At 39.5% G+C, this 144179-nt stretch overlaps 3 protein-coding genes across 18 annotated transcripts in view; 1 reads left to right on the forward strand and 2 right to left on the reverse strand.

The window, feature by feature from the left end:
• Positions 1 to 5209: 5209 nt before the first annotated feature.
• On the reverse strand, positions 5210 to 83525 carry PTPN21 (protein tyrosine phosphatase non-receptor type 21). Of its 3 annotated transcripts, none has more exons than XM_044774165.2 (19): positions 83384 to 83525; positions 79140 to 79515; positions 57387 to 57556; positions 48945 to 49042; positions 46497 to 46564; positions 45751 to 45821; positions 43647 to 43734; positions 43146 to 43234; positions 40699 to 40786; positions 39923 to 40002; positions 31140 to 31200; positions 30410 to 30494; positions 24540 to 25981; positions 12793 to 12930; positions 11385 to 11606; positions 9285 to 9413; positions 8858 to 9092; positions 7981 to 8141; positions 5210 to 7752 (listed from the first exon to the last, which is right to left on the reverse strand). In XM_044774165.2, the coding sequence occupies exons 2-19, from the start codon at positions 79317 to 79319 to the stop codon at positions 7624 to 7626; spliced, it is 3534 nt and encodes a 1177-aa protein (XP_044630100.1). In that variant the 5' UTR covers positions 79320 to 79515; positions 83384 to 83525; the 3' UTR covers positions 5210 to 7623. The 3 variants fall into 3 exon arrangements, with proteins under 3 accessions (XP_044630100.1, XP_014701345.1, XP_044630101.1); XM_014845859.3 differs by lacking the exon at positions 83384 to 83525 and adding an exon at positions 80223 to 80356; XM_044774166.2 differs by lacking the exons at positions 48945 to 49042; positions 57387 to 57556; positions 79140 to 79515; positions 83384 to 83525 and adding an exon at positions 45045 to 45120 and having other exon boundaries at positions 46497 to 46552.
• Positions 83526 to 90344: 6819 nt separating this feature from the next.
• Positions 90345 to 128371, forward strand: ZC3H14 (zinc finger CCCH-type containing 14). Of its 8 annotated transcripts, none has more exons than XM_014845861.3 (17): positions 90345 to 90543; positions 91154 to 91196; positions 95745 to 95859; positions 98296 to 98336; positions 98787 to 98982; positions 99342 to 99771; positions 100317 to 100477; positions 100868 to 100968; positions 102548 to 102703; positions 115564 to 115638; positions 120320 to 120479; positions 121229 to 121461; positions 124937 to 125057; positions 125836 to 125972; positions 126304 to 126395; positions 127213 to 127319; positions 128078 to 128371. In XM_014845861.3, exons 1-17 carry the CDS (start codon positions 90508 to 90510, stop codon positions 128082 to 128084), a joined length of 2211 nt encoding a protein of 736 aa, XP_014701347.3. In that variant the 5' UTR covers positions 90345 to 90507; the 3' UTR covers positions 128085 to 128371. The 8 variants fall into 8 exon arrangements, with proteins under 8 accessions (XP_014701347.3, XP_014701349.3, XP_014701350.1 ...); XM_014845863.3 differs by having other exon boundaries at positions 126307 to 126395; XM_014845864.3 differs by lacking the exon at positions 115564 to 115638.
• A 564-nt stretch (positions 128372 to 128935) lies between these two features.
• The window catches only part of EML5 (EMAP like 5), a 139848-nt gene continuing 124604 nt past the window's right edge, over positions 128936 to 144179 (reverse strand). For 3 of the 7 annotated variants that reach the window (XM_070514169.1, XM_070514168.1, XM_070514167.1), the window contains 11 exons: positions 143571 to 143744; positions 142109 to 142317; positions 139883 to 140040; positions 138398 to 138512; positions 136255 to 136443; positions 135898 to 136070; positions 134630 to 134792; positions 134206 to 134309; positions 133279 to 133432; positions 132449 to 132549; positions 128936 to 132161 (listed from right to left, as the gene is read on the reverse strand). In XM_070514169.1, the coding sequence (XP_070370270.1) occupies positions 132125 to 132161; positions 132449 to 132549; positions 133279 to 133432; positions 134206 to 134309; positions 134630 to 134792; positions 135898 to 136070; positions 136255 to 136443; positions 138398 to 138512; positions 139883 to 140040; positions 142109 to 142317; positions 143571 to 143744 (1577 nt within the window). In that variant the 3' untranslated portion in view covers positions 128936 to 132124. The other 4 variants (XM_070514170.1, XR_011504730.1, XM_070514171.1 and 1 more) reach the window with 4 other exon arrangements.

Genomic DNA, 144179 nt, shown 5'->3' on the forward strand with positions numbered 1-144179 from the left:
CATTCACCACTAAAGGGGATCAGGATATGGCCATCTTTGTGGGCCCATTACTCAGCCTACTGTAACTGTAAATATCATTAACCTAATAAAAATTGCCTAAATAAACTTTAGTGCCTATTAATTATAGTTTGACTATGTTATAAATCTCAAGTTGAGATCTATGTCGAACATCTGTCTACGGCTTTTTAATTACTAAAGCAGCGCTTCTCACACTTTAACGTACATCAGATTCACCTGGAGAACTTGTTAAGGCAGATTTCTGGGCCCCATCCCCACAGCTTCTGAATCAGAATGTTTAGATCTGGGATGCACTTCAAGAATTTACATTTCTAACAAGTTTCCCATGCTGCTCTTACTGGTCCAGAAACAACCCCACTGAAAAATGAAGTGGACTTTCAACAATTAACAGTAAGTTCCACTGCAAGGACGGAAGTGTGAGGAAACCCGCCGACCTGCTGGGAGCTGACTTTGTTGGGAAGCACACAAACATATTCTTCAAATGCATTCATTGTTGCCCAAATGTCCTGAGTACTTAAAGCTGGCTATTTTGCAAGATGCATTCTAGCTCTTCAGTGATTGATTACTGCAGAGATATGTGATGTCAGATTGGCAATCTAGTGTGTAGTAATTTAAAATAACCCCATGGGGAAATAGGACTAATGATATGCCCCAATGCAATAAGATCTAGAGTGAAAAAAAGAGGCAAAATAGCTTTAACTGCGCTATTATATTCACACACAAATCTTGCTTCAATATTTACTTTTATGGCAAAAATAGACTGTAATATATTCATTTCACATATATTACATTCAGTCATTCAGACTTCTTTGCCCATTAAATGTACACACTTACAAACCAATGACAGTTTAAAAGAATTAAGCTTTTCTAATTATACATTTTTACATTATTGATCAGACGGTAGCACATAAAATTGCTTTTTAAACTAGAAAGTAATACTAGGCAACTATTTATACTACCATTTTATGAAGGTAGAATTCCCAGTGCATTGCTTGAATTATAGAGCAACTTTCTAAGAAAAAGTATTTATATAAATTTTCTCTAAATTTTGGTTCTAAGTTTGTTAGGCCTATTAAATCATATTACCTTCTGTTGGAATTTTTATATAAATAGACTTGCTTTCTAGATGTTTATTTTTAAACTATGCTTTGTTAAATTTACAATGGGTAGGGTTTGGATTGCGTCAGTTTTTAACCAGATTATACAACTCAAATATACGACAAATTTCTGGTTTGTTAGTGTAATTCTTCATCTGAACTAAACAGCACTGTTGTAGTTCAGAATACAGCCGTCCCTCGTATCTGCGGGGGGATCGGTTCCGAGGACCTCCCCGCGGAAGCTCCAGGCCCTTTGTCGGCTCCCCACATCCACAGGCCGACTGCAACTGCCTCTAGTAAGCGCAATAGAGTGAAACACGGAGGGGTTTTCATAGGAAAATATTTATTTAACATTTGTATGATAAAAATCTGTGTTTTATAGTTTAATGTAAAAAATTACTTGAGAATACAGTAAGAAGCAAAAATATATTCCAATGGCCCAATGCCAATCAGTCTTTGAGTAAGGTTGACTGTGTATTCAAGTTTGTGAGGGGCCGGCCCGGTGGTACAGCGGTTAAGTTCGCACGTTCTGCTTCGGCGGCCCGGGGTTCGCTGGTTCAGATCCCGGGTGCAGACACGGCACCACTTGGCAAGCCATGCTGTGGCAGGCATCCCACATGTAAAGTACAGGAAGATGGGCATGGATGTTAGCTCAGGGCTAATCTTCCTCAAAAACAAAAAAAAGGTTTTTTAAAAGGCTTAATATATTAACAACTATTTTTACTTTTTCTCCACATTTTCAATGTTAGAAATTGAGTATACTAATAATTGTGTAATAGCTTAATTCTACAACAAGAAATTAAGCTGCTTACTTTTAATATAGAATTTTAAAAAAATCTAATATGGAGAAGATCCCAACTGATATTAACAGAAAATTTTCAAAAACATTAAGAATCATGTCTATACAATATACTCCTGCTTCAGTTTCTTTATTGTGCCACAAAAACCAAACTGTCACGTCTGGAGAATATTTACTTTTTTTCAGGATATCTGTTTGACTGAGCCAGTACTGCACTGGTGTTATTCAGTAAAACAACCTAACCATTCAACCCTTCCAGGACCCTTAACTCTAAGATTACATTTCAATAAATATTACTATAAAATAAATTTGTCTCATTCAATGGTCCATTAATTTCAAGTGATTTCTAATAAATTTCTAGAATAAAAAAGTTTGGACAGTCTCTTAGCATCATAATACAGTCTGACCTGTGATATCTCTACTCATGAAAAATGAGAATGAGTTTATATTCCCCATTTATTCAGTTTTTCTCAGCTGATAAATGGTAATGGAAAGCCAGTTACCTTTAAATCTGTACTCATCAATCTACCCAAAAAACTGAGGACTGAGAGATTCATGTTCTGGCTAACCCAGATAATCCAACCTTCCGATCTTCTTTGGTAGTATAGACCTGCTCCAAAGAGTGAACACTGTAGATATTTTTCACCAAGCTCTTAGAGTGTGGATTTAAAATACACATGCGCACTTAAAATGTCAACAGTGACAAATGAAATACAATACTGGTCTTTTTACACAGTTTAAAAACCACCCGCCACTTCAGTTAAAATTGCAGATTTATGACACTGGAATCATGTACTGCAACAGCCAGTGTGGCTACACTGCTTACAGATTCAAAGCTGAAGGATCTTAGATTTTCTAAACAGTCCTTTTATATGACAGACCACAGAGTCATTTAATGGAACTTAAGGAAAGATGATCAAAGATTTACCTAATTAGTAATTTCCAAATATTTGGAACAGTATGTCAGCCATACTGTTAGTGTTCCAGTGAGTTCAAATACAATTATTCCTTTCTTGTCGTTTATTTGTACTTATTTATAATAGTAAAGCATAATTAAAAATAAGTATATGGTTACTATCTCTTTCTTAACCATCAACATATTAGAAAAACTTGAGATTTACTCTAGGTTTTGAAAATTAAGTATTTTAATTTCTCAAATATATGGGGGTAATTTAACATTTTTGGAAATATGAAGTGCAGCCAGACCCTAGTTTATAAACATGCGACCTGGAGAGACCCTTTACAGGCGACTGTCTGCCTGGGCAGCTTCCTCAGCTGGGTGCTGCAGACCTCCAACTTCCCGTCTGGCCCCTCTTCTACTTCCCATTTCATGCCAGTGACAATGCAGAGGAGGATATGTAAGTGGAAGCAAGAAGGCAGCAGGATGTGTTGCCAATTCCTCCTCCTCCTCCCCTGCCCCACCTCACAGGCAGCATCCCCACTCACTTCATCCTGTGTCCCATTCTGTTCCTTACCTTCATGCGCCACTCAAGTTTCCGTACCAAAAGCTGGGATACTTGCTTACGTGGAGTGCTCATGAAACATGGACCAACCTGAAGCTTCAACTGCTTGCTGAGGCTCAGCCCCCAGGGCCAGGCAGGAAGAATCTCACCATCAGGGAGCAGTAGGGAGAAAAGTTCCCATATGTTTCTTGGAATACAGATCATGACGAGTTAGTTCTATAATACCGTTCACTTTTTAGAGCCCCTAGGGTTTAAATAAGCCTTGGGGTGACAAGAAAGTTAACGCCCACTTAGAGTATTGTTTACCAGGGGGAATATATATCTCTCAATAATTTTATCAATAATCACTCTCTCTCTCAATAATTCAACATACATCTGAACTTTTAGAGCATAATTTTTATTTGGGAACTGCCCACAATATACAGAACACTACGCCACTTAACAATCCAAGGACCCCTTCAAATGTTTTCTAAAATCCTTTCTCTATCCACCCACCCCCACACATGTAAATTTTAAACAACTGGATTTTCTGATTTTTCCTCATTATTCTATAAGTAATTGTAGATATTGGGGTAGATGGAGCCCTTCCTTATCTACAGGAATTTGAAAAACTCACGTTCTTTTGAGAAATGTTTTCCCAGGCAAATTTCTAATGTACCCATCCCTCTATTTTTGAAATGTCTATCCCTCAGCTCAAAAAAACACTCCCCTCCAATTGAGATTTTTTAAAATGAACTTTAAACTAAAAGATAGTTTTAGCTTATTCCACATGAAATCTTGATGGGAAGCAAATTCCCTAAATTTACATCCCAGAGTTCCTTTAAAAAGTCAGATTTAAAACATTATTTACAGTAAACAGTAATTCTTGTTTCCATTTGTTCATACAAATCTCCACTAAACCTGCTCCTGATTGCAGCTGACCTCTAGTTTTATATTTCAATACATATAAAGTTTTATATTATATATAACAGATATATTTATATTTTCTTAATATTGTGAAGATTAAAAATGACTGTTTTCTTCTGATGACGAAAGCTTCACAAAAAAGTTGGCCATGCCATGCCTTCATCTCTCAGTCCTTTGCCCAACACTCTCCTCCTCTCTGTTTCTGCCCACCTTGCTCTTTCTGGAAGTTTCCAAGGAAGCACAGGTCCAGCTTCTGTTTTAATCCTGCCAAAGGGTTTTGATGGCTAAATTCTAGGGCTTTCTGAATGCTTCACAGTAGATGTTCCAAAGGAGAGTAATTAACAATGACTGCAATTAACATTCCAAATGATATTCTAAAATGAACACTTTCTATGCTCAAAACTATCAACTAGAACATTTCATCAAAAGACCCCACTAGGGGCCAGCCTGGTGGTGTAGTGGTTAAGTTCGCAAGCTCTGCTTTGGCGGCCCGGAGTTCACAGGTCCAGATCCCGGCCACAGACCTAGTACCGCTCATCAGGCCATGCTGTGGTGATATACCACATAAAGTGAAGGCAGACTGGCACAGACATTAGCTCAGTGGCAATCTTCCTCAAGCACAAAGAGGAAGACTGGCAAGAGAGGCTAGCTCAGGGCCAATCTTCCTAACAAACAAAAAAAGACCCCACTAATCAGGAAAACTGATGCCAGAGATGCCAAAATTGATCAGTGGAAAACACTGGTTTACAACCTACTTTTCGTGAAAATGTAGATTTTGGTAATTTTGATATGAAATTAATATCAAGGAACAAGACACTAAGATACTGAAGGATTGTGTGAATTTGGCAGATAGTAACATCATCATTGAGACATGGTAAACCTATGAATCCTCAATGTTCTATAGTTTGCCGCTAAAAATCAGACCATTTTGAAGTCCAATAATATAGATTTATTTTTATTCAGAAATACTTTCATATTCACTAACTATAATTAAAAGTTTAAAAATTCAAAAGGGACAAAAAAATTACAATGGGTCTTAGAAGCTATGCCAAACATGCGACATTTTGAGTGACATTTAAACAGTATAATTTAGCCCTCATAAGTAATTTTTTTCTAATCAAATTATTACAACAGGAACACAAATATATCATATATTACTCTTTAGATTTTTGTTTTACAATATCCTCTTGTCAATGGGACACTTCAAAATGTTTAAACCTGACAGAAAAGCATTTTTTAAAAACGTACCATGAAAGAAAAAAAACTTCAGAAACACTCCTCTCCTCTATATGGTGTGGAGATGGGAATTAACACCATAAAAAAATCTTATTCCATTCTTCTGGGGGCTCTTTCTGAATATTTGCACTTGAGTGTACTGTTCTTTAAAAAGGACTCTTAAAACAATTTTAGATTTAAAATTAGTATTTTGTTCCTAAGTGGGAAATGTGCCCACTTCCAATGTTCCTTTTCATTCTATCTTCTGAATTTTCCTCTTAAGTGGTTGGCTCTGGGGAACTCAGAGTTAGGTTAGGCAGAGCCACACTGCATGAAGGAAATCCTGTGCAATGGCTGACAACACGCACTTAATGGTGACAAGAGTGAGTTAAACTGCTTTAGGAGTTAACATGGGAATCAGAACCCCCCTAGGATAGTGTAATTTGGGGAAATCGCCCTAGATTTGACATTCTGGAAGCATTTTGGAGAAGCAGCCTCAGAAGAAGGAAAGAGAGACGGCTCCTCAGCTAAGTGTGCCGATCAGTGCTAACCTACTCAGCTCCCACTGGGACAAGGCCAGCTCAGCCTGGGCCAAAGGCAGCATGCTCCCCCCTTCAACTCAGCCTGGTTCTGCCCACTGGGATGTGCCTGCATAGGATAGGGGCGGGGACTAAGAAACTAAAGTTGACCTCAGAGGTACAGTTAGCGAATTAAGAAGCTAAAATTCAAGTACCCCTTGAATCCACAGCAATCCCTGGTGGCCCCATAAGTTTGGGCTGTGGTGTTAGGAGATGAGCTGAAACTATTATTAACTCTTCCTTTCTTTCAATCAAAAGAAAATAAAGCCTCTTCAAGGCTTCTTTTAATGATAATATAAACCTGATTATATTTGTTAAAAATAGAGGTTTAGGTGGAAGAACTCCAAGCTGACAGAGTAAGTCACTGACAGCGACAGGCCTTGAATTTCCTGGGGATACCCACCTCCAGGGGGCCAGCCCCATACTCCCAAGTCCCCACTCTCCATCCCAGCATCTCAGTCTGAGCACAGATAATACTGCATTTTTGTAAAGACAACGGCGTCTTGCATTTCCCATCTTGCATTTACACAGCACTTACTCTTGTCCTCATCATCCCACATACCCTTATTTCTTATCTCGTCCAAAACACTTCTGAAACAATGTCCATTGTTACTGTTTCATCTATAAAGCAACACATACATTAAAACTCAGATTTATTGTTTTTTAACAAAAAAGTGCTTAAAACCATCTTATGCAATTGTTTTTTACTTCATTTTCAACCAAGAAAATCAAACCCATTTAAGTTGATGAATAATACTAGAAAAAATAGTGAATCTGATTATTCTCTTACATTTTAAATAATGTGCCTTCATTCGCAACTTTCCCTTACATTAACTGACTCATTTCAGTACCTTAATGAGTTGAACTCTTGTTTGGAAAATAGAGAAGGTACTAATATATAGAATTTTTAGGATAAAAAATTCTCTGAATATAAAAATGCTTTCTATCTTTCAAAATAACACTTTCAGATTCTTCTTGTAGTTTTGAGTTTGGTAACTAAATTGTGAAGTACCCAAGGTTTTTTTAAAAACAACAAAAGATAATAATACGCTTTTAAATACAAAGTTATACAGCAACCACTCATATCTGTGGATCATCCCCATGGAAAATTCAGTTTCTCAACAAGAAAACCCCAAATATTTTAGTCATAAAATAAAATTCCATTATCAAAAACTAGTTTAAGATAGAAACCTATACGCCTTAATGATTGCCAGAATTGCCCAGTGTAGCTTCAGTAAAATAGAGAACTGTCTAGAAAACATAATCTCCAAAATGTGTGCAAGTACTGCAAATCAGACAGACCGGAGCAGGGCGATGCCCTCGAAACCACGCCCTCCTTCTTCGGCACCCTTCCCCAGTTAAGAATCCCCCTCTTCAGCCTTACACTTTGCATGTTTCCTTCAGTGCAGCGTCATTCATACCATCATTCATGTCCCGATGGAGCGGCTGCGTGGATCGAGCGTCGAGGGGAAAGTATTAGTTAGGCAAGCACTTTTTTAGCTGTAAACGCTTCACATGATCGGGTCCCCAAAAGAAGCTATGGGAGCTTATATAAGCCTTGAGCTTTTCAGGAACTGAATGAGAACTCGGTATACAAATGTGTACTGGCAGAGGGTCTGCACCATCATCATTCTCTGCTGTCTCAGCATGTCCAGCACCCTTGGGATGTCCAGCACCTGGAGTGAGAGAAACAGCCATGAGGAGGATGCATTCCCTGGGGGAGAGATGGTGGGGGGTCCAGGGTCCTCTCAGAGTTCTGGTTAGGAGACAGTCCCTTTTCTACCTTAGCATCTTCTGTAAGAAACCCCTAAGGAACTATGTTTAGAAAGAGCTGAACCACCAGGCCACCAGGTCCCTCTCTTCCCCAGCCCACTTCTCTCCCCACCAAAAAAGGACACAAGCACCTCATTGTGTTCCAGACAGGCAATCATGATCTCTGACAAAATGACGACCCCAGTCCTCCCCACTCCAGCACTGCAGTGGACCAGCAATGGAGGGTTGGGGCTTTTTGGTTCACTTGTACTATTTGTATGGCGTCGAACAGACTGGATCTCCTCGAGGTATGCTGTGAAATATCAAAAAAATAGAAAAGCACTCAGGGATTAAGGCTATCAAACTGAGAATTTTCAGATTATCTCCACTGACTGAGAGAACTCCAGATAAAGAGCAGTGGGCGCTAATTAACCAAACCCAACCACTAACTAACAAGACAGTGTGATCTTGGGAAAGTCACTGACTCTGCCCAGGCTTCACTTTCTCATCCACAAAATGAAAGTGAGGAGAGAGTCTCTCACAGTCAGTTACGGCATCCTCCTCACTACTAAATTATACTGCAAAGCTTCTTCTGTTAAGCCTTCCCTAAACACTTAAAATCTTTATCTTAAAACAAGTTCAGGGGCCGGCCCCGTGGCTGAGTGGTTAAGCTCGCACGTTCCGCTTCAGTGGCCCAGGGTTTTGCTGGTTCGGATCCTGGGTGCGGACATGGCACCACTCATCAGGCCATGCCGAGGCGACATCCCACGTGGCAGAACTAGGAGGACCTACAACTAAAATATACAACTATGTACTGGGGGGATTCAGGGAGAAAAAAGCAGAAAAAAAAAGAAAGAAGATTGGCAACAGTTGTTAGCTCAGGTGCCAACCTAAAAAGCAAAAAAAACAAAATCAAGTTCAAAGCTTCTATGAGACAACATAAAGGAAACAGCTCAGAAAACTAAGTCTCCCCCTCCACGGCCATTTCCATCACTCCAGCAGAAGCTGTGCTGGGAATGAGACACTTACATAAAAACCCCTTGAGGTCCTCTGGACAGCCGTGCTCAGGCCAATCTGTGTACTGGAGATGCCAAACTGTCCTCTCCTGCCCCGTGAGCAGGTGCTTCATCTTCAAGCCTGTGGTGGCATAGCAGCCCGAGTCTGTGCGGAACCGGGTTGTGATCTTAAACCTTCCATAGGTGATGGTGTTGTGCCTGGAACCAAGTCGTGGCCAATACCTAAAGCTCTTCTCCCTTCCACCTTCCTGTGAAAGACAAGTACAGTCAAAACACAACAGGAGATCCAGCAATGGACGCCCTTTCATACAGACAGCACACCTGGAATTCAGAACCACAGTCTGACCCTGCCTTTTTCTCTAAAGGTCAAGATTCCACACGATCAACGTTAACTGTTCTTCTGAAGCTGAGAAAATCCATTAAGAGAAATAAGCACTTACCTCTTCTGCCGTCACCATTGCTATAATTGCAACTCCCTGTTCCCACACCATCTGCCAAAAATCCTGACAGGTGTTCTGTAATGGTCCCTGTGTAGCAATATAATCCCATTCAATGCCACTGACAGAGACCTGAAATTAGAAAAGATTAAAAAAATTAATATGTGCATGTATAATACATATACGTATATATGCATGCATGAATATACATTTGTTCACGACAAAACTAAAAAAGTGAACTAAATTATTCAGAATAAAGAAAGGATTTTATTTTTCCTTGTCAATACAATTTCCATGACTGACCTTTTTATAAACTTATGGATTCTGAATTCACATAATTTATGTGACCTGGGGCAATTTGCTAACCTCTCTGAATCTCAGTTCTCATCTATAAAATCAGAATCTTACCGACCCTCCTGGGGCTGTCGTCAGGATTAAGTGAGTCAGTCCACGGCTGCCCTGCACATAACAGGCTCTCAGGAAGTGGCTGCCGCTGCTGCTCTGATAGTTCTTCTTATAAAAATAATAACATCACAGCACCCCAAATTTCAAACACAATTTCCCCTTGTGAAGTACTAAACACATCTGAAAAACTATTAGCAATGAATCTAAAACCTAAGTTAAATGTCAGATTTCCAGGAAAAAAAATCTTCCTACTTAAGGGGGTCTCATCTCTGACCTTCTGAGTCAGGATCACCCTCCATAATGATAGATACTAAGTTTCCACGTAAGACTTAACCTGCTTGAGAGATGTCGAATCCAACAGTCACTACTGGACTTGTAGTCAGGAGACCTGGGTTAAATCTCGGCTCCCCTGGTTTTCGGGCACGACAGTGACTGTGCTCTCAGCACTCACTGAGGGTGAAGGCTGTGCCTAGCACTGTTCCACCCAGGCTCTCACATCAGGCTGCCAGCCCTGAGTCACACCCACGTCCTCTCACCGAGCACCCACTTGGTGGCAGGCACTGTGGGGGCGGGAAGGGTCTGATGGGGAAGGAGCCTATGGGGGAGGTGCCAGCATTTCTTTATTCAGAGATAAGGACAGTGAGGTCCACACTGGTGAGTGGGAGATCAGGAATTCTGAAGCTCAGACTCTCCACCGTTCTTCAGGTTGCCATTGAAGATTCTGAAATACCACTATAGAACTATAACATTATTCAATTCTTATCCATCCAGTCAGGACAGACTGGATGAGTTATTCCAAAGAAATGCTCGGTTTTCAAGTAAATTATGTCCATTTAAAAAGCACATGCATAGATTCCCAAAGACCATCAGGGTACTGGCACTCACGGGCAGATTACCAGGTCTCTAGAAAGCCTCAGGTGTGAAATTGCTCCATCAAATACCACTGCCAAACTAAGTAGAATGTGGGAAGGAAGAAAAACAACGCCTGATCATAAATCCTCACTCACTAGAAGGAAATTTCTCCTTCCCAAAATAAAGACTTGACTCCCTAGCCAGCATGAACAGAGGGCAAAAGGATGAAGAGAGAGCATCTGGCTTTACTCACGTCCCTGCTGTGAATCATCACTTTCTCCAGTTTAGTGGGTGTAACGTTACCCCAGTTAAATGGAATTATACTGTTTCCAGAGAAAAAGTGGTTCTGCTTCTTCAAAGAACAAACGATGTTTAAAATGATTACAGGGAGTACACCAAGAGAGCAGATGGTACCTTCATAAGTAAAACCTCTGTGAACACCATCAAAAAACCCAGACATTTCTGTTACATAAAAGTGCAGGTAGGTATAGGATGAGGAAAAACCAATTCAGCTGCTCCTGAGAGAATTTATGAGCTAGAGAGACGTCTTCATATTTGGAAGAACAAAGTTCTAAATCCGGGCTAATAAGTGCTCCCTGCGTGCTAATAACAACAGTAGGGGCAGAGTGGTTTACCACGTGGAGAGAGCAATCGTGACTCTGGCTCTGCTGCCACACACTCTCTCCCTAGCCCTGGGGTATGGATTTCCCTGCTTATAATATACTTTGTCACAATGGTTCAAAACTAGGGTGTTTTTAGCATACAGACATGAATACAATTCTTAACATTCTTGTAATTTAACTAAAAACTTCACATCCTGTCAATTACTCTAAATGTTCCTCTCACCTTAATATGTGATGCATTGATGTAACCGGTATTATTTTCTTTCGTTGGGACCAACTCCACTCTGGCATCATCATAGGGAAGAACATCTTGGAATCGATTTCTTTCTGCATTTTCAGGAAGTCGTGCTGTTGAGCACTCTCCATCAACTAGCCGTTTTTTAAGAATTCTTTCATATTCTGTGAATACCATTCCCTGTTCTAACCGCTGTTCCAGAATTTTACACTGTAAAATAGAATATGTGGAATAACATGAATATAGTCACATGCCACAGCTGCATTTTGATTGTATATTTGAAATCTTGTTTTCTGCTTCAAGTTTAGCATTAACTAATATTGAAAATTCTAGGTGAAACCAAAGTTAAATTTTTAACATGCCATAACAATAAGAGTTAAAAGAACAAATCAAATAATCTTGTTGGTGAGAAATATAATGCAAAGTTCTGTTTAAAGGTGAAATTGGCCTAAAACAATTTGTTGAATTCATTTCCTCCATATCCATGGTCAGTTTTGTGACCCCTAAGAAACAGAAAATTCTCCTAGAGAACAGTAAATCCTGCAGTAGGATAATCAATTCCAACCTTTAAGAACAAATGCTTCAATTTTATAATAAATGATTATTTTATATAAGAAAGTAAAAACTACTGGGGCTGGCCCCGTGGCCGAGCGGTTAAGTTCACGCGCTCCGCTGCAGGCGGCCCAGTGTTTCGTTGGTTCGAATCCTGGGCGCGGACATGACACTGCTCATCAAACCACGCTGAGGCAGCATCCCACATGCCACAACTAGAAGGACCCACAACAAAGAATATACACCTATGTACCGGGGGGCTTTGGGGAGAAAAAGGAAAAAATAAAATCTTTAAAAAAAAAAAAAAAGAAAGTAAAAACTACTAAATATTGGAAACTATCTCCAGGATCCAGTGGAGAGCAAATTAATTTTTGATTAGCATAATTCATGCCTGTTTGATTTTGATATAATAAATCCTCATCACAAATATATCTCAGTCACAAAGAAACTTTTAAAAAATTCAGTAACTGTTTACTCTTGAAATAAATTTTCAGTAAGATGAAAGCAGCCAATGTCTGCTTTCTTCCTATGTGTACTCATATGCATTTGTAGATTTCCTCTAATTTTAAGCCCATCAAAAGTCAAGACTGCAACAGATGCCTGGCAGAAAGTACAGAACATTCAGAAACAAAAAAAAAAGAATCAACTTTTAGCCTGAAATTATCTATTAAAACATTAACTATAAATTTGCCCCAATTTTGAGGTCCAGATTACAAAATTCCTTAACACTCTTTTATGATTATTAAATGTGTTAGAACATTCACCAAAACCTCATGAAGGCATTTTTGTAGCTTTTTATCAATTGTCCCAGAGAAGGCACATACCCCATGTGTCCCATACATACCCTCTCATCATTAGTGGCTCTGGTAGGTACTTCATTTCCTTCATCAGGGAGAGGCAAGCGAGATAGGGAGAGTCCATTCAGGGCAGCCAATTTGAGAGGACCAATTTTTTTTGCATCTACTCGGCTCTTTTTCATTCCCTATAAAAATATTTACATGTATATATGAAATATACACAAATATAACCCCTTTGAAAAGAAATTCCAATAAAGACTAGAAACAGAGTGCGTGTTCTCCTTTGAAATAACCACAGGAGAGATGACACTCCTTCACACGCAGACACACACCCACACACACATACACAGTTAACAAACATTAGGAGAAAGACATTCCTTTCCAGGCCAAAGCACTGATAAGTCTTCTAGATATAAGGTTTTGAAGTGTGATTGGTTTCAGGGCTCTGTTGTAATGAAAGGTGAGGCTCCAGGCAGACAGCATTCCTTCATAGGACATCCAAATTTCAAAATGTAACACACACAAAAATCAGCTACAGTCCACAAAAAGGGTTTCAAATGCAGTCACCTGATTGTAATAAGCTTTTAAAATGTTTTAAAAGTATAAATTAGTTCTTTAAATCATTCTTTAAAAATTACCACTTTCATATTCTGTGAATATCATTACCTGTTCTGATGGCTGTTTCAGAATTTTACACTGTAAAATAGAATATGTGGAATAATATGAATATAGTCACATGCCACAGCTGCATTTTGATTGTATATTTGAAATCTTTCTGTGGTCGCTCTCTCTGTTCTATTCTACATTCCACTGCAGACTTGTGTGATCTGGGTTGGATCACTACACCTCTCAGAACTGCCACATCTTTAAACCAGGAAAATAAAACAGGGCTGAAATCTCAACCATGACATCGTAAGGATAGGGTATAAGAGAGAGTATCAACAGAATGCTGTCTCCTGAAAACAGGTGTTTTCCAAAATTATTATTAAACCCAATGATTTTCTCCTCTAAGGCAAACAAGTGTAAGAATGCTGTCTCCTTAGATGTTCTACACCTCCCCAGAAGCCACCATAATTATAACAACAGTAGCCCTAATGTGAAAGAAATGGTTTTCTCAGTTCTGTCTCATAAATGAAATCAGCTTTCCTCCAGCTCTACCAGCCTGGGCAGGAGGGAGAGAGGGAGGGAGGCACAGACCGAAAGCTTCCTGCCTAGGCTAAACGGTGGTATGCTGGTAAAAGTTTAACAATGGGGGCAGGGGGGTGGGCAGGTGCAGGGGCTGATCTGTAAAGTTTGCTGATTTCTGTGGTGAAAATACTCCAAGCATGGCCAATCTCAAACTGGCAATGCAAAATCCACTGGATCACAAGACTGCTGAAAATTTAACAGTCAGCTCTGGCCTGCCAGCATGAGGTGGCTCCAGCACTTCTCTGCCTGAAAGTGACTCAAATTGCCCAGCACAATATGCTGGAGGAAGCTGATTGGCTGTAAGGTCAGTTCTGAAGCCTGTCTTTGAAGAAAGGTGTATATAGTCAAAACTAGCCTCAAATACCCCTTACTTCGGCCTTAGAGTAGAAGCGTATGGTTTTAAATGCACAATGTGCACAGTGATTTCTTATGTGAGAACCCCCAAGGGTTCTTGTAAGAACCACAAGACTAAGGGTGCAACAACAACAAAAATCCTTATGTAGCCGTGTGAGCACTCCAACCAGTCCACCCTTTTCAGATAACAATCAAGTCCCTGGAGGTTGAGATGGGTGGAGAATTCCAAAATGTTCCTGCTTGTCTGCCATTTATTTCACTGTTTTTAATACTAAACCTTTATAACCTTTATTCACATGAGTATACTTTGTTGTAACAAACAAGATAATGGCAACCCCGAGTTACTATGAAGGGGTTGGAGGGTTTAGTAGGGGGTTGAGCCCTTCAACTCTTGGGAAATCAGCAAGTTACATGTATGATGCAAAATCACAGTAATAAGTTAAAGTTGACTGAGCACTTTCTATGTGCCAGGACCTCACTTTATTCCCCCAACAACTCTCTGGGGTCATCTTCATTTACAAATGAGAAAACTGAGTCAGAGAGAGATTAAATGGCTTGCCCAAGGTCACATAGTTGCCACTTTATACAGTCACATGTGACATAATGACATTTTAGCCAACGACAGACTGGTTGTCCCATAAAATTAGTACCACGTAGTCTAGGTATGTATAGGCTATACCATCCAGGTTTGTATAAGTATATTCTATGATGTTCACACAACAAAATCACCTAAAGACACATTTCTCAGAACACATCCCTGTCATTAAGTGATGCATGACTGTATATGGTAATCAGTGTCAAGACAATAAAAATCTGGAGTGACATCAGCATCATGGCAGAGTGAGTTGTTCCCTTTGTCTCTCCCTTCTAAGCTATAATTAAATGGACATTCATTAACCAGCAGAGGATTCCCTGCACAGCACAAGAGGACAGCTAAGAGATCCACGCAGCTGTGCATCTGAAGATGTGTGGACTGGATCTCCAGGAGACAGGGGAACTAGGTGCATGCACCCCTACCACTCCTCAATGGCAGCAATATAGGTCACAGGTCCTCACACAGTGGTCAGTGGGACTGTAAGAAGAGCCAGAAGCATGTGTACGGACACTTTCGGAGTTGTAGCCTGGCCTGAAGGAATACCCACTGTGCCGTTGTGGCCCTGCCCATGGGAACACTCCCCTAGCATAGCTAACCCCCACAAAGGAGCCCGCACCAAGCAAAGCAGTTCAGCCAAGCCACCCACAAGAGCAGAGTCAGCTGGCATGAGAAAGAAAGTGCCCCTCCTCTCCAGCCTAGCACACCAGCTGTCAGTGCCCTGCTGAGCAGTGATCACACATCATGGCAACCCACTGGCAGAGCAGAGACACCCTGCCAGCATGTGTGTGCACGACCTGCCAAGCGACTGCAGCCAGTGCACAAACGCACAGAGAAGCCCTACCAGCACAACTTCCAGCAGATGGGGCGGGATCAGAAGACATAGCTCCTGACGCACCCCAGGGGTGGCAGGTGGAATCTCTGACCTGATACTACCACAAATGCGCCAGCAGATCACTTTGTCAAACACCATGAAAAACTACATTAACACTTCAGAGCAGAAGGAAATGACAAGTTTCCAGAAACCAATCCTGAAGTCACAGAAATTTACAATCGACATGACAGAGAATTCAAAATACTTACCATAAAGAAACTCAACAAGTTACAAGAAAACTCAGAAAGACAGTTCAGTGAGCTCAGGAATAAAATTAATGAGAAGAAGGAATACTTTGCCAAAGAGATTGAAACTCTAAAAAAAAAAAACCAGACAGAAATTCTGGATATGAAGAAGACAACTAATGAGATAAAAATAACCTAGAATCCATAAAAAATAGAACTGATTTTACAGAGGACAGAATTAGTGAATTAGAGGATAGAAATATAGAAATGCTTCAGGTGGAGGAGGAGACAGAACTAAGATTTTTAAAAAATGAAGAAATTCTTTGAGAAATATCCAACTCTATCAGGAAAAACAACATAAGAATTATAGGTATTCAAGAGGGAGAATAAACGGAGAAAGGAGCAAAGAGCTTGTTCAAAGAAATAATAGCTGAGAACTTCCCAAACCTGGGAAAATAACTGAACTTAAAAGTACATGAAGGCAATAGAATTCCTAATTACGTAAAATGCAAAAAGAACTTCTCTAATGCATATAATATTAAAACTGGCAAAAGTCAATGACAAAGAAAAAAATATTAAGGAGAGCAAGACAGAAGAAAATAACCTACAAAGGAACCCTCTCAGACTTTCAGTGGATTTCTCAGCAGAAATCTTACCAGCTAGGAGAGAATGGAATGACATATTCAAAATACTGAAAGACAAAAATCTCTCAGCCAAGAATACTCTATCCAGTGAAACTGTCCTTCAGATACAATGGAGAAATAAAAGGTTTTCCAGATAAACAAGAGCTGAAGGAGTTCATCACCACTAGGCCTACCTTACAAGAAAGGTTGAAAGGAGCCCACTCATCTGAAACTAAAAAGCAAAGGTTTACAACACCTTGAGCAAGGTGATAAATAAACAGAATCAGAAATTGCAGCTGTATACCCGAATAGGTCAGTAAACACTTAATTATAACATAAAAGACAAAGGGAAGGAAGCATCAAAAATAACTATAAACACTTCAATTTAATCACAAATTCACAACATGGAAAAGAACAATTTGTGACAACAATAACTCAGAAGGGGAAGAGAAAAGGGATGGAACCTACTTAGGCTAATGGAGATAAGAGCTATCAGAAAATGGACTATCTCATCTATGAGATCTTTTGTACAAACCTCACGGTAACCAGTAAACAAAAAATCAGAGCAGAGCCATGAATAATAAATAAAGAGAAAACTGAGAAAACCATCATAGAAAACTACCAAACTGAAACGGCAGTCAGAAATACAACGGAAAAGAAACAATGGAAATAGAGGACAACTGGAAAACAAGAGATAAAAGTGGCAGTATTAAGCCCTCATATATCAATAATCACTCTAAATGTAAATGGATTGAATTCTCTAATCAAAAGACACAGACTGGCTGGATGGATTAAAAAAACAAGACCCAGCAATGTGCTGCCTCCAGGAAACACATCTCAGCTCTAAAGACCAACATAGGCTCATAGTGAAGGGATAGAGGACAATACTTGAAGCAAATGGCAAGCAAAAGACAGCAGGTGATGGGGCCGGCCCGGTGGTGCAGTGGTTAAGTTCACACGTTCTGCTTCGGTGGCCCAGGGTTTGCCAGTTCGGATCCCAGGTGCAGACCTATGCACTGCTTGTCAAACCATGCTGTGGCAGGTGTCCCACATATAAAGTAGAGGAAGATGGGCATAGATGTTAGCTCAGGGCCAGTCTTCCTGAGCAAAAAGAGGAGGATTAGCAGCAGATGTTAGGTCAGGGCTAATCTTCCTCAAAAAACAAAAGAGAGAAAGCAGGTGTTGCCCTACTTATATCAGATAAAGCAGACTTCGAGATAAAAAAGACAATGAGAGACAAAGAGGGGCAGTATATAACAATAAAAGGGACAATCCACCAAGAGGACACAACATTTATGAGTATATATGCACCTAACACAGGAACACCAAAGTATAGAAAGCAACTCTTAACAGACCTAAAGGGAGAAACTGACAGCAACACAATAATAGTAGGGGACCTCAACACCCCACTTACATCAATAGATAGATCATCCAGACAGAAAGTCAACAAGGAAACAGTGGCCTTAAATGAAATACCAGACCATGGACTTAACAGATACAGATAGAACATTCCATCCAAAAACAGCAAAATACACATTCTTCTCAAGTGCATATGGAACACTCTCAAAGATAAACTCTATGTTTGGAAACAAGACTAGCCTCAATAAATTTAAGAAGATGCAAATCATGTCAAGCATCTTTTCCAACCATAATGCTATGAAACTACCTACAAGAAAAATGCTGGGAAAGTCACAAATATGTGCAGTCTAAACAACATGCTATTGAACAACCATTGGATCAATGGATAAATTAAAGGAGAAATCAAAAACTATGGGGAGACAAATGAAAACGAAAATACATGACACCAACTCCTATGGGATGCAGCAAAAGCAGTGCTAAGAGGACAATTCATAGCAAAACAGGCCCACCTCAACAAAAAAGAAAAATCTCAAATAATTAATCTTAAACTACACCTAAGAGAACTAGAAAAAGAACAAAGCTCAAATTCAGCAGAAGGAGGAAAATAATAAAAATTAGAGCAGAAATAAATGAAATAGAAACCAAAAAATCAGTAGGAAAGGATCAATGAAACTAAGAGCAGGTTCTCTGAGAAAACAAACAAACTTGACAAACTCTTAGCCAGACTCACTAAGAAACGAAGAGAGAAGGCTCAAATAAATAAAATTAGAAATGAAAGAGGAGTGGGGCCGGCCCCGTGGCCAAGTGGTTAAGTTCGTGCACTCCACTTTGGTGGCCCAGGGTTTCGCCAGTTTGGATCCTGGGCACAGACATGGCACCACTCATCAAGCCATGCTGAGGTGGCATCCCACATGCCACAGCTAGAAGGACCCACAACTAAAAATATATACAACTATGTACCAGGGGACTTTGGGGAGAAAAAGGAAAAATAAAATCTTTTTTAAAAAAGCTCCAGGAAAAATTTTTTAAAAAAAGAAATGAAAGAGGAGAAATTACAATGGATACCACAGAAATGCAAAAGATTATAAGAGAATACTATGAACAACTATATGCCGACAAATAGGATAACCTAGAAGAAATAGATAAATTCTTAGGCTCATACAACCCAACCCCCAAATTCAATCAAGAATAAAAAGAGAATCTGACTAGACCAATCACAAGAGATTCAAACAGTAATCAAAAACTGCCCAGAAAACAAAAGTTCAGTACCAGATGGCTTCTCTGGAGAATTCAAAGAAGATTTAATACTTATCCTCCTCAAACTACTCCAAAAAGTTGAGGAAGACAGAACACTTCCTAACTCATTCTATAAGCCAACATCAGTTTGATCCCCAAACCAGACAAAAACAACACAAAGAAGGAAAATTACAGACCTATATCGCTGATGAACATAGACGCAAAAATCCTCAACAAAATACTAGCAAACAAAATACAGCAATACATTAAAAGGATCATACACCATGATCAAGTGGGATTTATACCAGGGATGCAGGGATGGTTCAACATCCACAAATCAATCAATGTGATACACCACATTAACAAAATGAGGAATAAAAATCACACGCTCTCTCAATAGATGCAGAGAAAGCATTTGACAAGATCCAACATCCATTTACGATAAAAACTCTCAACAAAATGGGTAGAGAAGGAAAGTACCTCAACATAATAAAGGCTATATATAATAAACACACAGCCAACATCATACTTAATGGTAAAAAACTGAAAGCCATCCCTTTGAGAATAGGAACAAGACAAGGGCGCCCACTCTCACCACTCCTAATCACCACAGTACTGGAGGTTTTGGACAGGGAAGTTAGGCAAGAAAAATAAATAAGAGGTATCCAAATTGGAAAGGAAGAAGTGAAAATCTCACTGTTTGCAGATGACATGATTCTATATATAGAAAACCCTAAAGAATCAATAGGAAAACTATTAGAAATAATCAGTAACTACAGCAAAGTTGCAGGGTACAAGATCAACTTACAAAAATCAGTTGCATTTCTATACTGATAACAAACTAGCAGAAAGAGAACTCAAGAATAAATCCCATTTAAAATCACAACAAAAAGGATAAAATATCTAGGAATAAATTTAACCAAGAAGGTGAAAGATCATACACTGAAAACTATGAGACATTACTGAAAGAAATCAAAGATGGCAAAGGAATGGAAAGATAGCCCATGCACATGGATTGGAAAAATAAACATAGTTACAATGTCCATACCTACAGCAATCTACAGACTCAATGCAATCCCAATCAGAATCCCAATGACATTCTTCACAGAAATAGAACAAAGAATCCTAAAATTTATATGGAACAACAAAAGACCCTGAATTGCTGAAGCAATCCTGAGAAAAAAGAACAAAGCTGGAGGCATCACAATACCTGACTTCAAAATATACTACAAAGCTATAGTAATCAAAACAGCATGGTACTGGTACAAAAACAAACACACAGATCAATAGAACAGAACTGAAAGCCCAGAAATAAAACCACACATCTATGGACAGTGAATCTTCGACAAAGGAGCCAAGAACATACAATGGAAAAAGGAAAGGCTCTTCGATAAATGGTGTTGGGAAAACTGGACAGCCACACGCAAAAGAAGGAAAGCAGACCATTACCTTACACCATACACAAAAATTAACTCAAAATGGACTAAAGGCTTGAAGGTAAGACCTGAAACCATAAAACTCCTAGAAGAAAATATAGGCAGTACAGTCTTTGACATTGGTCTTATCAGCATCTTTTTGAATACCATGTCTACTCAGGCATGGGAAATAGAAGAAAAAATAAACAAATGGGACTACATCAGACTAAAGGGCTTCTGCAAAGCAAAGGAAACCAGGAACAAAACAAAAAGACAATCCACCAAGTGGGAGAAAATATTTGCAAACCATGTGTCCACTAAGGGGTTAATATCCACAATATATAAAGAACTCATACAACTCAACAACAACAAAAAACCAAACCAATCAAAATATAGGCAGAGGGGGCAGTGGTTGGGTTTGGTATGCTCCACTTCAGCAGCCCAGGTTTGGTTCCTGGGCACAAACCTGCACCACTTGTCAGCAGCCACACTGTGGTGGTGAACCACATACAAAATAGAGAAAGACTGGCAACAGATGTTAGCTCAGGGCCAATCCTCCTCAGTACAAAAAAAAGGCGGGGGGGGGAGGGTTGGGGGCACAGGATATGAACAGATATTTCTCCAAAGAAGATATACAGATGGCCAACAGGCACATGAAGAGATGTTCAACATCACTAATTATTAGGGAAATAAAATCAAAACTACATGAAATATTACCTCACACCTGTCAGAATGGCTATAATTAACAAGATGAAAAATAATAAGTGTTGGAGAGGGTGTGGAGAAAAGGGAACCCTCATACACTGCTGGTGGGAATGCAAACTGGTGCAGCCACTATGGAAAACAGTATAGAGATTTCTCAGAAAATTAAAAATAGAAATTCCATACAATCCAGCTATTCCACTACTAGGTGTTTATCCAAAGAACATGAAATCAACAATACAGAGAGATTTATACCCCCCATGTTCACTGCAGCATTGTTCACAATAGCCAAGACATGGAAGCAACCCAAGTGCCCTGCTACAGATGAATGGATAAAGATGATGTGTGTATATGTGTGTATACACACACACACAACCATGGAATACTACTCAGCCATAAAAAAGACAAAATCATCCCATTTGCAACAACATGGATAGACCTTGAGGGTGTGATGTTAAGTGAAATAAGCCAGACAGAGAAAGAGAAATACTGCATGATTTCACTCATATGTGGGAGATAAAAAAACACATGGATAAAGAGAACACATTAGTGGTTACCAGAGGGGAAGGGGGGTGGGGGACAAAAGTGGTAAAGGAGCATGTATGTGTGGCGACAGATAAAAACTAGATTATTGGTGGTGAGCACAATGTCGTCTATACAGAAACTGATAAATAATAATGTATACCTGAAATTACACAATATTATAAACGAATATGACCTCAATAAAATAATTAAAAAACAATAAAAATCTTTCATTACAATCACTTGGGCTGCATCACAGAATTTAGAAAGCAATTTTTATGCCTAACCTTATGTGGGCCTTATAATGCCAAAGCAGGCTGAGGAGGGGTGACGGATCCTGTGTTACAGATGAAAAGCTAGGGTTCTGACGCGTGAAGGGCCCGGCCCACTGAAAAGAGAACTAATAAATGGGAGTGACTAGACTCAGACTCGAGTTTTTCCACACTTAGGTCCTGTACCCTTCCCCTTGGTCACAGCTGCCATACACACTCTTCGAGTAAGGAGAATCCCTTATTTGAAAAGGAGGGAGCAAAATTATAGTCCAATCACATCATTAATAGTGTAGGTCTTAAAGGTCAATGAGGGACATAATTTTTATTTTTAGAGAACCAAATTGATCAAACTCCTCAGATTTAGCAGAACTTGCTAGGCCCCATTCAAAAGGTACAAGGATAATAGGCCAGAATACCAGACTATACTCAAAACAAGTATCATTTGGGTGAAAGACTTGGGTCACACATAAAAACAAGGGACAGTCTTGATGTACTGGGAAGAATACTACCTATAAATGGCCCTGTCCAGTTGGCTCAGGGGCTCAGGCAGGGTGACTGTGGAAGATACATCCACATCCTGTCTCCACCCTGAATCAGTGAGCACAAGCTCGTACCCTCCACTTCAGCCAACCTGAGACACTGACCTTTACTGCTCAGGTAGGTGAGAAAGAATGTACTCCCAAGAAAACTTAAACTTAAAATTCAAACCCAAAATGCATTAAAATAAGACATTTATATCCATGGCATGACTATAAGTAGTTTTAGTCTATGTATATACTGATCTATTTCATAAGCACTATAATGTTGTGTGAATTTTCTTCCTGCTTATGAAGATGTTTATAGCATCTCAGACGATCTAATATACCAGGCCAGAACCACATTTGCAATGGGCCCTCAAGTCTGAGTATGCAGACTAGCAGAGACTGCGGAGGAGTCCTAGCTGCCAGGACCCTGGGATCAATTAGGAGACAGAATGGATAAGCTAATTAATAGCTTTAATTTGGCCACAGTGCACAGCATAGGGAGTAGAGGCACAGGCAGTGAGGACCCCGAGGCCTGAGCCACACAGTAAGATTACTGAGAGTGGACACACTCACATGACAAAGCCACAAACAAATGTGTGGCCAAAGTGTGGGAACTCAAGACAGTGGGAAGACAGAACAGTAAGACTTAGACAAGCAATTGTTACTTAAAATATCATATAGAATACACCTCGATGCAGAACAGTATACAAGAGAACAGGTTGCAAAGATAAATATGCATTTAAAAGTCCAGATCAGGGGCCAGCCAGTGGTGTAGTGGTTAAGTTTGGCCCTCTGCTCCAGTAGCCCAGGGTTCACAGGTTTGGATTCCAGGTGCGGACCTACACACTGCTCATTAAGCCATGCTGTGGTGGCATCCCACATACAAAAAACAGAGGAAGACTGGCACAGATGTTAGCTCAGGGACAATCTTCCTCAAGTAAAAAGAGGAAGATTGGCAACAGATGTTATTAGCTCAGGGACAATCTTTCTCACCAAAAAAGAAAAAAAAAAGCCCTCCAGTTCAGTCTCAGACTAGTTGTGTGACCTTGGGAAAGTTACTTAGTATCTCAGAGTCTATTTCGCCATCTGCAGAACAATAAGCTGGTTATAAAGTGGTCGTGGTAAAGCAAATGGCTTGCTGGGCACATGGTAAATGCTCTGGGAATGGCAGCCAGAGATGAGGTTATGCTCTTTTACATATTGCTTCCAGTAAGTAAGGGGTGCTTAATTCATGATTATTTATTACACTGAATATTAAAAAGCTGCATCTTCTACCAGGGACCTTCCTTGGGTCCTCAGTGAGCTTCATCTTTCTTTTAAAGAGAACTAGAGTTCTCAGGGGTTTTTGTCTTGACAAAGTGTCACCTTCCCAACTCCAGAATCAGTCTGCCACCCTCGGGGATCACGGCCGAGCATTTCAAGCTGTGCCACAGGGCTCCGACCTTGAGAGTTATATAAAGCATTAGGAACACTTCCATGAACGCTTCTCTCAGACCTCATCAGGCAAACTGAACAGATGCAGCCCTGGGCTCCTGCATTGCCACAGGGTGTTTTTAACAGGTGGTTAACAAAGCAATCTTGGCTAGAGTCATGAAATCTTAACTCCCTTTTCCCTAACATTGCATTCTGTTCCATTCCACAGAGCCGCCTCCATTTACCTTTCACTTCATCTAATTTATTATCTCTAGCAAAATCAATAAATTTCTAATCAGTCTCCATTATTTCCATAGAGAATCAAGCTTGTTCCAAACAAGAAAAAAATAGTGTAAATGTGGCGGGGGGGTGTGGGGGGGAGTGCAGGTGGATCAAAAAGTTAAAAGAAAAAAGCTGAAAACGTCAGAAGTAATGAGTTACAGAAAAGACAGAGGGTAGAAGTTGTGAAGAACACCTAGGTTTGAAAGGCACTCTCTGGGTTGACTGTGGCCCACTGGCCCGCGGAACGGCTTACCCCAAGTGGCGGAAGGCCTTCCACAATGTGCTTCTTTCCAGAGAGGAAATCTGACACGGGCCTCTTCTTCAGAGAATCCCTGCGTGCTCGGTACCTCCCTGATGTGGTGAGGTCAGACTCGGACATGGAGGGCGTCAGCAGCCCATCTCTTCGGGGCCGTGGGGCCTCCACGAGCATGTGAACGGGGCTGCTGTCCCGCACCCTCTTCTCAGTCTCTGTGACATGGGACTTGGGCTCGAGAATGTGCAGAGGGCCGGCGACTGCAGCGACCGAACCACAGGCGTAGCTTGGCTGCAGGTCTTGGGAGTAACCGCCCCGGGGCTCCCGTGCCCGCAGAGGGAGGGCTGCCTGTGCTTTGCTTTCCTCTTCAAAATCCTCCTCCTCTTCACTGCTGTGTATCAGCATGGTAGCATCTGAAAGAGATTTTTTATGACCATATCTCAGGCTTTCCTGCTCATCCGTCTCTTCTTGTTTAGTTCTTTCGATGAAAACATTTGGCTGGGAGCCTGCTGAGATAGCCCGCGGGGCCACATCTGCTGCTGAGGCTGACATGGTCCTCTCCTTAAGCCTCATGCCTTCAAAGCTGTGAGTCAGCCCTGCTATCTCAATGCTGTTCCTCTTCTGTAACTGAGCGTGCCGGGCCGAGGTGAGAGGCTCGCTGACCTCCTGGAGAGAATGAGCCACCGGCAAGCTGTCCTCTTGGAACGTCTGGACCGAGTGATGGACCCGCCTGGTGATGAGATCCGGGTTGCTACTGCTTATGTAGAGGTGGCGGGACAGGTCTGGGGTGCTGTTGGCGGGCCTCGGGTATGGGTAAGGTGGGGGTGGGCGGTACACCTGCGTTTTCATGATATTGGGAGCTGGATACTCCTGGGCCTGGAGCTGCACATTGGTCAGCTCAGGCACACTGACAGCACCCACCACAGGCCGCCTCTCTGCAGGGTAGGGGTAAGGAGACTGGCTGTGGAAACTGTAATTCAAGTTGAATGGATAGTGGGCCGACTGGGGAGAGGTAAAATGGGCATGCTCCCGAATTTCAGGTTGGCTGTAGACCAGAGCATCGGGCCTGCTGTAAGCGTACGAGTTGCCAATGCTGAGATTTCTCAGTGAGTGGCTCTGCCTTTCTGCGTGCGCCATTCCTCTGTTGAGCTGCTTCATCACAGTCTCATAATCTGGGGTCGGACGATAGGATGGGGGTATCAGGGCACTGTGTCGATGTGACGGGACATAATCAGGCCTCATGACATCGCTCCCAGTAATACTTGGGTTAGAGGACATGGGTGAGGGCTGCATATAGGGCTGAGGGTTATTTAAGGAGTTAGTGCTGTGTGCACTGTAGACACTGCCATTACGGATCCGACCATTGAGGTCAATCTGGGCTCGATCCAAACTTGTCTGAGAGTGACAATAGTACCCATTCTGGTTGGTAACAAAGAGGTTATCTGGGGGGAAAAAAAGAAAACATTTAAAATGAGATTTTTTAAATGTATTAAATTAGACCGATTACTCTAGACAAATATTGAGGTAATAAGCCCTGAACACTGATGCCATTTCTCTCAATGTAGCTTTTGAAAATCCATGCTGAAATGACCCAGCTTTATGCACAACACTATCTGAGTGGTCCCGGGCACATCATTTCCTGGAACCTTGGTTTCCTCATCTATAGAATGGCGATGGCTCCGCCTACTCTAAGAGTGGTATTCAGGATTTGGCACCCAATAAGATTAGTCAAATCTAAGTCCCATATTGTGCTCGCTTCAGCAGCACATATACTAAGTCCAATATTAAGAATAAAATTGTATCACAAAATATTATCTTTTTCTGAAAATCAAAAACACGTGTTTTACTAGACAGATGAAACAGACTTTCTGGAACTCTGGGGAGCTGTAGGCAGAGACATTGTTCAAGGCATTGGGCCACTGACTTGCTTTCTCCTCCTGGTGGGGATGTGGCCTTGCTGATGCTGAGCCGGTTCAAGCACCAGCTGTCTGTAAACACCTGTTTAAAGGGGATTCTAGGTTGTTTGTAGAGGTTCTTCCAGAATGAAGATAAAAGTGCAATAGCTCAGCAGGATCTGAGCTTCTCCAGGTCCAACAGTGTCACTAGGAGTTGTACATGTCACTAGGGGGCCAGAAGCCAAGAAGAAACATGTTAAGATAGCCACACCTACCCCGGCCCCAGTCCCCATGCTTCAGTAAGACTGGTGTCCACAGCTAGCAGAATCGGGAGCCTACTCTAATCCTCAGTGGCTGTGTGTGTACCTGTCCAGGGCTGGAAGGAGGAATGTTTCTTCCAGCCAATCTGTAGTTCACCTGAAACACTGTCACTAACGAAGGTGATTTCTGACACTTCAAAGAAAAGCAGTAGTCAAGTCCTTCTGAGAACAGTTGCCTTTGAAAAGCACTCTTTTTGTGATTCAAAAGCTCCACGATGGTTTCAGTGACAACTGATTATCAAAGTGAATACACCACAGTCTAGAGAGTATGTGGACTTCATTCTGGTGGCACACACAGCCACGAAGAAACAGGACTCAAGCACATCACTGTATTCTTCCTGCTGACACACAATGCCTCCTTGTCCCTATACTTTCCTTGTATCTGGAATACTCTGCAGTCCCCGAGTCTCTGAAGTCCCCCTTTTCTCGCTGTTGTCACAGCTCAGGTCCTTTCTTAAGCCTGTCTGGACCAGCACAATACCTGTGTACCAGTCTCCCTGCCTCCAAGCTCTCTCTGCACCCACAAACCATTCATTTGGGAGCCTATATGTGTAAAAGACTAAGCTAAGAACTGACGGGGAAAAAGACAACTCAAATCCAGGCAAATAAAAAGGGAAAGGTATGTACAAAAATCACCATAATTCAAGGATGAAGTGTTACAATATAAGGACATAAGTGTGACAGGAGTCCAGAGGAAGGAAGGATTACTTCCAGCTTGGGCTGGGTTGATGGGGACAGGGAAGAAAAGATCAAGAACCACTTCACAGAAGATGCAGCATTCGAGGGACCTGGAGGGGTGGGTGGGTAGGTCAGCCAGGCCCAGCTTTCATCAGGAGCCGGGCCCTCTACCTCTGAGTCCATGCAGGATTATGCCCCCTCCCCTCTGCATAGCAGGCACAGCCATGTGACTAGTAATGGCAAGGGAAAGTGAGCAGAGGGTTGAGAGCTGATTTCCACACTCCCTCTCCACTGCCACCCTGACCAACGTCCCAGATGGAAGAGGCTTCCCTAGCCCGAGCCCTGAGGCAGCCGACGTGGAGCAGAGACCTCCTGCCAGTGCACGATGGACAGGTAACCTGAGCAAGAGGTAACCTGTACTGTGCAAGCCACTGTGAGCTTAGAATTGTTTGTTCCATGGCACAACCCAGCCTATCCTGACTGGATGCAAGCACATGGGCATTCCAGGTGACAGAGCATCCAGGCAAGGCCGGATACTCTTGGCTGGAGTATCAGGTAGCTAGAGGGGAGTAAAAGAATAGTGGGAAATAAGATTGAAAAAGTAGCCTGAGGGAATGTTGTGTAGAATGTTGAACACTAGGCAAAGGAATGACCATCAGGACATGCGATGAGCCTGGTAGCCGTGTGTCAGATGAACCTGGGGAGTGAAGACGGAAGACATCAGCTCCCTTGATGCAATAGCTAGTGAGAGGCGGAAAACAGGGCGGGGGGACTGGATTGGATCAGGAGCAGAGGAACAGAGAGAAGGGGATACAGAAGAGATAGTTTATGAAGTTAGAAGCAATAGGATCTGTAACTGACTGGATGTTGAGGGCAAAAAAAGAAAAGCAAAATTACACGCAGTTTGGAATCCAAGTAAGCAGGAGAGTGACTTTATCATAAAAATAAAGTAAGGAACACAGGAAAAGCGACAGGTTTGTGGAGTATTAATATTTTAATTTTCAGCAAGTTGTAAAAGCTGATAATATTTATTTATTTAGTGCTTACCATAAGCCAGGTACTCTGCCGACGGCTTTACTTAAGGGAGCTCTGAGTAGCTCACAATGACCTATCAGACAGATAGAAATGTGGGGCTAGAGCACAGGAATGATGATGGGGTGGAAAATATAGATTTGACAGTCACCAGTGCTGAAATCTGAAATGCGGATGAGACTGCTGTGGAAGCCTGCAAAGGGAGAGAAGAGGCCAAGGACAGACCTTTGGGGCAGCAAACAACACTGACGGTGCAGGAGGAGGAGGGAGAACCCAGCACGCTGAAAAGAGATTTTTCAAGAAGGAGAGAATGCTGGAACCCACTGGTATGGAGGGTGCGTGGGGCCCTGGGGACCTGGGGTAGGGCAGCTTGAACAGAGCAGCAAAGGCAGAGAAGCAAACAGTAACCAAGAAACAGAAGTGGCACACAGTTGTCATTCTCCAAAGAGGTGGGGTGAAAAAAGAAAGGAAAACTCATTCAAACCATCATCGGGAGAGAGAGGAGACGAAAAACTATGAGGATGTTTGTAGACCGAGGAAAACGAAGGAGTAGCAAGGAAACACTAACAATGCAGAGAGAAGAGTCCCCCCCTTTTTTTTTTGGTGGAGAAGATTGGCCCTGTGCTAACAACTGTTGCCAATCTTCCTCTTTTTTATTTTTCTTCTCCCCAAAGCCCCAGTACATAGTTGTATAGCCTAGTTGTAGGTCATTCTAGTTCTTCTATGTGGCATGCCACCACAGCATAGCTTGATGAGCAGTATGTAGGTCCACGCCTAGGATCCAAACCGGCATACCCCAGTCTGCTGAAGGAGAGCACTCAAACTTAACCACTCGGTCACAGGGCCAGCCCAAGAAGAGCCTTTTCACAGAAGTGAGTGGGACTGGGGCCCCAAAACCAGACAAGGGCAGGGTGCAACGAGGAAAGGAAAGCGAAGAACATAAAAAACATTCTGAGGTGGACACTCTTCGCATTCACACTGCAAAGCACTACTCCCCTACTGTCTACCTCACTGCATGGGAATTCTCACCTTTACACACAAGGTCCAGTACAAACAATGGTCACAAGCACCTGGTCCCTTCATGCATCATTTCCTATCAGTTCCCAATATGACTCCAAGTGGACACTCTATTCTCTAAACACCTTCCTCATTCTGTGCCATGCTTTCACTGTCCCCCAAAAGCAGGAGCAGCAATCCCAATCAGGCAGCTGCCTCTCTCTCCACCTGTTGAAATCCATCATCTTTCTAGGTCTTGAAAGCCCTTCTCAATGATGAGTCATTCCTCCACTGAGTGGCAGAGTAACTGCTTGCTCTCTCGTCAAAATAATCATGTTCTCTTTGTATTGAAGTTATCTGTCTACTTCTCTTATCCCCCACTGTTAGAGTCTAAGCTTCTCAAGATGTGGAATTACTTCTTTGCATAAATCTCCTTGGCCTTTATAGTAGAGCCTTGTAGACAGAGTAAGGAGCAAACGTCTGTTAAATGAATGCTTGAGATTCAGCTTTGAAGCACTGTCATAAATACAGCTCCCTATACTAATCAAATGAAAAATAAAAATAAAATGTTTAAACCTTTACAATGGGAAGATCTCAGGCAGGGAAAAAACAAAACAAGCCTGGGACCTCTTGTATGGGAAAGCGAGCAGGCACTCACAGGCTAACTAGTGGATGCCAATAGGACTTGGGGCCAGCTTGAAGGAACACTCCTGGGCCAAATTTGGGATCATTTGAGCATCAAAATTTGATACTGCATATTTTGTACACATGTCCAAGATATTGACTATAATGGCAGCTTCTTCCATGAATCCAGGATGGCTATAATCACAATGACAATTTTGAATGCAACTTCAGCCAAAAACTATCCTGGCTTCAAGATCTCCAAGTCTTCATCATTTATCCAAATTGTAATGATTTTGTAAGTCTCTTCAGAAACAGTGGTCTTTACCTTGAGAAGAAGTGTACGGTTCCGTATAATGTCCATTATAATGCAGCTGGGGTGGGGGAGGCATCACATAGGGCTGGGGTTTAGGCTAAGAAATGGAAAGTTGGAGACAGGGTTAAAACATATTGTCTATGTAATATAAGGAAAGTAATTCTCTGATTTCTTTCTCTGCATTAAAAAACTCCTAAAACAGTTAAATATATTATACATGAAAAATAAACATGAAGACCCTATAGCTCTCACCTTATCTCTCATTTCAATGTTTCTCAGAATGGCCATGCCAAGGCCTATGCACTGATATTGGACATCAGAGGGCACACGAAAACAAGCTGAATCCAAAAAGTTAAGAGAAAGAAGGAATAGACACAAATTTCCTGAATTCTTATATAAATATTTGAATATAAGAAGCTTCTATGTAGTATATTTAATCTTAGACAAAAATCATCTAGTATTTTAAATATCTACTAACCTCTGCTTACTCTTGGCTAAGAGTCAAAATTTTTAATATTGGATTAGACCTAATATTTAAATATGTGTAATATAATATTATATATATCAAGTAAATATTAGGTTTAACCTACAGAAAATCACCATTTCTTTGGTCAAAAATGATCAAATATCAGCACACTTCTGTGATTCAACTAAAAATTAATACTACCAAAAGCATATTTTATTAAGGAAGACGATATCACTAAAAGAAAAAAAGACAGTCCAATTTTTCTTTCTTTCTTACCAGAGACATCCTTGAAGAAGACCTCCTCCTAATTGGGTTCACTGTGACGGTCTGGGTTTGCCTATAAAATAAGACATGCCTCTGAGAAGAGCATATATACGTGTCATACACACACACACACACACACATAATCTTCCTAATTCTACCAAAATAAACTAGTAAGAAGGGAAAATGATAAACCTTCTAAAGCAAAAAAGACAGACTAAATCCAATCATAAATTAGACAAAAGAAAGGAGACTCTCTGTTCTCACTTGGGGCCTTGGCCCTTTTCTGCTGCCCAGACCCCTCAGACCTCCCTCCAGGGTTTGAGCATCCTCGTGGAGCATCAATCATCTGAACTACCAGCAGGATCAGCAGCAGTATCTTTCTCTGGCCCACCCAGGTAAAACCTCTGGAGTGACCATAAGCAGACGGGAAGAGGCAAGGCTTGATCGCCCACAAACATCCCAGGGGAAGCAAGAGTCAGTGCAAATGTGTCTCTCCTCTGGGCCTGGGTTAGCACTGACCACCTCCATTAACAATCCTGATGGGGGACGATCATCTGCCAGCCCAGAAGCCTGAAGCAATGGGAAGTGTCTTTAATTAAAAGTCTGTTAACCATAGACTACAAACATAATGAAGAAATAAGTTTATAACTTTGGTAACTTAAGAATCTATATTTCCTCTAAGGAACTAAGAGAAAGCAAAAAAGTAAAAAATTTGGTTAAGTGGGCCTGCAGTAAACCTATTTACCTTTCTTTGCAAGAAACTTCTCTGATTGTTTTAAATGTATTTTTCAAAAAGCAATGAAAATATTTTTTTTTTCTTTTCTGCTTTTTCTCCCCAAATTCCCCCAGTACATAGTTGTATCTTTTAGTTGTGGGTCCTTCTAGTTGTGACATGTTGGATGCCACCTCAACATGGCCTAATGAGCGGTGCCATGTCCGCGCGCAGGATCTGAACCAGGGAAACCCTGGGCCACAGAAGCAGAGCACGCGAACTCAATCACTTAGCCACAGGGCCAGCCCCAGCAATGAGAATATTAAGGACTGCCGACTGATATTTATCAGACAGTTTGAGATTTTAAATTATTCACAGCAAGTTTCACCTTTGAATAAACAATGAGGTCAAAAAAGGAACAAGAAAACAGAAAAGCCCACTTGTAATCCTCTCATTTTGCAGGATTTTTTTGGTCTTGTGTGCAGTAAATTTTATTGCAAATATCTAGGAACCTAAACACATAGGTTTCTTGGCTTTGCTGATGACACGTAATTTTATCAAATCACTTTTTTTAAAAGATCTTTTACCAGTTGGTCCTGGCTCATGAGCTTATGTGACACATAACTACTAACTACAAACATATTTTGTGACCTTTGGTTATGGTGTTCTAAGGACTAATTACTAGAAAACCCATAAGTACAAAGTAAACACTCAATCCACTTAATCAGCAAATTTATCATAATATGAAGCCTCATATATTAACATTATTCTTAGCACTCTAACAATTGGTATCTTATATCCAAACCCTGAATATTAGCTTATTTTTATAGGACTTCTGAGATAAGAGAAAACTAGTGCTTATTAGTAACCTAACATCAGGTGATTATAATTGCTTTTACTAGTTGACTTCTTTTTTTTTACATTTTATTGAGATTATGATAGTTTACAACCTCGTGAAATTCCAGTTGTACACTATTATTTGTCAGTCGTGTTGTAGGTGCACCCCTTCACCCTTTGTGCCCACCCCCTACCCCACCTTTCCCCTGGTAACCACTAATCTGTTCTCTTTGTCCACGTGTTTAATTTCCACATATGAGTGGAGTCATACAGAGATTGTCTTTCTCTATCTGGCTTATTTCACTTAACATAATTCCCTCAAGGTCCATCCATGGTGTTGTGAATGAGACGATTTTATCCTTTTTTATGGCTGAGTAGTATTCCATTGTTCGTGTGTGTGTGTGTGTGTGTGTGTGTGTGTATACCATATCTAGTTGACTTTTTTTAATTAAATGCTTGCTTTAAATAAATTCTTTTCATTATCATTAGAATGTATTAAAGTTGTTGATGATAAATAAATGTGACTTTTCCAAAGGATGCTCCATGCTGCCAGTATTTATCTCACTCAACAGTAACAAAATGGATATTAATTCTATTAGATTGCAAAAATACCTGTATCAATTGGTAAAGTACTATGAGGTCCTAATTGAGACTTCCTTAGTGAAACAAGTTGGGATGGTACATCTGAGCTTTTTGTTTTAAAAGAAACACTCCTTAACTGCATGTTAATATATTGCCTAAAACCGGTGTTCAGAACTCGAAGACACTGCATTTTGTAGACTTGAAATTTACTTTGCCTCTGCTTTTGCTCCGTTGTCAGGGCTAGGTTTAGGCAAACGGGGTCCTTTGAAGTTTATGGTTAGTCCAGAGACTCACTAAATGGACTGAACTTTTAAAGTACTATAAATTCAAAATTCAGAACTGGAGAGAAAAGGGTGGCTGACAGACTCCTCCAACAACACATCCAGAGTAGCCCCACCTGGAGCAAAAATAAAACCGAAGTGTATTAAACACAAAATCCAAGGATGCAGAGCTTAGGAGCACAGGCAGCAACTCCCACACGCGGTCTCTATTTTGGCACCCTTGCTGGCAGCATCCATACTGGACGTACCCAGCGAGTACGTATTCTTCCTGCCAAACTGTTTGACACAGGCAGCCTCGCCATAGTTCTAATATTCTAACCTCCTCCGTCTTCTTGCCAAGGTTCTTGGAAACGCAGTTTACTGTGAGGTCAGCTACCCTAAACTTAGTACACAAGAGAAAGTGGTGTAACTGTGGTTATGTTTTCCAGACTTCGGGGGCAGTTACTATGCTGATGGGTGTTGCTAAAAATGAGACAGCTGAAGAACTCAGGAAAAAAAACCACTGGAATGTGTGCACTGGAGAAGACAAAATAAGAAAAGGCTGCTAGCCCAAGTAAAAGAAATGACAGTACTTACTGAAACAGTGCTAAAGACTACGCGATTACCTCACAGAATCCAAACACCAACCCCATGAGGGAGGCCGGTTATTATACTGATTCACAGATGAGGAAACTGATACTTAGATTAAGTAAATTGCTCCTGGTCACATGGCAAATAAGCAGCAGAACCGGCATCTGAACCAGACAGGTGTGTCAGATTCCTGAGCACAGTCCACAAACAACAATTGCTTATGTGTCTGACCCCCTCCCCAATCCCAATTGATTTGTAAACTCCATGAAGGCAAGAGGACACACCATGGTATCTCTGGTGTCCGGCACACAAGGAAGCTCTCAGATGTGTGTGGAACAAATGAAAGGCACAGTGAGTGACAGCTGATGTTGATGCTTATTGCTAAGCGTTTACAGTTGAGCTCACATTTCTAAGGGGTGTCTGAATTTTGCTTTGTGAACTTCCTTTCTTATATATTTATAGCTAGTGAAGAGGAGTGAGATTTCGATGAACAAAAATGCGTTAAATGGTAGAAATACCTGGAAAATGTTAGCCTCAATGACTTTCCTCTAACGGGATAGGGGTTACTCTATCTTCTTCCAGACCACCTACAGTCTCTCCAAACCCCGAAGCAGACCTAGAAGAAGGGGTGGCCCCTATCCCCTTCTAGGCAGGGCCCACTCCAGTCAGTGTCCTCATCACCAAAGTCTCCAGATCAGAAGTGGACACCAGCTGCTAGCTCACGGAGAGCCCTAAACTGCAGGGAACATACACCAACCCTCTCACTGTGCTCAGCAAGCAGCCTACTGGTGACTGAAGTCCAGGCTCCTCTGCAGAGAAAGTCTCCTGAAACCCATCACTTGGCTTTGCAGGTTAGAGGGTACCATCTCCTCTGCCCTCTCGAGAGAAAAGCCTCCCAGACCGAGAGCCCTCTCCAGAGACCTTTTCTCGCCCAGGCTTTTTCTTGTATAGAGAGGATGATAACAGCCTGATCAGTTCTGGGGTTCAGGGTAGGGGAGACGGGACTGAAAGAAGCTTTTTGACCTAACAGGTTGACGTTATCTCGCCCAGTTCCTAATTCAACCCTAAAGGAATGTTAAGTGAAGGTCCCATTATGCCCATTTTATGAGTAAAAAAATGAAGATTCTTATCTATCTAACATTTTTAAGGCTTGGGTGACATAAAAAGATGATTCTGTTACCTCAAGTACATTGTTTAAAAGGTGAGAGAGGGGGTAAGACTAATGGATCACGACATTCTATAAATCCTAAAACGCAGTCATCTGGGTCAGGGTTAGACGAATCATAGAAGGCCACCCCAGACACCATTATATTACAAATTAGGACTGAGGGGTGGGGATGCAGACACTCTAGGAGGAAAGCTCTCCTTTCTATGCAAGTAGAATCCGTCTCCTGAGCCACCAGTCACTCCAGGCTGAACCAGGCGTTCAGAATCCACTGTCCAGTTCCAGGCCTGTTGCAGTTTCACTAAATGCCCATTACACCAGAGTTTACCCATCTGGACTATGAGAACAAGTCTACCAATACTTCAGAATCATTATAATAGTAAATGTGACTAAACAGTCTAGCTTGAGAGCCTTAAAAAGAAATGACCATTAAAATTAATGTTATTTTCAGTCTTATTACCCATCAAAATATTAAAAGCTAAGAATTCATTTACTTCACCTGGGGAACAAGTGCTCACAATGAAATGCATTAGTTTCACACAGAATGAAGTGGATAGCATCTATCGTAAATAATTACTTAGGAATAGTTCATAGAAATGGACTTTCACAAACTACTAGATGGTGAGAGATTAAAAACAAAATGTGGAAAACAGCCCTTTAAATATCATTATTTCAGTTTTAAAACACTCATATTTTCCCCATACAGATATAATATATACAACTGAAGACCATATTAATGTGGTTTTATTTATATTTGGCAAGGGAACAGCAATATTACAAAAAATCAGGTTTCTAAAATTGAATCATTTACCACAAACAACTATTTCTTTTCCATCTAAACTTTAAAATCATTACCAGGTAGTGATTTGCCAAAAATCTTTTTAAAAAGGCATTAACCACCAACTAATATGGATGCCTACTAGAAAGGGATTATATTTTGTGGTTTATTCAAAATGATTGATTCTCCACTATTTCCCAGAAGAGGAATGAACTGAGGTGATGATGGCTCAATATTATGAATACTGTTAAATTTATAAAAGGCTTTAAACTTATGAAAAAAAGGCTGTGGTGAAAGAGATTGCATATCTACTGCTTGAATGTCAGAACACTACTTCTGCATAAAAATAATGTCACACACGGTTGGGTCACCAGGCCAGCCCCGAGGAGCCCCAAATGCAACTATCCTGGACTATTAGCACCACTGAATCTAGCCACCAGGGTGAACGCTTTCACACACAAATGCACCTAGAACTCCAAGCTATTTTCCAATTCACAATCAGTAATGAAATGAAATCAGACAAGGAGCAAAAAGCGCTCTTCTCCCCTCTGACTCCCAACACTGTCCCACTCAGGCTTCCATCACTCACTAAGCCTTACATATGAGGCACCTTGCCAGAAACCTGGGCAGGAAGATAAATGAGAGCCTGCCTTCATGGAGTTCCATCAGACAAGATGGACAAATCAAGTCCACACCAAAACAGCAGACACGCAACACTCTAACAGTCTAGCACAGTGGCTAAGAGCACAGGCTCTAGTCTCACTGCTCCCAATGACTAGTTGTATGGCAGGGGCATGACATGCCACTTCTCCAAGTCTCTAGCCCTTTATCTATAAAAGGACAATAATAATTGTACCAAACAGGGTCATGGTAAAGATTAAAAGAGATAAATGCTCTCAGCATAATGCTTGACACAGAGATAGCATCTGCTGAATTAGAATTCATGTTATGAAAGGAGTAGGAAAAAACAAGAACTTCGAGCGTGGTTCTGAGGACTAAGCAAGCGAAATGCATGGTGGACCCCAGCAGAACTGCATTTCAACTGGATATTGAAGAATAACTAAGAGTCTGCCAGAGAAGAGGAGGAAGGGCATCCCAGCAAATGCCTGGGCTGCAAGAGGCATTAGCATTGTAAGGACTGATGGGCTCTGGGACCCAGGATCAAGGGTCAGCCAGGCAGATGAGCCCAGAGGAGGATCACAGGAATCTGTACTTAATCCACAGCTAAGGAAGGTGGAGGAGAGGAACAGGCTCAGAACTGGTCCTGAACTGTAACTCTGAAAGCAGTAATACATCTTGCACTCATTCATCCAGAGGGCTGGCTGAGCCAGGTGAGATGTGACAGATGCGGCCAGATGGGAGGCAGCTGCAAAGGGCGAGAGGAGAGAGGACAGCTTAAAGAAAGGTTGTGGGGATGGAGTGAAACCTTTCAGTCTTAGTTTAAATGTCACTCCGCTGGGAAGCCTTTCCTAATTTGGTGGTTCTGGGTTAGGCATCCTTCTCTTAAGGGATCCTATAGACATCCCAAACCAGAGCTCTTAACACTCGTTTCTGTAGACTCATTCAACAAATTCAACAAGGTCTACTATGGGACAGGCCCTTGCTCAGCACTGGGAACACAGGGGTTAACAAGACGGGAGAGCGTCTGTCCTTCACTGATATGGAGCTTACCAGCTAGAAGGAGATGTGACAGTAAGTAAACAAACACACAAAGTCAAGTGGTGCTACATGCTAAGAAGAATAAAGCAGGGTTAGGGGATAAAGAGAGACAAGGAGTAGAGGGGGAGGAGGATACACAGGGTAGTCAAGGGCAGCCTCTCTGAAGAGGGGCACCTCTAATCAGACAACTGATGTAATGAGGGAGCGAGGAAAGTGAAGACACAGCAGAAGAACATTTCAGGCAGAGGAAGGGGCAAGGACAGCGTCCTCGAGGGTGGAACATGTTCACAGACCAGAAAGGATACCAGTGTGGCTGGCACAGGGTAATCAAGGAAGAGGGAAAGGGAAACAAGGTCAGAACCAGGCAAGGAGCAGACCATGTACAGCCTTGTTTTCTTGTTTTAAGTATGATGGAATGCCACGGTATGGTTTTAAGAAGAGTGACAGCATCTGACTCAGGTTAAACTAAGATCACTCTGGCTGACTTATGAAAAGTAAGCTACAAGCAGGGCAGGCAGAGAAACAGGGAGAGAGTCAGAAGGCTACTGCAATGTTCCAGATGAGAAACTATGGCACTGGTGCTAACTTGTTAGCAGAGGAGGTGGTACAAATGGTCAGATTTCAGATATAACTTGAAGGCAGAGCTTGCTGATGAATTGCATGTGGGATGAAAGAGAAACAGGAATTAAGTAGGACTTCTAAGTTTGCAGCCTGAGCAACGGGGTGAATACGGGGTGCTGCCATTTGTGGAAACAGGAAAGAGCAGGGAAGAAGCAGGTTTGGGGGCAAGAAGAGGAGGAGCAAATCAAGAGTTTGGTTTTACACATATCTAATTTGAGATGCCTGTTAGGTATCCAAATGGAAATGTCAAGTAGACAGTAGGATGCAAGAGTAAAGACCTCAGGGAGGAGACAGGCTAGAAATAAAGTCTAGCACGCTTTCAGATGCTATTTTACATAGATGCTATTTTAAGCCTGGGACAAGGTGAATCCTCTAGAGAACAAGTGTAGATGAAAAGAGGTCTGAGGATCAAACTAGCAAAGGTGACAGAAGAAATAGCCTCGAAAGAAGAACAGCTGGAGAGGTTGGGGTCCTGGCAGCCAAGGAAGAGCAGAGTGCAGGAAGGAAGGGGTGGTCAGAGCTTAAGTGCTGCTCAGCAGTCAGCTGAAAGAACTCCTGAAATGACCACTGGATGAAGGTCACTGTCACTGTGAAAAGCAGTGTCAGTGGTGTTGCAGCTTAGGGGAAACAGGGTGGAAGAGAGAAAGCAATATACAACTCCTTTTGAAGAAACCTGCAACAAAGGAGAGCAGAGATATGGCACTGTGGCTACAGGGCACACGGAATGAAGGAAAAGTGTTTTCAGATGTGAAATAGTACAACATGTTTGTATGCTGATAGGAATGATCCAGCAGGGAAGGGGAATCCCATGTGGGCTAAGAAAAATGCACATTAGGAAGAAGGGGCATAAATTCTTCAAATGGCTTAAAAAGCTGAATAATCTTTAATCACTCAAAATGCTGATAGAAAAAAAAAAATAAAGGACATTCCCTTTTTAACTTTCAAGAATTAGAATGAGCGGCTGGCCCCGTGGCGGAGTGGTTATGCACTCTGCTTCGGCGGCGGCCCAGGGTTTCACCAGTTTGGATCCTGGGTACAGACGTGGCACTGCTCCTCAGGCCATGCTGAGGTGGCGTCCCACATGCCACAACTAAAAAAGACAACTATGTACTAGGGTGATTTGGGGAGAAAAAAGAAAAAAAGAAGATTGGCAACAGTTGTCAGCTCAGGTGCTAATCTTTAAAAAAAAAGAAAAAAGAATTAGAATGATTCTAATAACTAGTTGAAAGAAATCTTAGAGGCATATCTGTAGCTATTAGAAGTTGCTCCCCCACAACTAGAAGGACATGCAACTAAGATATACAACTGTGTACAGGGGGGGTTCGGGGAGATAAAGTAGAAAAAAAACAAAAAAAAGATTGGCAACAGTTGTTAGCCCAGGTGCCAATCCTTAAAAAAAAAAAGAGTTGCTCCAAAGCTAAAATAAAAAAAGAATTGAGAAATATCATTTTAATATGCAAAAGCAAAGAGTTTGTTATAAAAACATCATTTTTAAATAAAATTTGTCTTTCTAGATGATATCATACAGCTCAAGATGAAAATTTTTAAACTCATTATTTTCTACAATTTCTGTGAGCAGGATATACTTACAAGCTACACTGATTTAATCTGTAAAATTTATGTCGCGCAACACACAGCCTCCACACATATTTTGCTGTTTCCATGTCTTCCTAGCAAACAAAATATGCATAAAGTAAATGAAAGCATGTTTACAACTTGATACGGAGCTTGTCTGAGGACAAGGCATAACTGGGAGACATATTATGTCAAAGTCACTTTTTTAACACACTGATTCTTTCATTTTCTAATGCTGTGCCCACAATATTAATCATATAATTAGGATTTAAATTATGAAGACAAAAAAAATCTGTTCTAATAGTGTGATTCTTATATTAAACAGTTTCAAAATGACTTAGAAACTTAAAAATTATGAAAATATCCACTTTTATTTTGACACATACTCAAAGATATTTTTAAACAAAATATTCAACTCAGTGACTCACCACTGCCTTTGTCAAAAGAACAAAAGCAAATAACTGTGAAAAAATCTATCTACAGTGCCGTTCACTTATTAAGGGAAATGAAGACACGAAGTGCTTACTTTCTCCTCTACTTAGTCCCTTTAATTTAAAGATCATCACAATCAGAGAGTATTTATCTAAGGACCCATTCATTCATTCAACAATACTTACTGGGCAACTACTTTTTCCCAAGCGCTTTTATGCCAAATGCTATAACATTTTACAATGTTTTATAAAAGTGAAATATTATAATTTTAATGCCACCTCCTCAAATACACACACAAAAATGCTAACTTGTTAACTTTTAGGAAAAACATTCCATGCAGATTCCTAATGTTTACTCACAGTTTGAAACTGGATGGTCTCCTCTTTATTTGCCAGCTCTAATGCAAAAAAGGACTTATTGTGGGACATGTTAGCAATATCATGCCACCTAAAGGACAACAAATAGAAAATGGCATCGTGAATGCTCATGTTTATACTAGGAGGTGACATACATGATTTTTCCTTCTTAAGCTTGATGCATAAATTAATATTTGTTAATCACTTTAGAAATAAAACATTGTTTCAATCAGCTAACATGCACTTTCTAAATGAAGAGACAACAGCTAGTTGCAAAAAATAAATGCATGTATACCAAATGAGGGTAAAGAACATTTAAAAATGTAAAATCTATTTATCCTCATTTACTAGATTAATTCCATCAAAGATCCCTATTTTAGCCACCTGCCAATGCCTCCTTCATTCACTCAACAGACATTTTAAAGGCCACCCATTATAACAATGCCAGCAACTGTGTTAGGTCCTAGAGATCCTAAGACCAGTAAGGCACAGTGCTTTCTTCAAAGGGGCACAGCTGGAGGATGGGGGTGAGAGAGAGAACAGAGAAGCAAATAAGTACTGCTAAGCTTTGCAGGTACACAGGGTAAAATAAGGCACAAGGGTGGAGGTGGGGTGCTCTGAGAAGCTTCAGGGTGAAGACGAAATTCAAACGCTAGGAACCCAAACAGTGGACTATTCTGAGTGTGTTCACCAGGATTCAAACTCCTATCTGTACTTTCTAACTGTATTTTACCATGTTTAGATTTTACATATTAACATTTTATTACATATCTGTATAATTTAATGTAAGGAAAAAATGAGTCTGGAAGAAAAATTTTACCCGTCTTTATCCTTCTCCATTATATTAGATTTATTTCTCTTAAATTTACTTAAATTTAAGTAAATTTATAGAATTAATCTGTAGTGATTCAATGTTTAATTGTTAAACCTAAAGATTACTAGGCTCCATATTAAAGGCAATTTTTAAAATTCCTATCCAGTGAGATGAAGGAAGCCCACTGGATGCCTCCAGTTTTCATGTGGTCCTTTGGGCACTGACAGAGTCCTGCCTTCCAGTGCAGTCCAGATCCATTTTCTGTCCTCTGTCCCCTAGCTCAGCGTGTTGGGAAGTCTTAAAGAGCAGCTTGGAGACAGAACAGCAATTGCCAAAGAGGAGCCGCCTGACCCAGTAGCGCAGTGCAGTCGAGGAGTGGGGTTCTGCGCCCCAAGCTGGGCATGCTGTCTGCGGTCACAATCACAATGGAGAATTCAGGGCCCCAAGGGCAGTAAAGCAAAGGAAATGAAGGAAGAAAGGTCAGCTTCAAGAAAAAAAATCTTAAAAGGAAAAACTAGTTCTCAAGAAGAAATAGTCAAGATGGTTTAGAAAGCTTGAAGAGTAGAAACAAAAATTTTTTTAAGTTCCTTTTAATAACAGAAGCCATTTAACACTCTGGTTAGGAGCCCAGCTTAAAGTGGAGAATCTGAGTTCCTGCCTCTACCAGTTAATAACTGGGTGACCCTGGACAAATCACTTAACTTTTCTAAGCCTCAATCATCCCATGTGGAAAATGGTAGTAACGCCTTCTGCTCAGAGTTGTTGTGAAGATTACAGGAGAAAATATACAGAGAGCATTCAGCACAGTACCTGGCTCAGATAAGCACTCAATAAACGGTAAACACAAAGGAACCAAAAACCAAAATGACATAATGTTTTACTACTTTATAAAAACAATGCAAACTTTTCATTTTTCATCAAGAGACGACAGAATCAAAGTAGATAGAATCTCAGACTAAAACTGGAAATATTTCTATGAAATGACACTTTGGATTTTCTAGATTATGGATTTTAAGGAATGAAAAGGCAGGGATTGAACAACATGGTCCAATTTACTATCTTGAGGATATAAACTGGAACACAGAATACTGAAAAGGAAATTTAAATCACCTGCCATTTCACTGTTCATTGCTGGCCACTATTAGCACATTGCTATATATCCTTTGTCTTTCTTATGATACACATTCTAAGATCTTCACAAATGAATAGTATCACTTTTTTATAATCAAGGAAAAAATCAACATTATAAAAAGTAAATGAAATTTACTTAGATGTTGGTACTTTAGAAATTTTGGTACATAATAAAGTCAGAAAAAGGCCTAGATTTTCCACAAGAAATAATCCTAGAAAGCTCAAATGAAAAAGTCACATCACAACAAAGAATGGCCACATACGGTAAGAAAAGAGTCACACATTTTTAAGCATTTCATAAGTAGGTTCTGCATATTTGGTTTTGAAGAAAGTGGCTCATAAAAAGAACCATGGCAATCAGGTGGAATTTTATTCTGGGAAGGGCATATTTCCATTTCCTAATGAGATCTTAGGAAAGACTTGTGAGCAATATAACCGGAATAGGTACTAAAGATATCACCAACAGGAGCCACAGAAAGTGCACAGAAAGATGTAAGAAAAATACCTAAATATCACAGGAGGCCTTCCATTCTTGTGTTTCACAAAGATACCTTCAAGACATGCGCCAACGGATATGTCACTGCCTTGGCTATCCTAAGAGGAGAAAGCAGAAAAAGAACCAGTGAGGCAGCAGATGTGTAAGAAGTTAAGAACTGCAACATCTACACCCAGCTCCCTAAACTTGTTTCCAGATATAAAACGTTCAGAAGACCTATGCTGAAGAGGAAAAGCCTGGAAGGGATAAATGTATTGTCTTGTAAATATGTATGAAAACAGGAAGACTTGGGCTCCTTAAAGAACTCTATTTCAAGAGCATCTCAAAGAACAAACTGCAAAACAGGAATGTGCTTTACTACAAAATTTTGGTCACAAGCACCTCAGCTTTTAAGGCTCCAGACTTCTGCACTTCTTCAGCCTTGCACAGCAGGGCACCCTGGGCTTCCCCTACTCTCCCAGAATTGCTGAGATTAAGTTTGGAAAGCCCCAGCCTCGGTGTCATGCTTACCTTCGCAGGGTAGCTCTCTTCTCCGTAGCCATCCATTCTCTCTACCTCCTGCATGTACAGCATTTCAGCATCAGGAGCCGTGAGCCCTCTGCAACCCAAAAGATGTTAGTAAGATTGTTCACAAAACTAAAAATGAAAGAAAAAAGCTTTTCTTAAAAACTATCAGTTAGGCATAAGACATTATAAACATTTGAAGTTTCTAAGCATCTGTAATTAGTTATATCAATCCATCAATATTTACTGAAAATCGACTACATGCAAAGCACTGTGCTGAGTGCTGAGGGTTAGTTATGCAAGATCCCATCCTTTGTACTTTAGGTGGGCAAGGGGGATGCAGGGAACAACCCCCTAAAAAAAGCCTTCAGTGAAAGCTAGGATTCTTTCTAAACCACTGAGTAACTGCTTATTACCTAAAACATCAGGCACTACTATGCATCATGTGCTAAATGCCAAATGCTAAGCGCATGAAATAATAGTTAGAGGATGGAAATCCTTTTCAGCTTGGTGACAGAATTACAAGGATGGGCAGGAAGGCAGCATGGGTAAAGAAAGTACTCAACCATAAGGAGACTTGCCTCTCCAGCCTCATCTTCTGCTGCTCCCCGACACCTACAAGGCACCCCACAGTGCAATCATCCCAAACTCTGCATTTCTTTGAATGTACCATGTTCCCTCATGCCTCTGGGCCTTTGCACATGCTATTCCCTCTTCCTGGTATACCTGTCACCCACCTGTGCACCTGGTCAATCCCTAATATCCTTCAAGATTCGGCCAAGGCATCACCTCTTCTTTGTCACCTTCTGTGATTCCCACATCTAAGCTAGATGCCCTTGCTCTGTGCAGACCCACCACCTTCCATGTACACCTTTCCCACTGCACTCATAGCACATTATTAGTATTACAATTACTATTACAATGGGTTGTCTTGCCTATCCCTTAGACTCCAAAGCAGGGAATATATTCTTTGATGGCAGGTAATTGTTCTCTTTATCTTTGTGCCAGCATCCAGCACTCTGTCTCATACAGAATAATAATACTAAACTATCTTTTAAGGAAATGCACAAATCAATGAGTGAAAGTAACAAAAGATAGAGTGATGTGTGCCTGAGGGATTAATTATGCTTAAAAAATAATGGTTGATTGAAGATAGCAGAAGGTAAGGCAGGATTTAACCAACTGTGGGAGGCCTTTAACCCCAGGGGTAATGAACTCATGCTAGTGGAAGGCAAGAAAAGATTCATGAGCACATGAGAAGGAGATGAGGGAGATAAGAGGAAAGAGATATTTTAGGAAGATTAATCTTTTGTGAGTGATTGTATGGATTTGAGTGGGGAGAGACTAAAGGCAAAAGGTTATTTTTGATGGAGGAGATGAACAGTAGGTTATAATTAGACAGACCTGGGTTCAAGTACCACCTCTCCCATATGTAACTTTGGGCAAGTTATTTAGTCTTTTTGAGCTTGGTTTTCCCAATCTGTAATGAGATAATAACATTTACCTTAAAGAGTGGTTATAAGAATTTAATGGTACATTAGTTCTTGGAACTGTGTGGTATTCCACTTATAATAAGACCTAGCATTCTCTAGGAGAGGATTTTTCTTTCAGATGACACAGATAGAATTCACTACCATTGAAAGTCATTATCCACTCAGAAGCAGGGGTGAGGGCAGTAAGCACCCCAGCTCTTAGCACAGCTTCTGCAGAGGACAGAGATACAGCTTCCAAAGGAGTGCCGGGAAAAAACTCTGCACGTGCTGGATCATTAAAAAAATAAGTCTCCCTAATCGTGTGTTAACCTACACAGGACTAGGGTACCTCCAAAACCTTTAGTATATGAAGAATTGGCACCCTTCAGAGACTGGCTGCTTTCAACTTTCCAAGTTTCCTCATTGATAAAACATGGATAATAAATGAGTTAATATGGGTAAGTGTTTAGAACAGCACTTGGCGCATGGTGGCTGCCATGTAAATGTTGGCTACTTGTAACAGTAGTAGGAGCTGCAGCAGCAGAAAGTTCCAAATTTAATTGTGTCAACGCATATTTCAAACTCAAAGAGGCATTATTAGTTCTATACCATTTCCCTGTCTTACTTCTTAGAGTTACCTGTATTTCTGATGCAGTAAGGCCACTTTTTGGGTTGCTTCTTCCAATATCTTTTCATCTTGTAACCATCCCTGAAGAAAACACACTGCAGTGAGTATGTAAACAAGTCACCCAATTTCTTAGGAAGAATCATTGCTACTGACTCTCGTCACTATCAGGCAAAATTAGGACTAGTATTAATTCATCCTAGAGGAAGTTTCAGCTGAGTTATTTCAGGTTGGTAACATCCATCAGCCAGTTCTGAGACCAGCAGAATAACAACCTCTTGTACATTCCCTGACTAGAAGAGTAGACACCATGAAGAGCTACACAAGAGCATATCAGCTCCCTTAGATGTTCCAATGTAGTGTCTTTTTGTCATTGACTTTTTAAATTGCTGCTGAGAAGCGAAATTCATTTTAATATAGCTTTGTGAGGTTTCAACCCTTCAGTTAAAAGCAAAACCTCTGCATGGTTCCTCAGACGCTGGAAGGAATCCCTCTCTTTAGACACACATCCAAACACAAAACAAACTTCTGTGGCCACAGCCCAGTGACCACAGACCCTTCAGTTCTGTGGGTTTACAAGGACCAAGACAACGACAACAGGGGAAGCATCTACACTTGAGTTGTTTAAAAGAGGGAACTGATTTTTTAACACTATTCCTTCCCAGTAAGCCTACCATGCGGACTTCATTATTTCAGGGATTACTAAGGGTATGGAAATAAACTGTTTTTAAAAAGCCCCAATGACAGAAGAAGTCTTACCACAGGAAACAAGGCAAATTTCTGAAGAAAGTCCTGGGATTCATACTGATCAAAGTCACCAAAATCAGCTATACAAAATGAGAAATATTCACATGTCAATTATGTTTAATCTGCATAGGAAAACATGCAAACCCAAATTCCATATGCAGTATATAGATGTGCACTGATGATTGAGAAGTCAAATTTGCCTTAAAGTTATGAAGTATATATTTTAGAAACATCCTTTAAAAAATGTTAATTAAGTAGATTCCTGTGTCTTGACTTGGAAAACGCCTATTAATAAAGTGAAAAAAATTACAAACTATATATAATATGATCTCATTTTTATAATTAAAAAACAAACAAAACGTACCCTGTAATCATGTATGCTTACTTATGCAAAAAAAATGTGAGGAAGAAACCAAACTGTTCACAGTACTGATTACCTCTAGGGAATGAATTAGATCATTTGCATATGTTACAGTAAAATGCCTTTGTTTAGAAAATTTTAATTGTTACAAAAATTTGATAGTTCAGCAAAAAGCTCAGGAAAAACTGACTCTTAAAGCCAAAGATGACACTTAAGAAGATTCGAAGTACTTTGGAAAGGAATGAGGCTCCATGTGTACCAGGTATTAGTCTGTCTAGAAATGATATGTCTCCATGCCTGCTAATATCTGATGGAATTTTATTAAGGATTTTTCTGATTAAATTTCAATTCTCAAGATTAAATGTCAGTTACCAATTGAAACTGGCATGCCCCATCAGAAGTCTTCCCAAAGTATACACATACACGTAAATACATATAGATTAGACACATATCAAGTAACAGAACTAAACAATTCAAAAATACTTGTGAAAAATTAACTCAAAATGGATCAAAGACTTGAAGCAAAGAGGTGAAATCATAAAACTCCTAGAATATAGGCAGTACGCTCTTTGACACTGGTCTTAGAAAGATCTTTTTGAATATCATGTCTACTTGGGCAAGGGAAACATAAGAAAAAATAAACAAATGGGACTTAATCAGTCTAAAGAGCTTCTGCAAACCAAAGGAAACCAGAAACAAAACGAAAAAACAACACAACAGCTGAGAGAAAATATTTGCAAATCATATATCTGACAAGGGGTTAATCTCCAAATATATAAAGAACTCATACAACTTAACAAAAAAACAAACAACCCGAGCAAAAAATGGGCAGAGGATATGAACAGACATTTTTCCAAGGAAGATATACAGATAGCCAACAGGCACATTAAAAGATGTTCAACATCATCAATCATCAGGGAAATGCAAATCAAAACTATGAGATATCACCTTACATCTGTCAGAATGGCTATAATTACTAAGACAAAAAATAACAAATGTTAGGGAGGATGTGGAGAAAAGGGAACCCGCATACGCTGCTGGTGGGAATGCAAACTGATGCAGCCACTATGGGAAACAGCATTGAGATCTCTCAAAAAATTAAAAATAGAAATACCATATGACCCAGCTATCCCACTACTGGGCATTTATCCAAAGAACTTGAAATCAACAATTCAAAGAGACTTATGCACCCTTATGTTCACTGCAGCATTATTCACAATAGCCAAGATGTGGAAGCAACCCAAGTGCCCTCTGATTGATGACTGGATAAAGAAGATGTGGTATATATACACAATGGAATACTACTCAGCCATAGAAAAAGACAAAATTGTTCCATTCGCAACAACATAGATAGACTTTGAGGGCATTATGTTAAGTGAAATAAGCCAGACAGAGAAAGACAAACACCATATGATTTCACTCATATGTGTAAGGTAAACTAACACATAGACAAAGAGAACAGATTAGTGGTTACCACAGAGGGTGGGGTGGGTATAAGGGGTAAAAGGGCACATTTATATGGCGACTGACAAATAATAATGTACAACAGAAATTTCACAAGGCTAAAAACTATTATGACCTCAATAAAATTTAAAAAGAAAAAAAATACTTGTGAAAAGCAAAACTTTATCTATTGTGATTGACAATGCAATGTAATCCAGGACAACAGTTTAAGAAACCAAACAAATGATGTATGCTTAAAGTATAAGTGAACATAACCTCATCAGCCTTGTTGTTTGGCTGATCTTTATTCCTCAATTATTAGCTAACAGCAGATCAAGTCCTTGAACTAAAGGAATACATAGCACATTAAACACTATATGTATATTTGTGTATGTGTGTGTGCATTTTTTCTCTATTTTTGATCTGTTTGCTCTGTTTACATATGATATGTTTAATCTTCCAGAAGTCTCATTTCATTGAAGCAATCCAAATTCATTTTTTCCCCCAAGGAAGCCCCTTAGGTAACAGAATAATATTTCACTAATACATAAACACTACTATAGAAAGTCAGTTACTTTAAGAATCCCTTGCTGTTTTTGTTATAGCACACATTTTAATCTGATAGATCTACTACATTATCAATTGCCATTCTTTACCTTGAACAGCTAAGCCTGCTAGCTGAATTGCTTGTTCTAATGTACAAGGAATGTTTCCTTCCAAGATATCTTTCTTCAGCTGCAGATAATACTGATACCTATAAAAAAACGTCAGTTTTGAGAAGTCAATATCAATACTACCTCCAAATGAGACACAATGAATTTTACCATAATTTGCTAGAGGAGCATAAACTAGTCAAATAAAACCTTAACCTATGATGGTTTCAAAGAATGACAAGAATGTCCTTGACCATATCTACACCTACAAACACACACACACACAAATGTAATCAATTTTTTGATTCACTTATCCTTAACTGTAGTTATTTGAAAGCTACAACCATCTAGAAGACAACTGGTCATCCGTCTTATGCCATGTAAGACAGTCCCTAAGTTTTGTTCTTGTTAGTTGGAGAAACAGAGAATCAATGGCCAATTTTTACCTTAAAAATTCTGACTAGTAACTTGATAATCTAAGACTCTGCTTACTCTGGTGGAAGTTCCCTAGCCTGGAAAGTAAAGCCAGAAGAAAATGGTTCCTGATATCTCAGATCAGGTTTATATTAAAATATGTTTTTATAAAAATCCCAAAAAGGGGAGCAGCCCTATGGCCAAGTGGTTAAGTTCGCATGCTCAGCTTCAGCAGCCCAGGGCTTCGCAGGTTCGGCTCCTGGGCGTGGACATGGCACCACTCATCAAGCCACGCTAAGGTCGTGTCCCACACAGCAAAACCAGAAGGACCTACAACTAGAAAACACAACTATCTACTAGAGGCCTTTGGGGAGAAGAAGAAAGAAAGAAAGTAAAAGAAGATTGGCAACAGATGTTAATTCAGGTGCCAATCATTAATAAAAAAAAAATCCCAAAAAGAATAGCTGCTAAAATGCTGTCTTAACATTCTTGTAACGTGGGTTTACTTCTGTTTACACTTTCAATATATAGGGTACTAGATACCAGCACAAGATTTAGTCAAGCAGATCTAGGTTAAATTCCAGCTCTCCAACTTAACATTTTGCATGAATTTGGGCAAGTCATATAATCTGTGGGTTTAAATTATCACTGTTACTAGGGTACTCTCACCCTTTCACAGGGTTGAAAATACTCAAGGAATATATTTAAAGCTCTCAGCACAACACTAGAACACAGCTGGCACTCAATAAGTAGTAGCTGTTATCATTATTATCAACAATCACCTACTTTAAGCCATTCAGCAGCATTTCATCCGTATCCCTTCTCCATTTTGATAAAGGTCTATAGTGAAGATTTATTCTGCCTTCCTGCTACTTATTCACTTAACAGGTCAATACTAGGGCCTACTATGCATCAAAGCATTGTTCTAGACACTGGGGATGTGGTGTGGAATGAAAATCCACTAACTCTCTGTCCATACAGTCTACAAAGCCACCTTGAATCCAGAATCTCTTCCAGGTTTGGCACCTGGGAAGTGCAACCCAGTTACAGTTTACATTTGAATCCTGAGAGTCCATCCCTTTAATCATTTCATATGTGTCCTTACCTCATCCTCTTTTCTTTTAGCTATCTTTGAGGTCTCCATTCTTTATCAAAGAACCTGACCAAAATGCCAACCAGTCAGATAAAAAGAATTTAGATCCCACTTATCCCCTTCCACCTGCCAGTAGCAGAATCCACAGATTTCCCTTGATCAGCAAATAGAATACTGGTATCTCTGGAATCTTGTCAAAGAGAAAAACTTGAAACTGTCTACCAGGCCTATTTGAAGAAGATTATATTTAAAGAAGTCTATCTGTTGAACATGCTGTCCACATACTCCACTGTAAATATTCTAGGTTCTTTCCTTACATCAAATTCCTGGAAAGCAACATACCTGGACCAAATCAATTTAGCCTTCCATAGAAATTTTGTTTTTTTGGCTTACATTATACTTTTGCTGTTATAAGAGTTGATTCTTCCACATTTGCTCTAAATTGTTCATTGCTGGTTCAAAGTCTTTTATATAAAATCCCACCTGAAAATTTCCTTTTAAATGATATACCAGGAAAATTTGTCATGTTAGCAAATAGCATGCCTCTTTTATCAGATAATGAATGATGGGACTCATCATATTCCTTCTTTTGCCTTGACTACCATGAAGCTCAGGGCTAAAATCCAGGCATAGCCACAGTCACTAATATCGCTCTTATTACCCTCTTAACCACTTTCTCCAGCATTTAATAATAGCCACCTTCTTTTACTGATGAGGAGCTAGAGCTCAGAGATTAAGTAATATGCTCAAATCCACAGCTGGCTGAGCTGGGGCAGAAAGCTTAATGCACAATGTACACAGGGTATTTGATGGCGGGGAGCATTACATGCACGTATTACATAATGTCGAGTAGGAAGGTTTTTTAATACTGACATAGTACATGGTGGTAGTTCTTCATTGTTTACGAGGAGAAATCAAGGAATAGTTTAAGTAGAATTTCAGCTTTGGGTGTTGATGGTAGAGCTAGAGCTTCTTCCTTGAAAGTCCCGGGGAGGAGTGTCTTCCTCCTTTTCTGGTTTACAAGACCAGGATAATGTGCATATACTACGGGGACTCTTCATTTTAGAAGATTGTTTTTGATGATGCTTGTGAGTGGTATGAAAACAAGAATTAGGGAGAAGTGTCTAGTTGGCCAGTGATGACGCATGGGTGTTTGACTGGCTGTCCTCAGATTCACGTTAGTGTAAGGAGGTCTGCTGCTAGGAGTCAGAATATGCCTTGGCTAAGGGGCCGGAATATTATGCTTCATTGTTTTGATGTATGGAGGAGAGGAATGATTGCTAAAATTAGGATAGAAAAAACTAGGGCTAGTACGCCGCACAATTTGTTGGGGATGGAGCGTAGAACGGCATAAGCGAATAGGAAATATCATTCTGTCTTGATATGTGGAGGGGTGCTGAGGGGGTTGGCTGGGGTGTAGTTGTGTGGGTCTCCTAGAAGGTCGGGGAAGAAGAGGACCAGGGTAAGTAAGAGTAGAATTAGGAGTAGGAATCCTAGGATGTCTTTAATTGTGTAGTATGGGTGGAATGGAATTTTGTCTATGTCAGATGAGTGTCCTGATGGGTTGCTGGATCCTGTTTCGTGGAGGAATAGTAAGTGGACAACTACTAGAGCTGTAATGATGAATGGTAGGATGGAGTGGAAGGCAAAGAATCGGGTGAGGGTAGCTTTGTCTACGGAGAATCCGCCTTAGATTCATTCGACAAGATTGGTGCCAATGTAGGGGATAGCTGATAGAGGGCTGGTGATGACTGTTGCTACTCAGAAAGATATTTGGCCTCATGGTAGGACATAACCTATGAATGCTGTAGCTATTACTGGAAGAAATAGGAGAATCCCAATATTTCATGTTTCTAGGAAGGTGTAGGAGCTGTAGTAAAGGCCTTGTCCTACGTGAATAAAGAGGCAGATGAAGAATATGGACGCTCCGTTAGCATGGAGATGGTGGATAATTCATCTGTAGTTCACATCTCGGCAGATGTGTATAACAGATGAGAAGGCGGTTGTTGTGTCTGATGTGTAGTATATAGCTAGGAATAGGCCTGTTAAGATTTGTAGAATTAAGCAGATTCCTAGGTGGGAACCAAAGTTTCATCATGATGAGATGTTTGATGGGGCTGATAAGTTGATGAAAAAGTGGTTGATGATTTTGATTAGTGGGTGGGATTTTCGGATATTGGTCATTAGTGTTCCCGTAGTTGAAATACAATGATGATTTTTCACGTCATTAGTCATGGTTAAATTCCATGTGGAAATGATGATGACATATGTTGTGTTCACTTTGAGTATTATCTTTGTGATTAGTTTTATAGGTTTTTCTTCAAAACCTTCAGCTATTTATGGGGGCTTGGTGCTAATTGTAAGTGGTGGGGTTGGTTGTGGTATTGTTATGAACTTTGGGGGGTCTTTTTTAGGATTAATGGTGTTTTTAATTTATTTGGGGGGAATGTTGGTGGGTTTTGGTTATACAACAGCTATTGCCACTGAGCAGTATCCTGAGGTATGGGTATCTAATATAACTGTTATGGGGGTGTTTCTTTTGGGTTTATTAATGGAGGTTATGTTGGTTTTGTATGTTTTGAAGAATAAGGAAATGGAGATTGTATTCAAGTTTAATGGTGTTGGGGATTGGGTTCTTTATAATACTGGAGATTCAGGAATTTTTAGTGAAGAGATCATAGGGGTTGCTGCGTTGTATAGTTATGGGGCTTGAGTTGTGATTGTGACTGGTTGGTCATTGCTTATTGGGGTCTTGGCTGTTTCAGAAGTTACTTGTAGAGATTAAACAGGAGTATGCTTAGTATGAGAGTAACAAAGAATGAGAGGAAATATAATTTGATTAAGCCTTTTTGGTTGGAGACTAGTATTGAGGTTTTTATTTGGAAGTGCAAAATGGATTTTGGTAGAACATTTTCTAGTTGGATTGAATCTAGTAATAGTGATGCTGATTTTTGGCTCATTGATAGGTTTATGAATGGGGGAAGTCAATGCATGATGATTGGGAAGTATCTGAGGAGGTTAGAGAATTTGAATACGTTAGAGGGATGTTCAAGCTTTAGGTTGTATGTTGTGAGGCCTAGTTCTAGTGCCAAGGTAAATCCAGGTCTGAATGACGCCAAAGCTCCTGTTCTCAACTGTCACAAATGGCCAGTTACGGATTTTTCTAGTATTTTTTTTTAGTGTTTTTATACCAGAGTCCTTAGAATACAATGGTTGAGAGCAAAGACTCAGGAGCCAGCCTGCTTCAGTTTAAATGCCAGTTCCACTGCATACTAGCAGTGTGACCTTGGGCAAGGTAGTTCACCTTTTTGTGTCTTGGTTTCCTCATCTATAAAATGGAGATAATAAGAGTACCTACTTCACAGGATTTGTTGTGAGGATTAAATGAATTAATAAGTATAAAATACTTGGGACAGTGCCTAACATACAGCAAGAAACATAAGTGGTTTATTATCTTTCATTGTTTTGTCCCTAAAATCCTTTAACGGAAGCAAGCAGGGTGTGTGGGGGTGTGTACATTTTTTTAAGTATTTACAGTAAGAAAATACCAAGAAATTGCACTTCCAAGGTATTATTACTTTCTGTTAACAAAAACCTTTTGCTAAAATTCTAATGTTAGTGGAGCCGAGGATGATTTACAAATATGTTCTTTCAATATTTATTACAAAAAGAATAATTAACTAAAACCAATGCAGTAATAAAATGTAACATGAAACTTGAATTCAAAACTGTTTGTAAACCAAGGAATACAAAAGACTGCACATCTTAATTCTCAAGCAAGCATTTCATAAACTTGCCCAAAAGCCAAATATGCTGGTTAAAACTAAGTATTATTTAAATCTTTATCAACTTATCAACTTACTACTATAATATTCTTACGCAAAAAAAATACACTAAATTATTGTAATAAATTAGGTTGCCCCATTTTCCAAAACAGAAATTTCAAATAATATGTAAAGAAGTAGTCTTTTTTTCTTCACCTGTTTTTCTTAGGCTAGTAATAGAAAGCTAATGTATAGGTATTGGCATTTTTATTTTTTTATTACGGAAATTTTGAAACACATATACAGAGAAGAAGTACTATGAACCCCCGTATCCTTATCATGCAGCCTCACCAATCATCAACTTTACGCCTGTCTTATTTCCTCTATCCTCTCCCCTCCCCCCACCAAGCGTTTCACAGCAAATCCCCAACACCATATCATGGCACCTACAAATACTTCAGTATATAGCCCTAAAAGGTAAGCTTCAAAAAAAAAAAATTAAATAACCACATTTTTAACATACCCAACAAAATGAACAATAACGTCCTAACACTATCCAATACCCAGTCCCTGTACAATTTTTGTGATTACCTCACAAACATATTTTTACAGTTTTTCTAAAAATGAGGATCTAAAGGGAGTCCACAGATTACATTTAATTGATATTTCTAAAAGTCTTTTAATTTTAAAAAAAAGATTCTTCCTCTTTATTTTCATGTTACTTATAGACAAAATGGAGTGATTTGTCATACAGAATTTCCCACATTCTGGATTTGTCTGATTACAGTCTCATGGGGTCATCTGACATGTTCATCTATTTACCAATTTTTCCTGTAAACTAACTGTTAGATCTACACCAGTGCTGTCTAATAGAACTTTCTACAGTGATAAAAATGATGTGTATCTGTGCTGTCCAATATGGTAGCCATTAGCCACACGTGGCTCTTGCATACTTAAAATGTGGCTAGTGTGACTGAGGAACTGAGAGAGGCCCCTTAAAGGAAGATGACTTAGCCCAGAGTAAAACTAGTTTTGCCCTGCTGCTGCCTGGAATATGAATGTGATAGCCAGAACTTCTCTAGAATTCCCTGACTATGAGGTTACCTAGTGAATGGAAAGAACATGCTGAGGAGAGAACAGTAAGAGAGAAAGAGCAGGGGCCTTGAGGACTTTGTGGAGCTGTCATATAAACTCTGCATGGATGACCTCTGGACTTCTTTTACATAAGAAGTCAAAGAGTTTTAGAGTTTTGTGTTATATATAGCCATACTTAGTCATTACTGATACAACTTCTCTATCAGGTTCTCCTACACCTAATCAATGTGCAACCCTACTGATTGACTCGAACAGGCACATTCTCTCTCAGCCCTTCCTACAGCTACCATCTTTGTTCAGGTCCACATTCTAGACTAAGGCTACATTATGGCACACACATTCCTAACTGGTCTCCCAACTATGGTCTTACCACCTCTAATCTACCTTCCATGATGGGTGATCTTTGTAAAATGCAAATTTCATCACTCCATTCTCTTAATATTCAAAAATACATTTCCCATTGTACCAGGACTTTATGACTGGAACATTCCTATTTTTCAAATCTCCTCTCCACTCTCTAGGTAATATCTGAAATCCCCTGAAAATATCAGTTACCTTCACTATCCCCACTACTTTGCACAATCTATTTCCACTAACTAGAAAATTCCTTCTACAGTCAATTGAAAAGTCAACTTCCTTACCTTCACCATTCATGTTCCCCAAGCCCCACTCCTGGGAATCTAGTGCTTTAATTAAAGCATTTCTTATCATTAACGTACTGTGATGGCTTGTTTACTGGACTGTCAGTTCCACCAGACTGTGAGTAGCTCCTCGAGGGTAGGATTAAAGCATACTCACTTGTATATTCATCTCCCACAGTAACCAATATAGTTCTTACATCATTCCATATTATGTCTTCAATAAATGTTTAAATGAATGAGTCAAAGTGATCAGTGGCTGTTTCTTCCTCCTAGCTTCCACTTCTCTCTTCAATATTTATAACTCAGATCTGTTTTATACAGTGCATGTTTATCCCTACTACCTGACTCTTGCCTCTTTGGTTTTCCATCTTCTTCCAATTATTAACTGGCAAACTCAATATTTAAAAAGAATATTCCACAAACGTGGGGCAGTACCAGGTTCTTACTATCTGCAGGGCACTATGTTAAGATATTGTGCGAAAGGTAAAGCTAAAGAAAACATTGGTTTAAAATCTAAGAAAAAGATAACCTATGTACACAACTATAATGAAAAGCTGTGACAACTGCCAACTTAACACAAGTACAAGCAAATTCTAGGACAGTCTGGAGAAGGCAAAGCTCATTCCAGCCTGGGGGTCACACAGGCTTCATGGAGGAGGTGCCTTTTGAACAAAAATTCAGATGAATAAGATTCCAGTACACAAATATGAAAGAAAGATCTAGGACACAAAGAGGAAAAGGCAGGGGTCATGTTCAGGCCACTGGAAGTAGTCCAGCTTGGCTCAAAAGTAACGTTAAATAGAGTTAAAAAGATAAGGTAGTGGTGGATTTCAGAGAGCTCTGAAAGGCAGGCTCAAAAGTCCAAATTTTATTCCTTATTTTTCCTTTTGTCTCCAAAAAAAAAAAGAACATTTTGTTCCTCTATCCCACTCCTTAATATGATCTTCCCTTTCTGCCTCACTTCCTTTAAAGAGCACTTATTGGCCTCTCCTTCTCCCCTACCCACCCCGCTCCCACCTATCTACAGAATATAGCTACTGGAGTCAGAGAACTATAAGCATCCTTCTGCACATTTCCTCAAGGAATGAACACAGATTTTCTGACCAATTTTTTTTTAATCTCCTCTCTCATTTCATTGTTGAAATGAAATAAAATGATTTGTTAAAACAAATCAATAAAAACATTAAAGGTGACATCAGTACAAGAAGAATTCACAGCCGGGGCAAACTTCATTTTTCCCTTTAACCATTCCTAGCAAACCCATAACTCATGCAACAAACATGCAGTAAAACACTCTGAAATACCACATACCAGAACCTCCATGTAACATTGTGGCTAAAAGGGCAAAGTTTAGTCTTATCTCCCGACTTCAACTTTAGTTTCACTTTTTTAATCTCTCTAGATTATTTCCTAAAACAAACAGCAAGTTATTTCTCACCTGGTAATCTCCTGCTGCAGCTGTGAAACTGAAGGCACATAAAACACCACTCCAAAATAGATGGTAGGTTCCAAAGCATATTTATCCAGCTGCTTCTTTAGAGGTTTTTCCAAATCTACCCATCGGCGCTGATTTTGCTTGTTGTAGTACCAGAGGCTGAAGTAAGTGATCTGGAAAGAGGGAAAGTCACTGGAGGAGGTAGACACATATAAAAGGAGTTCAATATTTTAATCGCACTAATTCATGACTAGAGACCAAGTGACAGCAGTCTCCTATTGCTTCTCTTTTCAGAAAGGGATAATAGCAAAACCTGAAGAAAAAAAAGAGGCAAGATCTGTCTATATCTAGATACTTGTATTCAGCAGAAAGAGGCAAAAAGTCAATTATTCTTGCAGACTATTTCTTTGTTTTCTTAATATTTTTATTTGCTTGTATAGTAAGCTTTGGTTTGGTTTGGTTTGGTTTGGTATTGCAGGGGAAGATTCACTCTAACATCTGTTGCCAACCTTCCTCCTTTTCTTTCCCTTCCTGTCTCCCCCACAAAGCCCCAGTACATAGTTGTGTATAGTTGTAAGTTCTTCTGGTTCTTCTATGTGAGCCACCACCACAGCATGGCTACTGACAGACAAGTGGTGTGATTCCACATCGGGGAACTGAACCTGGGCCGCCGAAGCAGAGAGTGACGAACTTTAATCACCAGGCCATCAGGGCTGGCTCTTGCAAACTATTTCTTGAACTTTTGCACTGAAAAATGCACTCATGGCACTCAACATCAGAATGTAGCAGGTGCTACACAATTTTAAATACAGTTTTTAACAAAAAAACCATACGTTGAAAAAACTGTTTAGTTTTTAAATTATCAAAATACTAAATTTATCATAATTTTTTTTTGAGGAAGAGTAGCCCTGAGCTAACATGTGCCACCAATCCCCCTCTTTTTGCTGAGGAAGGTTGGCCCTGACCTAACATCTGTGCCCATCTTCCTCTATTTTATATGTGGGATGCCTGCCACAGTGTGGCTTGATAAGCAGTGTGTAGGTCTGCACACAGGATCCAAACCAGCAAACCCCAGGCCACCAAAGCAGAGCACGAGAACTTAACTGCTACACCACCAGGCTGGCCCCCAATTCCTTCTTTCTTTTCAACTGTAATTTATAGAAAAGAAAAATCTGGTTTAATAGGAAAAACATGATGCTTAAAGTCCAAAGTCTGGGGTTTAATTTCCAACACAGTCACTCACTAGCTGTGAAGTGGAAAAGTCAATCAGTCCAATTCAGTTTCCCCAGGTGTAAAATAAGGTAATACCTTCCTCACAATTCCATCATGAGGCCTGAATGCAAAACTTATATGAACGCATTTTGCCACTAGAAAACCATTATATTTTTAGAAGATCACTTAGTTTCACCCACTCTGCTAAACACCAACAAAATCAATTGTAACCCCTCCAAAAAACTTTTCTAATTACTTACATTTATTTGGATTGATTACAACACATTTCTGTTAACTGTATTTATGTTTTGTGTTCCATCTTAGAACTGGACTGAACGCACCATGTTTGGTCTACAACAAACACCACTGCTACGCACTTAACTCTACAAATATTTACTTTTTGCCATAAATGCAGAAGGCTGGACATCCTTTAGGATCTAAAACTGTTTTAGTCATAACAGTATGTCACTTTTAACCAAAATTAAAAGGTCTTAAAAATACCTGTATATGTGACTTTTCCCTTTAAATACAGTTGGACTTGAATACTCCAAACACAAAAATTTAAAATTATAAAACTACAGCTTTATTATATAATCCGTAGTTGTACCTTTTGTGAACTGATCATGATATAATTACTAGAAAATACCTGAATAATCTGTAAGCATTCTAAAAAAGGCACATTCTAAAAGAAAGAAACTCTTAAAAATGTGCTAAGTTTATTTCAACAATGCATTTATTACTCATGCCACATATGGACAGCATATCAAATAGAAAGAGAAATATATTTGTGATATTGTATCATAATTAGTTTTATACACATTATATACCGTATAAAGGAGTAGGAAAGACTTTGTGCAAACAGCTGAAAAGAACAGATTTAGCAAATTATTTATTGATTAGCTATTTTAGATGCGAGAGAGTCTAAGATTTTGGACATTTGAACATTAACCCATGTTATGCTATAGTAAAGTATTTTATTTGGTACTTGGCCCTGTGTTCAAGTTCTAAGTTAAAAAGTAGTTAAAGCTAGCCAAAATCAAGTTTATATCTTGCTAAATACTTCCAAAGAGGTATTATATGTCTAAAATTGCAGCTAGAGATGTTTATATGCACGTGGATAACTAAAATCTCATAACATTATAATCCTTGTATTCAATGCTTTCTTAGTATTTCTACACATACATAATCAAATAACAATATCTGATTCCATGAGATCTTATGACTATAATATGGTTTATTTCCAAGATGGGTAAGTAGAGTTTGAGCAAGAAAATGTTGTGATTAAATTCTCATCAGGCATAGAATTTTCTCTATAAGTCCATTTTGGGGGATTTGTCTTGGAGAACAATCTTGAGAACCTAGATAATTAACTTTCCAAAATAATTTAAAACCTATCCAAAATACAAAGGAGAGGGAGAGAAATCAAAGAAGAGGAGAGAACACTTCCCACCTCATTCTATAGGCTGGCATTATTCTGATACCAAAGCCAGACAAATCACCAGAAAAGAAAACTACAGACCGATATCCCTTAATAAATATAGACTCAAAAATCTTCAACAAAATACTAGCAAGCTGAATCCAAAAGTATATTAAAAGAATTATACACCATGACCAAGTGGGATTCATCCCAGGCAAGAGTGGTTCAACACAGAAAACAATCAATATAATAAGTTATTAATATGAAGGGAAAATCACAATCACCTCAACTGACACAGAAAAAGCATTTGACAAAATCTAACACCCTTTCATGATAAAAATACTCAGAATACTAGGAATATAAGAGAACTTCTTAACATCAAGTGCATTTATGAAAAATCCACAGCTAACACCACATTCAGTGGTCAAAGAGTGAAAGCTTTCCCCCTAAAATCAGGAACAAGACAAGTATGCCCAAGTTCACTGCTATTCAACACTGTACTGGAAATTCTAGCCAGGGCAATGAGGTAAGAAAATGAAGGCATCCAAGGCATCCAATCTGGAAAAGAAGAAGTAAAACTATATGCACAGAAAACATGATCCTGTATATTAAAAACATCCCCAAAGTGCTCCCATCACAAAAACAAATACTACCAGAGCTAATAAAGTCAGCCAAGTTCAGGGCACAAGATGAACATACAAAGATCAGTATGGATTCTATACACCAGGAATGGAAAATTCAAAAGGAAATTAAGACAACAATTCCATTTATAATAGCATCCAAAAGAATAAAACATCCAGGAATAAATTTAACCAAGGAGGTGAAGAGACTTGTATACCAAACAATACAAAACACTGCTGAAAGAAATTAAATAAAAAATAAAAAGACGTTCCATGTTCAGGGATTGAAACACTTAATATTGTTAACATGGCAGGACTACCCAAAGCGAGCTACAGATTCAAACGCAATTCCTGTCAAAATTCCAACAGTCTTCCTCACAAAAATGGAAAAGCCAGTCCTCAAACTCATATGGAACTGCAAGTGGCCTCCAAAGAGCCAAAACACTATTGAAGAAGAACAAAGTTAGAGGACTCACACTTTCTGATTTTAAAACTTACTATAAAGCTACCTTAACGAAAACAATGAGGTACTAGTATATGGAGAGACATACAGACCATTGTTACAGAATTGAGTCCAGAATGAACAGAGCCATCTAAGGTCAACTGATTTCCGACAAGGGTGCCACATCATTCAATGGAGAAAGAACAATATCTTCAACAAATGTTTCTAGGACAACTGAAGATCCACATGCAAAAGAATGAAGTTAGACTCCTACTTCACACCATAAACAAGAGTTAACTCAAACTGGATCAACCACCTAAACAGAAGAACTAAACCATAAAACTCTTTAGAAGAAAACACAGGGATAAACCTTCATGACTTTGAACTTGGAAATGCATTCTTAGATAAGATACCAAAAGCATAAGCGAAAAAGGAAAAAATTAGATAAAACTGACTTCATCAAAATTAAAAACTGTGTGCATCAAAGGATCAAATCAAGAAAGTAAAAACAACCTATGGAATGGGAGAAAATACTTGCAAATCATTGTATCTGATAATGGTCTAGTATCTGGAACATACAAAGAACTCTTACATAACAAGAACAAAAACAAACAACCCAGTTAAAAAATTGGCAAAGGACTCAGATAGATATCTCCCAAAGAATAAATACAAATGGCCAAGAAGCACATGAAAAAATGTTCAACATCATTAGTCATTAGGGAAACGCAACTCAGAACCACAATGAGATACCACTCCACACCCATTAGGATGGCTATACTTTAAAAAATAGAAAATCCCTAGTGTTGGTGAAGATGTGAAGAAATTGGAGCCCTTATACATTGTTGGTGGGAATGTAAAATGGTTCAGCTGCTGTGGAAAACAGTTTGGCGGTTCCTCAAAAGCTAAATGTACAATCATCACATGACTCAGAAGTCCCACTCCTAGTTAGATACCCAAAAGGTCAAATGCATGTACACGCGTGCTCACAGCAGGACTATTTGAAATAGCCAAAAGGTGGAAACAATCCAAATGTCATCAATAGATGAAAAGATAAACAAATTGTGGAATACACATGCAACGGAATATTACTCAGATGCTACAGTGTGGATGAACCTCAAAAACATTAGGCTAAGTACAAGATGCCAGACACAAAAGGTCACATATCGTATGATTCCATTCAAATGAAATATCCAGAATAGATAAATCCATAGAGATACAGACTGATGGTTGTGGGGGAGAGCGTAAGGATTAAGAGGAACAGGCAGTAACTGCTTAATGGGTACAGAGTTTCCTTTTAGGGAAATGAAAATGTTGTGGAACTAGACAGATGTAGTATAGTTTATGTACTAAATGCCACTGAATTTATTATTTTTTTTTCTTGAAGACTGGCCCTGAGTTAACATCTGTTGCCAATCTTCCTCCCCAAAGCCCCAGTACATAGTTGCATATCCTAGTTGTAGGTCATTCTAGGTCTATGTGGGATGCTGCCACAACATGGCTTGATGAGCAGTGTGTAGGTGAATTTACTTTAAATGGTTAACTTCTGTTATGTGAATAACATCTCAAAAAAGATTTTTTTGAAGCTCAGAAACAGTCATAATTAAAATCAAATATAGAAATTTAAAACTTTATTTTTAAATACATCAAATTCAGTTCATTTGAAAAAGCCTAGGACAAATAAATGAGCCAGAAATATATGAGCCCAGGCATGAGTTAATTATATTTTCTATTTTCTAATATCTATACTTAGGTCAAGATTTTGCACTGTTTGACAATTATCTGGCAACTCCAACTATCTGAACATAATTGAGTAAGACAGAATAGGTAAAAATGTGTTTGAGTAATGAAAAATATGTCAAAGTTATAAAGTATATGTCCCTGACAAAGAAGAAATTTCTCCTGTCTCTTTTAGGAACCTTTTTTTCTTATTTCATACATACTTTTAACGAGTTTAGTGATTTGGTTATCCAATTCAAAGTAGATTAAAAGACAACAAATGAAAGGAAATGGCTTGTTAAACGGCATGTTGGCAGCAGCAGGAAGTGATGGGTAACACTTTTTCAGCAAGAGAGAGCACACACACACAAACAAAAACCCTTTACCATGCCTTTGTAATTCTGTATAACTTCTTTTCAAACTTTTTAGTTATTTATCAAAGGAACAAATAACTTTAAACATTAGTCATGTATTTAACAACCACTGTTGCTAATCATTAGTCAGTGTCCTTTTGTTTAAGAGGAACAGAGACATTTATAGATCTTTCCAAAGACTGGTATTAAAAATAGTTATATGGTGGCTGGCCCCGCGGCTGAGTGGTTAAAGTTCCACACACTCTGCTTCAGCAGCCCAGGTTCACGGGTTCAGATCCCGGCCATGGACCTACTCCACTCATGAGCCATGCTGTAGAGGCATCCCACATACAAAGTAGAGGAAGACTGGCACAGATGTTAGCTCAGGGCTAGTCTTCCTCAAGCAAAAAAAGAGGAAGACTAGCAATGGATGTTAGCTCAGGGCAAATCTTCCTCACCAAAAGAAATTAAAATAGTTGTATTGACAAAAGAATAAGTCTTGGCATTTCTCCAAAGAAGATATACGGATGGCCAATAGACACACGAAAAGATGCTCATCATTACTAACCATCAGGGAAATGCAAATCAAAACTACACTAAGATATCACCTTACACCTGTTAGAATGGTAAAATAAGCAAAACAAAAAGTGACAAATGTTGGAGAGGTTGTGGAGAAAAAGGAACCCTCATACACTGTTGGTGGGAATGCAAACTAGTGCAGCCACTATGGAAAACAGTATGGAGATTTCTCAAAAAATTAGAAATAGAAATACATTATGACCCAGCCATCCCACTACTGGGTATCTATCCAGAGAACTTGAAATCAGCAATTCCAAAAGTCCCATGCACCCTATGTGCATCGCAGCATTATTTACAACAGCCAAGACGTAGAAGCAACCTAAATCCCCATCCACTGATGATTGGATAAAGAAGATATGGTATACATATATACACAATGGAATACTACTCAGCCATAAAAAAGATCAGCCATAAAAAAGATAAAATCATCCCATTCACAGCAACATGGATGGACCTTGAGGGAATTATGTTAAGTGAAATAAGCCAGATAGAGAAGGACAATCTCTGTATGACTCCACTCATAGGTGGAAGTTAAACACAGAGACAAAGAGAACTGATTGGTGGTTACCAGGGGAAAGGGGGTTTGGGGGGAGGGCACAAAGGGTGAAGTGGTGCACCTACAACATGACTAACAATAACATACAACTGAAATTTCACAAGGTTGTAAACTATCATAATCTTAATAAAAAGTTAAAAAAAAAGAATAAGTCTTAGTTATTAGGCAAAGTTATGAAGATCATTTCATTTCCCAAAGATGATTGGAGAACTAACTTATTTTATATACAGCTTTAAAGCACGTTAGCCAATTTAATTGTGGGTTCGTTACTTCACTTGTAAGGTCAACCATGTTTTCCAAAGCCATGAGAGAGATTTCAATTTTTGTGTGGATACTTGCTGTTATTTCTATTTCCTCTAGGGGGCTATGCCTGCAATTCCAATAGCTGCCACTAGCATGCAGTAGCGCAAAGAGCACTAAACTGAGGGTGTAAATGCTTGGCCTCCGAGTCCTGGTTCCACCATTCACCAGCAATTGAGCAAGTCACTCCCTCACTGAGTCTTGGTTTCTTCAGAGGGAAAATAACACATACCGTGCCTTCTTCAGAAAAGTTGCGGCGAAGTACTTTGTAAGCTATAATTGTGCTGACAAAACTTAGAAGCACTCTTGTTATATTTGCTAGAAAATAAATGCAGCAGATAGGATCTCTACAGGTGTGACTGAGAAAACAGAATAAAACTTGAGTCAAGCATGCTTCTTCCTTGCAAATATAACTGTCTAAATAATAGTCAAACTACTTTCTTTCTTTATTTAAAGTTAGGATATACAAGGACCTTTTTTTAAAAAAAGAAATACAAAAAGGTACAGACAGGCCCTACGTGTGCCTTAAATTTCAACTATTACCAGTCATTACTCGATCTAGGATATTTTCTCAAAATCACATTTCTTCTCGAGTCCAAATCTTCTGGGTTATGCATGTCCTGTATTGTTTATGGGCTTGGTTTAAGCAATAAAAATCTTCCCATAAATCAGCCTTTAATTACCGCCTTTTGGTTCCTGCCTCCCACCACTCCTTAGCTAACATCCCAATCCCTTTCCTGATAAGGAACGTTACCTCCACGTGGCTTCTCTTTCTCCACAGCTCTATCTCCTCTCACTGGTGACCAAAGCAAGCCGACCTGACCTGTGGGAAACTCATTCCAGTAGAAGCCTCTAAATCATTGCATCTTCTAGCATCCTCAAAATCAAGTCTCAATTATCATTGAACAGATTTTTGTGAAACTCTTTCACTGTCAGATATTTTTATATTCACCCTTTCCTATTTTGTTCATATATCATATCAGTAGTTTTCAATGATTTCTGCATAGCCGTTTAAAATTTTTCACAGCACTCCCCTAAAATTGTACAGATAATTTTGCCTGCGATGTAAACTACAGTAAAAGCAAAAGTTACACAGTTAAAAAACTTGGCTTCTTTTCAGACACAGTATGGTTGACTTACTTTAAATGAACTTTTACTCTGAGAAGGTGATTTGATAATTAAGGAAAAGACAGTTTACAAATTTTTCAGCTTGGGTAAAAGGTGTGCCCCAAATCACAGTCATCTAAAGAGACACCAGCTATTATAAGCAGATCCAAATCCTGTCAGAATGTAAACCCTTTCCTAATCCCCAAGTCATTTCTTGTCTAATTATTTTAAGAGTCTCTTTAGTTGTACTATTTTTAAAGCAGAGCAGAGGGACACACAAATTAAATTAGCTGGAGGGTTTCTTAAGCCACTGATGCACTGAGTTTGATAAAAGTTAATCCCATACAAAACTGCAACTATAATTTTATCCAGATGCTTTTCTTAGACTAGGCAGAAGACTCTTCATCAGGGAATGATGAGAGGAGTAGCACTAGATAAAGCCTATCCCAGGCAGAGATCATCTAACAAGGGTAGTTAACAAGTATTAACCTAATTCAAGCCTGGAGCTTACCTCTACACTGAGTTTGCCATAAATAATGAAACATTGTACACTTCTTCCTTTTGACACATGGTATAGTGGTCACACTGCCTCAAAGCAGACAGTATTTTTTCCTTGTCTGTTTAATTTTAAACCATTTTTTTCTGTCCTTGGTCAAATAAAATATTATCTACTGCACAGTCAAGGTGATAATATACAGTATCTCTATATTCTAGCACATATGAGGACTCAAGAAAACAACAACCAAAAGTACATCTTGGTCTTCTAATTTGTAGTGAGACTTTTATTAAACCGAAGCCCCAGTAACTAAGCTCCTTAAATGGCCAGATTTTTGTTGTTGTTGTAGCATTTAACTTTCAGGAGAAGAGTCAAATGATAAGCCAATTTCAGTGATTTACTGAAAGGAAGTGCAAAGCATGAGTTGGCATCACTATCTATATAGATGGCTGCTCAGATCTTTTCTAGTTACTATCCTGGACAATAAGATGCTATGAAGAATACAATGATCCCAAAACACAGTGAGATCATCCTTCAAAAAATATATTACACTATACTTTCTAAGCAAAATGGACTAACGTCTTAGAAAGATTCATTTATTCATTCAACGTATATTGATTGTATACCTACTATGTGTCAAACACTGTTCTGGGTGATAAGGATACAGCATTGAACAAAAGAACACAATTCCTGCCCTATGTAGCTTACATTCTAGGAGGGGGAGAAAGATAAGCAAAATATGTGGGAGGCCAGATACTGATAAGTGCTATGGAGAAAGATATTCCATTATAAGATTAAAACAATACCAACATATTGTTAAAGAGTAACCTAGGATTAAATGAGAATTTTTAGTATATACAACATTTTACTACCCAAGATGACAGAAACAACTGAGATGTTACTGCACATAGTTTCAATACAGGCAAAGACTGGTGTGCTCTATTTTGTACTACCACATGAAAAGTCATTTTGTTTAGGACCCACATAACTGGGGGTAAATAAGAGCCTCACTTTCTTCACTTATTTTACTCAACTAGTTTGTTATATTACAGGACTATTTCTTATATCCTATTCCAACAAATGAACTAGATTGATTTCTCTTTATTCAAATCTCTTAAATTTGGGTCTTTTAGGGTTTATTAATTTAATTCACAAATGCCCATGTTTTAGGGTAATGAATAAACAGTAACAGTTCTATTTTTATTGAGAAAAGAGTAAAAAGACAAATAACCTCAGTCTAATTTGGCCCATATTCCAGTTTTTATATTTCAATTAACTCACAGGAAAAAAAATTAATGTTTTCTTGAACTCAAGTCTTAGTTATTCCTTCTATCTTTCTCATCACAGAGAGTGAGGAGCATGAGCAATACTTTCAGAAGTCATAACTGCACACTATAGAAGTGAAAAGAAAGAGCTGAAATGAGTATATTTATGAATAGCTGGGTTTTTTCCTGATGTTCACTTCTTTCAGGTTAAAATTATAGTTGTTTCCTGTTACACAGAAATGGCTGTGATGTTGGGCAAGGAGGGCCACAGAGAGAGAAAGGGAATTAGCGGATTTTAGAACTATAAATGAATATGGGCCTTAATACATTTTAACAAAGTATCTTGTCAAAGTTACTTTCTGTTGTCTGAAAGAGTATTACCCAACATATTTTCCAATGCCTTAAAAAAAAATACAGCAGCTCCACTGTTCTTAAGTTAGTATTACCATGAAGGATCCGAGGATTATAAAATCAAGAAAATTGCTTTTACAGTTAAAATCCTAAACAGATATACACAAAGAAACTTCCAGACTTCTGTTATTAAAAACTATACTTGTTTTCTTCATTAATCAAAGTTTGCAAATCATGGTTTCATCATACACGAAATAACTCTTTTATCCACATATTTACAAGATGGTTTTCTAGTTACAGCAAATACTTCTTCCATATACACAAATGCTCCAAGCAGAGTAAATGTGTTTCCTTTTTTAAATATAGAAAAGCTATTTTTCCCCTTTTTATTATAATATAAAGTTCCATTTAACAAAGGCCCCACTTAAGGCTTTGGTGGATTTCCTTTTTAAATTATGTTCCTCATTGAGAACCAAGGCACAGAGGGTACCTAAGTAAAGGTGCATAGCTCAGAAATACATGCTCAACATATTTTAATTATTTAAGTATCATAATACCAGTTGCATTTTATTCTAAGAAGCACTATTTAAAAATGCACAAGACAAAGTACTTTCATTATATTTAAAAGTAGAAGAGGATAAACTGGCTATAAATATGTATGTGCTATTAAGGATAATAGGAATTATCCCCTACTCATTTTCCTATATCCAATTACCCTATATTCAAGGAATATGATGATAAAAGTCTCAATGGAAAAACAGACAATAAAGGTTAAACATTGGAATCATGACCTGCAGAAGAGGAATTAAAAATGGAATAACAATTTATAGTGGCCCTGTCCCTGTGTCTGTAATTCACAGATGGTAGCATGGAAACACTTCGGTGGTGTGAACTGCTGTAGCACGTGGAAAGACACCTGTATGCACAGCGGCTAAATCACAGTGATTCAGTTCCATCAGTAAAGGCAGCAAGCACTTCTGTGGGCTCAGTGGTTCTACCACTTTTTCTTATTTGGAGGCACAATCTGACTCTAGAAGCCCCCAAGCTCATCCAACAGCAGTGCAACCAGATATTGCTTTGGAAAATCTCTCAGTAGGCAACTCTCCTGGGATGTATTTCATCAGCCTGATACTTCCCACTCTGCCAGGGAACAAGCTCATGAAAGACTTCCTATCAAACAGCTCTGTCCTCAGCCCCTCAGGCATTCCCATCCGTGTCTTGCTGGCCTAATCGTGATTCATCTTCCTTCTCAGGCTTATTTTTCTTTGCCTGATGTGACTTTAAAGACATTTTAACAAACCAATAAAGTATAGTAATTAGAATAAATGATAAATATCTCAGGAGTACTGAAAACAACCTCCATCAAATTTGGGAGGCTGCACTGCGCCAGGCCGTCCTCAAGGGCACAAGCTTCATTCCATGGTAGGCCACCTGTCACTTGCCCAAGGTTATATACTGGGAAGAAAGATGCCGATCAAGGAGCCAGAAGAACTACTCCAGTTGTTTCTACCATGTAACCATGAGCAAGTTACTTAACACCTCTGTGTCTCAGTTTACCCATCTGTAAAATGGAGATGAGTGTAATAGTGCTGAGAGGATTGTTGAGGGTCAAAACAAGCAAAAACATTTAAAGCACTTAGAAGAGTGCCTCCCACAAGGCAGTGCTCAAGCAATATTAGCTCCTATTACCACAGTTTTCAAGTCTCCTTAAACAGGATAAAATTTCATATTATATCTTCTTTGATATGGGAAATTCTACACTCAAATACTTCCTTTACTAACAGAGTTTTGTCTTTGGTAACTTTTCCTTTCCATTCTCTTTCTTTCCTTTTAATAAATTATTAGAAAAACCAACACTTGGATTGCTTTTCTTTGGAAAATGGCAATGGCTCAATGGAAAAGCAGTGTGTTGCTGAGGGAAAAGTGCTAAACCTGGAGCTAGAAGACCTGAGTTCTAGTCGGGGGCGTCACTGACTAGTCGCCCCAGCCAGGCACGGGGAGTACCGTCGGGCAAAGTGAAGTCTGCCTTCTAGCGATGGGTGACAGGTATTATACAAATAATAATGAATAATTTTAGACATATTCTTCATTATTAAACATGCTTCATTTTTCTTTATCATACTGTAATATAGAATTTAGGTGTTCTTTTCCTTAAGTCACCATTCAAACTTAAATGTGACTTCAGAATAGGTGCCTGTAATAAAAATACAGACAAGTCAACCATGCACTTGTCTCAATATTATCTGTAAGTGCAGAATAAGGGTGAATGAGAATTAAGGTTATTTTCTAGATAATTCACACCACATTTTGGGAGGAAGAGAAAGGATGTTATAGTGAATATCTTAGTTCTCAGTGGTGTAGCTCTGAACTTAATTGGCTGACTTAATGAATCATTGAATCATTTTTCTCCAATCTGTTTTTTCTTGGTAAATTATTCCAACTAATGAACAAATTTACATGATGAAAAAGAAAACGGAAACGGCTCAAGAAAAATAACTCACACTAAAAAACAGTTGCCAGTTAACAAGTGCCCTGCATCAGGACCTCCCCTTGGTCTGGACACTGCCCGTGAGGAGGAAGTCAATTACACTCAGGGTTAAATTAAACATATGTAAAGCACCGGTACAGTGCTTGGCATATGGTCAGTACCCAGTTAACAGCTATCATTCTTACTATCGCATGCAATCATATCACATATGAAAGAAACAAAACCCAGAGAAGTTAAGTTGGTTTCCTTGGGTCACACAAGTAGTGTGCAGGAATTTGAAACCAAGTTCATCTGGCACCAAAACTCTACCTTGTTGCCTACCAAACTCTGCTTTGCCGACTGCAGTTGAACTCACATTGTACAAAGTTCAATCTGCTGAAAATTCACTTGACGTCAAAATTAATTTGTCAAGTCAAAGTCTGAGCTGTCTAAATAATTGTAACATGACTGAACAAAGACAAGTTGTTTTTATATTCACAAAGAAAATGAGCTGCTACCACCCAGCGTGAGATTACCTGTGTATTTTCTTAGCCTGCTCAGTTAAAACATGTTCAAAATAACACAATTACTCTGCCCTATTTATAAATCTAAATACTGGGGCCGGCCCAGTGGCATAGTGGTTAAGTTTGCACACCTCGCTTTGGCAGCCCAGGGTTCACCGGTTAGGATCTTGGGTGCAGACCTACGCACCGCTCATCAAGCCATACTCTGGTGGCATCCCACATAGAAGAACTAGGACTTACAAGTAGGATATACAACTATGTACAGGGGCTTTGGGGAGTAAAAAAAACAGGAAGATTGGCAATAGATGTTAGCTCAGGGCCAATCTTCCTCATCACCCCCCCACAAAAAAAAGCCTGCAATAATAATAATAATAATAAATCTAAATACTACACACCTTTTAGTGATCTCATTTGGGTAATCTAGTATAGAAAGTGGCACAAACCCTTGATAAAAAAGTTATTTCTACTACTTGCTGCTAATTCTCATATAGGATTTGTGACATGCATAGTTTCCTCTAGTGAAATTAGCATCTGAAGCAAGAATTTAAATCGCCTCTGGATATCCTGTCAGTTCATTAAAAGATAAAGGAAATCTAAATGACATTTATTTCTGAACTGCTTGGAGAACCAAATAGGCAAATACTTGCCAAACCAACATATTGTTAAGAAAGTGATATGAACAAAGTCCTTGTTAGGAGAAAAGAAATGCCACGTTCAGGTAGGGTGTGTATCTGACAAGAATGAAGCAGAGGGCTCAACAACTGGCCGGGGAGTTTGGTTAATGCATAAAGGAAGTGTGAGTCATGCAGTCAGTCACTGAAGAACTGGCACACATCTACTGCTAGGTGGTCACAAAGGTGCGTCTGGTAGGGAAGACAGACATGGATCTACCACCAGGGGTGCAATGAAGAAATTCCCACTCACAACCTCCTCTCCTCCTTGAAAGGAGCTTTATCCTCAACAGTAAGTTGTTCCAGGGAGGAAATGAATACCCCAAATGGCCTTTCCTGAGATCCGAAAATAAAGGCCATTTGAAAAGGGCATTTGTAGGGGCAGGAAGGTGGGTATACTTCAGAAGCAAACAATTTTCTTAAAAATATAAAGGTCTTGAATTGTTCACAAATTCTATCCATTCCAGCATCTTCATTCTGGAGAAAGAAAGATCTTGCTAAGCTGAGAGAAGGGGAAAGACTGCCCCATTCAAGGGGCTTCCAGGCCCAGAGGCCGAGCTCATGGATGGATTGGGGGGAGGGGGTGTCCATGAACCTCTTGAAATTACATGCAAAATTTTGCATTTCTATCAGATTCCCAGAGGGGTCCATGACCCCTATAACTTTAAGAGTCAAAGTTCAGGCAGAAGTCTGACAGATATACACTTAAATTCTGGCTCTTTTGCTTATTAGCTGTGTGATCATCCAGATTAGCTGAGCAAATCACCCAATTTCTCAGAATTTCAGTTCCCCCACTTCAAAATGGAAAGGATGATCCCTAACTCATTGTGAGGATTAAATGAGATAAAGCACATTAAGCTTCCAGCACAATACTGTTCATCCTCCCGTAAGAAGGACAGCAGAAAGCCATTAAAGCTTCTAGTGTTATAAGGAATGGAATCTGAAACCATACACCAAGGACAATGACAGAACTTTTGAAAGAGCCCCCAAAACATCGTCAGTTCCCCATGTCCACCATTTTGTAACTCAACTCACAAACCTCTCCATTTGGGGGCCGGCCCAGTGGCACAGCGGTTAAGTTCACTCATTCCACTTCAGCGGCCGGGGTTCGCAGGTTCGGATCCCAGGTGCGGACATGGCACCACATGGCAAGCCATGCTGTGGTAGGCATCCCACATATAAAGTAGAGGAAGATGGGCACAGATGTTAGCTCAGGGCCAGTCTTGCTCACCAAAAAGAGGAGGAATGGTAGCAGATGTTAGCTCAGGGCTGATCTTCCTCAAAAAAAAAAAAAATCTCTCCATTTGAGTAAATTCATGTTTAATTCCCTATGGTCATGAGACTACACTATTGTGGCAGATTGTTAGTGAAAGAGATTCAAGGACATCTCTGGTGTCTCTTAGGTGGAAACTCCACTACTAGAAAAAAACGCATCTCAGATTATTAGCCCCTAAATGTATTAGAAATAAGCTTTAAGTAAACAAGTTTCCAAATTCTGTAATAACTTGTGTGGTGATATATTATTTTTAAATGAATAATATCTCCATGTTTGTATGTATAATTCCTCTATTTATATAATTAGTTCTTAATTATCTAGACCAAATGAGAAAAGTTAACAGAAAATCTAAAAATCAAGAAAAATCTTTGCTCATTTATAACTGGTTTTGGACTTTGGAAAGCTTCCTTTATCTAGGTAGAGAGACCAATCTAAGATTTCTATTTGCTTCAGATGGTTCAACAGATCTAACTAAAAATATTTACCAATCTTGTCTATACCTCAATATTAGCTGTTTTATAACATATATACCTCAATAAATACTCAGCCAAAAAGATTAAAAAGTTTTTAGATATTATAGTTTTACCTTACAGATATTTCAGCTATATTTAGAGCCCAAATGAAAACAGCTAGTACAGAAGGAAATGGGCATGAAATTCTTGAGGTCTACTCAGATAACAGTCAAGATAAGGTCAGTGGATATTTGGAATACCAAAGACACATTTAAAATAAAACACTCTGATGGCCAAGAACTCTTTCTCAAGTTGTGCTTGAGAGTAATGGTTTGGGTTATATGCTTAATTCCCCTCTATTCCAACAAACCCCGTAGCCAAAAACTTTCCCCATCAGCCAGAAAACACTATGAGAAGAATCTGTTCAAAGTTCAGCAAAGAAGTTGACACTCCCTTGACATAGCAAGGACTCCTCAGGAAGTCGCTAAAATTAGATCATTTTCTAAGTGTTTAAGAAGAAGCCCCAAAGTGGGGGGAAAAAAAGTCTAAAGAAAAAGGTGCCTTTATACCTGTGTTCAAAGCTTTGTAAACAAACTCTCTCCAGGAAATAAAATCACGTAGCAAACAAAGGCTGACTTATCTGAACTGCTGTCCATACTTACCAATCTAAATTCAAATCAAGAACCTTAATTTTTAAACTAAGTAGACATTTATTCAGCAACCATGTACTGTGAGGTATAAGGCACTGCCCCAGACACTGGTGACACAAACAGTGGACCCCAGTCCTACTCTGATGGAGCTTACATTCTAAAGAACAAAAGCTTGACAGATATGTAACGCGCTTCAAATACGATTTAAGAAACATCTTCTGAAGATCTGTGATACACCAGAGTAACCAAACATCCACAGCCTATCAAAATAATTTTAAAATAAGAGGCCACAGTAAGAACTTCTAAATCTTGCAAGACTTTTCACCTTATTCAACAAGATGTTTTGAAGGTAATTTTAGGGGTGGCTCAGTATTTATCTCAATTCCAAAACTGTGGTTATGTATGCAGGCCACATACATATAGAAGAGTGAGGATTCCCCCTCCCCACAAACACACATACCACTCAGAAATAGCTGAAAGAAAACTGCCCTCTGAGATTTAAGTTACACAACTAACACATAATGTATCATAGCAAAAATATGCAGAAATTATCTTCAAAAGGCTTCCAGGGTTTTATAACTTCCCTGTTTCCTAACTGAAGATTTAAAAACTTAAATAAAAAACAAAACTCCAACCATACGTAAATTTAAGCTAAGTTAGGACCTTAAGATAAAGGAAGGCAGTATGCACAGGAAATAACTGTTTGCAATGAATCTAATTAAAATCCATGACAGCAAGATAAAGATGTGATCATCCAACGTTATATAAGATTTAAAAAGAATTCTTGAGAAAGACATACTCTAAAGAAAGAACACAAGACTTAATCCAAAATTTCATAAAACTTTTTTTTTTAATCCTAGGGGTTAGGTTGAGGGCAAGAGGGAAAAAATAAACTAATAGAGAAACAAAAACCTACTGAAGCTCTGGGTTTAGCGCAATGAGGCAGCGGCACTATACAGACTGATTTCAGTTGGCATGGAAATAAAGGTTCGAATATGACTGCTAAATTACGATGGTATGCCACAATTTTAACAATTTAGTAGCGTAAGAAGTGGGACTGCCAGTTGTCGCTATACATGCTTGTATATATAAACAAGTATGTTTCATACATATTTATTTATATGTACAAATTTTTATAAATATATATTTGTATATATAAACAAGTTGTATTTTATAAACAAGCATGTATTCTTTTAGTAAAAAGAAAAAAGATATTTACAAAAGTAAGAAAATAATTAATTTGAAGAGGTCCACAACATGGAAATGAGTCACAAATAACAATAAAAACAACAGTGATGAAGAATAACACTTACTGAGAGTTTCCTAAATACCAGGTCCTCTGCTAAATGTTTTACATTTAACATTGAATCCTCACAACCACCATCAAACTGATACTATTATAATCCCCAATTTACAGCAGAAAAACCAGTGGACTTGAGAAATTAAGTAATTTGTCCAAGACCAGACAACTGATAAGTGGCAGCACTGAGATCCAAAACTAGGTGTTTCTGACCCAACTGGCAAATGTCTTAACCACTCTGTTAAATAGCCCTCCCAAGTGGCTGGCCTGGTGGCAGTAGTGGTTAAGTAGTTTGTGCACTCCACTTCAGCGGCCCGGAGTTCACAAGTTCAGATCCTGGGCGTGGGCGTAGCACTGCTCATCACGCCATGCTGTGGCTGCGTCCCACATACAAAATAGTGAAAGACTGGCACAGATGTTAGCTCAGCGCCAATCTTCCTCAACCAAAAAGTGGTTGAGAACAGAAGATTGACAACAGATGTCAGCTCAGGGCCAATCTCCCACACCAAAAAAAAAAAAAGAAAATAGCCTTTCTGAAGAGGCAAATAGAGGCAGTGCCCACCCTACCACTACCCAGAAAGGGTACCCAGACTCAAAGGAACGTGTCTGGTCCTGGAGACAGCACTGTTCCCCTGTTGAAGATATGTACAGTTTTCAGGGCAATCTCCCTTCTCTGATTGCCTGCTCACCAAGCAACTGATAGTTTGCTCTGGCTCCCACGTGGCCTGCCTACATGGAAATCATGGCCTGGCCAGCGGGCACACATTCTTGAGGGCCTTGAGGCCCTTGGGGTTCCATATCTCATCGTAAATGACTAAATGTGCATCCTGGTTTTACCTATCATTCTCAATGAGCTGGGGCAACGCAGATCTCACTCCCTGAGACATGAGGTTTTAAGCCTGACCACCTCACTCTGGACTGCGCTGATTCCTCCACAGTGACACTGCCCCATGGGAGTGGCTGTGCCCAGCTGACACACTCATGTCTCACCACCTCCATCAAATCTCTATAACATATACCTTCAAAACTGAAAAGTTTTCTAATTCCCTGTAAATTCTATAAAGACTTTCATAGCCTCTCTTGAAAAGTATTGTGAAACTCAGTGAATGATATGCAAAGAATTTCAACAGCTGAGAGGCTGTTGCTATAATGAACAGCGATATTTTCCCACAGCGATATTTTTCCACTTTTAAAAGTCACTTTCCATCATTCGAATATGGTGAATTTAGAAAAAAGTTAATAATCTAAGTTAATTAAATTGGATACAAGTGTATTAACCTTTTTACTTTTAGTTTCTTAATGTGTTATAAAATATCTCAGACATTCAAAAAGCCGCGATTAACAAACAAACATCACATACCCACACATTCAGCCTAAGAAATAAAATACTACTGATAGAGCTGAAACCCCCGGGCATAGCATTATAATGGCATTATTGTGTAGCTCTTATATAATTGTCATTACAGAAGTGAAGTGGTATTCAATTAAGCAAGAAAAGTAAAGATTTCTCCTCCCAGTTTAAATTTGGGCAGTAGCAAAGCTTATCAGCCAAATCAACATGCTACGATAATTCTGAGTTTGCTTGATGGGAGAATACGGCAAGATAACAACATACCAATATCTCTTGATATTAATCTCATAAGTGATGTATAGACACAAACTAAAAACAGGTGTTGCCCTGACTCAGATTATTTCTGAACAGTCACTGGGTAAGATTAGGCCTGAGGCTTGAGTCATCTGTTTACATACTACAGAGCAGAGCTTCTGGAGCTTTGAAAAGTTGGCTATACAAACTAATTTTCTAACCATGTTGGAAATGATAGAAAAGCCTGTCCAGGGGCAAGACATTTTCTTGGGACCACGCCTGTTCCCTCTCAGAGCTGTACTCTTCTCTTAAAAATCAGCCTCATTATATACCCACAGCCGTATGAAGCCGCTTGTTCCTCGGCCTGATAACTCAAACTAGGGATGGCAACTTCTCTGGACTTCTAACAGAGAAGGAAAGCAATGCCTGTGAGCTCAGTTAAAACTGTATTTAAGCACATTCCATGCATGGTACTCTAAGTACAAAAATAAATTAAACACAGTTCCTCAAGAAGTCGACTCTGTAGGGGTTCTGGGAAGACCTGGTGCACGAGGAAGAGATTTACAGGAAAAAGGAAAAATTGGTGCAGGAAGCAAAAAAGATGGAACAAATTCAATAAAGCAGGACCAGTCACCGAGGCCGACTCTCGGGGTTTACTTTCTCCTTCTTGGGCTGCTCAGCCATCTATTCAACCCTGAGGGGTCTGCAACGTCTGTTTTTCTCCCCTGGACAGCCTCATACCCTCTCGCAGCTTTGATTAACTAACCTAGGCTGATGATTCTCACATTTCTTCCCTCCAGCCTGGGTCTCTCGCTTGAGCTCCAGACCTGCCTATCCCTCTGCCAGCTCAAGATCTCCAACTGGCATCTCAAACTCAGTATTTCTAGAACTGAACTCAGCACACACCTCTCTTATCCCCCTCAAACCTGCCTTTCCTTTTATGTTTCCTCTCTCAGTTATAGTTCCCACCATTTACTGGAAGTCTGAGCATCACCCTGGACCCCTAGATAACCTTTTCCCAGCACTTGGTGGGTAGATAGGTCCTGAGTGTCTCCAGATTCCACCCTCTTCTCTCCACCCCCATCCAAATCCAGGTCACCACCATCTGCAACAGAACTCCTCCTTTCTCATCAATCTCCAGAGGGCTCACTCTTTGCAAAACCTATTATACCACACCCCTATTTAAAAACCCTTCACTAACTTCCCTAGTACTTTCAAGGATAAGCCCAAACCCTTAATAAAAACCCATGCATTATGTGGCCCCTGCTGTCAGCCTTTCCTCTTCCCACTTCAGGCTCCAGGTAGGTCTGCTGCCCCAGATCTTTGGCCTCATGAAGTTCCTCTGTTGGAACAGTCTTTTCCAGCCCCTGATAGGACCAACCCACCCCATCCTTCAGGTCCCAGCTCCGACCTCACTTGCCCTAAGAAGCTTTCCCTTTCCGGTCCCTCCCTATTGTCTACAGTACTCTCTGTCTCCTCTCATAGCACTGGTCATGCCTCTTTTCTTACTGGTATCAACACGAGGGTGAGCTCCTACTACACATGTGCTTGGCACTTAATAGGTCTTCAGTATTGAATGATCAAATGATCAGATGGTCACCAGGGGCACAGGTTACTCCTGTCAGTGGGATTTCCAGTTAGGAAGACAACATGGGGACATAAGTGGAATAACCAGTTTCTCCATCTTTCTCTTACCCAGAATCAGGCAGCCAAAGGCTGGAAGACTCTTAGGCTTAATTAGAGCCCTTTTCTTCACAGCCCGTACAGAGCATTTTAAATTGAAGACATTATGTGGATACTTGAGGACTCCACAACTTCCTACTGACTAGATTAGGGGTTTTCCATGGCAAACCTATGATTACTATAACAGACTAGCTATTAGAGATATGGTTTTACATACACATTAAATCACACAACCACTCTGAGGGTTAGGCACCACTGTTATCCCCATAGTTCAGATGAGGGAACTGGAGCTCAGAGAAGTCATATAACTCGCCCAAGGTTAAACAACCTGGTGAGGAAACCAGAATTCAAACTCAGGCAATACATCTCTAGAATCTTGGCTCGGCCTGTGCAAAATAGTCAAGGAACGTTGGATGAATGAAGTCAGTAAACTGTACTAGATCAGAATAACCACATTTAGGATTATATTAGAAAAAGAGAACTTGGATAATCCAAAAGGCATTTCTATTAGATTTTGGAATACATTTTGGGGGACATATAAACATTTTCAAAACTCAGGCACTGTGAATTCTCTTATTGAGCACACTCAAGGAAAGATGTCTTGCTCTGTATCTCTTCCTTCCTCATGGGGACAGGGACTAGAGGCTCAACTTAGCCTGCAGGGACATTGAGAACACACAGCATGCGTTACAGTGGCTGGGAAGGAAGGGGCGAAGGCCTTTTTTGCGGCTTACCTCCCGCAACTCCAGTCTTTGGGCCACAGCCTCCAGGCTCTCCTGGCCAGTGCTCTCCACCGACAGTGTGAACTCGACAAACTCGTTATTGAGCAGCTGGATCCGGGCCACCAAGCAGCTCTTGCTGGACACTGTGTAGCGCCGGGTGCGTTTTAGTTTCAATCCAAACGGCAGTGGCATCTTCTCTCTTCAAGAGTGGAGGAGTCAAGAGGGAAAAGCACCGCCACCAATCCAGTCACGGTGACGGCAGGAGAAAGCAATCCTCTCCCGACGGGAGGAGTACTGTCCAGTCCGGCTGCTCACCCAGCAGCTGCTGCCGCCATTAAAAAGCAACCGAGTCTCCAAAGGCCAGGTGAGGGGAGCATCCACGCCAGTGCTGAGGAAAAAGGAACGCCGGTTACCAGGCAGCAGCAACGCTGGACTTCGCTTTTAAAAATAAAAATCACTACAGCTGCAGCCAAAGCATCAGCTTTCCCTCTCTCTGCATAAAAAAGGCCTTCACGGGTTCTGGGAGGCAGTGGGCAAGTTTATCATCAGAGCTGTGCTAGGCCCGGGGGCAGACTCCACCCCTCCCTCCATCCCACAAATAGTAAGAACAGCCACCTGTGGCTATCTTCAGGCTTAAATGAGGGAACGGCGGGCACGACGATCCCCCCGAATTTAGTAGCTAGCATTGGTGGTCTCCTATTTGAGACGAAGTTTTGTGTTTTCAAAGTTAACTCTTTGGGGCTCCCCAATACTCCTCCCAAAGCCAGGGTTCTTAAGTGAGGTAACAGCCGAACCCCTCCAAAGAGCTCCGTTCAGTCTCAATCCCCGAAATCGGGCGAGTTAACCCGGAACCCAAACGGGATGAATGGTCCCTCTAACATATGGCAGCTGTGAGGGTGGGACGAGAGGAAGCCCTACACAAGCCATGTGTAGCACCCTTTCTGGTTTACAAATATTTACGTCCGAAATTGATCGATTTATCCACAAGTCATACGAGCCCCTACAAATGCTCGTTAGCGGACGACCCCCCCAAGCACAGAACTTCTGACAAGCGTGGCCCCGGGGGGGACGCCGAAAGGGGCGATGGACCTTCACCTAAGTGGGGCCGCGGGCCAGAAGAGCAGGCGGGCGAAGGCTTAAGCGCCATCCTGGGTTAACGAGGGGAGGACGAGGCTCAGCACGCCCATGAGGTCGAGGGAACCGCGGAGAGATCCGGCTCCGGCTCCGACTCCTCCCGCGTCCTCCCCCTGGAAGAGAAGGCGGCGTTGCCCGGCCAACGAACCCCTCGGGGCCCTCGGAACCCTCCGCCCGCGGCCGCGTTTCCGGACGGACACGCGGGGGCAGGACCGGCCCCGCTGCTCCCGGAGGGAACGTTTAAAGGACCCAGCTCGAGACCCAGGGGCGGTGGGTGGGTTGGGGCGGGGCCCGTTGAATTCCCGATTTGGAGCTTTGACATCCGCGATTTACATCGTTTTAAACACACCCGTTGATGGGAACTCCTGGCTGAAGCACTGGGTGTGAACGGCAGCTGGGGATGTTCACACTGGCTGGATTGGTTTTCCCCTGAGCGAGTCGGCAGAATCCCGGGACGGTCCCCGCCCTCCGTTTTCCTCTGAGCAGAGGCCGCCCCCGAGGATGAAGCGTTCAGGGAGGCTCGGCCGCGGCGGGTTCCCTGAACTGGGGCTGGGAAGCGCGCGGAGGGGCAGGCAGGGTCGGCCCCCAGCCCTCCCACCCGGCAGACACAGACCCCGGGCCTGGAGAGGAGGAGCGGCTCCTCAGCTTCCCACTAGAACGGGCCGAGCTGGGAGTCCATCCCCGAGTCCTCCTTCCCAGTCCTCTGCTCTTTTCCGCTTTCCTGACGCCGTCTCAGCCCCCGAGGTGATAGGCACGAAGGGCTCTGGGGGATGGCAGAGCTAGAGAATAGGGTTTAGCGATTACACGAGGCTTTGCCAAACTTAACATTTTGTAATTCCATTCCACAAAAGTGTATTGCGTCTCTGAGGACAAGGCAGTGTAGTGGGCATCTTGAGAAATCTAAGACGAATCCTAAGCCGTCGCTGCCCTTAAGGAGATTACAAGCATGCTATAATTACATACAGGGCTGTATCTCTAATGACCCAACCACGGATTTCGCTCTCTGGTTTGTTTCGGTTTTGTTTTGTTTTCTGAGCTCTGAGTACATCCCCAGAGAGTCAGAAAAATAAAAGTTAAACACAAGGAAATGAGGGAGAAAGCCAGGGGAAAAAAGAAAACTAGAACTACCTAAAACACTGTGTTAACGGCATTTGCTGAGTGCCTTCTGTAGGTTAAAGCATCATTCTAAGAGGAGAAATAGAAAATAAACATAAAAACATATGATCTCCACTTGCAGTTTTCACTGCTCTTTGCTGTGGCAGGGTATAAACCAAACAGATAGTTGAAGCAAAATGAAAAAGAAAAATCAAGAAACTTACTAAAACTTACTATTTAATTTTAATGAGAAAAAATAGTAAGTTAATTAGAGCACATTAAATAGTAAGTTTTTAACTAGAAAAGTGCCTGATGAGCCATCAGTTTCTATAAATTTAAAAAGATTACATATACAGACATATATACTAAATACCCTTTTATGAGATGAAGTGGTGGATTTCAATTTTATATACAAATTATGGTAATGAAACAGGACAGATGAAGTGGTGTAGGTGAAGAGACAAGATATTGCAGATATACAGAGGAAAGATGAAAGTTTGTACTAGGGGTGTTCGAACATGGTATTCTCTTCACCGCAAAGATAGAACTGTGCCTTAAAGGCAGTAGATACTACACTATATAACTTAATCATTAACTTACACTCTGATTAAGCAAACGCAGAGTAAAACTTTCAGTTGTCCCTGAGATTTGAAATGTTTTACAGCATCAGGGATAAAGAAAAGCCAATGTTTTCTCTTTTTTATTTTGGTAAACGTTATAATGTAATTGAAAAAGTTGAGGGGTGTGTATATATCAGGTGCATTTTTCCCCAAGAACCTGTGTTAAAATAATGTTCTGCTTAATAATTTACAAAATTATCAAAGACTTACGCATCTTAATTTTCAGTTATGTACAGCATTTGCTGCCAAATGATGTCATAAAGTTATGAAAGTTTGAGTGGAGGAGTAGAAATTTAAGATGCTTTGTGGGGGGCCTGTTTCAGGTGTAAAATAATATGAAATAATTTGAAAGGTAGTTGGGTCTGGAATGATAACATCTAACTAATAAAGTAAACATAATTCATAATTAGCTTTTGAAGGAAAAAATTAAGAGGTGCTTTATTTCTCTACAAAATCATTGTTATGTAATAAGAAAACAGATACATATTATTCTGTTCAAGTTTTCAAAAGGCAGTCTGAGATATTTGTGAATTCATTTTAATGTTTTCTCTTCACATCCCCTTTGAAAAGTTTCTCAAGTACACTTTAATTCTGACTCCTGTAGTTTCCCCCCTTGGTCCTCACCACAGGCAATTTTGCCAATCATGCCTTAAAATAAAATAATCACTAAAAGAGAGTATATGGTATTTTTAGGGTAATATATAGATCTATAGCGTTAAATCAAATGTATGTTTCTCAGGGACAGAACACTTATTGCGAAGAAAATGTCCTAGAAACAAAACACAACATTGTCAGAGTAAAATTACTGTCATATCCCAAACTTAAAAAAAAAAAATCTGTCAGCAACTATTAGGCGTACAGCGGTTGTCACTTGGAGCCCACGGAGTGTTTTGAATGTGTTTGCGAGCATATGCTATTATTATAAGGCTTTCTCAGCAAAAAAGGAAATAAGAAGAGCATGCCAAGAGCGGCCAATCTAATCAGGATTTGCAGAAATCACAAGTCGGAATTTGCAGACCCAAGAATTCTTTTTTCCAGAGTAAACACTCTTTACTCCATAAACAAGTCATCACCAAACAGTCCTTCCCTCCTCGCCTTCTCGCCAAAGTTATCTGGCAAATTTCGCACTTAATATTCCAAGAGGCACAAACATGCCTCAGACTTTTAAAACTGATCCAGAATTAAGCCACAACCCTGGCCGAAGAGTTCAGAAGTTCAAACCCCCTTTAGAAATTACTCAAGGAGATGAGAGAGAACCTGGAAAAGGAAGACTTTCGTCTTTGTTACGCTCTGCCATCCGTCCGGGAGCCGGGACCCATCCTCCAGGGCTGCAGGGCTGGCGGACGCAGCCCCCCGCTCAGCCCGAGCGCCCGCCCTCCGCCCGCCGGCCGGGGCCCGCGCCCTCACCTGCTCCCGCTCCCGCATCCTCGGGGCCGCGCGCCCGCTCAGCGGCCCGCCTCCCGGGGCCCCGCCGCGCGGCCGCCGCAGCCGCGCCCGCACTCCAGCCGGCGCCGCGGCGCGCTCATGGGGCTCGCATGCCTCACTTCCTGTCTCCCGAAACCCGGCCCGCAGACCATTCCCCAGATGGGCAGAGGCCGGCGGCCGCCGCGGCGGGGGAGGCCTGGAGGTGGCAGCGGCCGGTGAGGAGCGCCGCACAAAGAAACCAGTTGGGGCCCGGGGCGGCAGGAAGACGCACGCAGGGCACGGGACGCGCGGCCGGAGCAGCGGGGCGGCCGGGCCGGCCGGGCGGATCCGGGGAGGCGGCGGCGGCCCGTGACCTCAGAGAGTTGGAATGCGGGCGGCCGGGCGCGGGGGAGGCGCGGACAGCTGCGCCCGGCCGGCGGGGAGGGGGCGCGCCGCTGCTTTTTTTAATCATATGACCACTTATTTTAAGAGTTTCCAAATAAAGCAAGGCTTTTAATAAAAATGAGGGGAGGGGGATATGATTTCGATTACAGGTAAAGGGTTTTAGTCCTGTGTTGTTATTAGGTGGTCTGTAAAATGCTATTATTGCTGGAGTTATTCGTTGACTCTTGTACATTTCTGAAAACAATACAAGCGTTCTCTTTCTTTCTCTCATGTTTACATCTAAGGATATACCCCATGAAAAACACTGATTGGTAGTGGATGGGAAAGTCCCCTCACCCCAAAAAAGGTTGATATGCCTCAAGTGACCTGTTGGTCTCCAAAAGAGCTGTATGCATATGCAACACAAAGTAGAGCTATTAGGGACGGGGACTGCAGAGTCCAGTTGTCTGGGTTCAAATGTCAGTGCCAACGCTTACTAGCTGGGTGACTGTGCAAATTTCTTAACCTCTCTGTGCCTGCTTCCTCTCCTATAAAATGAGAATAATAATAATCACTATCCAGTAACTTGTGTAACATAGATGTGAAGTGTTTCATTTAATTCTTGGCCCTGTTAGCAATGTTTATCATTACACGGTATTATTACACTGCGTTATTAGTATTACTGTACTGCAGCGTTTCAGCCAAGGAATAAAACTGTGTGACCCTAACACCATCACGATAGGGTGTTTGATCTTTACTTGGCATGTGATTTGAGTGATTGGAGCAGAGAAGTTTTATTATGTAAATTTTAATTTGTGATTTTTTAAAAATTCTGTTGTTTCTGTGTAAGCTTTTTCATGTTATATTTCACAAATCTCATTTTCTTCAACAATTAACACTTCTGGAGTACTTACTATGCATAAGTCGTGGTCCCTGCAAACAAAGCACTTCTGGTGTGGTGGGTGATAAATACACCTACACACCACACACACAGTACAAACCAGGCCTCAGTGGGGAGTGCCATCACAGAGGCGTGAGTGCCGTGGGAGAACAAAGGCGGGCGAGACTCACTTTGGGTCAGGGAGCTAAAGGCAAAGAAGATTACCTGTGTTACTAATGGAAGAAAATAAATCAGTTCTGGTTGTAATGGATATTTCAACTGGACACTATGAGGGGGTCAATTTGTGTGAGGAAAGAAAAGAGACATGAAAATGAGTCACTTTTCTAGTCTCACAACCTAGAAAAATTGAAAGTATGTGTGACACTTTTCCCTTCCTCATCTCCAGCCTGTCATCAAGACCTGATATTTCCTCCTTTGAAATATCTCACAAATTCTTTTTTTCCTCTCTGTTCCGTGACCCACCCCCATTCTAATCCAAACCCTCATCAGTGTACATCCGGATTATTCCAACAAGGGTGGTCTCCTTGCATCTAGTTTCTCAGTTCTTTCTTCTTTCCATACTAATACCAGGTTTACCTCTCCCTTGGGCTTATCACTCCCAATGGACCCCAAGGCTAAGCTTTTTTGCCTTGACCTTTAGAGCCTTTCTAAACTGGCCTCAGCCTCTCTGACCATCCTTATTTCTCCCTTCACCCCGGATGCCCCCATCAAGCTGTTTCTCCTGGCCCGGAACACCTCCTGTCCCCCTGCCATTTGTCTAAGCCTTCCGTTTCTCTCCAACCCTCCATTCCATCCTCTCTGCTTCCAAGACAAATTTTTAGCCACCCCATTCCACAGGGATCTCCACACTTGGCAAGAACTTTAAAAACGGTTTCATGAAGGCTTCTTTTATATCTCCTAGAATTCCTAGGACACTGCTGGGCAGAGAGTAGGCACTAAATAAAAACTTGTTAATTGAATTGGGAAGAAAATAAAAGAATTTTAAAAATAGAAAATGATCATAAAACCCAAGCGATGTTAGACGACTGAGTTGAACTTCCTCCTTCACAGACCACAAGTGTCATTTGCTGACCAAGTTCTTAAGCTCCGCTTTCCCTCAACCATGTTAATTTGACAGTAACATCCCCATAACAAGCTGCTTGAACAATCCCTTCAAAGTGTTAGACATAGGGGCTGGCCTGGTGGCGCAGCGGTTAAGTTCCCACGTTCCGCCCCTGCTGCCTGGGTTCACCAGTGCGAATCCCGGTGTGGACATGGCACCAGCTGGCAAGCCATGCTGTGATAGGCATCCCACTTATAAAGTAGAGGAAGATGGGCACAGATGTTAGCTCAGGGCCAGTCTTCCTCAGCAAAAACAGGAGGATTGGCGGCTGATGTTAGCTCAGGGCTAATCTTCCTCAAAAGAAAAAAGTGTTAGACATGAAATTATTATAGGCTTATGTTTGTATGGAAGGAAGTGAAGGAATTTCTATGGTCGAACCCCAAAAGATAGAAGTGAAAAGTCTTGAGCCAGCCTTGATGGCCTAGCAGTTAAAGTTCGGGGCTCTCTACTTGCAAGACCCTGTTAATTTCCCAGTCCCAGAAGCACCCTCCCCCCACTCCCCCACCTCCCCTACCCCCCTGTCTGTTAGTTGCCCGTGCTGTCACAGCAGCTCAAGTAGAAGAACTAGAAGGACTTACACTAGAATATACTATTATGTAGCAGGGCTTTGGGAAGGAAAAAAATCTCCTTTCCACCCTGCCTGCTAGACACCCAGCTCTCCTGCTGGGAGTAACCAGTGTTACTATAATCCTATGTATCTGTCTTGAGATATTCTATAGATAAATAAGCAATTACATATTTTTGTCTTTACCTCCTCTTGTTACCTAGAAAGTGGTATGTTACATATACTTTTTCTTTTGAAGGTAATTCTTACTAAAGTAAATAAATTAAAATTTAAAAAAGAAAGTTCTACACTAAAACGATGTTCAATAAAAGGGAAGGAAATTATGGCTTTGGTGGTGCATTGACTAATATTTTCTTAGGGGTTAAGAAATTAGCCTGCTTTGATAGCTTGCTGAGCATCCACTATACCTCACTACCTAAATTACCGTCTTCTGCAAGAATCTAAATTGGATGAACGCCCCACCCCAGAGAGATGATGATGCCTGGCGGGAGGGGGTGGTGGGAGCCAGAGCTAGACAGGTGAAATCTCCTTTGTTCTGTGAATCCTCGCTGTGTGCTCTGCCTACTACGCTCAACAGCACCTCAGCTGCAGCAGCTTTTCAGCTACCAAAGAGTGAGAATTTAGGGGATAGATTCCCTTGGACATCAGAGAAATGATGGTGTTGGCAATATAGTTGTTCAAATGGACAAGACAATGGAGAAAAGTGTGTCAGCCTCAGTAGCAAAAGTAACTGCTAGGACTGTAATTCCCAAAACTGAGGACTTTTGATCCAAGGGCAGAGATGCCATGTGATGATATTCGTTGTTGAAAAAACTTGTCCATTCATCCCACATTTATTGCAAGCCAGATGCTACAAAGAGAAACATAAATAAGATGCATGGGCCTGTCTTCAAAGACGGCCCATGTGAGAAACAGGTGAATATATAATTCTAGTGGGCGAATGTACCAATGGGTGTATATGCTAAGTGGAGTGGTGATGCCTGGTTTGTCACTGTGATCAGCTTCTGGCTGAGTCTGGAAGGACAAATAAAAGTTCACTAAGCATTCACAGAAAAGAAGAGGAAAGCATTCCAGGTTGAAGGAAACCACCCCCAAACCCTCCCCCCTACCACCACTTGGAAAGGATATGAGACATCCGGAACGCTGCCCTGAGAGGAAGCTGGAGATGCTAGGAGGCCAGTGTTAGAGGACTCAGGGCTCCATGGAGTTAGGGTTAGTACTCAGGCTTCTCTGACTTCAAAACCAATGCTCTTTTTAGTCATCTCTCTTTGAAAGACAGCCCAGAGCCCCCTTAGCCAGCACTATGATTTACTGAAATCTAGTCCTCATTCAATCCCCTAGCACAAAACATGCCAATCCTCCTGAACTGGAGAACCCTTCCATGCTGGAGAGGAATTCTCATGATCTAGTTTAGTAGTTTCCAAGCTGAATGCCCCTAGTCTTGGGGCATCATCTTGATCATCTTCCTCTGGAAGCAATGTGGTTTGTGAAGCTGTGTCTTACAGGGAAGCACCAGAACACTGTCAGACCGGTGACCACCATGGTTTAGTGGAGTTGCCCCCTCTGTGATCGGGACACCGTAACTCCTGAGATCTAAATATGCAAGTTCTTAAGCAGCCTGCAAGTCTCTTTTTCCACAGTTTTAAAAGGATTGTCCTGAAAGTTAACTCCTTCTTGAATACATTTTAATATGTTTCCCTATACTGAATACATTTAATGAAAACATTTTTTATTCTTTATAAAATAGTCTTTCAATATTATCTGAATATGGACTAATTTTGTACCCTGTAATAGTAAACTATGTGTTTTCATTCTTAGTTCTGAAATGGTGGGTAGAGAAACAGAAATAATGTCCCGTCTTTTGGATTGTGAGTGTGATGAATGCAGGGACTCAGTCTTGCTTATCTTTGTGCTCTGGCTCCCAGCACAGTATCTGGCTCAGGGTAGGCATTTAATTTTTAATCAAGAAGCATAGTGCTGCTGTAAGCCAAACACAGTTTGAAATGCTTCTCCAACGTTAACTTATTTCATCCTCAAAATAACCCTGTAAAGGAGAAGCTGGTATCCTACTTGTGTCACACATGTGGAAACTGAGGCCCAGAGAGCATAAGCCACTTGCCTAAGGTCTCAGAGGCAGTAGCAGAGCTGGGATTCAAACCCAGACAGTCTGGCTCCAGTGTCCTTGTTCTCCGTCACTCAGCTCCACTGCCTCTCATCAATGTTGAATGAGTGCATGATCGTTGGATTTATCCATGATGAATGCTTTTGTAATTTAGGTCATTAGTTTATTTTATCCTACAGATATTTAATAAGTGCTTAATATGTGTCTAGCATCCTGAAAGAAACTGTGGAGAAATACAGACCTATAAGGAGTTTATAATTTTGTTAGAGAAGACAAACACACACACAGGCATACAACTAAAATGAACGTTACACAGAGTATATTGTGTATATACAGAGTATATACAAGTAGCTCTCACACAGATGCTAGAGGAATTCAGAAGAAAAAAACAAAGGATTATATGAGATGAGGGCCAGATGGCAGACAGACCCTAGGTGGCCCCATGATTCTTGCCCCTTCTGTTTATACCCTGTATAATCCCTTCTCCTTAAGTGAGGGCAGCACCTCTGACTTGCTTGTAGCTAACAAATATGGCTAAGATGAGGGATTTTCCAGATGTAATTAAGGCCCTAAATCAGTTGATTTGGGGGCCAGGCCCTAGTGGCCCTGACTTACTTAAGTGAAAGAAGCCTGGGCCTTCCCTGAGCTGAGAGACTCTCTTTGAGGGCTCCCTGAAGTGAGCAGCCGTGTTGGAGTAGCCCATGGCAAGGAGCTGTGTGCAACCTCTACAACTGGAGGGTAGCCTCCAGACAACAGCCAGGAAAAAGCTGGGGCTCTCACTCATAAAGCAGCCAAGAAATTAATTCTGCTAACAACCTAAACGAGATTAAAAGTGGCTTCTTCCTCAGTCAAGACCCCAGATGAGAACACAGCCTGCCTGACACCTCAGCGGCAGCCTTGTGAGACCCTGAGCAGAGGCCCCAGATAAACCGTGCTCAGATTGCTGACCCATGAAAAGCACAAGATGATAACCGTGTGTGTTTTAAGGAGCTAAGTGTGTGGTCATTAGTTATGCGGCAATCAATAAATAATAAAGTCCACTTCAGGAATTAGTGGATATAGGGGAGAACCGAAACTTCTCTCTATGCTTACTCTGATTCTAAGGTTTTGTGAACACTGACAGGGAGAACTAAGCTGCTCTTGATAGAAATAGGGACGTCAGGAGTAGAAACTAATCTAAATGGGGGAAGGGAAAGATGAAGACTTCAGTTTTGATGTGCTGAATTTGGAGAAAATACAAGTGGAATTTGGGAGTGGGGTTTAGATGAGAACTCAGGGCTAATGGAAAATTCGGTTATTATCAGCATAGAGGTGAGAGTTGAAGTCGTAAAAGAGTTCTCCAAAGAAGATGGTTCAGAGACAGAGGAGCAGGACGATGAGAATTAGATCTTGAGAAAAGACCACCGATGGGCCTGAGAGAAGGAAAGTAGAAACAGACCCAGGAGAACCAGGTAGTTCAGGAGTCAAAGAGAACTAGGATGGATTGGTTCTGTTGCGCTGGATATTCCATTTTCCCTCAAAGTGTAATTATAATGCAACCACTAGGAGGCGGTCTCTATTTAACATACAGGAAAACCGAGGACTCGAGACTTTAAACATCTAAACCAGTATCACACTAACGGTAAGTGAAGGCTGGATTCGAATTCGGATCTCACACCAAAGCAAGGGATCTATCCGCTGCACATTTAGTTGATCTTTATTTTCCAAAGGAGAGTAAAATGAATAAGTGCGGGCGAGGAAAAGGAAAGGCGAATTGCTCCCCAGGGGCCGGGAGAAGCCCAAAGACGGCGAAGGCGTCCGGACGCCTTTGCTCTCCCAGCCGGCAGCAGAGGTCGCCAGAGCGCAAGCTTCGCGGGCCCAGGTGTGCGCAGGCGCAGGCACCGGCGCAGGCGCGCTGGATTCGGCTCGCTCCGGAGTGCCGGGCCGGTGGGGGCGGGTCACGCAGAGCGCGCGGCCGGGAGCGGCGGAGCCTGTGGCGGTGAAGGTGGCGGCGGTGGGGCTGCGGGGAAGCGTTGCGCCGCGCAGTGCTGAGCCCGCCGGCCGCCGCGGAGCCATGGAGATCGGCACCGAGATCAGCCGCAAGATCCGGGTGAGGCCCGGGTCGGGCGGGGGCGGGAAGTCGGGCCTCGGCGGGCAGGCGGGCGTGCGGTTGTCAGGAGTAACGGGGACCGTGGGCCCGGCCTGTACGCCGCGGCCTGGTCGCCGCCGGGCGCTCCTGACGGGCCGTGGGGCCGGCGAGTGTCGCCGCCTCGGCCAGGCCGCCTCGGACCTGGGCGCAGACGCGGCCTCAGAGAGCGGGGCCGCGGCCGGAGAAGGAGCCGCCGGGAAACGGAAGGAGGCGTGGGGGGCCCAGCGGGAGCCGCGCGCCGCCGAGCAGTGAACCGCTGTCGGGACGCTGCTGGAGGGGGCGCCGCGGGCATGGGGAGGGGACCGCGGGGACGGCGAGGGACTGCAGGGACGGGGGAGGGAACCGGGAGATGGCGAGGTGGGAGGGGGCCGCGGCGACGAGGGAAGGGGACCGGGGGGCGGGGCCGCTGGGCGGGGAGGGGGTCGGGGCGCCTGCCCGCCGCTCCCCGGGGAGCCCAGGGGCAGGCGGTGCGCGCGCCCGCAAAGTTGCCTCTGTGCTGCAGAGTTGGTTTGTTTTCCAAGGGCCGCGTTTCTCACTCGCAACGTTTGTCTTTTTTTCCCACCCCCCTCAGAGTGCCATTAAGGGGAAATTGCAAGAATTAGGAGCTTATGTGGGTAAGTTCTTTTGTTGCTGTTAGCCTAGTAGAATTTAGAGTTTGCAGCTAATTGAATTCTAGTGAATGCATTTTTTCTGTCGTACTTTTGACTCTTGAGAGGCCCCCTTCTACTTTCAAATCTGATACTCGCTGGTGGTTGTTTTTCATTGAAAGCTCTGTATGCAACCATTTTTTTTTTAATCAAACCCCCTTCTAATAGAATGCTTTGAAATTGTTTAGCTTCCTTTGTTGAGGCTCTGTCATATTTTCCTTAATGTTTGTCCGATTTGTCTTTACTTTCCTCTTCATTTTTCAGAGTTATTATTTTGGATATTAATGCTTGGTGCTTTCTGGCTTGCCTCTGTCCTGGTTCAGTGAGTTTTATTTTCAGATCTCTCTTACCTCCTGACAGTAATGTGTCCATTTCCTCTTTATTCTTCTATAATTTATAATTTGAGTGTTTATTCTTGGCCAGGCACTGTGCTTAACTGTTGTGTATGCATTAGGTCATGATAATCCCCAGGAGAATGCTGGAACGCAAGCGGTAAAATCCCCAATTGTATGAGCAAGGAAACTGAGGCTAAGAGTGCTTACTTGAGCAGGGTTTTATGGATTGAGACCCTGGGTCTGTTTGGCTCCAAAGCTGGTGGTGCCTTCTACAAAAATAATAGCTACTACTTGAGATAGTAGTTCTCGAGGGGTGAGAGACCCCAAGGGTCTCTGAAGTCAAAACTGTTTACATATTAAAACTGACAGGTACTTGCCGTATTCACTGTGCTGACATTTGGATTGTACAAAGGTAGTCTTGGGTACCTTAGCCTGAATCAAGCTCTACGAGGAATCATCATAGTCTTCACCACCCTTCCACTTGCAGTTAAAAGAAACGCCAGTTTCACTTAGGAATGTAATTGATGAAGCATAAACATATTTTTTAAAACCCTGGCGCTTGACTACATCTTTTTGATATATGGCATGAGGAGATAGGAAGTACTCATAAAGTATTTCTGCGGTATACTGAAGCATGATAGGTTGTCTTGAGGGAAAGGATTTGTATGATTGAGTTGAGTACTGACTAGTAGCCACCTTTTTCATGAGCCATCAATTGTAACTTCTAAGAAGGACTGACAGGCTAGTTATGTACACTTGAGTATTCGGCAGACATTTGCTTGAAAAAGAGCTAAGTAAAAGAACTGGTAGACTTTGTTGCCAGTGACAAAAGTTGAGCTTTCAAATGAAAATCAGAATTTTGGAAAGTTTGTGTCTCCCTCCATGAACTTGGCAGCTTCCCAGTATTTAAATTTCCTATGAAATCAATGGAGATATTAGCAATTGATTCTTTATATTGTATAATGAAATGTATCAACATGTGAATGGTTTGTACAGCTCAGTGAACCAGTATTTTTTCAAATGACCAATGCATGATGTTACAGAATTATACAAGGTTAAAAGATCCCTTAAAAGTGCAGAATAGATCAATGGGTTTTCATGTAACAGAGTACAAAGGTCATTGATATAGTTTTAGTCTCCATATTCCTGCTGACCTTTAAAAAACTACCACTTGTAGAGTTTTGGTGTAGTATCATGGAAGAATATCCACATTAACTGAAGAGGCTATTAAAATACTCCTTTCTTTTCCAAGTGCATGTCTGTGTGAGAGCAGATTTTCTTCACATTCTTCAATTAGAGCAACGTGTCACAACAGATTAAATGCAGAAGCAGAAATTAGAATCCAGCTGTCTTCTTTTAAACCAGATGTTAAGGAGCTTTATAAAAATTTAACTTGTGATAGGTGTATTTTAAGTGGATAAACACTTTAAAATTCTCAGTTTTAATTTCTAGTATTGTAAATATCAATAGATATACTCTCAAAAATAAAAGTTTTTTGGGGTCATCAATAATTTTTAAGAGTGCAAAGGGGGCCCGAGACCAAATGTTTGAAAATTGCTAATTTACCACGTGCTGGGCACACTTTGTAGATTATTTGTTGTCAGGATTGTTGTAAGACTTTAACAGAAAATAAAATTGAGGCTCAGAGGTTATAGATGAAGCTGAACCAGGCTTGATTTATTCATCCAACACTTAATGGATGCTAGCTACGTCCCAGGAACTTGTTGGGGTCAAAAAAGAAATCCACAGAAAAGCTACAGTGAGAACTTTCTTAATTCTAGAGCATGAAAGCACAAACACATGTCCATTGGGTCTAAATTCAATCTTACTGATGTTTCCTAGCATTTAGCAAAGATCTGAAACCAAGGATTTTGAGCCTATTAAAAACCTGGTTACAAACTTAGCATAGTCCAATATGAAATATAATTGTACTAAAAATATATATTTTACAGTTTGCAAGATATTTTCATATAGTTCTATTTGTTTCTGAACACAGTGTTGGTGTGGGGGTGGCAGGTAATATTCCTCCTTTTACAAATAAAGAAATGGAGTTCTTGGGAGGGCTAAATTTAAGAGCTTGTCAATAGCAGGTTTAAGACCAAAGAACTCAAGTCTTCTGGGTTCTTGATGTTTCTGTTAACTTTATAATAGAAACTTGAATCAACAGATAAGAGTCACTCTTGTATGCTCCTCTAGAACTTCCCTGAAATCTCTCCCAGTGGTTAACATGCTAACACAGCTTCTCAACTTGTCTTTGCTTCTTGATTGGAAGTTTCTTGAGAGCAGAGACTTCATATTTGTTGTGTCCCAGTGGCCGAGCAGAGAGCCTGATTTTTTTCATAAATGTTGATTAAGTGGGTAAACAGGGGTCACCGTTAGACTTGATTTGAAATACAAGTATACATTATTAATTTATGTTTACAATTAGCTACCTACTTTTTTTATGTATATACATCATTGCCCTTCTGAAAAAGGTGACTTTCTAATCTCTTTGTGCTAGCAAGAGTCCTGGAAACCTTTAAGGCTATAGAAACAATTCTTTAATAAATGTTTGAGTATCTGTTTTCAGGGCATTGGGTGAGAAAGTCCTTTTTATTAAGAGTGATGAGGTCTCGTTTGTATGTTTGTTTGAAATGGAGCACTTTAGTGAAATGGCAGTTATAATTGAGAGCAGTCTTTCAGTAACATTTCAGAAGTATGAGCTTACAGAAACCTTCAAAATTTTTACTTTTTTCAGTATATGAAGTTGAGAAATCTATCATAATTCTGTAGGAATGTATCATGAACACATTAATTTTTTATTAGACACCTATTTCCTGTTTTGTGTCTACTGAGAAAACAATATGAATTTCTAACAGCTTTGTTCAGATTAAATTGGTATACAGTAAACTGCACATATTTAAAGTGTACAATTTGATGTTGACCTGTATATACCATAATCAAGCTTGAACATATCCATCACTGCCAAAATTTTCCTGGGGCTCTTTTGTATCCCTCCCTCTTTCCCTGCCCCCACCCTGTACCTAGGCAAACACTGATCTCATTTATGTAAAATTTTAGAAAATGCAAATTAATATACAGTGCTGGAAAGCATAGTCTGTTTTTATTACTGGCATTATGAAGGAGAAAAACTGTCAAGACTGCCAAAGCACTACAGCTTTTCTATTGGTTGACCTTTTGTGGGTTACCAGTGGCAGCCCATAGTAGGTATACTTTTCATAAATAAACTACCAGGCTTATTTACTAAAATTGTCAGAAAGCAGTGGGAGCCTTTTGATACTCTGCAAAGAAAATAGTAAATGACTGGCTACTTGTATCTCCTCACATCATATTACGTCTCCATCAAATATTCTGATCTCTCTTTCCATTTGTAGATTGGGCTTTTCAGTATATTTATGCTTTTCTTGAACTGAATTTTTATTTCTCCATGAAACAAACGTCTAATAGTAATTCTGAAATGAACCTTTCAGCCCACATAGAAATATTATAGGTATTTAAGGTATTAAGGAATCTAAAGGAATTCTTTTGGTGGGGATTAGAGTTCCTAATAAATGGCTTTTGCTTCCTTATCTTCTTATTGCAGTGGTTTTTGATTTTGGTCCTAGGCTTCACCCTCATAATCACTGTGTAGGAGGGTATGAGGATAAAACAATGAGTTGAGTTGAAATTATTTCACTGATCTTAAGATTGAATTTTTTAAATGATGTAGAATTTTTGGATGGTTTTAGTTTATTTGATGTTGCTGCAAGTTTGTTACCCTAATTAATTGAAATCTGTCTTTGCCAAGGATAAAGGTGTTCTCTTGAGAAATGAGTATCATTTTGAAACAAATAAACACAAAACTCAATTATCATTCTTGAGGAGTGTCCGTGTGCTTTCTGGAAGTTTTTCTGAAATTAATGAGCATTATTAAAAATTCAAGGAAATGATTGGATTCTCAAGTTTGATACTGTAATTCACAATATCTAGTTTTCTAAGTATTCGTTAGTCATTCCTAGTTCCTATTCCTCTAGTAATTGAAATACCTATGGAATGCAGAGAAAAAAAGCTATGCTTCCTTGTCCACCATAATTCCAATAGAGCCGAGCTACATCTATATTTTCAAGCACGTCAACTTTAAGTAGGAGAAAATGCTGAGGAAAACGTAAAAAAGTTTTTATATACTTTTCCTTTTAAATAGATGAAGAGCTTCCTGATTACATTATGGTGATGGTGGCCAACAAGAAAAGTCAGGACCAAATGACAGAGGACCTGTCCCTGTTTCTCGGGAACAACACAATTCGATTCACCGTATGGTATGTTTCTGAATATTTACCCCTCAGACCAAAGTTTGCCACAAGTCAGAGTACATCTTCTGTCTGAAAAGAGGTTCTTGATAGGAGAGTCAGATTCAGTATGGAGAGGCAGATTGTGATGAGAGCACAGCTTCTGGAGCCAGACTGCTGAGATTGAATCCTGGATCTGCCTCTTGGAATGGTGTCTCCATCTGTAAAATGGGAACAGTAAATCACCTTTGTATGATTGTTTGTGAGGATTAAATGAGCTAATACGCGTAATGTGCTTATAGCTGTGACTGGCCCATAGCAAGTCCTTAATCTATGTTAATTGTAGTTATTGTGTTTATTTTGTAAACTTCTGCATCTTATCATTCCTTCTCCCCCACCAAAACCAGTTACAGATGTTTTTTGGACTCAAAGACTTCCTAAATTAGTTTTTCTAATGAGTTAACTCTTAGGGGGCAGGGTTTTTTGACAAAATTTCAAGTCAGTTTTTTACAAATTTGCAACTTTTGGGGCCAGCCTCAGTGGCCTACTGGTTAAGTTTGGCATGTTCCTCTCCAGTGGCCCAGTTTCGGTTCTTAGGCATAGACCTACACCACTTGGCTGTCAGTGGCCATGCTCTGGTGGTGGCTCACGTACACAAAAGAGGAAGATTGGCAGTACATGTTAGTTCAGGGTGAATCTTCCTCAGCAAAAAAAATAAATAAATAAAACTGGCAACTTTTTGAAGTTTGGAATTTTAAAAGAGGCAACTCTGTGTTCAAATATGAATTACTGTTGTAATTTTCAATGTCCTTTTTCAAACTGCATATGCTTTTAGTTGAGAATACTGACTAAAAGCATAAGATTCAATTTAAGAAAGCAGGCCAAGTTCTGGTACCAGGTTTGAAGTAGAATGAGAACTGGGGGATAGTGATGTGGCTGAGAATAGAGCAGGAAATATTCATATAAGGGCCCTCATACTGGGAACCACCAGTTATAGCACAAGTTGATGATGGAGCAGAAGTTGAATGAGCAGGGGGGCCTGCTTAATTTGAATGACAAGAGACTGCGAGAATAGGGGGCACTAAGGAGGGATCTGAAGCTGGTTAACTTCTTGCCTTTAAACCAAAGTCTGTCTTGAAGGTGTTTCTGCCCCAGCAGGCAGTTGTTTGCTTTATAACTCTTGTGAGGCGTTCTTGAAATTCCACATAGCATCTGCCAGGTTTATATTACACAATTTTGAAGAACATTGAGTGCAGTGGTCAATCCTCAAATGTTTTGGTGCCTGCACTCCTGCAGTGTGGATGACCTAACCACTTGTTACAGTTTGTCCCCAGAATTTACAAAAAAGAGAGATAGAACATGGTACTTTAGACTGGGGAAATTACTGTTATCATGAGAACTTTTTTTTTTCAAGTCTTCATCAGTCCAGGTATTTGTTTTGTTTCATAGACGTTTTTTATGATCTAACTTTTGGTTCAATCTTTGGATCGCTTTGGGTTTGAGTCCCTAATATAACATGGAAGATTGATCTAGTAGATCCTTTCTCAGATAACTTGATGGAATACTTCACACAGATTTCTTACATAAACAGACTACTGACTCAATTTGAATTTAAAATCACATTAATTCAACTTTCTCTTCTTGCCATAAATTCAGTTCTTTCACATGTGCTGAAAGTGATGGTGTCTCTGTTTTGCCACTTTGCTTTCCCAAGTGTTCATTGACACCAGCCTCAAACAGACTATTCTGATTCTGTGGAGCTCTGTAATAATTGTGTCCTAGGGTACAGTGGCATGTGACTGGGTTCTGGTTGAAATATTATAATGAGATATTTCTGGTGTTTTCAGGAGGCCTGGCTTCTTGGAAGGATTGTAAGGCAAATTTGCCTTGTACGTAACTACTAAAATAGGTTATATTATAAGCAAGGTTGTGGCCCGTGCTTGTTTACCACATTAGTTTTGTAAATAACATAGTGAAGTGACACAGTATATTTTGAGATTATTTTTAAGTTTCTTTTATTTCCCAGAGTTAAGTTCCAAAACCATAAAAATAAAGTAGATTTAAACTGTGCTTAAACGATTGTAATAATGAGCTGTATTACGTTTGTGATATTTTATTTTCTTTTACCATAAGCTACATTGAGTCTTTAGTCCTTATGAAACAAAATGACATTCTTTGTAGATCAAGACTCTGTGATCAGATGATATCCCTGCCCTTATTGTTGCAGAGGCTAAATGTTGAAAATAGTGATGAAAAAATCGTATTTTTAATTGGCTTCTGCAGTATTCATGTAAAGCCTTTTTTAAAATGTGAAGCTTTAAGTTTATTCTAATACTGTTTATGCACTAAATACCGTTTTTTACCATGTATCTGAAGATTGATTCTATGATGTCATCAAGTTTAGAGTGACACTTGAAATAAAATGTTTCTTGCCTGAAGGAAGCTTTAATTTTTTTTTTCTTTTAGGCTTCATGGTGTATTAGATAAACTTCGCTCTGTTACAACTGGTAAGATTCATAAAAGTGGGTTTTTTGGAATTTGTTATAGCATGTGGTTGTATTATTTCTAAAGTGATATATACTTCTTTGGGGAAAAAACCTATAAATTTGAAAACAGTTCACTGGAACTTTTTTAGGAAGCACATATTTTTATGAATTTAAGAGCAATAAATTTAATATAACTGAAAGATAATTTTAAGGGAAGGGGAACTATACATTTTATCCTAAGGAAATAATTATAGGTGGGTGCCATGATTTAGCCATGATTTATGATTGAAAATTACTTAAAAGTTCAATAATAGTAAAGTGAATAAATGATTATATTGCTATGTATGGAATAATATCCGGCCATTAAAAACGTTGTGGAACAAAATGTATTGGTTTTAAGTTGGTGATGAGGACAGAGAAGGTTCAAAGTAATAAAAATAGCTTACAAGAACCATGTATTCTCCTTTCCAGATCCTTCCAGTCTAAAGTCTTCTGATACCAACATCTTTGATAATAACGTGCCTTCAAACAAGAGCAGTTTCAGTCGGGGAGATGAGAGAAGGCACGAAGCTGCAGTGCCACCCCTTGCAGTTTCTAGCACTAGACCTGAAAAAAGAGATTCTAGAGTTTCTGCAGGTTCTCAGGAGCAGAAAACCACTAGTGTTAGGTAAGAGTCCTGGGTAGACCTGCTGTAGACAGGTGGGTATGTGTGTGTGACATTTACTTTAGTTTTTATATCTTTAAATTACTGTTTTCAGAAACTGCTGGAGGCAGGGAGGTGGTCATGAGCAATTTTTTTTAAATAACTTTTGATCTTATCCTTTCATTATTTTATTTTTTAACTCAAACGTAATAAGTCAAAATTTAAAAAAAGAATGCAATTTCAAAGTAGTTTTTAATGGAATACGTAAAGGGAGTATCCAAACTTACTCATTAAAATTTAAATAAATATTCTTCGAAGTTTTAAAGATACTGCTCTAACTTGGTTGTAATACTTTGTGTGTACGTGTGTTTTTTAAAAAATAGACAGACTTATGATGATGGAGCTGCAACCCGACTAATGTCAACAGTGAAACCTCTGAGGGAGCCAGCACCCTCTGAAGATGTGATTGATATTAAGCCAGAACCAGATGATCTCATTGATGAAGATCTCAACTTTGTGCAGGAGAATCCCTTATCTCAGAAAAAACCTACAGTGACACTTACATATGGTTCTTCTCGCCCTTCTATTGAAATTTATCGACCACCTGCAAGTCGAAATGCAGATAGTGGTGCTCATTTAAACAGGTTACAGTTTCAACAGCAGCAAAACAGTATTCATGCTGTCAAGCAACTCGATATGCAGAACAGCCGGGTGTATGAAACAGGACGTTTGTGTGAACCAGAAGTGCTGAACAGCTTAGAAGAGACTTATAGTCCCTTCTTCAGAAACAACGCCGAAAAAATGAGTATTGAGGTTTGTATATACTTAGAAATTCTGGCTTGTTAGGCTGAAAGTTGGCAGTTCTTAATACTAAATGGTATGTGAAATAAGTAAATGTGTTTTGTAAGTTTATTTTAAACTGATTTTTTACTACTCAACATATTATCACCAGTCAGATTTTCCTCTTTGCAACTGGCTAGTATAGATGTTTTACATCTTATGTACTTTCCTGGGATGCCCACATTTGAGATAGCTTTAAGTTTACCTTATAATTTTGAGGGGATTTTAGGTCAACTTTAGATTTTTCATGGCTATTACTAGTAAACAACCAAGTAACTCCATTTTATTAGTTTCCTTAACAGTGCTGTATGCTGCTGTTTAAAATAAATATTAAAGCACTAGTTTTTATTTTAGCTAAAGCTTGGCTATTGGGGATAATATTTATATTTTTAAAAGAAACCAGGAAATAGCCCATAATTCTTAATATGATTGGCTTTTTCTTAAGAAGAAGAAAATATTCCATGGTAGAACTTTGTTGCTTTCTGAGACTAGGTAAGCATACATTTATCTGATTTCAGGAAGAAAACTTTCGGAAGAGAAAGTTGCCTGTGGTAAGTTCAGTTGTTAAAGTAAAAAAATTCAATCATGATGGAGAAGAGGAGGAGGAAGATGATGATTGTGGGTCCCGTACAGGAAGCATCTCCAGCAGTGTGTCAGTGCCAGCAAAGCCTGAAAGGAGGTACCTTTACATGTCTGTAAATTAATCTTTAATTGCCTAATGGAGTCTTCTGGGTGTCTTGAAGAGGATGTCATGAAAATAAAAATGTAGTAACATATAAGGCTTTTCCATTGGTTTTTGAGAAACACTTATATTGATGAAAGAAAAATTGCTTAAAATTGGAGAATATTGTAGAGAATATTAAAATGTGTAATACGAGAGTGGGGGAGTTGATCCAGATTCATTATTTTAAAAAGTTATAAGGTTCCAATCTAGTGGGCATTTCCTAAACACTGAAGCTGGTGTATTCCAAACCTAAGGGAAGGCTGCAGTAAAAACGATAATAGATGGCTAGCATGTAAAGAACTGAAATCTAAAATTTAATCAAAATACCTTTCTTAACTTCTTTAGACCTTCACTTCCACCTTCTAAACAAGCTAACAAGAATCTAATTTTGAAGGCTATTTCTGAAGCTCAAGAATCTGTTACAAAAACAACTAACTATTCTACAGGTAACTTAAATGTATTATGTTACTTTAAGTAAGATTTCTGTAACTCTTGTGTAAGCTAGAAATGATGCTCCCCAGGTTGTGGCAAAATGAAGGCGTCTGCTAGATGTCAAGACTAACATGAGGTTTGGAGAAGAATGGTTTTAAAAGGAGATTTGACCAGTTGGAGAAACTTTCAGTGGAATTTAGATGCCGCCTCAGCATGGCCTGATGAGTAGTGCCATGTCCACACCCAGGATCTGAACCAGCGAAACCCAGGCCACTGAAGCAGGGCGCGTGAACTTAACCACTCAGCCATGGGGCCAGCCCCTGGAATTTAGTTCTTTGAGCAACTGTAATGCCTTTTACTCCTTTCCAATGTGTGTGAAACATATAATAAATAGAAATTTTAAAGGGAGTTTTAATAAAGATGGGACTTTCATATTTGTAGCATTAGAGTCACTATTGGATATGAATTTATGACGTATAAAAAGCAAAATTGGATAACACTGAGAGGCTGAACTTAGCAAAATTTGTCTAGTATATGAACAGGTTGGTTTCTTTCCTTTCAGTAGAACCCATAAATAGAATATAAGGTGGAGAATTGACTTACTTGTGAAGTTCCTGCCCCAGTCCTAGTCGAAGTACTAAATCATTTTGAGAGAATATAGAAGTATTACGTATTTTTAAAAAAAGGAGATGATGAGTCAGCTATAATTTGATCTTACAGAAGGCTCATGCTGAAATGCAAACCAAATGGTGGTGCCATATCGCCATTAAATTCTGTACACTGTGCCACACACGCTATAGCCAGTGTGTAAAAGTTTCTGTTAATAAGCTAATAACCCACTCTAAAAATTTCTGTTTTTACTTTTGATGGATTTGATGACCATTCTTTTAGCATTGTTCTGCTTTTCCATTCTCATTTAGTGACCCCTTCCTAAAGTGAAGTAAACTGTAAGCTATCAACTTTTAATCCTGATAGTCATCTGTCCCCTTGCCTCTCTTCATCCCTAATTTAACCTTGAACATAAAATTAAACAGGTTTTGGCATACACGATAAAGATTATCAGGCAAATGCCAACACTTGACCTAATGATTCATCTGTTTACCTTCCCTCTTTTCGTCTTGTCAGCAATATTTAGTGTTGAGAATGCTGAGACTTTTAGAGAATTTTACTCACTGTGACCTTTAAATTTTCTGTTCTTATAATAGTTGGAGATTTTGCAAGTTTTTTGAGCAGTGGCATTGAAACTAAAGTTACCTAGGTTATCTAAATTACAGTTTGAAATTGTTACAGGATCATGAAGCAGAACCTAAACTGCATTTGGTTAAAAATGGATGCATATGTGCTGCAGTGTTTTTATGGCATGTGGTTTAAAATGTATAGCCGCTGTTTACATACATAGGAGTATCTAAGTCAGGTACCTATCTCTTGGGAATATTGTAAGAAAGAGTGAGGTGATATCTATGAACTGTTTCAAACTCCTCGTGTTCTAACCCCACGCAGGCATTTATGTTTAATAGAACATATTCACTGTTGAGTTTTGGTATATTACTGCATTTGCTTTTCCGGTTTTTTTTTTTGCATTTTATGTAAAAGTCTCACAGAAACAGACACTTCCAGTTGCTCCCAGAACTCGAACTTCTCAAGAAGAATTGCTAGCAGAAATGGTTCAGGGGCAAAGCAGAACTCCCAGAATAAGCCCCCCCATTAAAGAAGAGGAAATAAAGGGAGATAACATAGAAAAAAGTCAAGGTAATAATTTAAATCATATTTCATTCTCACTTTTTTCATGAGGCATTAAATATTTTGTAATGGGTGTTTATGAAATGTTAGGTGTTTATGAAATGTTAGTTATACTATGAGAAAAGTGCTCTTTAGGTCCAAAAATAGAATGAGAAGGTAACGTGAGGAAAGTTTATACTTAGATTTCGCAGAACTTTAAAAATCTTTTTATTACGGAAATTTTTAGTGTTCTCAAAAGTGGCAAGAACAGTGCGATGAATTCCTGTAAACTCAGTCACCCAGCCTTAATAATTATTAGTATTTTGCTGGTCTTTAGAAAGCTCCTACCTAAAGGTACACAGATATCTACGTTTTTCCTTTTCTTTTTGTTAATCTTACCCCTATTCTCTTGAACTTGAAATCATATCTTTAAGTCTCCCTTCTCTCCCCATCCTGTCTCTGTCACTTGCCAGATCTGCCTTAATGTCCCCGTGGCCCTACTTTATCCCCTGTGCCTAACATACTACAGTTAGCTTCCAGCTGATTTTTCTGCTTCCTTTCTCTCAGCCCCCCACCCCCAACTCCTACGCAGACACTCTTCTGTCTAAAGTGTGACTTTGCTCATGTGACTCCTCTGTGAGAGCATTTATAGTGTTCCCCCTGCCTTTGCCTTCAGAACTGATGCCATCAGCCTGGCCTTTAGGCAGCATCATTATCTGGCCCCTGGGCCTGCCCAGCCTTTCTCCACTGTTCTCCCACCTGATTATTCTGTTCCCATCAGGAAAGATTCTAGTTTCTTCTTTTTTTCTTCTACTAAGACCTTAATTGAAAAACCCCACCAAAACTGTATGCTTATCATGTTATTTCTAACATACTTTTCTAACACTGGAATACATTTTTTCATTCCTCCTCAGCTGTGTCCTTTAAATTGTTTCAGGTTCATCTCACGTTTGCTTATTTCATGACACATTATGATTCCATCCTTTATTTGTCTCTTCTCTTTTTTTTAAAAAAAAAATCTTTGACTGTAATGTGCAATTTGCCATGTCAGCATTATGTGCAATTCCAAGAAATGATGGGCCCAGGAACAGGAAAACCCCAAAACAGCCAGAAGGTACTAACTAGAAAGTGTAGGTGGGCCAGTTTGTGAAGAGCAACTGGAAAGTGGGATTTGAGCTTCAGTAAGGGTATAAGAATTGCAGTGGATTTAAGGCCATTAAACGGGTTTAAATCTATGATTTCGTAATGATATTTTTAAAATGTAAACCCTTAGTTGGTCACCTGGAGGATAATAGATACTAACTCATCATCTTGAAAACCAGATAAAATAATTGAGCTTTTAGCTGTCTTTCCTCTAAGAATGGTACCACTGGGTAACCAAGTGTAATAGGAGGAGTTAGCACTTATTTTTGTAAATAAAGATTTATCGGAACCATGCCATGCCCATTCACTTGTGTATTGTCTGAGGCTGCTTTTATACTACAACCACAGAGTTGAATAGTTGAAATAGACCAAATAGCCCAGACAACCTAAAATACAAAACATGTGTCAACACTTGATATAGTAGATGAGGGAAATTCTTAAAATTTTTGTAGCTGATAAGTGAACACAAAATGATAGAATTATAGTTATTTTATTTTATTTTCTTGCAACTCACAGTCAATTAATGAATCTAAGCCCTGGTCATTAGTGGCTACTAAACCATTTGTTTTTAAGTGAAAACCAGCCGTTTTGTGCTTCCTGATGAAAGAATAAAGCACTACCTTAGTCTTGCCAGAGGATTTGAACCTGCGTGATCAAGCCTTCAGTCTAGCGTTCAGCTTGCAGGAAGTGCAGAGGTCAGAGGAATATGTTGGTTGCTGCACTGTGAGCTTGCAGTAGACAAAGTACCATCTCTGGGACACTATATAGTTCAGACAGCAAGAGAATTCTAGATTAAAAGACTTAAAAGAGAAATTAAAATAAAAGGGTCCAGGTTAAGCTGTAGTGTCTAGGGAAGCACACTTGTGTGATAAAACCACAAAGAAACTCTAGGTATTACTATAAAAGGCATATTCATACTAGTGATTACTTTTGAAGAGGACTGATTAGGATGGAGCACATGGAGAGATTTCTGGGGTGGATGACACAATTCTGTTTTCTTGACCTGGATGGTGATTATAAAGGTGTTTTGCCCTATCAAAATTCAGTAAGCTATTGTTTTGTGTGGTTTTTTTATCATTGTTTTAAAATAAAAGGTTAAAAAATTTAAATGGCATTAAGTACCTCTTTTGATGAGGACTTTTACTGGTTTCATTGGTTCACAAGTGCAAGGTGACACTCTGCAAACAGCTATTCATTAATGTGCTTACTCAGTGTTTCATAGTTTTCTCTGACAAGTTTTTAAAAATCTAAATGTGTACATGTATTGGCCTGAGTTGTTGATAGTGTTCTTTCATCTCTTTTGCCTCTATTTTTACTGTCTTACTCACCTCACAATGTTTGTGCTTTTTCTCTTTTTGTCTTGGATTAATCTGTCACGAGAAATTTATTTTGCCAGTCTTTTCAGAGACTTAGCACAGCAACAGTAATCTGGCTTTATTGATTCTCTTTTGGTGTCTTTTTTTTCTTTCATTGATTTCTGCTCTTATTTTTACTATATTGGTCTGTATTTTTTCTTATTAATTTATCTTAGCCTGTCTTCTTAAGCTGTAAATTTCCCTTGATGTGTTGTTTTTGCTGCATATCACAAATTTTGATACATAATGTTTTCATTATTACTCTATCTTTAATTCCCATTACGATCTTCATCTTTGATCCGTGAGTTCCTTGGAAATGTTTTTAAGTATATGGAAGTTTTATTTATTTTTTTGTCTTACAATCTTTTTTGTTATATATGTTTGACTTAATTGCATTGTAGTCTGATAATGTGATCTGTATAATATTCTTTGAAAATTAAGACTTAATTTTGTACATCTTTCATGTGCATTTTGGAAGAAAGTGAACTCTAATTGTTGGATTGAGAATTCTGCATTTAGTAGATAAAGCTCTAAATTTATGTTGTTCAAATCTTGACCTTGCTAATTTTTGGTTGGCTTGACTTATCAATAATTGAGAGAAGGTCTTGAGATCGCCCATCAGGATGACAAATTTATTTTAATTTCTCTATACCTCTATCAGTTTTTGCTTCGTTTATTTTGAGGCTCTTAAACTAGGGTGCATATATAGTTAAAATTGTTAGATTTTCCTGATGGAATTGAACCTTTTATCTTTATCTATAACCCTCTCTACCAAATGATGTTTTTATCTTAAAGTCAGTTTTGTCTGATAGTGATATAGCCATTTAGTTAGTATTTGGCCCATATATCTGTTTTCCATGCCTTCGTTTTCACTTTTCTTTTGTTATGCTTTAGGCATGTATATCTTTTAAATAAAAAGCTAGATTGTGTTTTAATCCAATCTGAGTTTGCCTTTTATTGGAAAGTTTAAACCATTCACATTTATTATAATTATTGATGTAATTAGATTAGTTTCTGTCATCTTTTTTGGTTTGTATTTGCCTGCTTTTGATCTTTCTCCTCTTTTGCCTTTTTTAAGATTCATTAATTACTATTGCTATTGTTGCTGTACATTTTTTTTGCTAGTTTAAATTTAAACACTCCATTTCTGTTCTTTAGTGGTTACCCCTGAAATTTTACCATGCAGATTTAATTAAATATTCCAAAAGTTAATATTGTGACCCCATTCCCAAAGGGAAAATGGACTTTAGAATACCTTAGCTCCAGTCTTTACCCTCCTGACATACGTCGTTTCATTTTGGCCCTTTTAAAAATGCATAATTTGGGTACCACTGTTATTATTTTACCATATAAAATGGTACTGTTTATTCAGATTTACCAACATGTTTATTATTTTTTATTCTCACATCTCTTGAATGTTATTTGGGGATCATCATTTTCTAATATTTTGAAGTAGTTTTGAAGTATGTTCGTTGGAAGTTTCTTTAGAATAGGTATGTTGGTGGTAATTTCCCAAAAGTCTGTTTACCTGTAAGCCTTTTTATTTCTCCTTGTTATTGTGCAGTAGTTTTGCTGGATACCCAGGTCTAGGTTAACAACAGTTATTTGCATTGTATTATTCCATTGTCTTCTGGCTTCCATTGTTGTTGAGTCGACTTCTATCATTCTAATTATCTGTCGTTCCTTTGTAGGTGATCTGTCCTTTCTCTGGCTGCTTTCAAGATCTTCTCTTTGTCTTTGATGTTCTGCAGTTTCACTACGATGTATCTAGGCGTGGATTTCCTTTTATTTTTCCTATTTGGTATATGTTGCATAAAAATATATATACTTAAAATATTTTACATTATGAAATATATGCTCACCTTAGAAAATTTGGAAAAATAAAATTGTAATATCTGGTGATAGATTAGAAAATAACCCAATAGTATATAGAAAAATTTAAAATAAAAAGTAACATTCCCTGCTCATTCTTCTCCACCCTTTTTTTCCCCAGAGGCCACCACTTTTAAATGCTTCCATTTATGACTTTCTTTAATTTTCTCCATGTCTGTAATAATGTGCTTATACCACTGTTTAATTCACCAAGTGTAGATGGTATCTTTTGATTTTTGCTACAAAATGTCAGAATCTCTCACGTTTCCCTGCCTCCAAGCCTATATAGTAAAATCACTATTTTTAGTTCATTTATTAGTTAATTTTGTAATTTTAAGTAGTACACTAAATATCTGTTTCTTGTCTGATTAACTATATTTCAATGTATTTTAACTCTTCAATTTCAATGTATTTTGACTTCCAAAAGATAAAAGATGTTTATGTCCTTTAATTCTTGTATATCTTTTCTCACTCTCACCTTCTACACTTTGTCATCTCTACTTTTTATATTGTCAAAGATGAGCAAATTTACCTTTTGTTCTGTTTTCCTAGTTAAAACTACCATGCTTTGGAGGTTGACTCTGAAAGTTGAGAACCAATAAGCAGCGTTTACATTATTAAGACTATATGAATATTATAGGGCCAAATTTACGTTTTCTACAGTTCTTTGTTTAGGAGTTCCCTAGAGTTTATTTTTTCTGCTCTCATATAGTTTTTTGTTTTTCTTGTGTTCTTATTTCTTTTTTTTTCCTCTTCTTGCATTGCCTAACTGTGTTATAGCCTAAAAGTCTATCATTTTATAGTATTAAATCTTTGGGTTCTCATTTGTTCTTAGGTACCTTCCTCCTAGAGCCTCTGCCCTCTTTTGCTTTCTCACTGGTTACTCTCTAGGTCTGCTTCAAGGCTGTCCTCACAGGACTGCTCCTCCCCTGACTTTGCTCTGCATTTCCTGGATCCCACTTTGTCTTCTCAGTATAGTCCTCCATTTTGTCACCTCATCATGAAGAAACTAAGTATGGGAGGTAAATTTTCTGAGTGCTTAGAAGTCTACAGGTATCCTGGTACTCAGTTGATACTTTGGCTAGGTACAGAATTCTAAGTTGAAATCATTTTCCTCAAAACTTTGAAGGCATGGCTTCATTATCTTGAGGCTTTTATTGTTTATGCTGAGAAGTTGGTTACCTATGTGATACTTATTCCATTATAGAATACCTGGGCTTTTTTCACTAGAAATTTTTAGTGTTCACTAGAAATTTTCTCTGTGTTCCTGATGTCTGAAATTTACTGTGATAAGTCTAGGTGCTAGTTAGTTGCTTTTGGGCTGGATATCTTTTGCACCCTTTTAATTTTGAAAATCCATGCTTTCAGTTTGGGAAATTCTCTTACATTGTTTTTTGAAAAAATTGTTCTCTGTTGTCATAGGTCTCCTCTTTTGGAAATTCTGTTAGTTGGATGGTAAACTTCCTGCTTTCATTTTCTATCTCTTATCTCTGCTCTCCTCATTTTTGACTTAATCTTGTTGTCCTGCTCTGGAATATTTTCTTGACTTTCTCCTTAGTCGTCTTCTATTTTCTTTTTAAGCAAGCGTATTTTTAAATTTCCACAAGTTCTTTCTTGTTCTGTTTTAGTTAGCATCTTGTTTTGTGGACATGATATCATTTCAAATTTGAAAAACATAATTAGAGGATTCTTTTTTTTTTGAAAGATTCTCTTTTGTCCCCTAATTGATGGTTTCCTTCGGAGTTAGTTTTTGTTTGCTTTTTTTGTCCTGTTATTCGCGGACTCTTTTCAACAACATCTGCAGACACGTGGTTCCTAGTTTAAGAAGACGGTACAAAGGCTTACCTAGAGTTGTGTGGGCTAATCTTTATTGTGGGCAAGTTTTGTTTTAAATAAAGCAGACAAGTAGCTGCAGTTGGCCTTGAAATTGTGGAGTAATTTCCCTAGGGGGTGCTTATACTCCCACTAGCTGTCTAGATTATCCCCAGATAATTTGCTGTTTCCGTAGAAAAGAACACTTCTTTAAAATTTTTAAAATTTTATCTTTTAAATGTCTGTCTGGCTATATCATTCGCAAACCTTGTTTTCTGTTTCACATCCTTTGTAGTCTTCTTTGCTCATGGCTCCAACTTCTCACAGTTGGATGCCCCTTTGTTCATTTCATCCAGATTAAATATCATCTTTGCACTGTCAGCTCCCAAATTTATATCTCCAGCTTGGACCTTGCCACCTGAATTTCTAGTTCCTATCCAACTGCTTACTCTACATTTCTTTCTGGATATATAATAAATCATTTTAAACTTGTCTAGAGCCTAACAGCAAACGATCTTCCCCTCCAATCTGTTTTTGCTCTAGTCTTCCTCACTTTAGTTAATGGCAGTTTTACCTTTTCAGTTGCTCAGGCCAAGAGCCTAGTGCTATGGCTGTTCTTCCTTTCCTCTCTCCTTTTACCTTCCTCCCTCCTTTAACTTTAGCAAATGCTGTCAGCTTCTGCCTTCAGAATATACTAAAATCACCCACCCCTCATCACATCTGCCTCTACCATCCTAGTGTGAGCCATCATCCATGCCTTGCTTTGATTATTGGAATAGTGTCCTTACTGGTCTGTCTGCTTTCAAACTTGTCCTCCTACAGTCTCTATTCCACACAGCAGCAGAGTGATCCTCTTAAACTGTAAATTAGATCATGCCACTCCCCTGTGCAGAACCCTCTGGTGGCTCCCCATTATGCTCCAAGTCAGAGTCAGAGTCCTACCTGATCTCATCACCTACCACCCTCTCCCTCCCTCCACTTTGTTCTCCTTGCTGTTACCCTGACATACTTGGTGTGTTTTTCTATTTCAGAGCACACTGAGATGCTTTCCCTCTCCCTGGAATGTTTTCTTTCAGGTGTTGACATACCTTGCCCCAAAGGCATTTCTGTGAGGCCATCCTCAGTGTCCTACCCCCGTGGTCCCTAACCCACTTTTTTAAAGCTTTATTTTTCTCCGTAGCACTTACTACCATCTAATATATATATTTTATGTTTTCATAGTTTAGATATTTTTATCCAGACTCAGGGCTTTAAATATCAACATAAAATATGTTATATTTTAACATATATTTTGTTTTTCTGTGCGTTTGGTTTCAAAGTTTATCTCCTTCCCCTCTCCACCAGAATGTAAGCTCTGACCAGGGGGTTGTGTGTTTGTGCGTGCGTGTGTGTGTGGTGTTCATTGCTGTTAGTGAGTGCTCAGAACCATGCCTGGCATATCATAGGAGCTCAGTAAATATTTGTTGCCTTAATGAGTGTGTTGCTCCTGCCTTGCATCTCACTTGCACTTTTCCCAGGGTCTCTTTTGTGGCTTTTTTGCTCTCCTTCACAGCCAGTACTTGTCCATATATGTTCTATTTCCCAGAGGTGGTTGAAATCTAATCTGCTCTGATCCCTTCCGTAACCCCCATCTCTAAATCAGAGATCTCCATATTTTTGTATTTCTGACCACACAATTTTTTGTATTCTGTAGTCATTTTCAACGTGACACTTCAGTATATATATTTTATTTACATATACACACACAGACTATTATTGATATGTATGTTAGAACATGTAAAAATAGAACTCTAAGGAGGATGGAGATAGAAATATTTCTAATGTAATAGAACTTCTGATGTTCTACACCTCAGTGGATAATCTTAGAAACCCAATTTGGAGTCCACTGCTGTGTGTTGTTAGGAATTTGTACCCTTTTTAAGCTCTTCATTTTTATAGCCTCTCCAGAAAGAGAGGCTATATAAATGGATATATTCAATATATTATGTTGGACTGGAAGCACTGTGAAAGAATCTTAGTAAAAAGGGATATTCAGAGAAAACAAGGGAAATCCCTGCTTCATCCTGCCCACTGCCTTCTTCAGAGGTAAGCACAGCACTTACAGCAGTTAGGTCTATGTCTGTGGTCTTCGTGGTGTTTTTGTCCTGTGTTATGTACATGTGCATCCTTTCTGTATAAAGTAGAATTCTGTGTATATTTATACGCACAAGCATATATGTGTATATAAAATAGGGATTAGACTGCATGGATTTCTCTGTGACATGTTTTGTTCCACTTAATGTATCACGGAGAAAAGTATAATAATATAGTGATTATGATTATGGACTTGGAGCCAGACTACTTAGGTGTTAATCCAGGCCCTGCCACTTACTAGCTGACTTTAACCTTTCTGTGCTCTAGTTTCCTTAAAATATATAAACTTCCTCTGCTCATGGATATTTACATTGGAATCTATGGCAAGATATTTGCTTATTTTGCATTCTAAAGTTGGGGTGGGTATGATGGATGATAACAGGAAGCCTCAAACGGGCTCTTTTTAGGCACCTTGTTTCTTTGAGATTCATCCTGTTAAGTCTGCCGTCCTGCTTTTCTCATTGCAGTTGTGTTTGCTGCTCTTGAGTGACCCTACTGGTTTGCAGGTGGCACTTGGCTGAGGATGTGCTGCTCTTCCTAATGTTTACTATAGAGGTCTTCTATCAGCTAGTGCTCTTAAAAAATTCTGTGTGAGGGGCTGATGCTGTGGCTGAGTCGTTAAGTTTCCGCACTCCACTTCAGCGGCCCAAAGTTTCGCCAGTTTAGGTCCTGGGCGCAGACATGGCACTGCTCATCAGACCATGCTGAGGTGGCGTCCCACATGGCACAACCAGAAGGACCCACAACTAAAATATACAACTATGTACTGGGGGGGGGGTCTTTGGGGTGAAGCAGCAGGAGGGAAAAAAAGGAAGATTAGCAACAGTTGTTAGTGCAGGTGCCAATCTTTGAAAAAAAAAAAAGATTCTGTGTGAATCCAAAGCCTTGTAAGGTTTGAAAATTATATTCTATCTAAAGATTTTGAAGACTTAGATTAATTTACGGATACAGTGGAGAAATAAGAATAAAGAATAAAGATTCTTATTATGTAAATTTTAGCACTTTCTCTTTATTCTGTTATGGTGAACTACCACTGTTTAACTGGGAAATGAAAGGCTACGGTTCTTTATAAGAACTCTTCTTTTGGAGAGCCTGGGGGAGCTATGTCTACCATCTTGCATGCTTATATTTTGCACAGCTTATTTGTTATTTGGCAAGTAAACCAAAGTAAAAATGACCTTTTTCAAACTAAACCGTGGGAAGACATTCCATGTTCACAGATTGGAAGACTTTAGTATTGTTAAGATGGCAGTACTCCCCAAATTGATCTGTGAATTCATCTCAGTCTCTGTTAAATCCCTGCTGGCTTTTTTGCAGAAATTGGTGAACTGATCCTAAAATTCATTTGGAAATGAAAAGGACCTAGAAAAGCCAAAACTATTGAAAAATAATAGAGTTAGAGGACTTACATTTCCCTATTTCAAAACTTCCTACAGAGCTACAGTAATCAAGACTAGCACTGGCATAAGGGTCTATACATAGACCAGTGGAATCAAATTGAGAGTCCAGAAGTGAACCCTTACATTTATGGCCAGTTGATTTTCTACAAGGGTACCAAGGTAATTCATCAGGGAAAGAATAGTCTTTGCAACAAATGGTGCTGGACTGCTGGATATCCACATGCAAAAGAATGAAGTTGGACCCTTACCTTATACTGTATATAGAAATTAACTCAAAATGAATCAAAAACCTAAATGTAAGAGGTAAAATTATAAAACTCTTAGGAGAAAAATTAGAAATCTAAATGAGCTTGCATTAGGCAATGGTTTCTTAGATAGTGGCACCAAAAGCACAAGCCACCAAAGAAAAAATAGGTAAATTGGATTTCATCAAAGTTAAAAACTTTGTGTTTCAAAGGATACTATCAAGAATATGGAAAAACCCACAGAATGGGAGAAAAATCACATAGCTAATAATGGTCTAGTATCAAATGAAGGCCACATCCTCATTTCCCCTATCTTTAAATTCCTACCATATCCATATCATATCAGTGCAGTTGAATTCCATTATTACCACATTAATTTTTAAAGAGATTTGTCTGTGGTCATTGGTCCAGTTACCTTCCCTGTCCTCTCCCTACGAAAGAAATGCCAAATACTTTCATACTATTTTCAAGGGGAAATGAAATTCAAAATACTACATAAAACAATCTGAAGCTTGAAAATTATGGCTTAATAGATGAAGGGGCAGAAATACATTAAATTCACATATTCAGGTATAAAATACTTAATGTTGTTATATTGCTTAATTTATCCTTCAGATCTTCAGTACTCCTTGCCATATGAGGTAAATAATAGAAAATTCTTTGTGTGTCACATGTCTGCTTTCAGCCAATCAGAAGCCAGAATTTCTTTGGTATGTAATAATAGGATCTATTGTTTGGGAACGAGCTGTGAGTAGAACTTAGAGGATATATGGGACTATGTATTAGGGCCTTTTAGTGGTGGCAAAGAGAACATTGGTCTGGTTTGTTTAGCATTTTCAAGTTTACTTTGAATTTTGACTCCAGAAATGTACAACCGTGTCTTTTCAATTATATATTTTAAAATGTTACTCACTGCTGATACTTCCTAAAGTAACAGCTTTAATCACTCCTTTTACTTTTGGTGAAGCAATTTAATGGGCTCTGAAGCAAGAATTACCAGATATTAAGAGGGAGAGAAAATTTAATGAAAATGTCTTCAAGGTTTCCATCACCATCTTTACCAATTTTATTCTCACCTGGGCCAATTGACTTAGGCTCTGTAGCAAGTTCCTCTTGTTCACTGAATGAACTAGACAATATTTCGCATCTTTTAAGGAAAATATCAACTGATATCAATGAAATTAAAGGAATGAAAGCAGCAATTTTGACAGTGGAAGCAAATCTTTTTGATCTAAATGTTAGAGTGTCACAGATTGAAGCAAAAATTTCATCTTTGGAGGTTAAAATGAATGAACATTCAACATCAGCATGTGAGTGCAACAGGCAGTTTGAAGATCTTCAAGAGGAAGTAGATTTTGAATCACAGTCAAGGATTACTGATGTAAAAATAATTGGCTTCCTTAGAAACATTGACAAAGGTAAATTCCTAGTATGTGATATCTTCTGTGTACTCCCCCATGGATCTTTATCTTTTCATGTAACTTGACTGTAGTTCTCTTATGGAAGCAGTGTGTCACAAAGAACTTGAATTTTTCATGGACTTTTAATGACAGAATCAGAGTTTACAGGATCTAACTTAGAAGCCCAGAACTTCCCAGAATGTCATCCTTTTTAGTGTGTCTCTCTAAATGTTTTGAAAAGATAGATGAGCATAGAGAGATGAAGCAAAATTTGAAATGTGAGAGAATGGTCCTGTTGCTTGTATCTGTCTCATGAAATTATTTTAAAATGTATAATTCTTTTGTTGTTCATGGTTTATGTTAAAGAGACCTGTTGTAGTATTTGAATTGAAAGAGCATTCTTCCTGTAACCTAGTATGTGTCAGTTTCCCAAGCTGTCCTACAGGGATACAACTTGACCAAATAAAATTTTGACCAAAAGCTAATAGAATTTTGAATTAAATATAGCTTTTAAAATTTAAAAACCCATTTAAATGACTCATGGTAGTTAGCAAGCGATTGCTAACTTAGATGTTTGCACTGAGTGAGCAAAGGCTGTCCTTGTGAAACCACTGGTAATAGATATACTAAAAATTAGCATCCAAGCATCTTATTAATATTTCAGTATTGGAACTGTGTCAGTCACATCTTTTTGTATACTGTCCTCTAACACTTTTATTTTAAATCAGCAGGTGAGTACCTAGTATCTGCTAAGTACTGAGTGGAGAGATTCAAAGAAGTGTGACATCCTCCCATCCCTCAAGGAGCTTAGCATCAAATTGAAGATAGAGAAAATCAATTCTGTGTCCTTGGTTTGCTTTGTTTTGCAGTGTAACTATGAGGAAATTACGAACCTGTTTAAGAGATAATAAATACTCTAGTTGAGCATTTTTTCTTACAGGAGATTCAAATGATTATTTTCATGCTTTGCTGATGTAGGACCTGGACTGCAAAGCTCTGAATGTCGTACTTACTTGTTGTTCTCTTTGTATCCATCCAAAACCAGTTTGTCTGTTGGGACGTCTGTGACCAGATAATTCAGTTTTGTTTTGCATTTCTGAGGTAGGGGAGTGAGTGGTAGCGGTAAGAGCCCAGGTGATGGAGGAAGATGCTTTTCATGTTGATCTTGCAGTTAGTTGTTCTTTGCCTCTCCCATGGCACCAGCTCTGGGTCCATGCAGCACCTCCACCTGCCTTTGCCACCCTTTACCTTTATCCCAAGGCTTACTTCTAGTCCAAAAAATAGGGGTTTCAGATAGAGGGAAAACCAGGAATGTCCTACATTGGCATTTTTGGTTTAACCCTAAGTATAGGTTTTTGTCTCACATACCTTTGGTCTGTAAATATTATTAAATTGTATTGTTGAATCTTTAAATTACTTTTAAGACTTTAAGAACCCAGAAAGACTATTTTGGGCTTAATTTCTGGGAAACGTGGAAGCTGATATTGTTTGTTTTTTAAGCTTAGTGAAGTGTTAAAATTTATATTCTAGGAACTCAGCAGAGGCAATTGTTATCCCGACTGCAGATTGACCCAGTAGTGGCAGAAACTCTGCAGATCAGTCAAGGTTGGTAATAATGTTAAATTTTCATTGTAATCTAGCATTTTTTAGTTGCTATTTCCATTCCTTACACCTCATTTAACGTATCTTAGATCTCGAAGATCCTGCCCTAACATGCCATATTTAGATCTTTGGAAATATTCTAGGGCCAGGAGACAAGGTCTGCATTTTTTTCGTGTTATATGGTGTTTGTATTTTTTGCCTCATTCAAAAACTTTCTTCCTTTGATGCCATTTCACCTAGGTCCCTGCTCACTCCCCAGCTCCAGGGATGATTTGAGTCCCTACCCTGCTCTCTTCTCTACTCTACTTTTGCCATTGCCCTGAGCTGCTTGAGTGTCCTCTGGCCTGTTCAACCTTATCCTCACTTTCACTTCACTTTAGAATCTCATGATCAGGGCCACACCTAGAACTTGTCATTCTTAGAGGCCACTGTAACTTGTTTAACCTGTCTCCACCACCCCCAGCACACAGAGACACACATACCAGGGGCTACTTCAGGTCTGGGGCTACTGCCTTATTTATCTCTGTGTTCTCAGTGCCCAGCCCTGCCAGATGCATGTTAATACCTATAAATATCTGCTGAATAAATGAAGGGAATTATTGGATACCTGCAATCTTAAATTCAGAAATCTTATTTTCTCCTGCTTCCTTCTATTTCCCCTAAACCTGCCTGTTGTTGGAAGCTCTGGTCCCTTGACCCTCCCTGTCAGCTCCTAACTGAATTTTCTTCCCCCTTGGTCAGATCTCCGTAGTCGGCAGCTGTATTCCTTGACCCTTCCCCAGCCTTCTGTCTCACAACGATGTGCTTGTCTGCTCTAAGGGGTACCTTCCACCCAGATGCCAGATCGTACCCAGTTGATGACCATTCTAGTATCATCACGCTCCTGTCGCTTTAGTCTCTGCCTCTCCTCTGGCTTCTCCCTTCTGCCTATAAGAGTGTTCAGATGTTCTCCCTCCGTGATTTTGCCCTCTCATCTCTCAACATTCCATTTTGCTTTCTACATAGAGGATTTTCTTTCCAAATGTTGGACAGCTATGGTCTGTGTGTGTTGTATCCACTTCATCAGCTCTTATGCATTCTTTTTGTTTCCTTTAGTTTTTATTTTTATCCACAGTGCACATACAGTTTGAAGCATCAAGTCATTCTGAATGACTACATCCTTTGCTTACGTCCTATCATATTTTTTATTTCTGAGAGCCCTTTTGTTTCTGCATATTTCTTATGTATTTTCTTAACAGACTGATTTTGTTTCACGTATGCAAATACTTTCTTTTATTTCTCTGACGATAGTAAAGGTAGTTTTGGACATTTTCTTCCCGTCCTTCCCTGGTCTTGTTTTCTCCTAATTGTTTGTTTGTTTTGATTGCTGTCTTTTGTGACAGGTTTTCCTTAGATGTTTCGGGATCCTTGGTTGTCTTATATTTAAGAGAGAGGCATTTAAAGAGTTGCTTGGTGTTCTGGGTTCATTAATTGGGAGGTGGGATGGGGGAGCTTTTGACTTCACATTTGAATGTAGATCCTACAGTGGAGAGTGATTTGTCTTGCCTGTCTAGTTTGGGGGTACTCTGATGTCACTGTCTCTAGGCCTTTCCTCTTAGGCTGGGCAGCTTCTTCAAAGAATGATGTTTCGGGTAATGGATTGGCTGCCAGGGTTCTGGAAGCTAAGTGGGAAACGGGGCTGGAGGAGGCACCTCAACATTAATTACTACATATTGTTTACTTTAACAAACCCTCATCTCCTCTGTTTTCAGAATGGTACTTCTTTGAGCATGGTTAGCATCGTTTGGTCCAGAGACCCCTCTGTTTTTACCTTTTCAAGAATCTAAAGCTCTACTTTTCTCCAAGGGAGAAAATGGTCAAAGGTTATCAGGAAATCTAACTGCTCTTTGAAGTTTTAGTAGTATTAAAAAAACATTTTAGTATTATACACTTAGTTTATTTTGTTGTAGCACCTTCCCATCAGAGACCATGATGCTTCATTCATAGGCCTCTCCAACACTGATCATCGGGAAAGCACATCTCCAGTTATTCCAGATATCTTCACTGTAGAGGTAGGGATAGGTGTGGTAAGGATCAGAGACGAAGAAGAGAGAGAGAGTTGAGAAAGAACTAACTGCTTCTGAAGTGGACACTTGAACAACCTGTTTTGCCCTGTCTTCTCCCTCAGCCATTTCCAAGGTCCCCTCTGCTGCCAGTTTCGCAGCCTTTGGAGAATCTTGGCATTCACATTGAATTGCTTCATTATTGGCTTAAGACTCAGTTTTGAAGATCTGCTAAGTTAGTTTTCCACTTTCAAAATGTCGTCTCTCCTTTTACAATTATTTTCTTTGCGAGTTTATTTATTTATTATTAATTCTTTATTGACATTTTAGTGAGGTTCCAGGAGGAAGCAGAATGTGTGGGTTCAGCCTGTGTTTTTCACCCAGAAGATGTCTAACTCTCCCATCAGTCTGCTTCTGCTTGACTCAGGCTGCCAAAGCGTTAATCTTGCAAAGGTGACCAGTGACTTGTGTAGGCTGTGCATGCTTTTCTACCCTCTGTGGTATGTGACACTTGCACTTGCATTCCTGTGTTTTCTTCAGTCTTTGATCCTTTGGCTTCCAGGACTTCACTTTCTATTCTTCTACTAATTCCTTTTCATTCTCCTTTATAAACTCCTCTCCTCCATTACTGCCCTTTAAAATGTTAACTTCACCCCATGTCCTGCCCTCTCAGCATTGTTTTCATCTCTTCTATATTTTCCCAAGCTGCAAACTAGTAGAACTGCTTTGCCTCACAGAGTGCAGGGTGATGAGGAGTGTCGCGTCGGCCCATGGACTCAGTTCTGGGCTTTCCCTGTGGGAGCTGTGAGAGCTTAGTGAATCATTGAAGAACTTTGTTTTGCAAATTGGTCGTCTGTAATGTCAGGGGAAATCTACTTCTTAGGCTCCCTATGAGGATTCGCTGAGAAGACAGCAGCACTGAATATGTGCAATTTATTAAACATTTATATTTTACCTTCAGTTTCGACTCTGCCTCTCTTTTTTCTCTCCCCCTCCTATTGATCCAATCTGAATTTTCAGCTTCTTCATAATCATCTAAGAACCCAACAAAAAACTTCAAACTAAATAAATCAAAAATTAAATTTGTCTTTGCCCCCTTTTAAATCTGCTTCATCCTGTTCTCTATTTCCTGAGTCAAGTTTCTCCTCCTGCTGTCACTCCTATATCACCGTCTCCACGGCTCTTCCTTCCTGGGATGGTATTTGAAAATGCAACTGCTCTGAACTGCTAGTGCTGATGGGAGTGTGGAGTGTGTCTTCTCTCTCTCTCACATGGGTCAGAATAGGACAGAGGGTTAGAATCTTGTCATTCAGCTTCACCGTTTCTCCTGGGCAGCCGTCTCTCAACAGATCTAGAACTCCAGTCCAATCTTCACACTCTCTGTTTTTCTAAAAACCAATTTGATCATGTCACTTCCCTACGTATAAACCTCTCTTGGTTACTTACTACTTCTATACCAGAATCCAGACTCACTGACACATACAAGATCCTTTATGCCTCAGCCTTCCTTACTACTTACCTACTCAGCCCACCCCACACACCTCTCCAGCCATGCCACATTCCTCACCAGGTCTCAGATTCCTCGTGCCTCACAAAAGCCTTGCCTTTGTCCGGGCACTTTCCTCTGCATGAAATGCTCTGTTTATTTTCCACCTCTCTCCCCTTCCTGGTTTATTCCTGCTCGTTCCTTTAATACCTGCTTCAAATGTTCATCCTTTGTAAGCTTGTCCTTGATTCCCCAGCTGGAGTAGTTGTTTTGTATTCTCCCAATACCTTATTCATATCCCCTTAGGATCACCTTTTGGGGCCTGCTGTGCTGAAATTGTGTATACATCTATTTTTCTGTTTTTTCTTCTTTGCATACTTACTATGGTCTCTCAGGTGTTCACTTTGCTCATTGAATGAACATGAATGAATATCCTGTGAGTTTTGGTCTCTGTTATTTGCCTGTTAACTTTTAAGTGCAACTCATTAACTTTAGTCAGTTGATAGTATATTGATAGGTTAACCATCTCCATTCTGGGTGCCAGGTCTTGGTATATTTTATAAAGTAGTTGGGCTTAAAAAGCATATTGTAGGTGATGTGAGCTGTGATTGTTTTCATTGAAGGTCAGTGTTTTCCTTGCTGTAGTGTTTTAAATGCCCATTCGTCTTAAAATTCCCTTTCAAAGTTTTATCTACAACCAGGTAGAAATTATGCCAGTTGAATTCTTTTCATCAGGATCTGTTCTTCTCTGTAAGTGGTACTGTGCAAAATGAACAAAACAGATTTTAGAAAGATTTTTAAATTATAATTCTAGGAAGCATTAGAACTCTGTATTCTCCATGTTTTTAGAAAATATTGTACTTTAAGTAAGTTTATATTGTTAATATCCCATTAGATGCCTCACATAAGAACCCTTCTGTACTGTAGGCAGGGAGTGTTCATTAGCTTCTCTTGGTATGTGTCGTGTGAGGAAAGGAATACTTCTTTGAAAAGATGTTTGGCACAGAATGGCACCCCATTCCTGAGTAGAACCATTGTGATTTTCCTTTGAAAATAATTATAGCTATATAAAGGATTGACATTCTTCTCACGTGTGTGATGTTGGGAATGCAAGGTATACAAAAGTAAACATTTGTGGCCAATTTTTTTGGCTCAGATTACTATGACATGGAATCCATGGTCCATGCAGACACAAGATCATTTATTCTGAAGAAGCCAAAGCTGTCTGAGGAGATAGTAGTGGCACCAAACCAGGAGTCGGGGATGAAGACTGCAGATACCCTTCGGGTACTTTCAGGACACCTTATGCAGACACGGTAGATGGTTTCTTTTTCTTGTGTAGCTAATTTGTGTTGATTAGATAGTACAGGTTAACCATTAGTTCCCAGCTTCCCTCCTCCCCTTCCTGTAGACTGCTTTTATTGATTCAGTAGTTAGGCCATGTATAATAAGCCAAATTCAATTTTCGGAATTTCTAGTTGATCTTTCTTGTTCAGAAATCCATTATCCTACAAATAAGTCAATCTATGATTTAGCTCTATTAATAAGATTCTTTTCTTTACGCACATCCAGGAAATGAAAGTTTAAAAGTCAGGTGATCGAAATCAAGAAATCTCTCCAGAGAGAGAGAGCACATTGGGTCGGGGTGATTCTTCCCATAGAAAATGGACTAAATTGTCCTGTAAAGGAACAAACGTACAAACCATAAAACTAGTGTAAATATAGACCTCCTGGCTATTGTGTTCTGAGCATAGATGCTGATTTTTTAGTTTATTTCCATGTGACCTTACAAGGATCAACTGGACGTTGGGGGTCAGGGTTGAGGGGAGATTGTCCTTAGTGCAGCCTGGAGGGTCGCTGGTGATGCTGCTGCAGTGATTGGCTGTCGCCTCTGTGTTAACAGGAGTCCATTAATGCTGTACCTGGAAGTCCTACCAAGTCTTTTTTTACTGAAGAAATCGCAAAGCAAGTGAGGGAGTGATAGGTCTGCTGAAGAGCACTTTAGGAGGCTCAGCTTTTTGTGTTCGTTTCCCTAATTCTATGGTATTTTCTATCTGTCTGGCAGAGATCTTGTACAACCAGATAAACCTGCAAGTCCCAAGTTTATAGTGACGCTGGATGGTGTCCCCAGCCCCCCAGGATACATGTCAGATCAAGAGGAGGACATGTGCTTTGAAGGAATGAAACCCGTAAACCAAACTGCAGCCTCAAACAAGGGACTCAGAGGTCTCCTCCACCCACAGCAGTTGCACTTGATGAGCAGGCAGCTTGATGACCCAAATGGTAGCTTTTCAAACGGTGTGTTGAGAGCGCAGATTTGCCCTTTTCAGGGTGCTGTCATTGTGAAGGGAATCTTTGACATGTGTCTCTACCTTGAGTGAATATTGGTTGGAGGCCTTGCTTATATTTATAATTCAGTAGTGGCCTTTTTTCTTTTTTCAGACAAAATGACTAGTTAAATGTGAGACTCTTTTTCCTGTGTGTGTTTCATAGGTGGCCTGTTATTCCAGTGGTAAAATGGAATTCAGCCATGGAAGTCAAGGAATACCTCTTAATTAGGCTTGTTAAAGGATGAACCATCATTCTTGTTCACTGTCTACCTTTTTGCCTTTAGAAACTATACTTGTTACTTTCCCCTTGTACCAGCAATACTCTCTCATAATTAACCTGACAGAAGGATGAATTTTGATTTTGATGCTGTTTCTACCTCAATGAAATTCTCTTGAAAGGAGTTTCTGACCTAATCTGTCAAAATACTTCTTGAAAGTTGAGAAAAGACCTTATGTTTAAGTTAATTTTGAAGCATTAAATATTTAGTAGACGTCAGAGGAATTCAGTTCAGATAGTAGCCTGCTTTCAGGCAGAAGAGCCTTTCTCATCACTGCTGCTGCTTTCATTCATGATAGAGAATGATACGCAGGCTCTCATCCCTTCTAAAGTTTTTAGAAACACCTTCATTGGCAGGGGAGACAATTAGTCAATCTTAAAAATGAAATAGTTTCAAAGAAAAAACAGTAATAGGTTTTGAAATTTTTCCAAAGTAATCCTTGTCTTGACAGAAGTATGAAAATGTATTTTCAGTCACTAAAAATACATTAGCCTTTAGGGGGAGATGATGAGTGAGTGAAGAGAGATCACTGTTATCTTGAACTGAATGCTTTTTCTGCTAGTCAGTAATGTAGTGTCATGGTTTTGATTGTTGGAAGGAGTTGAAAATCTGAGCCTATCGAAAGGAGGAAAAATTTTAAAATGATAACAAAGGTGGTAAGAACTGTAGTAGTCAGGCAGGGCGAATTTCTTGCCCCTGTGTATTTTATCTAAAATAAGAGAAAATTCTGGTGTTTTTGTTACTTTGGTTTTCAGTTTGGTAGCTTAATTTTTGGAATATTAACGTCTAATTTCATTAAATGTTATTATCCACATTGGGCTTCATTGGCATATATATCATAGCTGTGACATTCTAAACAATGTGTTAGTAAAAATTCTTGCCTGGGTCGCACAGGCTGTGACCATTATGGAGTGGTGATGAGTCCTTTACCATTGCTTTGATCTAAGTGTTTCTGCTGCTCAAGGATGGAGCTTTGTAGCACTTAGAACATAAGTGATGCCAGAGAGACTCCTGAATAACAGCCACAAAGAGGCTCTGCTCTCTCTTGCTCTGCCCTTCCAAGCAGGGAGTTTGAAACTTTGTAATTGCTTTTGGTGGCTTTTTGTCCAGTGTTTCAAGGATGCTACCAACAGCAGCATCCATTTTAAGCCACCTCCACTGGCCATTATATGGCAACATAGATCTTACGGCTTGCAATAAAAAGTGAATTTGCCTCTTAAACAGGAGGAGGAGCTGTTTGGTGGTGTTGTCGTCGTCGTTTTTGGTGAGGAAGATTAGCCCTGAGCTAACATCTGTGCTCATCTTCCTCTATTTTGTATGTGGGACACTGCCACAGCATGGCTTGATGAGCAGTGCATAGGTCCCTGCCCAGGATCTGAACATGTGAATCCTGGGCCACCAAAGCGGAGCGTGTGAACTTAACTGCTACACCACCAGGCTGGCCCGCAGGAAAAGTTTTAATAGCTTGTGAAGTACATGTTAGGTAAAACCAAAGTCATGACCTTGGTATATATGACTTAACAGTACCATCAGAAAGATAAAGTTTCCTTGTAAAGTATTGCTTGTGAGTATCTAGCTACCTTACTCCATTTTCCAGCCAATCTGCCTCTGGGTATTCTCTTCCTTCATTTGGCCTGGGTTCTCGTGTATATACGTAGTCTAAAGTATGTTTTTTAAGAGGAGGGTAAGACACATTTTCTCTACAGGGATGACACAAAAACCATTTAAAATTGGAGAAAACTCCTCCTTCCAGCTCTATCAGATTTTATTTGAGACTAAGGATACTTTTATGTCCTGGAGATAAATAATGACTCTTACTGTTTTTAAAGTAGCATAGAAAGTTTATATATCAGGCACAGTCATAATAGCTCTTTGATGATGCTCCTATCTGGGCTTCAGGACTGGATTGTTCTCCGTAAGGAGACTGAGACTGGGTCACTGGAACACTAAGTACTCAGATACTAGCTGCTTGCATTGTTAGGTTTTGACTGGCTGCCTATTCTGCCTTCTCATTTCCATTTTAATCATAAAACTCTAAGGAAGACATTATTTTCTCTTTGTATAGATGAGGAAACTGAAGTTCTGAGATGTTAGATAACACTTACCCAAAATGTCTAGCTCAGCTAGTAAGTTACAGAGCCCAATTGAAGGGCCTGATGTCGGGCAAGAGGACTAGAGGGATGTGGTTGGAGTGATAGTGCTTTCATAAACATAAACCGTGATATGTAACACCCAACATGCTAATTTTTATTGGCTAGGGTATCTTGGGCCAGAAGTTGGCAGCTCATTATGGCCTTCAGATGTAATTTTATTTGATTTATTCTGTGTTTCAAATTTGAATTAGTTGCCAGCATTTAAAATTTAGATGTCATATAAAAACGCTTTTGGCTGTCTGAGTCAGGAGAAAATCTAGCAACACAGGTTTCCCACATTATAGTAACTGACATTGTAACTGGACACGACCTAGTGAGTGGCGTGGCAGGGAGCCCTGGGGATGGGGCATGTGCTTGCTCTCCGGTTAGCTCTTCCTCACCTCTGTTTGTTTCTTCCGCACCGAGACTTTCTGCCATTGATCATCTTACACCCAGCCAAACTCACTTTGTTGGGTGATCTGCTTGGCACTGTAGGTAATATTTGTGACCCATTTTTGGCAAAAGTCTTTTCCTCCCTTTGTAGACACTGATGCGAGTTTATCACCTGGACGTAGAAAACTGGGTATCCCTGAGTGAGTGGGAATGCTTTTGTGTTTGAACCACTCATAGTCTTGCCTGAAAATGAGAAGTAGTTCACATTCTTTATCACCTTGTATTTTCAGTTTCCATTTCATTTTATTGGCTCCCTTCTTGATATTCTTTCCTCCTTTTTATATTTAATTCAGCTCTGAAATAATTTTGAGAATTGGGTTTTTTTAATAGGAACTTTGGCTCTATTTGCAGCATCACTGTCCACTTTACTTTTCACAGTGAGAACTACAGTCTGCTTACTAGGAGTCTTATAGGATTCTGTTATCAATGTTAATCAGATTATTTGGACTCATTTTTGTATAACTGTAGACATAGAAGAAGATAAGATGTTAAGGCTGAGTTTTGAGGGAATTTATTAAAGGTGCCATGTACTGAATTGATTATAATTAATGAGATGCTTTTAATCCCTTTCTCTTTGTAGCTGAGATGAGTGAACTGAGTGTGGCACAGAAACCGGAAAAACTGTTGGAGCGCTGCAAGTACTGGCCTGCCTGTAAAAACGGGGACGAGTGTGCTTACCATCACCCTGTTTCACCTTGCAAGTGAGTAGCAACAAACAGATTGTGGTTGTCAGGTTAATTTTTATTTCTTATAGCTTGTTTTGTTTTTTCTTTACTATGGACAAGTTTGAGTTTTGTAACTAAATGCTGGGACCCTTCCATGGCCCTTCCCCAGAACAGCACATCGTGTATATGTGTGTGTGTTTGGGGATGGGGAGATGGGAGGGGGCTTCTTTGTGCCTTATACCTATGAGATATTGAAATTTCTGGGTTTCCTTGAGGATTCGCTACATTTAAGGAGCTGGGTATATGGTAACTGCCCCAGTTTGTATGTGTTGTGTTCATACATACACAGATTTTAAGGCATTGGGGAAACAACTAGTTACAGATAATGAGAAGACATTTTTGGACTTGGGTATAATTTTTCCTTATCAGCTGGCTGGTTCTATGGAAGGAGCTTTGAGAGATGGCTTTTAGAATTCTCACATATTATGTTTACTTTCTTGAGTTTACATCGTAGCATATTGCAAAATCCTTAATTACAGAGTGAGTGGTGTGATTCTTATCATTGCAAAAAACCCTTCTACCCTTTATAAGTGGCTTGGGCCCGAGTTGAAAATCTGTTATTACCCCAGGCTTTGGAATAGACAGTTTTGTCCTATTTTGATATCTGGCCTCATTTAAAAGTGGAGTTTCCTTTTTTCTTTTACTTCTGTGTTTCTCAAAACAAACAGTGATAGAGTATAAGGAGCCTCTCTACAAAAAACTAATAATGCAGTGAGATTAAATGTGAATATTAAATGCTATTTTTGTTTTATAGAGCCTTTCCCAATTGTAAATTTGCTGAAAAATGTTTGTTTGTTCATCCAAATTGTAAATATGATGCAAAATGTACTAAACCAGATTGTCCCTTCACTCATATGAGTAGAAGAATTCCAGTTCTGCCTCCAAAACCAGGTTAGTGACTGTGCACTATTACATTTGGGTAAAAAATGGAGAATGACATTTTGTGACTATAAACTGAGTTAAAAAGAAGAAAAAAAGGAATAGTTTTAGAAATCATTGTGCCAGAATCTGTTAATCTAACCAGTTTTTTTTAATCTAACCATGTTTTAAAGAGTAAGTGTGTCCATCCTGTAGGATTCGCAAATGTTTTATCTTGACTAATGACTATATAAACTTCCTTATTGTATTTTAATTTAAAAATGGTTCCTATAAAAACATCAGACTACATTAAAAATTATTTTGCCAAATAAATTTGATCAGTCTTTGTCCCTATTTTTGTCAGCAGTTACAACACCAGCACCACCTTCTAGTAGTCAGCTTTGCCGTTACTTCCCTGCTTGTAAGAAAATGGAATGTCCCTTCTATCATCCAAAAGTAAGAACTTTCATTTTCCCAAAATGAATTTAGTGATAACTTCTCAGTTCTGAGACTTGGAAGATCACTTGCAAATTCAGTGTCTTCCCTTTTTTCTCCCAGTGTAACTTTTTTGTTAGAGTTAATTTATGCTCTTAAGACCTTCACATTATTCCTTACTTGTCACTGAGCCCGTCTGGTCTCTTAGGCTGAGTGGTCTGAAACTATTTGATGTTAGTGTCCTAAGCTGTCAGGAGAGTGAAGCTCCTCTTTGCTAGTCAGTTTCCATTCTTCTCTGCCCCTAAGCATGTGGGTGGGTTTTTCCCTCACTTCTCATGCTGGAACTGAGATGATGAAATCCAGTAGTACTGCTTAATACCATCAAAACTTGTACTGATGGTTTTAACTGGGTACTAAAAATTAGTTGATGTATCTCCAGCTGTTACTTGCTCAGAGTGAATGATCTCCTTTCTGAAATAGCAGCCTGAAGACCACGGGAAAGGCCTTCACTTCCCGTGACTGCATTTGGGCACAGATGAGGGTGCTCAGTGAAGAATACAGAGGATGTTGGGCTGGATGTCCAGGGTGCTTGTTACGTTGAAAAGAAGCTTGTATTATATGCTAAGGTTCCTTTTGAAATTTGCCTTGCTGTTATTCTTTTGGTAGGATGTTGTGTCTTAGTGGGGGTTCATTTTTCAAGGCTTCAGTAGTAGTCACATGAATGTTACGGTCTGTATCTCTTGCTCTGTTAGTGTTAGGGGGAGCTGGTTACTGTCATCGCACATTGTTTTTTTTGTGTTAGCTTCGCAGATGCTGAAATTCTGTTCTCTCTCTTTAGCACTGTAGATTTAACACTCAGTGTACGAGACCTGACTGCACATTTTATCATCCCACCATTACTGTACCACCACGACATGCCTTGAAATGGATTCGACCTCAAACCAGGTAAAGATTAAAATTAGTTTTTCTAATGTCATTTCAAATACTTTTCTAATATGTAAGTTTCTTAAATTTATAGGCACATAGATGTGGGGGAAACTATCACTTTGATTCTTCTGTTTAATTATAGAAGGGTCCTTTGGAAACATAATTTACTACATAAACAAAGTTTTGTGTTTTTTTTCTGCTTTTTCTCCCCAGATCCCCCCAGTACGTAGTTGTATATTGTAGTTGTGGGTCCTTCTAGTTGTGGCATGTGGGATGCCGCCTCAGCATGGCCTGATGAGCGGTGCCATGTCCGCACCCAGATCTGAACCAGAGAAAGCCTGGGCTGCCGAAGCAGAGTGCATGAGCTTAACTGCTCAGCCACGGGGTCGGTGCCCCAAGTTTTATCTAGCAATTGCTTATGTACGTAGGTTATCTCCAGATCAGATTTTTAACTTCTAAACATACGCTATGTGAACGTACACCAAGGTCTTCAAGAATTAGACTGCTTGCAAATCTCACATCAGTTTTTTAGACATTAGTCATTGTAAAATATTGAAAGGTATTTTCGGAATATTTTAGTTCTGCCTATAAATTTAAATATGTATGTTATCTTTTATGTACCTTATATTTTTTAAAAGGATAATTCAATTATATGATATTTGTAATCTGTAGAACAAATATTTGTTGTCTGAAAATACTCAACTTCTTAGCTGAGGTATAGGGTTTATATGGATGGAAAGCCGTTGGTTAAAAATATTTTGGTTTTGTTTATTCAGTGAATGACACCTAGTCCTTCCTGGCAGAAGATCGTGGAGTTTGAAAGTTTCCATCTGCTGATGAAAGATATTTACAGAACTTGTCAAATCTTTGGAACTTGGAATATATTGCTTTCATAATATGAAGTTTATTGCCTATCTGAAGTGTTTAATTTTTCAAGTTTGTAAGTTTATTAAGTGGTTATAACATTGGGTGTTTTTTTGTTGTTTGTTGTTGACTATGGAAAAGACAGTTTCAGGAAAAGCTAAATTCTATTAAAACATTTGCGGCGTGTTTGTACACAGCTGTTTCAAGTATCAGCATTTACAATGTGGTGTATCATTGTCAGTACTGATAATCAGTCCGTGTGGGGCCCCAGTGTTGCTGTGTGTATAGAGATGTAGTGAGGGGAGTGTCCTTATTCCGAATGTTGGATTGCTGCTTTCACTTTTCCCAAGGATTACATAATAATGTTCATGATCCACTGTGAAAACAGGAGTGGCCAGAAGTGCTGAGGCTGCTTAAAGTAGTTATTCAGTCCTACTTTTTAATTTTAAGTTAATTTAGTTTGAAAAGCATGGAACTACAGGCTTTTTGGGTTGAGTGGTGCTTTGGCAAAAGGTTCCCAAGTAGCTAATCCCTCGTCTTCTGGGAAAGGACGAGTGATGTGGGCACGTAAGGTGAAAACACTTGGAATGGCAAGGGCAAAAAATAGAAACAATTCCTTAAAATGCTTTCATTTACTATTAATGTATGTTTTTTAAATAAATATTTTGGGGAACTACATTATCACAAAATTATACAAAATTTTTTACAAGTATATACATAAAGTATCAGAAAACAGACTTTACACTCACAAGATTATACTTATACATATATATTCTCACATTCTGAAAAAACATTCTCAACTCCACAGAAAATAGTTATTGAAGATGATTTTTTAAATGTAAAAATTAGATTTAGTATATTTTAAATGACAGACTATATAATTACAGAGATCAGATGGGTAAACTGCAAAATAGGACTAAACTTTTGGACTACTGAATTAAAACACAGAGTTTCATGTGTGTGGTTTTTAAAACTGTTAAGGCAAGAAGTGTCAAATGCTTTAGAATTAAATAACAAACAGATCACTGATTTTAAAGACGATGTATAGTAGTTTTTTGAAAAGTAAAGCTTAAAGTTGGTTAGAAAAGAGTGAATTAATGCAAAAGGGATAATAAAGACTCAGACATTCTCAGGACCAAATTAAACTAATTATTAAAAAAAAAGGTCATTGACTTGCTTAGTAGTATACCCAAGGGGTAATAAAACCACATGTGTAAAAGTCCATGTTTAAGAGTGTAAATCCAGCAGTCTCTTTAGTGGCCGTTGCTCTTCCATTGAGAGAAGAAAGAATTAACCAGCTATTAAACCATTTAAGTTGCACTTGGCTGTGCTGATTGCAAAGTAAAGGCTTGAAACATCAGAAGAGGAAAGACAAAGCACACAAGAGCGTAAAGCTATCACATAGTTAGGCTTGGGTGACATGACAGTTCCACTTCATTCTGAAAGTTTACTCCATTGAATATAAGGCATTTGTTCATTCCAGTGTTACTTAACTATAGAAATGCTTTACATCTCTGCAGGAGAAATTTATTTTAAATTGTCTTTTCAGAAATTTAAGCAGACTTTTAGTATCATTTATAAGTGGTTACATAGTTGCATTCTCATAATTCCACTATGAAGAACATAAATGGGAAACAAGGGCTTAAGTGGTTTAGTTCAGCCATATAAGGAAACAACATGCTAAAACCGGGTTATTTTTTTCTATTTAATAGACACTGCCTGGAAACACATTTAAGAGTTTAATCCTGTCTGTCAGTTGCTGTGGTTTATGGGCAAGCTAAGGTTGATTCTAAAACATCTGTTAGATAACTTGGTCTAAAATGAACCACCATCAAAAAGGATCACAAAAAAGGAAGGGAACAAGTGTGGCTAGTGGTATGCAGTGGGTGGCACCAGAGTGCACAGTGTGCTTTGGCATGCATTTATATACAGAGATGGGGCTACCAGTGCCAGGAGAAGTCTCAGGTTACAAACTCAGGAGCTTAGTTAAATACTGCACACAAAAATAATTCTCTGGGTTAAAAATAAACACAGGGCAGAATATGTGGCCTCTCGCCGTTACTCACCTTCCCTTAGCTGGTGGTGAGTTCCAGCAAGGTAGTTGTGGGATGACTACTTAAAACCAACATGACTGGTCGTGAAACTGACAACAGAGGTTAAAGCTGTCTGACCAGGTTGGCCACTGGGAAGAACAAAAATGCAATGGAAGCAGTTTTACCCTGTATAGTTTCCTTGCTTAAGGTTACAGTTAGGGTTTCTACCTGCACTGCAATGGAAATGGAATTTCTCTTTCGCCAAAAGCTGGCAAACTTGACTCACAAGGACAATTTGAAACTGCGACAGGCTCAAAAATGGAGGGAGAGAATGGTTCAGGGGAACTTTTTCCCCTTTAATTTACTGATGACTCCTTTATGATAGAAATGTAATATTAGTAAAGTCTAAAATTTGGCTTAATTTAGGAGAATTCATTGATGTGAATAATGAAAGAATATGATCTTATGTTTCAAGCAAAACAAATGCCTTAATCAGTCCTTCAGACACAGCTGTTCAGAGCTTTAAAACTGACCAGGTTCAATCACTGGTTAGGCTTTCTCTGATGTAATTCAGCCATTTCTGTTTTTAGTATTTACAAGGTGTTAGACATAGAAAACTGAGATCTCCAGAAACCTGAAGGGGTCTGTTACGCTACAGAGATGATTAACATTAAAATAAAGATAGGACCAATAGAGCATCTTAAACTTCTTCACACTTAGAAAAATATATTTTTAAATAGCAGTCTACATGATTTTCAGTCTTCAGGAAACTACAGATAGGGTAAACCACAAATTCCTGAATGGCAAGTACTGATCTTTGGCAGCATTTAAAGTGAATAGAAATAAAGATCTAAGAGTTCAGCCCCAATCTACCAAAAAGGAACTTCAAAAGACAAGTTTCACAAGTGGACCTGTGCTCATTCCTTTTGGAAGTCAGCCTACGGGGTGGCATACGTCTAACTAAACAAATTTTTCCAATAGAAAAAATGCTATAAAAATTTTATTTCAAGAGTTACTAAATTGTATAACTTTGTAAATGTGAATGCTTTATATGTTAAACAAATGTTTCTATAAGACTACATCTTTAAATATTCAGTATTCTCTCCCAGTTAAATACTGTTGCTATGTAAAACCTTAAAAAACTGTACACCATTGGAAATGATTGTTCGTCATACTACTTTTTCATTAATGAAGCTGTAATTTTAATTTTTCAATTATAGAGATGTCTTCTGAACATAAGACTGACAGCTCAAAAATGAAAATGTAGCATTCATATACTACTAACTTTGGATTTGTTCCTGAATTTAAAACTGCCAGGAGAGAAATGTCGTTTATAGAAAAGGCTTTATTAATGCTTAAGCAGCATTATATTCTCCAGTAAAGCTTGTATGTTTCCTTAGGGAAAATGTTTGCCTTTTGAAAACTGTGATCCTTTAGGGTGATGGTGTGTTTCCTTTCCTTTTGTAAACACAAGGATAAAATACTTCATTAAACAATGAACCTTGAAAATAAAATCTAAAAGAAAAACAATTTTGCTAAAAAGATGAGAACTATCCAAGTTGGGGTTTTAAGGTTTTGGTTTGCTTTTTGAGGAGTGCTCTCCCCTACACCTCCCAGCAGGTCTGCCAAATCTGCACACACCCCAGAAGTGGGGGGTTGGCTTTCACCATCAAGTATTTATGCAGTCCTTCCTTGAAAAGTAATTATCTGGCAGTGTATGAATTATGGGCAAGTTATCCAGTGCATATCGAAAATATTTTGAACTTATCAATCTTCTATTTTGATGATTCTGGGCATTTATCTCTGTTACAATCTTAAGTTAGCACCACTTGACCATGCAGGGTTTGGTTCTGTTTTGTTTTCTTCTTTAATTCTGGTTTCTCAAGGCTGTTAATTTATATAGAGTCTTCTCAGCATCCATATCTTTCAGTGAAGCATATGTACACATTTCCAGACAAATAAACTGCAATCAGAGAAAAAATTGCAGTGAGTTCATTATATTTCTAGATTTTCAGAAGTTTGTTTTTCAGTTGAGCTTTCAAATCATAGGTGTATAAAATTTTTCCTCATTAACTCTTTTTATTATGTATTTACATAGTATGTGACTCCAAGGAGCCATCGAGTTATGCTACCTTATTATGATATTGACTAGCTGAGTCCATAAATTGAAGCTGTAGAAGCAGCGGTATTAAATCTCTTAATAACTAATAAAGGATAGTCTGCTCTTACTGAGCTGAGGAAGTAACCAACCTGCAGTCATCACCTCCAGCACTAACAACATGTCGATCACCACTGGTAAATCGAATATTTGTCACATGGGGTGAATGACCCAAGAACCTTTTGTGCTTTGCCTAAAAAACAATGAAAAACAAACAAAGCTGAGGGGGCTGGCCCCGTGGCCAAGTGGTTAAGTTCACGCGCTCCACTTTGGTGGCCCAGGGTTTTGCCAGTTTGGATCCTGGGCGCGGACATGGCACCACTCATCAAGCCATGCTGAGGTGGCGTCCCACACAGCACAGCCAGAAGAACCTACAACGAGAATATACAACTGTGTACTGGGGGGGCTTTGGGAAGAAGAAGAAGAAAAAAAGCTGAGGTGGTGATGCACACAACAGTCAAAGGTTCCTATCAGGAACCACAATCTCCATCAAAAAGGCTATGGAGAGAGTAAGCAGTCAGGACCACAGCCAATGGTGAAATGCTTTTCCAGAGTTAGTAACCGATCTGCACTTAACACAAACCAGGTTATTTGGGCAGTCAGATGTCTCCAGGTACTCTGAAAATCTTCCTCTGAGGAAAAAGCACTTGAAACTTGGTAACTGATGAAAGTTTTGATGAAAGGCTTATCACAGCTTTGTTAGCATAAGTTTGCAAGGATGGTGTTACTTTGGGGCAGAGGGAGATAATTTCTAATAGTTTTTATTTCAAAGTAATGGATTTAGGAAGCTGGGAAAAATTTTAGGAACACAAGTATTTTCAAATCAGGAGACAATAATATTTTAGCTATTATGTGGGGAAAAAGTACTGATGGGTAAATTGGGAGTAAATTATATAAAATACTAAACCAAACACAAACTTACAAATTTTTCAGGACATGGGAAGTCAAATAACTTAACCATGCCAAAGTCATCTCCTGTTACAAGGCTGACTCCTGAATGAGATACGCAGGCACAGTTAACATCGGCTCTCTCAGCATGTCTGGACCAGATTCCCATAACTTCATCTCCTAGAATACTAGAGAGAAAGTAAAAGAAAATCCACCAGAGCAAACACAGATAGGTTTACCATACTAGAAAAGTTTCTTGGCAATTAATCTCTAAGTACCTCATTATGTTATTTAAAATAGAGGAAGTAAATTATGATAAGGCAAAGTTATCTAGAGGGCTGAATTTCACCTGGGATGTTAACCCTCCCTCCACACTTTTTCTTAATGAAAATCAATAATTACAAGAGTTTATACATTAAAGAATCCTTTACAAATTCAATTAATACTTTATGAGAGCTGACAGAACTACTTTTAAAATGAAAAGCAGTGCATATGCTATAGGAATTTGATGGCATTTTCATTGACTAAAAACATGGATACTCGTGGTTCCCTGTTACACAGCCAGCAAATTTTAACACATTTATAAGGTTTCATTTCTAACAGCTGCAAGATGGCATTCTTTTAAATAGAAAAATAATACCACTGCCTAACAGTACCCAGTATGTGTTTTTATTGTCTGTTATTAAATCTATGTTAAGGAAAATATCAGGGCATCTTTAAAGTTATAACTTTGATTTTCTTTCTTTAAAAGAACTGAGAAAGCATAGAAACATGTTCAGTCAAAAGAGGTCCCAGCATGAGCATATCATTCTCTTAGGAAGAATTCAAGATATGTTAATAAACACAAAACTCTATCACTATTCCCTAGTGAAATGGCCCTAACTGTTCAGAAATAGGGTTTTCCAGTTTTCCTAACTGACCTTCGCTCAGTTCTTCCCTTCTGAGGATATGAAATGTTTACCTAGTCCATGTAGCCCACGTAATTCGGTTAATGGCAGCCTGATCCAGAAGATGTTTTCCCGAAGGCACTTCATAGACACGCCGTTTGTAGCAACCAGTGGAGACCTTTCATCATATTAGAACGGGACAAGAATTCCATTATGTGAGAAGCCAAATCCAGAAGAAGTTTACAGCATACTAGCAATGTGCTACTTGATTTACATTTCTAACATTAAGAATGTAAAAAATGACTACAAATCTGTTAGAAAAAATGGAGAAAAGGACTGATAAGAATAGGATAGTAAAGAAATTACACAGAAACAGGGAATAGTAAATAAAGGCACAAGTTCAGAAGCCCTGGCACTCAGGAGTTATACATGCATTCACTAACAAAATGTGAAAGCAGAACTATTCTTGTAAACTGAGTATATAGTATTGGTACATACCTGGAGATACCTGCTGTCTGCAGAGAAGTCCATTTGAATGACAAAGCTTGGAATGTCTTTGCAGTAGCTGATTCTGTTAAGGGTGGGGCCCAAGGTTAGGTCATAAAAATCCACTGAGTTCTCACTAGAACCCACTGCCAGAAACCGGCAATCTGGACTAAATCTGAAAACATAACAAAATATGTGAAAGATGCATTAGACACGTGAAATAGTAGAAACATTTTAAGACCAGTGACTTTCCCTTTCTAGCTCTCAAAACTAAGTTTAGGTATGATATGGGTCAGACAGACTGAGCTGATAGACACAACTGATTATGTATTCTGACACATTTGTCTGTATTACAGCAAACAAAAAGCTTTCTATATTTCACCTCAATTTTAAATGGTTCCTGAATTTTCATCTCCTAATTCCTTTAAAAAATCTCAGTTTTGAAAAAGCCAGTAACAATTACATATTACGAAGTTATGTAATTCACTAAGATAGTCAGGATCATCTGGAAAGATTGTGTCTTAATAGATGAAGAGACACTACTTGAAGCTTCGAAGAAGTTATTGTAAAAGACATAAAATACTATTTGCCTCGTGATGATGAGAAGAAGTATGGGACAATTCAGTCTTGTGAAAACATTCCATGAGTCTTGCCGAGGTACCTTAGGGACACCGAGGGGCTAAGGGCAGCCACCATTACTGGTTCATATACTGAAGTGCTGAGGAAGGTTTCAGTGGTAAAAGGGTTCTTACTGGTGAACAGACCTGGATTCAGTGCGCTATGCTGATCACAAAGACATGTTCAGTAAATGACGGCCTCTGTGGAAATAAGCTTAAGCACTGAAAAATAAAGGTTCAAGAAGCATCTAATTGACATTCTAGGGCACAGTAGATGTTTAACGAATACTGAACTATATATTCAATGGAGATTATGAAGAGAAATAAGAGATGTTTGTGGTTATAACTTCAGTTTTCCAGGCTGCCAGTCCTGAAGGGCAGATGGGAGATAATTCCTGGCAGGATGAACTTACTGAACATGTCCAGTGTGATACTTACTCATCAAACATTCCCTGAGTACTTGCTATTATAAGGCACTGTGCTTGGTTGGTGCCCAGTGGACTCATAACTTAGCAAGGAGAAGTAAATAAGTACATAAACAGCCGTATTTCAAGATATAATTTATGATGTGATAAAATGCTACAGGCACGAGGAACCTTTTTTCAAATGCAAGCTGGATCACTTAAGAGTATACCAGAAATACTATTCCATTTGTTGACTAACCTGATATCATGGATTGCACATCGTCTATCTCTCTTCTTTCCCCATATTTTTAGAGAGCTCACCAGTAAAATAATAAATTCTCCATTTTTCATTCCAATAGCCACCATGTCCCCTTCAGGGCTATAACACACAGTACGAGCAGCATGTCCCAAATTCACTTTGTTTAACATCTTCTGCATAAGAACCAAAAGAGTCATAGAGAACTACATGAAGTAGAGTACTTACGAAGTAAACCAATTTCTCCCCCAAATTCTCAACATAATTCTGAGAGTTCAAGTGCTAGCAATTTAGAACTTTTCTTCTTAGAAACTGTAACATCTTTTACAATTTTTTTGTACCTACATTGTTTGTACCTACTTTATCAGCAATATCCCATAGTCTCACTGTCCCATCTTCTGCAGCAGAAAGGAAGAAATCCCTGGAAGGATGTGTTGCTAGTCCCCATATGGGTCCATCCACATGACCATTAACTAAAATATTACACGCTGCATTTTTCTCTCCAACTTCAATTATTTCAGCATTCCTTGTCCCAACTAGTATCTTGCCCTGAAACACAAGTGGGACCAATATATTTAATGTAGTACAACAGGTGCTCTTAATAATATAAGAAAGACCCTGTTGCCTTATGTGATATGGTGATTTATAATAACAAATAGATAGGGGGCCGGCCGGTGGCCAAGTGGTTAAGTTCACGTGGTTTTGCCAGTTCCAATCCTGGGCGCAGACATGGCACTGCTCATCAGGCCACTCTGAGGCGTTGTCCCACACAGCACAATCAGAGGCACTCACAACTAGAATATACAACTATGTACTGGGGGACTTTTAGGGAGAAGACAAAAAAAAAAAGATTGGCAACAGTTGTTAGCTCAGGTGCCAATCTTTAAAAAAAAGAAATAGATATTTGGTCTTAGTCCCCCTTTTCTGGCATAGAACTCCTAAAACCCTTAGAATTTCCTAAGTGATGAGCACCACAAAGGTGTCTTTTGTTATGTTAATGAGGTGACTTTTGGACCCCACTCAAGGATGGGGGCTGGTTGCCAGGAGACCCAACCATCTGATTAGAGGGTTGGAACGTGCAGTCCTACACCCGGACCTCTGGGGAGGGGAGAAGGGCTGGAGATTGAGTTCAATCACCAGTGGCCAATGATTTAATCAATCATGCCTATGTAATGAAGTATCCATAAAAACCCAAAAGAACAGGATTCAGAAAGCTTCCCAGTTGGTGAACACGTGGAGATGCAGGGAGAGTGGCCTACCTGGAGAGGGCATGGAAGCTCCGCGCCCCTTCCCACACACCTTGCCCTATGCATCTCTTCCAACTGGCTGTTCCTCAGCTACATCCTTTTACGATAAACCGGTGCCCTAGTAAGTAATATGTTTCTCTGAGTTCTGTAAGCCGCTCTAGCAAATTAATCAAACCCAAGGAAGGATGGGGTCATGGGAGCCTCTGATTTATAGCCAGTCAGTCAGAAGTACAGGTTACAAACTGGATTTGCAACTGACATCTGAAGTCCAAGGAGGAGTCATTGGAACCTCCAACCTATGGCTGGTTGGTCATAAGCACAAGTGACAACCTGGGCTTGCGACTGGTGTCTGAAGTAGGGGGTACAGTTCTGTAGGACTAAACCCTTAACCTGTGGAATCTGATGCTATCTCCAGGTAGATAGATAACCTGCTTTCAGAGAACTTTTTGGTTTGAACTAATCTAGCAGCACGCCAATCATCAGTTCCTGCCGAGGTTTCTATGACTAGAGGTACACCTGCATGAGCACGAGGCTGGGCTGCATGTTGAGAGTTCACACTAAAATACAGAACTTTAGTTTTGACTTTAACTATGATATTTTAATTTAATTGAGGTCATATTGGCTTATAATATTGTGTAAATTTCAAGTGTACATTGTATTTCATTTTCTGTATAGACTACATTGTGCTCACTACCAACTGTCTACTTTTTATCCAATGACTACGATATTTCAGTCTGAAAATCTTCAAAGAGTTAGTCTAAGTGCATTGGGATTAGAAAAAAGTATTGGATTTTAGTTAAAAATAAGTATATAAGCTTAACTATTATTTAATACACAAACTGAGAATAACACATTATATAATCTATAAATACACTGATTATGAGTGCATGCATGGTCAAAACTTTTTACAGAAATGTGTATTTTTAAGAAAAACAGAGACAGCTGCTCTAATCAAAATGAGTCAACTAGCAAGGAAATGCAATTCTACCACAGTTGAATTAGCAGATTCAGGAAAACACAGGGTTTAAATACAGTGAGTAGACAGAGGGACGCTTCCCATCTCCTGCCCCGCGCCCTGCAGAGGCTGCATCTGTGCCCACAGCAGAGGGGCCTCACAGCAGCAGGACAAGGCAGAGTCCCAGCGGCAGGCACCGCCACCTCTGCAGCATTCAGTCGAGTTGCAAAGGGTGAGAGAACCACAGAAATAACTGTTCTCTGTTTTCTGCCGCACCGTAACAGCTCAGAGAACATCTTACTTTGCCTCTGCACACAGAACGAACACAGTCTGTGACTTGTCCTGTCTCAAGCCTGAAGGCTCGGCATCGCCTCAGTTCCTGATCCCACAGTTTGACTGCTCCTCCTTCCTTTGACCTAAGTAAATAAGAACCCAAACCAAAATAAGCATTATTGACTATTACAAATAATTTTTACTGTAAACAAATACTGAATTATAAGCAGAATATTAAAAAAGGCCCTGATTATAATTTACTTCTTATATTCTCCTAAACTTTCTATGGCAATTTTAAGATATACTCTCTCAGTTAAACACTCAGTTTAAACAAATTTTACTTTATGAAAATTCATTTTTCAGACATGAACATAATTTTAGACTCCTCATATATGTATCCTCTCTCATGGTACTTCTTGATTAAGGAAATGTACAAAATGATTTTTAATGTCAAAAGGATAATAGAAATGTAAGGCTAGATAATAGGATTACAGATGCTATAAAATATATTTTTAAGGGCCAAAAGAGAAGCACATTTCTTTCCTACCATTATTATTAGAACATCCTCCTGAAACAGGTTTAGCAGCCTACTAAAGATTAGGGGCGTACAAGGCTTGACAACGTGTGGGAAACACAAGTGTCAGAGTAATGTGTAAAAGACAAAATATCTCCTGTTTACAGTTTTTCTCTTGGAAGAACTGGAAAATGCATTCCTTTATTTTCTGCTAGACGAATTGCTTATCTTAGGAAAAACACATGCCCATGTACCACGTTACAGTCTTCCTTTATGTGAAAAGCAAAAACTACTGCCTTCGAGATTAACAAGTATATGTGGGTTCTTTCAATCCTGCGTCGAAATGTACTTCCGTATTGGTCATGTATACAGTATATTTTAACATGCATATGAATACGTTGGTAAGAAATCAATTACACTATCTGGTTTCTGTTGGAAGACTGAAAATCACTCAGAAAAAGGTTTCTCCTCAGACTTAAATTTTGAGGTCTTGTATTAAACAGCTTTAATTAATAAATTTGCTTCAAGCAAAAGCAAACAAGGCAAAGTTTGTTCCTAGCACCCTCTCGTCTTTCTCTAATGCAGCACTATGCATTGCACCCTGAGTAGAGTTTGAACAAAAAAGAAAGCAGGCATTCAAGATGCATCCTGGGTTCAATAGCAAAAATTCCCCCATGGGTCACCTCAGCAAATACTTATACAGGCATATAGACATTAAGAAAATCAATTCTTAACTTGCAGGATAACTACCTCAGAAAAATTACCACTCAGTTGTTGGAGTTTAGGTTTCTCTACAATGTGAAAAAATTGGAAGCGATTTAAGACCAGAAATAAGAACCAACAAGAAGGCAGATAAAAGGCAATAAAGGAGAAGCATATAAGGAGGAGGGTCAGAGAGGATAATCCATATAGCTCAGAAATAATTAAAAAAACTAACTGCAAACCTCAGGTAGATCACAATGCATATTCAGTAGGGCTGTAAAAAGAAAGAGGACTCACGGCCTTTCCTTGCCACCAGTCACAATAAGTCCGTCTCGCAGGGTGGTGTACATGGCAAACACAGGCCCATTGTGAGCTCTGGCCACAATTCTACACAATATGTGATCTTTCCACACACAGACATCTCCACTGATGGTACCTGTAAACGTCAAGTTATTCTGAAAAGGAGTGGGGAAGGGGGAGATAAGTTCAAACAGAGTTCAAACAGATGCAATTCTCTATGTGAGTGCGCGCCTATCTCACCTTCTTTGATACAGAGAGCATGGTATGGTGGGAGACAGTGGACTCACGAGTCAGACAACCTGAACTCGAGGCTTAGCTTTGCCAGGGCCTCTTCCTTTCCCAGATCTGCTGCTCATTAGCTGGAGTAACCTTAAGGAGGCTTTTAACCTTTATGAGTATCAGCTTTTTCACATGTAAAATGAGGGAGTTCAGTCTCTAATAATTCTAGTTTATATTCTCCCTTTGGATTACTTCTCTCTAGCTGCCCAAGAAATAACTTAAAAGTCATTAATAACTAAGTGAAAAAAGAATAGGAATAGGAAGTGAAAATAACTTTTTATTAGGTTTGATAAAGTATTTTGTCACAGAAAGTAAAACTATTATCTATAACAAAATTATATATAAAATTAACATTTGCCATGATTTCTTAAAATCAAAGTAGCAAAAGTTAATGCAGTTCTGCAGTCAATCCAAAATAAGACAAATCTGATAAGGTGAGAAAAGTTTAATAATGCTTTAGGTCACTTTGGGATTGCAATCCTGATACAGTTCATTCATGGGGAATCTGGAGAAAGCAAATCCCGTATCATGTGCTACTTTCATCCCATTGTAGCTCCACTTTCAGAGCAACTAGTATAAGATCTTTCACCAAAAACAATATGGAAAGAACCAACAGGAAAATAAGACTGAATTATAATGAAACAAACTGAGATTTCCTTTAATCTTTCTTAGAATATTAGTTTATAGGTTTAATTTCCCTACAACAATTTAATGTTACTCCAAATTCCTCAGCATTTATGCTTATTCTCTATATCCCATATGTGGATAACAATAATTCTATTTGTTATCCAGAAGCATCACTAACTCGTGCCTCACCTGTGATTAGAAGGTAAACGCTTCAAGCGTAGAATCCAGTATTTTACTTCCCCTGCTCTTTCATAGCCCCTAGCACAGAGGACATTCAACGAGGCCTGAACTAAACATCAACCCACCTTGTGATGTAATAGAACATTCTCATTGATTGCATTGTTGCTTCAAACATAAAAAGTCAATTATGATTAATATTTTCATCTTCAAGTTTATTTTCTATTAGGAATGGGCGACTGACTACATAAGGAGTTTTATATGTGAAGAAAGTTAATCTACATGGGCAAAGTAAGGGCCAGAAGCATTTGAATGTGTGGGTTTTTCTTCGGAAAGGAATTACTGGTCTTACATTAAGAATCCCCAAAATATTTAACTGAAGTTTGACGTGGCACGACCAATATTTTCAAAATGTTGAAAAACATTTTTCTCAAAAACACAAGTATGCTTAAAGGTTCAAAAATTATAATTTTCTTCCCTCAAGTATCACATACCCACATAAACGCTTCAGTAAAGAAATCCACTTAGGTTTTTTGATGCACCAAAGGATTTAAAAAGCCTGGTCAGGGCAGGGTGTTAAAGGAAAGCAGATGTGGATTGTAAACCGCAAGCCCAGATGGGATGGGGGAGGGGAGAGAATGGCTCTTGAACACTTTCTATTAAGCCCAGGAACTGTGCTCTTCTGCTTCTTCCCCTAAATGAGAGACACTGACCCAAAGCACCACTAACTACGTGATAAGCAGTAAGTTAAGATGACAGAAAGCAAGAGAAATCCTAAACTCAAGTACCACCTTAAACACTTGAAAATTCTTTGATTCTGACAAATTTTTAGGACCTAGGAGATTTAGGGTGACAATTACAAAATTAATGAAAGTTTCTGAGAACGGCAATGGCCCAAGGACACAAATGTTTCATCATAATCCTTCTTCCTCATTAACTTTCTTTCCCACACTCTGATTTCTGAAAGAATCAGATTCTGAAAGATGAAATACATGCATGACTAGGAGATATATGAATGATTGGTAGATTACAGTGCCATAGAAACAACATTAATGTGGCTTATCTAAGGCAAGAAAATTCACAGTAGCCCAATTTACATAATTCAAAGTTACACTACCACACGCATTTTAAGAGACATACTGCACCAAATGCAACAGCAAGCATGGTCTGCATCCGGGCGTCTTCCAGTGTGCTCAGTAGCCCTTTTTTGCTAAGAAGAGCCCTTCCTGCCAGTGTCCAGAACTTCACATGTTTTACTCCGACAGAGACAAACTGAGAATCTGAATCTGGCCGGAATTCTGCCACAAAAATACGTTGGTTGTGACCAGCTCTGCTGGCAATTTTGGCACCTGATAAAAAAGATACAATAAAATCATCTTAAGTTAGTGTAAGAAATAAGCTAATTTTTACAGGATCAAACAGTTATTCAAAATATATAGTTCAAGAGTCTGGCCTGGTGGCCTAGTGGTTAAGTTTGTGTGCTCTGCTTCGGCAGCCCGGAGTTCACTGGTTTGGATGCTGGGCATGGACCTACACACTGCTCATCAAGCCATGCTGTGGTGGCACCCCACACAGAAGGACTAGAAGGACATACAACTAGGCTGTACAACTACGTGCTGGGGCTTCAGGGAGGAAAAAAAAAAGAGGAAGACTAGCAACAGATGTTAGCTCAGGGCCAATATTCCTCACCAAAAAGCATACCTTAAAAAAAAAATACATATATATATATATATATATATATATATTTCAAAAAACAAATGCTTATAAAGAGAGGCCATGTCCCTTGCACTGCTACTTCGCAATCACATGATGTACAATGTAGAGGGTCCTTTTTACATATTTTTGCAACTGATGTATGTATTTATGGAGAGCTTCATAATCAACTAAGGGGCATTTTAGATTTTAGAAACCATTAGCTTATTTTTTTCTATGTAGCTCTATGAATTTCACTTTTTATAGTAGCTATGGAACAGAACATTTTTACCTGAAGCGTTAAGTAATATTACCCTACTGATCTTCCATTATCACTTACAATATACTTGATTTCCATTCTTGATTAAGATTCTCCATAACCAATCAAATAATAATTAGCAAAAGTCACTTATATACATAGTTTATTACTGAAAGAAAAGAGCAGTAATATTAATAACTTTCATTAATTTATGTTTTGTGAGCTTAAAATTTCACTGGTTTTTGTGTGTGTGAGGAAGATTGGCCCTGAGCTAACATCTGTTGCCAACATTCCTCTTTCTGCTGAGGAAGATTGTCACTGAGCTAACATCTGTGCCAGTCTTCCTCTATTTTGTATGAGGGATGCCATCACAGCATGGCTTGATGAGTGGTGTGTAGGTCTGCACCTGGGATCTGAACTACAAACCCTGGGCCGCCAAGGCGGAGCAGGCGAACTTAACCACTACGCCACTGGGCCAGCCCCTTCACTGGGTTTTTAAAGTAGAACATACAATAACACCAACTGTGTATTATGCATTGTGTAGGGCTGTAGTGAATAATGGTTTCAATCACCAAGTTATGGCAAATATCGAATAGAGAATTCACACTACCCAAGTATTATTTTTAAAATCACAAAGACAAAGAATCCTACCTTCTTGCCATCTCCAAATGGTAATAGTATGTTCTGGGTCTAGTCCCACAGACAGTAAGAGTTTGCCAGTAGCACTGAAGCTGACTGAACACACTCCCTTGGAATGGTAGCATCTCAGTATAGATAAAGTCTGCTTGTTCATTGCATCCCAGATGTGGATGGAAGGAGCTGTAGCTAAATAAAGATAAAACCCAAAAGTCGTAATAGACCTTTTACAAGTGTTTCCATTTCTAAAGCTTAGGATTACTTATCTCTGAAACATGGAAAAAATACGTACCAAAGAAACACTGTGTACTTAAAAGAAAATAGCTCAAAAGTAAGACTAAATTTTTAAAAAAGAATAAAAGGGAAAAGGAAGGAAAGGAAAAGAAAATACAGAATACTTCTTAAGGCTATAGTCCAAATTGCACTTTTGAGAAAACAGCATTTAGAAAGGCAATGGCAATCACAACTTTAAACAACTCCTTAAAAATAATGCATGTTTTAGACACATGTTAAATCTTTATATAATTATGTGGAGAAATATACAAATATTATATAATAATTAAATACCAGGGTATATTCAGTACTTATCTGAAGGAGAGATGAAAAGCAAACAAACTGAGACAG

This window comes from Equus asinus, chromosome 7 (genome assembly GCF_041296235.1).
Source record: "Equus asinus isolate D_3611 breed Donkey chromosome 7, EquAss-T2T_v2, whole genome shotgun sequence".
NCBI classification, from domain to species: domain Eukaryota; kingdom Metazoa; phylum Chordata; class Mammalia; order Perissodactyla; family Equidae; genus Equus; species Equus asinus.

Excerpts from the sequence above, each read along its gene's own strand:
- PTPN21 (XM_044774165.2), bottom strand. The coding sequence starts at position 79,319 with ATGCCACTGCCGTTTGGATTGAAACTAAAACGCACCCGGCGCTACACA. Across the intron at positions 49,043-57,386 it reads CTGCAGCAGGAGATTACCAG|GTATCAGTATTATCTGCAGC; the intron begins GTGAGAAATAAC and ends GTTTTTTTATAG. Across the intron at positions 11,607-12,792 it reads GAGCCACTAATGATGAGAGG|TGTAAAATTCTGGAACAGCG; the intron begins GTATGTATGGGA and ends TCTATTTTACAG.
- ZC3H14 (XM_014845861.3), top strand. The coding sequence starts at position 90,508 with ATGGAGATCGGCACCGAGATCAGCCGCAAGATCCGG. Across the intron at positions 90,544-91,153 it reads AGATCAGCCGCAAGATCCGG|AGTGCCATTAAGGGGAAATT; the intron begins GTGAGGCCCGGG and ends CACCCCCCTCAG. Across the intron at positions 102,704-115,563 it reads TAACATAGAAAAAAGTCAAG|GAACTCAGCAGAGGCAATTG; the intron begins GTAATAATTTAA and ends TTTATATTCTAG.